Genomic DNA, 144,179 nt, shown 5'->3' with positions numbered 1-144,179 from the left:
GATCATATCACAATTCTATGTGAAGTTTTTTGAGGAACCACCATACTGTTTTCCACAGAGGCTGTGCCATTTTACATTCCCATCAGCCGTGCACAAGGGTTCCTCATTTCTGCACAATCTCACCAACAACTATATTTTTCTCTTTTGTTTTATTTTGCTTTTCCTTTGGTTTCCCTTCCAAATGGGCAACTTATCTTTTCCAGTGTAAAGAGATTCCAGTTCACCTTCTTTTGTTTGCCACGGAGTCGGTGGGGTGGGGGGCAGTTATGTCACCAATGATACTCGTCTACATGGCGCAGCCACCCCATTCATGAATGCAACAGTCCCTGCAGGTCTGATTTTGGGACTGAAGTGTTTTTCCAAAGTTTAAAAGTTTCAGGAAATCTGTTTTCTCTTCATGGAAAATGCTGTGGATGATTTCTCTTTCCATTTTTGCTAAGGAAAGTTACTCCCCTTTAGGAGGAGGAAATAAGGCATAGGAATGAATAATGTGGGAAAGAAGAAGAAATGTAGGCTGTAGAGTTAGGATTCTAGGAACATAAACCCTCCTATACAGTTGCTGCATGACTGTGTGGCCCTGGGCAGCCATAGAACTCACCGAGTCTCTGTTTCCCTGTGTGAAAGTGAGTAGTCATGCTTGGTCATAGGATTGATACCATATTTATATTAAAATTGCTTCATATATATAACATATACATATACACACTGTATATCCACAAATGTATCTGTACACACACACACACACACATACACACATACAGTTTTTTTTCCATAAATGCTTGAATGTGATCAATTCAGACACACTGTTTGTTTGTTTTTTTAACTTAGCATCTCCCTTCTTCTTCTCTCCCCAACCCTTGCAAACTTACCCTCTCATAATTATGTAGCCCCTGTGCACTATCTGGTGTGTCTTTCCATGATTTTCTCCATGCCTATGTAATCATGACAATTAAATTCATGTTCATATTGCATATGGAAACTCGTGAAAGCCCTTATAAACATGGGGTGTCATACATGCTTTTCTGCATTTTGGCTTTCTCGCTCAATTTCCTCATGGGATTCCCTCCAAATCAAGAGGCAAGCTCTAAGTCAATCTTCATCATGGCTTAATCCGTGGTTTGACTGTGCTATAATTTATTTAACCACCACCTCTTGGTGAGCGTTTGGTTTTCCTGTGCTCTGTGGCCTAAATGCCACTCATAGATTGTGACTTGGCTGATCAATGCCCCCCAGAGGCGCCCTTTCTCACTCAAAATGAGATCCAGAGGCCTCATAACGGCCTGTGAGGTCATGAATGATTCTTCTACCCTCACTTCCCTTCTATCCTCCCTGGGCATTCTTTGCCTCCCCCACTGCTCCAGCCGCACTGACCTCCTTGTGGCTCTTCAAACCTATCACACACGCTCCTGCTTCTAGGTTTTTGTACTTACTGTTATCCTGATCTACATTTTCCACCTATATCTACACAGCTCACTTCCTCATCTTCTCCAGGAATCTCTATTAAGACTGTCTCAGGGCACCTGAGTGACTCAGGCCATTAAGCATCCGACTCTTGATTTCAGCTCAGGTCATGATCTCACAGTTCATGGGATCGAGCGCTGCATCAGGCTCTGTGCTGACAGTGTGGAACCTGCTTGGGATTCTCTTTCTCCCTCTCTCCCTCTCTGCCCTCCCTTGCTCATGCTGTCTCCCCCACCTCAAAAATAAATAAATAAACAAATAAAAGACTGTCTATAGCTTCCCAGCCTAAATAAGCAACTCCCCTTCCCCTTAGAATTCCATCTCTCCCTTCCCTGCTTTATTTTTCCTCCCTAGGACTTATCACTTATTTATTTGTTTATTATCTGACTCTTTCCATTAAAGTGTAGACAAGGCAGGCATCTAACTGCTTTACTCAATTCTATAGACTGAGTACCTACAAGGATGCCTGGCCCTTAGTAGGGTTCAATAGATATTTATTGAAGGGACCAATGAATGCATGAATAAAAGAACAAACAAAACTACATAGATAAGTGTGGGATATGGGTCATCATGGGACACAGAATAGCATCTAATCAGAACCAGAACAGAGGCGATTTTCATAGCCCTATCAAATTAAAGTTTCACCAAATTCTTAGCAAAGAGGAACTGACATAACACTGGAATTTGAGTCTTATGTATTAATTATGGATACACACATGCTTAACTACTCACCGAACTGTAGAGAGCTTATTCCACAGGATAGATCTGTCAGTGCTGTCTTTGTTAAATCTATACTCAAACCCATCTGGTCTCAATATAGAGAACTCTGTATCCAGTAGGTTGTAGCTAAACAAACATTGGGATAGTGTGGCACAGTAGCTGACAACGCTAGGTCTGGGGTCTGATTCCCTGGGTTTAAACCTCAGCTCTGCTAAGTACCTCTGTGCGAGCTTGGACGAATTACCTAACCTGTCTGCGCTTCAACTTTCTATGTGCCAACTGAGAATAAAAAGGGTGCACACATCAAAAATTTCTTGTTGCATAGGGCAAATGAGTTAATACATGTAAGACACTTGGAACTTAGCCCATGGAAAGCACTCGCGTGAAAATTACAGAGGAAAGAACACAAACCCTCAAGACAGACTGCCTGGGATTAAACCCAGTCTCTGCTACTCAGTAGCTATGTGACCTTGGGCAGATCACTTAACTTCCCTGATTCATCTTCATCATCTGCAAATTGAGGATAATCATCGTCTCCCCTCCCAAGAGTATTGTGACACTTAAATATGTTTAGAGAGAGAGAACCTAAAATAACGCTGAGCAGTATCATTACATGCCATCTAGCATCTGAGCATACAATATAATGTTTGCTGTCATCATCATCATCACTACATGTGGAGCCCAGATTCTGAACTACAGAGAGAGCAGATAAAAAGTGTCTCTCTAAAAAGAGCGCATAAGCAACACCTGTCCCTTCCTAGGCCTGCCACACGTCACACAGGCCATTCTACCAGCAAACTGGACCTGACATGTTTGCCAGGCCACTGCCTTCCTGTTCCTCTTCATCAACAGAGTTAGCCAATTCTGTGTTCCCAGAGCACCTTGTCTTTGTTCCCAGTTTCCTATCCCTGGCCGGAGGTATTGCAGGTGGTCCCACCTCTGGGATTTCCAAAGCCGCTGCCATCTCTGGAAGCTGTGGAGGAGACAAACAAGGAAGGCTGGTAGAGGCAGAAATCAGAATGGGCCACCACAGGGTTAGAGAAACACAGACAGAAGCAGGAAATAAACAGCTAGCTGTCCACATCTCCACCTCAACGTCTTCCTCTGTAAAGTGAGGTTCATAATAGCACTGACTCGGCACAGTCATTTCTGAGGATTGAATAAGAGAAAGGGCGTGAAAAGCTTAGCCTGGTGTCCGGCATAGTGAGGACACAGGTGTGCTTGGGGTAGTACGGGAGCACAGGACACCAGCTTGGCAGGGGCAGAGATAGCAAGGTGAGGCGTGCGGGCTACAGTAAACTGTTTCTCCTCCCTAGGGAGGATGTACTTGGCACTCCACGGAGGCAGTCTTGGCTATGTGAATTTTTGGCCAATGAAAGGTGAATGAAGGGTGTGTTACCTCTGGGCAGCAGCTTTAGGACTCAGTGCCTGGTTCACTGTACTGTCTTCCCTGCCTCTGCCAACCTGGAGCTTGTTTTGGGATCGAGCCTCCATCAGTCTGGAGGGCTGAACCATGGTGATGATCAGAATCGTTTTGCTCACTTGCAACTGGCATGCAGCATGCTGGAGAAATAAGTTTTGCTTTAATCCACTAAAATATGGAATTGTCAGATGCTGCATCCTGAAAACACCTTAGTATTTTTGGAGCCTGAAATCATGGAGGAGAATGTTAGGAGATGTGTCTGGCGGGCATGCTAAGGTACTTGAGCTTTGTCTTGCAAATCACTGGGGAGATGCTTTAGCTAAGCCCTCCTGCCTTTGAGGAGCTCACAGTCTCATGACACATAATTTGCGTGGTGCCTGGTCTAGGGTCACATAACAATAAACCAGCTTCAAAATCCTCATGGCTCATTCTTTGAAAAAAGATGAATTCACAACACTTACCTGGCATTTAAAAATGCATATAAATGGCCCTGCTCATCCTACTTCTTAACACCATAACTCACCCACTGTAGTAACCACAATGGTCTACTTACTGTCTGCAGAACATGTTGGCAATTCTATTTTTTAGCCTTTGTTCATGTCTTTCTCTTCCATCTGTATTGCTCCTCTTTTCCTCCCAATTTATCAAAGTCCCAGGAGAAAGGCACAGACCTTTGAGGGATTGAAGTTCTGGTCCTGGTTAGTTTAATGGACCCATAGGAACCCTGTTACCAACTTTTGAAAAATCTCTTAACCACTCTGGTTCACATCAATAAAATGAAGATTATTGGGCTGGTGATCTTAAAGGTGTTTTTTAGCTTCTTAAATAACTATTATTTAATATTACATTTGACTGCAAATGAAAGAAAACCCAAAATGACTAGAGTTTAAGTCACACAGAAGTTTATCTTTTACCTTGTGTAAATGAAATCCAGAGGTAGGTGGTTCAGGACCACAGTGGCACGTTATTACTATCTTAGCTCGAACTGCTATTACAAAATACCACAGGCTAGGGGCACCTGGGTGGCTCAGTCGGTTAAGCGTCCAACTTCAGCTCAGGTCACGATCTCGCGGTCCGTGAGTTCGAGCCCCACGTCGGGCTCTGGGCTGATGGCTCAGAGCCTGGAGCGTGCTTCTGATTCTATGTCTCCCTCTCTCTCTTCCCCTCCCCCATTCATGCTCTGTCTCTCTCTGTCTCAAAAATAAATAAACGTTAAAAAAAAAATTAAAACAAACAAACAAACAAAAAATACCACAGGCTAGTGGCTTAAACAACAGAAATTTCTTTCTCACTGTCTAGAGGATAGGAGTCAAAGACCAAGATGCCAGCCAATTGAATTTCAAGTGAAGGCCCTCTTCCTGGTTTTCAGACTGCTGTCTTTTCATTGTGGTCTCACATGACCGACAAAAGATCATCTCTCTCTTGTCTTTTTTTTTTTTTTTTTTTTAATAAGGGCACTAATCCCATTCATGATGGCTCCACCATCATGATCTGATTACCATCTCCAATACCATCTCTTTGGAGACTAGGGCCTCAACATGTAAATTTTGGGAGGACATATTTGGTCCATAGCATTCTGCCCCTGGCCCTCCAAAATCCATGTACTTCTCACATGCAAATACATTAATTCCACCCTCGAAGCTCCAAGGTCTTAACTCATTTTAGCATCAGCTCTAAAGTCTGAAGTCCAAAGTCTTATCTAAATATCATCTAAATCAGAAATCAGTAAGACTTAAGATATGATTCTTCTTGAGGCAAAATGCCTCACCAGCTGTGAACATGTGAAGCCAAACAAGTTATGTGCTTCAAATACATGAATACCTAGAGGCATAGGATAGACATTCCCATTTCGAAAGTGAGAAATGGAAAATAAAGAAGGGATGACAGGTCCCAGGGTAATCTAAAATTTAGCAAGGCAAACTCCATGAGATGTTAACACTCAAGAACAAAACTCTTTAGCTGAATGTTCTGCCTTTCAGATCCACTTTTAGCTATCTTATGTCATCAAAGAGAACTGGCGTCAGCCAATTAGCATCTTGAATGATGACTCATTTGAATTCAAAAGCTTAAAAATATTAGATCTTTATCAATAGGCCCACCTTCTGGACAATTCTCAGAACTAAAATCTGTTGTAGTCAGGGCTCTCCAAAGAAACAGAAAGACAGAGATAGTGACAGAGACAGACACAGAGAGAACTGGCTTAGAAATCTCATGGTCTGTCACTTGCAGGCTGGAGACATAGGGAAGCCAGTGGGATAGTCTGAGAACTAAAGAAACCAATGATACAGTCCTGGTTGGAGTTTGAGTACAGGAGAAGACTGATGTTCCAGGTGTGCAGTCAGGCTGAGAGATCAGATTCTCCCTTCCTCTGCCTTTTTATTCTCTTCAGGCCCTCAACAGATTGGAAGATGTCCACCTATATTTGGGAGGGCAAGATGCTTTATTGAGTCCACCAATTCAAATGCTAATCTCTTCCAGAAACATCCTCACAGACACCCCCAGAAATAATGTTTAGCCAAGTGTTTGGGTACTCTGTGGTCTAGTCAAATTGAAATATAAAATTAATAATCGCAATGGCCATCAGAAGACCAGCTTTTTTTGTCCTATTGTTCCATCATTGTCAACATGTAGTTAGAACTCAGTGGGGCAAGATGGCTTATTGAGTTCCAGTCATCACACCACATTCCACTCAGCAGAAAGAAGGAAAGGGATAAGGAAAAATTTCCCTTTAAGGGCTATCTGGCAGTTACACACACCATCAAATTGCATTGGACAGGACCTAATCATATGGGCATATTTAGCTGCGAAGGAAGCTAGGAAATATGGTCTTTATTATGGATGACTATGTGTCTCACTAACACCTGGGAATTTTATTACTAAGGAAAAAGAGGGATTGGATATTAGGGCTAGAAGTCTTGGCTACTTAATTCATAAGAGAGATCTTAGCAAACCCATCTAGCTGTGTTTTAGGACTACCCTTTCACTTATTAGTCATGAAGGAAAAATGTGGATCTCCATTGGTCTGCCTCTTATGTGATTCTCTCAATTGTTTCAAACTCAGAAGTGGAAGAAGGGATTTATTTACTAAAACCCAATACCTTCAATGTATCATAGCAAATCAGTATAGATGGTAAACTGTGTCAATTTTGTTCTGGAAACAAGGTACCAATATACCAAAGAAATACCTTCCATCCCCACTCTCAATAAAAACACTAGAAATAATTACAGATAATGTAAGTATGAATATATGTACATTTTGATATATAAGACAAGCAGCTTATGAGAATAGCATATAGCAACACTAAGAGATTGTTCTGGAGGAAGATAAATGGGAAAATATTATCTTCTTATTTCTATACAGTGTCCAATTCCAAAGTCAAAGAAAGATGCTAGCCATACATTCTCAAAGAGCAAGGAGTTGATACATGAAAACTTACTTAAGTGTCTTGTTCCTCTTTTCGCTAAGGTGAATCCAGAGCCAACATAATACTGAACAACCGTGATGTTTTTACAAGAAGAATTTTACCCATTTTATGTTAGACACATATGTTACTTTACACATTAGTACATATTAGGGACATAAGTGTTCAACACATATTTTGTTAGATACTAACAATGCTACCCATCACCTTTGTTTAAGGGCACCCATCATTTAGGAAAGAGCATTACTGCTGACAAAACACATTTAGATAAATAAGATTCCTTCTCTTATTCACATAATGATTCATTTCATGTCACACACACTTCATTTTTGACTCATAAAGTGTGTCGCAACAGGCTTTGTAAGACTTATAATTATTGAGGCTATTTTTGTGCCGCTATTCACTGCCTCTTCTTAGCCTCTTTGCATTAATAACCAGTTTCTTCATCCTCATTATTTTGTATCCGACCAAAGGGAACTGTTGTCAGCCAATCAGCATCTTGAATGATGACTCATTTGCATTCAAAAGCTTAAAAATATTAGGTCCTTATCAACAAAAATTAAGCCTTCTGCTATACACTAGGCACTGAGGTAGGACAGGGGATACAGTAGAAAATAAGATGTGGTTCCTGCTCTAGTCCTCTCCTGCTGAAAACTTAAACATTAGATTATATATCACTGAGACCTTTCCAGAAGAGATTCACATTTTAATACAAAACAATTAGTGCCATTGACCTCACAGCTAACAAACTGCCTTCATTTGCACTGAGCTCATATGAGCTGTGCAGCAACCTCTAGAGAGAGGTGTCTCCACTAACAACCCTATTTAACAGACCAGAAAACTAAGGCTCGAGATAAAAAAAACTAGCCCCCACATAACCTTGACTTCAACATCAAAATTGTCTTTAAAAATCTCACCCATATGTTCCTTAATTCTGGAATTCTTTTCAGAATGTCTGGATAAAAGAATATGGAGTTTTTTCAAAGAGTGGCCCTTGAATCTCCAACATCGGAATCATCTGAGATGCCTGTCTAACAAGCAGACGCCTGGGTTCCATCCCAGACTGCCTGAGTCAGAATTTCATGAGAGGTCCAAAAAAGTGGACAAGTTTTCCCAGGTGATTCTCCAGCCTGCTACAGTTGGAGATCCACCAAAGGAGGCCCTCTTCAGGCAGAAAAGAAAGGGAAGAACATTCCAGGCAGGGAGAAGTGTGCAAACTGATGTCTGGAGTTATGGACGTTCATGGAAAACTCAGAATCCACAAGGATTATCCATTGCATCCATTTCTAGGTGATGTCACAGACTAACCACTGAGTTGAAAATCTTAAAAGGAGGAGCTAAAATGCTTTTGGAGCCCTAGTCCCTGAGTCTCTAACACCTTCAGCTTTTTCAATCAGATCTGGGCTACCACAGCTGGAAGGTCAAAAGTCTGCCTCTCTTGAAACCAGGGACACTTAATATAATCCCTGACATAGTCTGTCCCTGGCTGAAAAAGTCTGCTTTGTTCCTCTGGGAGAAGAGTTTTCTCACTAAGTCACATCCAGGTTCTAAACAAACTTCATGCCATAATCACCAAAGTACTGGGTTGGAAGCCAGGGGACTTGGGTTCAGATCCTGTCTCAGCCACTGTGCTCATTATATGTCTTTGTTTGCAAGTCACCAGGATAGCTTAAACTAACAGATTTATCATAGAGACATGGGGTGTTTCATTGGTCCAAAAGACAGATCCAAGCCTCTGGAAAGAATATGCCTTCTCTATTATTCTTTTCTACTTTGCTCAACACATCTGTTTATTTTTCTTTTCTCTGCCAGAGTAGATTTTCCTGCTGCCCTGTTTATGGGATGGAACACAGCTGCCCCTCTGCTCCCCATAATAGCTAATAGTTACTATTAATGTGGGTCAGACACTATTCTAAGCTGTTTATACGTATTATCATGTTTAAGCATCACAACGATTCTTTGTGGTAAGGATGCCATGAATACCACTTTTGTACAGATGAAGAAACAGAGACACAGAGAAGAAATTAAGTAATTTGCTCAAGGGCACACAGCTGGTTCTATTATGGACTCCAGGTAGGCTGAACTCAGAGGCAATAGATTTGTATCCTGCCTCATACTCTTTCATGTCACGTAGAAAGATGTAATGGCTACCTCTGTCTCATTTTATATTTCCAAGTAAAACCAGATTGTCCCAATATGGCTGGAGTCTAGGGTCACACAGAACAATCAAGAATGAGAGGGCAATGCTAGCAGAAAGTAAGGGTTGGGGAAGTCCCTGTTCTCTCTACAGAAGGGCCCTCCACACCTGCTAATCTAACCAAGTGATTTTCTCCAAGTCCCTTTCCATCTTTGGATTGCAGTTTCCTCCACCATAAAGTGAAGTTGTTGATCCTGTTCAGCCTTTTCCAGAAAGTCTGCTGTGAAACACTGGTTCCATGAGGTGCTATGCACCTAAAGAGCTCTGTGGTGCAATAAGGAATGATATGTGCTCTATCCCTCCTTGGACACCCACAAGGAATTCTTGTGTACTAAAGACTCTGAAAAGTCCATTGGTGAAGATAATTGCTTGACCTTAACACAGTGTTTCCTAAATGTATCTGAGCACAGAAACTTCCCGTCCATTCTCCATACAGACACAGAGCCTCCTGCTTTACAGAAACCGTAGAAGAGTTCAAATAGGAATGCTATCAACTTCCTGCCACAAACACTTCAAGCCCACCTACAGTTTTGTCCTTCCTCTCTAGTTATAATTCTAAGGCTCATAGGTCTGGATTCTATCCCCTCCTGTATTTTCAGGAAACTTACAGTATCCATTTCCAATCTCTCTCTCTCTCTCTCTCTCTCTCTCTCTCTCTCTCTCTCTCTCCCTCCCTCCCTCCCTCCCCCTACCTCTACCTCTGTCTCTCCTATATTTTCCAACCTCTGTTTCTTGGAACCAATAAACCAGTTGAACATGGTAAAGTTCATCCTACAGATGAACATTCATCTCTCATCCTACAGAAAAGCTCTCCCCTTTTCTGGGAGAAAGTCATCCTCACTTTCCCCTTTACTAGCCTATCCTCCATTCTTCCATAGCCAAACTTCTCTATGAGGAATCTACTCCATATCTTCTCCTAGGCATTGCTTGGGCCTCTCCAGCCTGTCTTCTGACCCCAACACCCACCATTCCCAAAATGGCTCTTGCGGGGTTCACCAATGGCCTGCATGTCACTAAATCCAAAGGACAATATTTTGGTCCTTATCTCCCATCTCCCCCCAATAGCATATACCACTGCTGATCCAGCCCTCCCTCTCAAAGTGCTCTCCTCCTATGGGTTAAGGAATAAAACCCTCTCCTGGAATCCCTTCTATTCTTCTAGATGTTTCTCCCAGGACTCATAGATCTCTATCCTACAAGTCCCTAAGTTGAGTTCTTATCACACACATGGCTCCAGTTATTATCTCCAGTTGTGTATCCTCCCCTGAGCACCATGCTTGTATCTCTTTCTGCCCACTTGACATTTCTACTTGAGTAACTCACACAGGCCTGAAACTCAGCACAACCAGAACACAATCTTCTCTCCACAGTCTGCTCCTACCCAAGTGCTCCCCATCTCATGAGAAATCATATGTCCACTGGAGTGAGAAAACAAGAAACCTATGAGACATCCTTACTACTTTCCTTTCCTCACCCCTCTTGTCTATTCAGCACGAGGTCCTCCCTAGTTTAACTCATGAATACACTGAAATTATGTCCATCTATCTCTGTTTCTATATCCACCACCCTAACTAAAATTGCCATCATTCATTACCTGCTCTCCAGCAATAACTGGTCCCACTGTCTTCCCTCCAAATCTTCTCCTATTCTTTCTACAGATCCCAACTAAAACCATTTGGTAGCTTACTGGTGCTTTCCAGATAAAAACTGAAATCCTTAATATGCCTCATCTTGCCCTTGTCGTCTTCCCAGCCTCACCTGAAGCCACATTGTCCCTTGCTTTTGGGACCATGTGGGTAGACATGAGGAATGCTGGTAAATAGTCAACGATGAACAGGACAGCCCCCCAAATAAAGACTTACCCCTAAATGTCAATAGACCCAAGGTTGAAAATCTTGGTCTAAGCTAATCATTTTATACTCCTTGCTAATGATTGGTTTAAAATTCCTGTACCACACAGCATCCACCAGGCCACTAGCACAGGTCCAGGAGTGAGTACTATCCTAAATTAACTCAATATGACCGCAGAAAAGGACTTGTTTTTCCATGGTTAAGGAGAAGCTCTCTCTCTCCCTCTATCTCATTCTCTTTCCTTCACCTCTCCTTCTCCATTGGTTAGAAACAAGAAAGCATGTTGTCCCACCTGCCACTGACAAACACCTTATGACCATAGGAAGTAGCCCAAGAACACAACTTGTACACCAGGGATGGCACAGCAGAGAGAGAAATAGAACCCAGACTTTATGGCATCGTTGAGTTCCTGGATCAACCAAACCTGAAGTCCACCTTACTGCTAAACTTATTACATGTGATAAGTAAATATCCTAGTTGTATAAATTAGTTTGTTTTCTGTTACTTGAGATACTCTCCAATTGATTTGTTTGGTTCCTTTCAGTCTTTTATGATCCTAGATGTGGCTAAGATCTACATGTAGCTTCTAGCCCTGTATGTATTCAATAGAAAGGTAAATAATTCAAAGGGGTACAGGTAGAAGACGGCGGGGACGACTACATTTTCACCAAATGAAAGAATACTTGTTTACCACTAGGGCCATTTCACATTATCTATTCCTCTCAGATCTATCTCAGACATATTCAGGACATGTTGAAAGGCAGATAATTTATTCTACTAAGATGATGACAGGTGTGTTTGTGACCCCATCAACCTTGCCTTCTGCCCGTTCCTATGGCTTCAGTCTCAAACATCTGCTCCTTTCCCCGCTTCTGATGGGCTGGATGTTCAGGAACTATCTATCCACCACCACCGCCGCCACCGCCATCATCATCCATCACAGCTCCAGATGCTGTGGTCACTTGCCATGACCATGAGGCACTGATTTTAGGACAAACAAGCCCAAATTGCTGAGTTCTGTGTTAGAACGGAATTTGGACAATACCAGTTATAGCCAGCATGACGGAGCGCTTGTGATGACCGCTGTTAGCACTTTACATACCTTTTGTCATCGAATCCCCACACTCGCTCCACGATGCCATTCACTGATGCCATTAATCCTATTTTCCAGATGAGGTAATGGGCCACAGAAAACTTAAACAATTTGCCAAAGTCCACACAGCTAGAAAATGAAGCCCTTTTTCTTGCATCCTAGAAAATAGAGTAGGTAAACTCCGTATGATTTAGTTTGTTCTCATTAAATTTGTCTTTTCTTAAAATTTCCATTAAAAAGCAACACCTACATGAGGTAACCTATCTGAACAGTGTGGAGAGTGATCAAATGAAAAGCAGAAATCGCCCTCACCTGGCTGTCCCTTTCCACCTTTCCTGTTCACCTCTGTGAGGGAAACAAATGCAGCTTCTGGAAGATGTTTTGCTGAAATCCCCTTTGAGTAAAGAAGCAGTTCTTCCTTTTCAGTCACCTTTTCCTACCTCCCCCAACCGTTCAGGGCAGCACTCTCTTGACACAAGCCATCCTTTGCTTCTTTCCAGTGTCTTTCCCACCTCCCCGCCTTACCTCCACCCCAAGGCCTCTTGGCCCTTCCCTGGAGGGCAGCAACTGCCTGTTGCCAACTTTTGCACAGTTGCAAGTCTTTTGAGCACAATCACGGAATACAAGGATGAGAGCTCAATCACCAGCAGCTTGCGATGAGAGAAAGAAGAAAAGGATAAAAAAAGAAAAATCCTGAAAAGCAGAAGGTCCCTGAATAGTCTTCCTGCAGCCCTGTGGGACAGCTCTCCCTTTCTTAGGTCTGAATTGTCACCCTAAATGGGCAGACTCTGCTTAGTTGCTGAACTGTCAGGGTGAGCCCTCAGCTGGACAGTTAAATAAACACATGAGGTCACTGGCAAAGAAAGACATTCCTAAGGATCTGTGCTGTCCTTGAGATCCCCAAGTTAAGACAGCCCCAAGTGTTAATTTGGGGTTCCACCCACTGTTCTGCTTTCACCACAAACTGCCTATATTTTTTTTATTGTTTTCTAAGTTAAAAAGTGCAGCTCTCTCAGAAAAGCCCCAAGAAATAACCTTTCAAATAGGGCCTTCGGAATGTGTTCTATTCCAAATGCTTGCTCTGTCCAGAAGAGGCACACATTCCCACTCACTATGAATCCCAGTTCACTCTCCATCTCTCTATTATATTCCTCAATAGCATCGACCTAAGTATTAGCGAGTAACAAACATTTCCTCCTTAGAAAATCAAATGGAGGGGCACTGGGTAGCTCAGTCAGTTAAGCATCTGACTCTTGATTTTGGCTCAGGTCATTATCTCACAGTCATGAGAGAGTCTCTCTCTCTCTCTCAAGAAATAAAGAAAGAGATAGAGATAGAGAGAGGGAGGGAGAGAGGGAGGAAAAAAGGAAGAAAACCAAATGGAAATTGGGCAGCAGGCACTGGATCTCTCTAGAGCCCAGTCAATGCTGCTCCTGTCTGAGAAAGATAATTTCCTGAGCAGGTAATGGCTCAAGAAAATGGGGTGAAAGCTCCAAGCCCACACCTGGAGGATTTCATGATATTGGCAACAGGGCAGGGACTTTGAGAGATGCCCTAGTCAATAGGGAAGAGAATTGACCAGCTGGTAAAAACAAAAATATATTTAGATGCCTCATGAGTATATACATGCCATGAGCACATAATCCACCCTTTGATTTTGAGCTAGGTAACTCAGATTGTTCCCTCCAAGATGAGGTATGATATATAAAGATCTAGTCTTGCTTTAGACATAGCTCTATCTCCCTTTCAATGCCCATCACCTCCACCTTGATGGCATCTAGCACTTTCATCAAACTCCACCCCCCAAGCCACCACCACCACCAGACAAGCATCTGGCACTCTCAGTTTGTATCACCCCTGCGCTGATACCCCAAGTTCCAACTTGTGTGAAAGACTAAAATATTAATATCTGGACACCCTCCACTGATTGATAGAGCCTGCCTGGTGGGCCTTGTCCAGATTCAAGAGGAAGACCTTATGAAAAAACCATGTTTCTGTCATGGGTACATAACTGGGGAGTTATACAGTTGGATTGCCACAGATTTGCAACCCTGACAAATTCCTCCTCTCCTATCAAATTAACCTGATACTTAGCATCTCTTGGAAACTATATCAGGTCCATTCATTCATTCCACACATATTTATTGAGCATCAATTATTACCGTTGGTACTTGCGATATTTTAGTCTATGATACAAAGAACTTTTGTCCTCATGCAGCTGATACTCTATGGAGGTATGAAGAGAGGCAGGAGTGAAAGTGGAGATAGTGAGTAAACGATAAACATGATAAAAAACTTAAGTTATATAGTGTCAGAAGTGCTATGAAAAAGGGAAAAAAGAGTAAGGGTAAGAGAGATTGGAAGTGATAGAAGGTCAGACTGCTATTAACATTAAGGGTTTAGCATAGGTCTCAGTAAGAAAGTGACCAAACAGGTGGCGTAGAGTCCTTAAGACCACGTGCTCCTTGAATGCTTATGTGTGAGCAGGATACCCAGTAGAGCTAAAGTAGAATGGAATGGAGAGAGTGGTAGGAGATGAGGGAATGAGTTAGGAAAAGCAGATGCTGTACGATCTTTTACTCTAAGGGAAACAGGGAGCCATTGGATGGAGACATCTGTAGCTTTGTTGCCTACCCAGCACCCATTTCTCACCTTTTATCATACTTCCATTTTCCCTCTCCCATTCAGTCCATGTGGTTTAGGTGGGGCTGACCAAACCTCATGATCCGGGTTTGGACACCCAGGTCTAGCAAATCAGAATCCTGGTCATTGGGATTGGTTCAGAGGCGGACATTTGACCCACATTAAGCCTAAAATTCAATTCCAGGATTTTCACTGAAATAAATGAAAAGAGGAATGCTCTTTCTGCCTGGATTGCCAAGTTGATAAAGTAAATCTGGAGTTTTCAGCAACCATTGTGGCATCATGAAGCAACAGCTTGCCTCAGCATGATGCCAACACAGAACCTAGGGATGGAAAGACACAGAATCCTATTCACATCATCTGAGCACCTGGATCCAGCCCTGCCTGAAGCTAGTGTCCCATCTTTTTAGTTATGTTAATAATTTCCCTTTATAGCTTCAGCTAGTTTAAGTTGGATTTCTCTTACTGGAATGGGAAAAGTAATGATTACAACACTGATTGATGCAAATTAGCTGTTGTTTTTCTAATGGTCTTAATGTGTTGTCCCTTCAGCCAAAGGAGTAATTAATGCAAGACAGCAAGGAGTACATGTGAGTTGTGGATAACATTTAAGAGAACATCAAACCTTATGCTCAGCCTCAAACTTCCACAACTGAGACCATTAAAGCCCCACCTTCACACTCAACCTCACCTCAGTTCATGAGGACTTTTCTAGGCAAACATGGATATATTGGAATAAATAGGCCTTATATCTGGGTCCCTCTGACCCTTGAAGCCCCGTTTCACAGTAACTGACCTCCTGCTTCCGCCTCCCCCTGTGTCTGAGTCCTCTTTAGCTCCGAAGCTACCAGGGACTTCACTTCCTTCTCCTGAGTCTCACTTTCCCCGCGCCCGCCTGTAGTCGATTGAATCACCAGTCCCAGGTCTTCACTCCTACATTCACAGCCTTTCATGGCCTCTTCATGGGGGCAGTGGGCTTCCCTACCTTTTGATTTTTGAGTCTGGCCACATGATTTGCTTTGGCCCGTGGCATGTGGGCAGAAATAAAAACGAGCTAGTTCGAAGCTTAGGCCTTAAAAGGGCTCACATATTTCTCGCCAAGGTGACTCAGTCAGTTAAGTGTCTGACTTCAGCTAAGGTCATGATCTCTTGATTCATGAGTTCAAGCCCTGCATGGGGCTCTGTGCTGACAGCTCAGAGCCTGGAACCTGCTTCAGATTCTGTGTCTTCCTCTCTCTCTGCCCCTCCCCTGCTCACACTCTGTCTCTCTCTCAAAAAGATAAACATTTTAAGAAAAAATTTTTAAAAAGGGCTCACATATTTCTGTTTACACTTTGTTATCACTGGTTCCTAGAAGAGGATAAGAGATATGTGAGAGCCTTCCAATCTGCAATAGCCTGAATGGAGTTATCCCTATCTAACCAAAGATAACATTTACAGGCAGATTTGCTCACCCAAGTCCATTCCAGATGAAAAAACCACAGCCAACTTGCAAAAGCACTAACAATGTATGATTATTATTTTGAACCACATGATTTTGGAGTGATAGGTTATGTAGCATTTGATAACTGATACACTGACTTCCTTATACTGGCTGTCAATATCACCTTCCTGGCCCATATTCTTGGACATTTACTGACTAGATATCCTGGGCATCTTGGAGCAAGATGTTTAGACTTCACATCTGAAAAGACTTCTCTTTTCTTCCCTGTAGGGTTGCCGGATAAAATATAGGATGCCCAGTTTAAGTTGCATTTCAAATAAAACCTGAATGTTGTTTAGTGTTAGTATGTTCTGAGCAATATTTGCAAATATTTATCTGAAATTCAAATTTGGGGCACCTGGGTTGCTCACTTGGTTAAGCGTCCAACTCTTGGTCTCAGCTCAGGTCATGGGTTCAGCTCACAGTTTGTGGGTTCGAGCCCTGTGTCTGGCTCCATGCTGACAGTGCGGGACCTGCTTGGGAATCTCTCTCTCCCTCTCTCTCTGCCCCTCCCCACTCACGCCCCCCTGCTTCAAAATAAATAAATAAACTTACAAAGTTTCAAATTCAAATTTAACCGGGCATTCTGCACTTTATATATATTAAATCTGACAACACTGCTCCTCTACTGCTTAACTCTGGTTGGCTATGAAAAAAGAAAAAGATGCCCCTCCCCCACAGCACACACACAATTCAGGTTTAGGATCACTTACTCTGTCACTTCATGGAAGAGTTATTTGCAGTGAAAGTTTAGAGCATTTTTTGGGTCAGTTTGTTTGAAGTGACTGCCCTGTGAATATTCTCTCCAAATTCCAAGGTGCAGAGGTGAGGGAGGGAAGATATGTGGAGTTGTTTACACTCTGTGCTCGTGCAGTTAACTGAGTAAGGACTCCATTTCTCTCTCCGTTGGGAAAATCTGTCCATTCTCAACACATTAGAGGTGAAACATAGAGTTAAATTCCAGCAGCCACATATTGAGATTGCAAATGGCTGCTTATCATTCCTCAGTTCATAGAAGGACCATATCTTTTATTGTCAATTTGATTAAAGGCTTCAGCTTCAAAATAAAATTCGTGTCCAAGGGGCTTTCATTTTCCCTTTGATAAACGGGCATAATTCACTTTTCTTTAATGTTATTCCAAAGAGTGTTGTGTTACAATGGGGTTTTTGTGATGCCCCAAAAACATTTTTTGAAACTGTTCTTATCTTTCCAGGCTCTTGCTAACAGCCACCATGATACTCTCTTGGGCATAAGTGTGCCTGCTCTAGTAAAGGCTCAAGAAATAAGTTCATAGCCTCTGGAAGTTGGATCTCCTGGGTGGGAGGGAAAAAAAGGTTGCACATAAATTCTTTTCCATAAAAGGCTTTATCAAATGACTGAAACAGAGCATACTAGGTAACTAGTTCCAGATTCATTTTCAATCAGCATTTTGTGAGCACCAGCTAGGTACAGGGTGGTTCATGGTGGCTCCTAACCTTGAATGCACATGAGAATCACAGAGGGAGCTTTTTAAAACTACTGCTCCCTGGCGCCCACCCTCAGAGACTCTAGCTCAATTGGTTTGGGGTGGGGGCTGAGCATTAGTATTTTAAAAAGCTCCCTAATGATTCTAAGTTGGAGGCAGCAATAAGCCACGCTGATATATACAATTTCGTTTATTCTCCCCTACAATCTGACAAGGTCGGCAGGGGTATCAAGTATAACACAGGAGGGGATTTCTCATTATAAAGCAGCCTCAGTGACCTCCTCAAGCTTGGGCTTATTTCATGCTCAATTTCATACTATGACAGCTCCGGGCACCAAGAGACTGAAGGGAATTTTTTTTTGAGGCCTTTAAAAAGAGTTTAAATGCTCAGAGCATCTCAGAAAATTAAACTCAACATACCAAAACATGATAGATGCACCTTAAACTTTATATTATCAAGTGATTAACACACATAAAAGCAAAGGAGCAGTGTGACTGACCCCCCATTACCCATCTCTCAACTTCAGCAATTACATACAGTTTCCTAGTTCTGCTTCCTCTCTGTCCTCCAGGGTTTCGTTTGTTTTGTTTTCTGAGATTATTTATTTATTTTTAATGTTTCACTTATTTTTGAAAGAGAGAGAGAGAGGCAGAGAAAGAGGGGGACAGAGACTCCCAGGCAGGCTCCACACTGACAGCAGAGAGCTCGATGTGGGGCTTGTACTCAGGAATGGTGAGACCATGACCTGAGCTGAAGTCAGACTCTTAACCAACTGAGCCACCCAGGCATCCCGCTCTATCAGGTTATTTTAAAGCAAATCCCATCCTCTGGCGGTTTTCTGGGTTCAATGTCGCTCCTTATCAGGGAAATACAAATCAAAACCACACTCAGACATCACCTCACGCCAGTCAGAGTGGCCAAAATGAACAGATCAGGAGACTATAGATGCTGGAGAGGATGTGAAGAAACGGGAACCCTCTTGCACTGTTGGTGGGAATGCAAATTGGTGCAGTTGCTCTGGAAAACAGTGTGGAGGTTCCTCAGAAAATTAAAAATAGACCTACCCTATGACCCAGCAATAGCACTTCTAGGAATTTACCCAAGGGATACAGGAGTACTGATGCATAGGGGCACTTGTACCCCAATGTTTATAGCAGCACTCTCAACAATAGCCAAATTATGGAAAGAGCCCAAATGTCCATCAACTGATGAATGGATAAAGAAATTGTGGTTTATATACACAATGGAATACTACGTGGCAATGAGAAAGAATGAAATATGGCCTTTTGTAGCAACGTGGATGGAACTGGAGAGTGTGATGCTAAGTGAAATAAGCCATACAGAGAAAGACAGATACCATATGGTTTCACTCTTATGTGGATCCTGAGAAACGTAACAGAAACCCATGGGGGAGGGGAAGGAAAAAAAAAAAAAAAGAGGTTAGAGTGGGAGAGAGCCAAAGCATAAGAGACTGTTAAAAACTGAGAACAAACTGAGGGTTGATGGGGGGTGGGAGGGAGGGGAGTGTGGGGGATGGGTATTGAGGAGGGCACCTTTTGGGATGAACACTGGGTGTTGTATGGAAACCAATTTGACAATAAATTTCATATATTGGAAAAAAAAAAATAAAGCAAATCCCAGCTGTCGTATTATTCACCTGTGACTAATCCAGAATTTATCTCTAACACCTGAGGACTTTTTTTGTTGCGATGGTAAAATAAACACAACACAAGATTTACTATTTTAACCATCTTTAAGCGTACAGTTCAGTGGTATTAGGAACATTCACATTCTTTTTTAAATTTTTTTTTTAAATTTTTTTTAACATTTTTTTATTTATTTTGGAGACAGAGAGAGACAGAGCATGAACGGGGGAGGGGCAGAGAGAGAGAGGAAGACACAGAATCGGAAGCAGGCTCCAGGCTCTGAGCCATCAGCCCAGAGCCCGACGCGGGGCTCGAACTCGCGGACCGCGAGATCATGACCTGAGACGAAGTCGGACACTCAACCGACTGAGCCACCCAGGCGCCCCAGGAACATTCACATTCTTGTGCAGCCATCACCACCACCCATTCCTAGAACTTTTCTCATATTCCCAAACTGAAACTCTGTTCCCATTAAACAGTAACTCCCCGTTCTCCCTTCACTCAACCTGTGACAACCACCACTCTACTTTCTGTCCTTATGAGTTTGACTCCTCTAGATCCTAGTTTCAGTGGAATCATATGATATTTGTCCTTTTGTATCTGGCTTATTTTACTTAACATAATTTCTTCAAAGTTCATTCATGTTGCAGTGTGAAAAACACTAAGGACTTTTTTTTCTGTAGCAAAATCCAGTATCATTTTCATCCTTAATGAAATTAATATGATATTATTAAGATAAATTTCCTTTAATCTAATAGTGCCCTCTTACCCCAAACCCGGCGCCATTTTGTGCCATTTATTTGTTAAAGAAACCAGGTCATTTGTCCATAGAATTGTCCACGTTAAATTTGGCTGGTTAGATTCTCACTCCCTGGGAAGGATTTGGTATGCCCCTCAATCCCATTATTTCCTGAAAGCTGGTGGGTAGAATCAGAAGCTTGACCAGACTTGGACTATTGTCCAATTTTTTGGCAAGAAGAATTCACGGAGGGTGTGACATATGTTGTATGGTGCCTTTCAGGAGGCTAGTAATGTCTGATTGTCCTTTTAGTGATGTTAAGTTTACTCAGGTGATGCCACCCTGATCTTCTATCCAACTTCTCCATGATAGAATTTCAGTACTTAAAGAAGCCACTTTGAATTTATGACCCCCCTACCCAGCTTTTCTCCTCTGTTTGAAGGAAGAAATAGTACCAAAGAAGCTTAAGGATTTGTTCAACATCATTGGTTTGTCAACCAATATATATTAAGTTCCCACTCCTGAGAGAACTCTTTCTTCTCCATCCTTCCATGTGGCTCAGTTCGTAAAGAACTTAGTAGGCCATGAAAACTTCCTAGAGTAGACCACAAGCCACAGGAGGGAAGAGAGCTTATCTATTTATTCTCCTTTGAACTCCTTGGGCAGATGGCACAGAGCCAAGACTACTAAATATTTGTTATATCAAAGAAAGACAAAAATGAATGAATGAATAATTACTTAATTTAATTAAAAGATGCATGAAATTTTGGGCACTTTTCTAAACATTAGTTTCTACATACATCTTCATAAAAGAAAGCCAAGTAGCTTTTAATAGATTCTGTCCATGATTCCATCTCAATATAAATTTTAGATACTTGTAGAAAAGCAGTGTAATCCTTTGCAAAATGCCTTTTCTGGGAGCTCTCACAAGGGGTCAAGGACTGGCTTTGATTCCCCCACAGGGCTCTGAAGTCTCTTACCTGGATACTCTGATGCCCCTCTACAATTTGCAGAGAGCAGCCAGGGTGAAATTTTTCAAATGCAATTCTGATCATGTCATTCCACCACTGAAAACCCTCCAATGTCCTTCCATTGTGCTTTAGAATAAAGCCCAAACTCCTAGCTGGGAACCCCAAGTTCCTATCTAGCCTACCTCATATCCATCTCTCTAGCCTCTTCTCTTAGCTTCTCTTCTCCTTCACTGGCCTCTTCATTTCCCTGACCCTAGAACCTGAAGCCTGTTCCCACCCAAGGACTTTTGTACCTGCTTTCCCCTCTGCCTGGCCTGTTCCCCCACAGATCTTCCTAAGGGTGGCCTCTAATCAATCGCCCTGGGAAAACCCTACTTAAAATAGGCCTCCCTCCTCCTGGTGTTCCATCACTGGGGGTATTTACTTCTGTTCCATCACTGTGGGTATTTACTTCATAACACCATCATCATTTTATTTTATTTATATTTTCCCTTGTTGACTATCCCTCTTCTCCATTAAAACAGAAGCTCCATGAAGACAGAGAGTTTGTATTTTTACCATTCTATTCTCAACAACTAGCACAGTGCTGAAAACAGAAAATAAATTGAATAACTGTTTACTAGGTGAATGAATTAAGGCAAACCTTTATAACTTGTGAATGCAGAATGCCTAAATCCTTACATCAACCTTGCTGCTCCCCTATCCTGGGCCTCAACGCAGTATACAGCTAAACCTTTTGATGCACTATGGCTCCCCTCAGACCCAGACTGTAGGAAATGCTGAAAGAGCCCTGATTTGCTTGGATCTCACATCTAATTTCCCTCATGTGAAGCCTGCTCCCACTTTGGGCCTGAGGTCTAACTCCTAAGGTTGTGGCTTATTCCTTCACCTAAATATCCACATTATTCCTCAGGTCATACATAGACTCTGCCTTTTTCTCCCTGCTTCTCCCTCTGCCTTATTCTTATCCACTCTCCCCCGATCACAGGAGTTAGAGCCTGGTCCTTATCCTATCCCTGTGCTTGGGCCATGCTGCTGCTGACCTGGTGGGTCTCAACTGGATCTATCTCCACTCCCCCATTGAAGCCTCTCACCAACTCTTGACCAAAGCAGCCAACACCAGAATGGTGGGCCGTCTTAAGTACTATTACACCAAGAGCAAGCAAACTGGTCTTGCTTCTCCTCTGTGGAAGATGGAAAGGGTGTCCCCAAGGTCTTGAAAAGGAAGATGAAGTGGGCCTGTTTCTCTCATAAACACTTAGCATAAAAAGAAACATCAACATTGCAGATTTGAACTATTAAGTTGAACTACATGAAATTGCCAGTATGCTACCTACCAAAAAACAAAAAAGAAGGTTCTTATCAGTCAGCCTAGAACATTTCCCACATGCCTCTTCCACCCAGTCATGGCACACAAAACTATTGTCAGCTGTTTTAGACTAACTTGGAGTGAAGAAAATATGGACCATAATTAAAGGGTGAAGTCTGAGACCAAAAAATTCTGTGGAAGAGAAAGCCTCCCAACCCCTTTGTCATTGCTTAGGAACACTTGAAGCCAAGGATAAGAAGGAAATATTGGTCATTCATTCGATTCCTCAGCACAAATGCATTCAAGTCCTATGTGCACTAGTCACTATGCCTTTAACCTAACATTATCTTCATACTTCATGTTTAATCCTAGCCTTATTCTTCCTTTCTAGAAAGATCTTTGTGTTACAACAGAAACAGCACTGCTTTAGGGTCCCATATCTGTTCTCAATTAGCTGCATGACCATGGGAGAAGTTTCAGACTCTGAGTTCTATTTTTCTCATTGATAAAATGGGTATAAGAAATACCCACACTATACTTTGAAAATGAAATCAGTTGATCCATACAACAAGTGTACTCACTACAGGAAAATTCCCTTCATTTCTCCTTTTTTTCATAAACACTTTATATATTCTCAGATTTCCTCGTAGCAGCCACAGCCTCTATTTTTGATAGGTTTGTACAGTTGGAGCAAACACTTAAAAAAGTCTGGGGTAAGGTTCATAGACACCAGGTGAAGAGTCCCTGATGTATGTTTACATGCTCCAATACTCAGTGGATGACTCTGACCCCAAATGATCAATGTTGCTGTTTGCTTTCCTGTTCTATTTTTGGATGTTTTATAAACACACTAATATCAAAGAGCAATATCAGAGTTTGGCTGTCACACTGGACTTTGCCCAAAGTCCTTGGCCAACGTGATCATTAGTCACGACTAATTGTTAACAAAGCTGCAAAGAAGAGCCACCACTCTTATGTCCTGCTAGGGAAAGTATAAATTCAGAATACTTTTTGGAAGACAATTTGACAGTCCATATTAAAACCCCAGAAATGTGTATAACTTGTGATCTAGAAATTCACCATTAAGAATACCTGGTGGGAAAATAATACATTAGATGTTTGTTTATAACACTTTGGAGGGGAACCCCTCAATATCCACCCAGAAACTTAATTAAATCAAGTATAGCTTCCCATAAAATGGAATACAATGAGCCACCAGACATTTCACGATGAAATGAGAAAGTGTCATCTGTTGCTAAGTGAGTAAAGCTGACTATAAAACAACATAGAACAATTATTTCATTTACTTATTTTTAATAAATACACCAAAGGCTTAACAGCGGTTACATCTACATGAAGGGATTATTGGTGGTTTTGTCACCCTCTGTTATTTTGTATATTTTCTAAATTTTCTGCAACCCACATAAAGTACTTACAATGCTTTCAAAATTAGGAGGTGGGTGAAAGGATGCATCTTTTTGTTTCTAAGTAGTTGATTTAAAAACAACTCTTCAAATAGCATTGCCCCATAGGGTTGTAGAGCAGAGAGCACGGACTTCTGAGAATGATGGGGATATAAATAGCCATTTATGTCTATGAAAGATTTGAGGATCAACCCTGTTGACATTTCCCTGTTCTATATCGTTACATGTTTAGAGGATGTTGTAAGTTTTCCAGGCGACATATAAAAGATTGCCTTGACCAGTTGCATTAGACTCAGTGAATAATAATACAATGGAATTTCAGGGCATAAAGGAATCTTCAAAATCAATTTGTTTTGTTCCCTTTCTTAGATGAGGCATCTACTCAGAGGAGTCAAGTGACTTGTCTTAGGCTACAGAGCTAGTCATGTCCTTACAGATGACACTATGTAGAAAGTATATTGGGGTTCATATGATGAATGGGGAAAGATTACCACATATTGGAAAGACCCATCACAAAACTATCCACCTGGAACAAGGTGGAGTATAAAAATCAGTAATGAAACAAGATGAAAACTGTGTCCGCCAGCATTCCACTGAAGGAGAGAGCACAGTGTTTGCTTCAAGGAATGTTATGATAAGCTTACTTGGACTGGAAGTTGAGGCCATGGGGTCATGAAATGGTTGGTGCCAAGGCTTTAGGAAGAGGGCAGAACCTCTCTCCACAAGAGGAGAGAAATGTATCTTTTCCTTAAAAAGGTAAGGATGAGGAAAGAGGAAAGAGATGAGAAATGTTAGTCATGAAACATTGGTGAATAGATGGTTTTTTTGGGGAGGTCCACGAAATAGCTATGTTCTGTACCCAAGTTGAGGCAGTCAGTAGGCTGACTTGTCCCAACTCATCCAAGTTTGCCTAGGACTTTCCTAGTTTAGGAGTCATAGTCCCATGCCCCAGGAGACCCTCAGTCCTGGACAAACCAGGATAGTTTATCACTCCATGGCAACATGCATAGTTATGGCAGTTGGAGGCCTCATTTAACATTTAGTTTACAAAATAACTTTTTTAAAAATCCAAAGGACTGTCAAATTTTGCAAAACACTATGAAGTTTTGTAACAGGTTAAGTGAGCAAAAAGGGAAAGAAAACATCTCTTCCCACATCAAAAGAATGTATAATTTTTCAGAAGCCACTTCCTAGGATAATAGTAATGCTTTAAATTATTTATGAATGTGAGAATCTTAATTAGAAAGCTTCTCTCTTGCCAGTCTTGTGCCTGATGAGCAGGGATTAAATTCCTACCCTCCCAATGGTGAAGTTTACCAAACTTCTGTGATACATGTAGAAATAACATCTCCTATAAATAAAATCAAACTTCTATATGTAAAATGGAAATATAATTGTTGTACTATTTCAAAGTTCCAAGGTTTAAATGAGCTCATGAGTGTCATAGTGACTTAAAAAGTTGCTAGTTTCTTTGACTTTTACTGGTTAGAGGTGCCGTTTGCATTTCTATTTCATTTTTAGATCCTCTGAAAATATGCTTAAGATTGAAGGCAGAAGAAAATTGAATGCAAAAATCCCCACATCATAGTGCTGGGCCAGAAGCTGCTCCCCAGCTCATAGAAACTGCCACTTTTTCCTCTTCTAAGTTTTCTCACTTTTCCTTTCTTAGTCTAATTCTCTGCAGCTCCAGAGTGAGGATTTGGATGGCCATCATCCATGCCTCAGGGGAGAACTTGCCTTGGGAGGAAGAGTCAGGTCAGTTGGAAAAAGATGTGCCTTCCTTCTTGTCATTGCATTAAAGCCCTCCAGAGTTTGGTACAGCTCTCATAAACTGCCTTTCTTGTGGTCTCTTTGTGGCCACAATGGTAAGGATAGCATAAGGGGGAGGTGATGATGGAAAGATGTGAATTGAACAACAACAACAACAACAATGAAAACATCTGTCCATTTAACTCCTAAATAAGAGTTAGGAGTATCTTGTTCTAGTGGGTATAGAATAATGGTTCTCAACCCTAACTGAGCATTAGAATCACCAAAGAAATTTGTTAAAAATAGAAATGCTACTATAGATTTACTCAATCTGTAGGTCAGCTATGACCTGAATGTTTGTTTCCCCTCAGAATTTATACATTGAGATCCTAACACCTCAGGTGATAGTATTAGGAAGAGAGGCCTTTAGGAAGTAATTAGGTCATGAGGGTGGCACCCTTGTAAATGGGATTAGTGCCCTTATGAAAGACATCTGAGAGAGATCTCTTGCCTCTTCCACCATGTGAGGACACAATGAAAAGTCTGCAGCCTGGTAAGAGGTCCCTCATCCAACTATGCCAGGACCTTGTGGTTGGACTTCCAGCCTCCAGGACTGTGAAGAATAAATTCCTGTTGTTTTTAGGCCACCTAGTCTATGGTATTTCGTTATGCCAACCCAAATGGAGTAAGATCAGGTTTATATTTTTAGCAGGCATATGTATATTTAACTACTTCCTCAGATAATTCCAAAGTAAAGTCAGGATTGAGAATCTTGAGTATAGCATATGTGTGCTATACTGGGTGCAATGGGTCTCAGACTGGGGGTTCTGAGGCAAGTAGAATGCAAGCTGCACTCTCAGAAAGGGTGCTCCAGTAGTTAAGAGCACAGGTTCTGAAGTCAGGAGGACCTGGGTTGGAATTCCAGCTCTGCTCATGTATAATCAGACAAATTACTTAACCTGAGTCTCACTTTCCTTAGGTATAAATTGAGAATGAAAATAAGACCTTCCTGTTAGATGAGAGAATGTTTGCAAAATATTTATAAGCACATTAACAAGGTATACAGTAAATAGCAAAATATAGGCGTTCCTCTACTTCTAACTAGTCACTTAATCCTCTGTTAGTCTCAACAACCTCATCCACAGAACAGAGTGTGCTCAAGATTCTCTCTCTGGTGACTCTCAGTTCCCATTTTCTATGACTGAGTAGGATGTAAAGGAGGCATTGGAAAACTTTTTCTCTAAAATGGTAAATATTTTAGTCTTTGCAGACCATACAGTGTCTGTTGCAACTGCTAGATTCTGCCATTATAATGTGAAAGAAGCCATAGTTAATACATAAATGAGTGACTGTGGCTGTGTTCCAATAAAAGTTTATCAACAAAAACAGGCAGTGGTCCAGATTTGACCCTGGGCTATAGTTTGTAGAACCCTGATATGAAGGATAAAAGGAGAAGGCAAGTTCTCTCCACTCTGTGCTAGTCAGAACAACTGCAGGTACTACAATTTTAGAATATACTAAGGCACAGAGAGGTTACATAATATGCCTATGGTATGCATATTTTTCAAATATGGTCATAACAACGTCTCCCACTGCACATGCTGTTCACACAATGAGACTTTGACATCCTTTCATCAGAGGTGGGGTCCATATTTCTTACCTTTAACTCGGGGCAAAATTATGACTACGGAATGATGGCACAATGTGTCTTTTGAGACAAGTTCATAAACAGTGATACAGCTTCCATCTGGTTCTCTTGGGACACTTCCCTTTGTAACCTAGACACTATGCTGTGAGAAGCCCAAGGTCTCCTTGTGATAAAACCCACATGGAGAGAAATTGGCAGTTAGCACCAAATTATCAGTCACGGGAATAAGCCATCTTGGAAGTGCATCATCCAACAATAGACGGACCACCCCAGCTGCGAGGATCAGAGATGAAATGTTCCTGCTGAGTGCTGTGCAGGTTGAAGATTCATGAACTAAATAAATTATTGCTTTTACTCTAATCTGTAAGTTTGGAATGGTATATCATGGAGCAATTGATAACATTTGGTACTGGGAACGGGAGGAAAAAGTAAAATACACCATACCAGCTTTGGGATTGAACAGTGGGCAGAAATCTAAAGGGTCTTGAAGAGAGTGAAAGCCAAAAGGCCTTAAGAAGGTATAAAAAAAAAAAAAGTGAATTCAATGTTATTTTGAAGCTAGAGGAAAGGGTATCCATATTGTGTAGTGGCAGAAAATTTGACAAGTCAGTCACCTAGGGTAACATGGCCAATAGGAAATGTACCCAGTGAATTTGATGACTTAGCTAAAGCGATTTCCAAAAATATTGGAAAAAGCCACCTTGCTTCTTCTCACTATCTATGATAAAATGTGAGAGGAGACAAATTAGCTAAAGAACAAACTATTGTGTACAAATAAGCCAGGATTTGCAGGGTTTGAAAATAAAACTGTCTCATTCCTAGCCTTTCCAAGATTTTCAAATCTATAAATGGCTTCAAGGAAAAGATGATTAAATACAGGGTGTGACTATAAATCCTTTTGTTAGGGCTTCAGAAAAATTTAACCTGGTGCCTCAGAGACCTTGATAAAAGGACTTCTAAGAATATGAGGGGCATAGATCACCAATGATCTCCATTAAATAATAAGGTTTCCAAGAATCTTAAAGGCAATGTCATCCAGTCGACTCACAGGGGGCCAAATATTTAAAGGTCTGAAATAGGTTTGTGGGTATAACTTTTGTCTAATGGGTAAAGATCAATATGATGCATAGAAAACCCACAGTGTTTTTAAAATAATTTTTCTGGTGGAAGCACTGCCAATTTAGGTTGAAAGGACAAAGACTATATAAAATTAAAAGACTTTTGGACTGGGATATGGACTAAGAAAATTACTCAGCTGCAAACACAGTCTACTGTTTATGCATAATAAAGGGTAATTCAGAAGATGGAACCAAGAGTTAGAAGGTAGAGAACCAAGAGCTGTGGAGAACCATTCTAGAGAGTAGGATAAGCCCTAATCAAGGACTAACATATGTGTCTGGCTGGATTCCAAAATTATTATAGCCCCAAACAGTTGTGTGTTTCTTATTTTCCCTCTCTCTGAAAGACAACGTCTGTCAGGTTATTTAATGCCTATCCCAAATTATATGTTGGCTATGAGAAGAGCAGATAATTTGCCTCTCTAGTCACAAGCCATCAGAATAAATACTCAAATGACTGTACTTGATGCCATAACGAGATGAGATTTGGGGTTCTGGGAGAAGGGGATGGCACTCCTCTATCAAAATGTGATACTCTGTGCCTTCTGAGGCTAGGTCATAAAAGATAATACAGCTTTTGCCCAGTTATCTTGAACTACTCATCCTTGGAATTCAACCACCAAGCTACAAGACAGCCCAAGCTCTCATATGGAGAGGTCTCTGTTGAAATTGTCAGCCATGTAAGTGAACCATCTTGGAAGTAGATCTTCCAACCTTAAATGTGCCACCCCCAGCTGATACTGTGCAAAAGAGAGATGAGCCACTGAACCTTACCCAAATCGCAGATTTATGCCGTAAATAAATGATGATTGTTTTTAAGCCATTATGTTTTAAGCCAAAACATTATTATGTTTTAAGTCTGTCACATAGCGACAGATAACTGGAACACTTAACAAATGGTGGAGCTCACACCTGAACACGGGTATTCTAACTCCAGAGTCCACATTTGCAGTTGATACAGAGTTGATGCAGGATCTGCACTGCCCAGATTTCCCTGCAGGAAAGAAAGGTGTATTCACTCAAGTGCTGCATATGTTGCTCACCAATGGCTCTCAATTCTCAGGCCTCTACTGTAATTGCCCTTGGCTGAAAAGAGACACCTTGCCTAAGGTCATGGCTCTCTCCAGGAGCAGCCTGCATCCAACATCTGGTTGATGTAGAGACATGAAAGCTCAGCCTCCTTCCCCTGACCTGGGCCAACTCTGAAGGGCTGCCCCAGCTTCAGAACTCTCTGAGGTCAACTAAGGCCTTCCTGCTGCTGTGCCACAGCACAGCTTCTCTCTCTTCCCAATCTGCTTCTTTCACTTCCTCCACAGGTGCAGATCCTGAGAAACCTCCACCAAAACTTCCTGCATGCAAATCTCCATTTCAGAATATTTTTCTCGAGGAACCCAACCTGTAACACTATTCTTATCCATCATGAAAATAGAATGAGATGTCTACAAAGGACACAAGCTGAAGGCATTCAAGCACAGGCACTTGATGGAAATAGGGTAGAGGGAAGTTAGTCTATGTAAGTAACTTTTAGTGATTACCTACTACATGGGAATATAAAAATAAGAGACTGCCTTTATCTAGAAAAGCTTGCCATCTAATAAAGGATATAGACAAACATGGAATTACAATACAGTGTTATAAGTACTATGAGACAGAAGGATTTTAATGAGTCCATGAGAACCTAAAGGACAGGGACAGTGTCTCTGTGTTTTGAAATATGGCAGAACACGAGCAGCATACAGGGATCCATTGGCACTGCTGAAAATACAAAAGGATGGGAACTGGTAAGTGATATAGCTATAGAAGTTGGCATGGGCTGGACCATGAGAGACTGTGAGTACCCTGCTTAGTGGAATGTATTTTACTTTAGAGGAAAATAGGCTTCCACTGAAGGGTTTCAAGAAATGGATCATCAGAGTTACAGCCACATTCTAGAAAGATTACAATGGTCACATCTTGTAAGAAAATTTTTAAAATGGCAACACTGGAGACAGAAAGAGCATTTAAGGTTTGCTGTAGCAATGATCCAGATGTGAAATTAAGATCTTTATTATTCTTCAGTGGTGCCGACTAAGAAAAATGGGAATTCTGTACCTCTTCCCCAACTCCCTGCCAAAGATTAAACCATCTAATCTGGGCAGTCAATGTTAAATGTGACCGTCTGGACTGATTAAACTGAGCAATTAGCTGATTAATCCTCTCTTCCATGGAGAGTCTGAGAAGGCAGAAGAAACAGCAATAGGTCACCAGTTTTGTTAGGGAAAATTAGTTCCTCCAGCGCCAGCACTTCAGAGAAAGCACCAGTTCCTCAAAATGAAGATCTGTATTAGCCACTTCTGTGACATGCCACTGCCCAGCCAAGTGTTGAGACATTCTGGGCACCCTTAAGGAGTGATTTCCCTGCCCCAGAGTGTCAGGACCACTCGAGGGACTTTCCTCAAGGATGAGAACATTTCTGCTGGCAATGTCTTATCAAGAATATCTAGTCCAGCTTGTGCCAGAACTTATTTGTTGTTTGTGTTTACCTTAAAACGTTATCAGCCGTCATTTCTTTGGTTCACAGGAAAGCAGAGACCTGAGAACAGTGCAACAGCAGAAGAAGTATAGAGGAGGTCATTCTCATGATTGGCTGGGAGCAGAATAATCTCAGCATTAGGACATCTAAGAGTTCAAGAAAATTGCTGGAATCCTTTCATATTCAATTCCCTTAAGATTAGAAGGTGGGAATGGAAATAGGAAAAAAAGTTTCTATTTTGTTTCATTAACTACAATCTACACATACACACATACATACACAACTACCCCAATTCACTTAACATTTTAATTTCTTAAAATAGGTCCTACTTGAGCATATTAAAAAAATTACACAATACAACATACTATAGTAAAAATAATGTTTTTCTCTTTCACCCTGTCTATCTTGTCTCTCATTCTTCCAATTTCCATGTTAGGGCAATTACTGTGTGCAGTTTCTTCTACATCCTTCCAGTGATATTTTATATATATATATATATATATATATATATATATATATATATATACACACACACACACACACACACACACATATATATATATACACACACACACATATACACACATATATACACACATTTTTACACATATGGTAGCATATTACTCAGGCCATTATTAATCTTGCTTTTCTATACTAATAATACACATTGATGATCTTTCTGTATCCGCACAGATAGAACCTTCTTATTTATTTAGCAGCCACATAGGATTCCAATATATGGTTGGCAATAATTTGTTTAATCAGTCTCTTACATTGATAGACATTGAAACTGTGTCCAAAATTTTGCTACTACAAATAATTAGGCAGTGAATATTGTGTGTATATGTGTATGTATTTGTGCAGTTGTATGCATTTATCAAGTGCACAAATTTATAGAATTGGAATTATTGCATGGAAGGGTATGAGCATTTAAATTTTTGAAATATAGTGCCATACAGGCCCTTTGCTTCCTATGCCCCCACCATACCCTTTCCTTAGTCACTAATGGCTTCCTACTACAAGCACCTGCACGGCTTTGTCTGAGGGATTTCCCTGGCTGTCAAAGTGTGTTTTGAGTGCTCTCGGGTAGGCCAGAAAAGCTGGGAACTGAACATACCAAAGAGAAGTCCTCAGTCAATGACAAATAAATGCCCCCACTTTCTTCACCCATTGGCAGGGAACATCTCTATACTGAGGTCTGTAGTGGAACTGAGCCTCAGCTATCCACAATGATAGCCCTCTCATTAACGTACCCTTTTATTGGCTTCCTTCCCTTCCCTCGCCTTTACCCGTGCTACATGGGATCGCCTACTAAGTAAACTACTTGCTCTCAAATCTTTGTCTCAGAGCTTACTTCTGAGGAAACACAATTTAAAAGTACCCTCCACAAAATTTGTGATAATTTGCACCTCCACAAACAATGTCTGATCCCATCCCCATTTCAATTCCATCCCCACTCCAACTCACTATCTGTTTTATTGTTTTTTTATTCATTTGTTCATTTGTTCAATAGATACTTCTTGAGTATTCTCTATGTTTCAGGCACTTAGCTGGCCCCTGGATACAATATGAAGCACTACAGATCAGACGTGCCTCCATTGCCTGTATTCCTCCTCCTTTAGGTTGACACTTAAATTGCTTCTAAGAAAAGGAAGTCCAATATTATTCCACAGTCAGAGGAAAAGCATTGAAAATGCATAATCTTGACTAAAGAAACACACGAGTGAGGGATTCCAAAAATCTGTTATCAGCAGCAACAAGACTGATTATCAAATCCTCCCCAGGTTTGTAGATGGATGGGATTGAAGAGAACAGGAGATGTCAGACCTTTGAAGTAGGGCAAAGGGACCTAGGACAGAAGATATTCTTCAGAGATTTCACATGGTGATCGAGACTAGGGTCTGGTCCAGTACAAAAAGAAACTGTGTAGTAAGCAAGCAATTCTGTCATACAGCTACAAGTGTTCTGCTTTCGTGATTTATGGACATGTTTTTGTTTTTCAGACTGCCTGTTTTAATAGTAAAGAACTTTATTCCCAGAGCACTAATTAATGGAGGTATTATTGTTCTTAAAAGAACAAGAAGGAAAGTCACCCCTATTCTGGACAAATGCCACAGTCTGCCTTCTCTGCTCCTAAACCAGGCTGCCAAGCTTTGCTGGGAAGAAGTAGCTCCATTCTAAAATCATGGACTCCAACCACAGCTGAGCCCTGGTTGCTCTGAATATGACCTGATGCTTGCCCACAGTCAACTTTCCCCCATTTTTCTCAGCAGCTATTTTAAACTTTCTCCTTTCTCTTTAACCCCCCTGAGCTTCTACCTTTTGCCTTAATCTAAGCACATGAAACTTTTTCCTATTTTAAGGGGAAAAACTGGGCAATCCAAACATGGGCTCCTCCATCCACAAATCTCTCCATATCTGCTCCATCTTCTGCTCTCAATTACTGAGAGGACTCAAGGACCTCACCTATTTCTCTGGTCTCCTCCAACTCATTATTCTAGGGCTCACCTCCTATACCTCTTGTATCTTCATTTTCCCAAGGCTTCACTACAGACCTTTGTTTTTAGCAAATAAACATGCCCAATCTTTCCCAACTTTAATTAAGAGGTGCTTTTTGGGTCATTCCCTCAAACTCGCTCCCTCTCTAATTTCTTTGATAATTTTATGCCTTGAAATAATTGCCTATCCTCACTGCCTTTACTCCACCTCCCCATCACTCCAAACTCCCTGCATCTTCATCCACCCACCACAAACACATGTACTGTTCTCCTTTTCCATATTTTCAAGTCGAATAAACTCTTTTCACATTTCAACCTTCTTCAAAATCTCCATAGCAGTGGTTCTCAAAGGTGGTCCCCAGACCAGCAAGCAATAACTCAATCAATCAATACATACATACATACATACATACATCACCTGGGAACTCTTGAGAGATTTAAACTCTTGGGCCCCACTCAAGACTTACTGAATTAGAAATGCTGGGGTGGGGCCCAGCAATCTGTGTTTCAGCAAGCCTTCTAGGTGACTCTGAGTTTAATACTTCTAACCTTTCCTCTTCCTTTCCAAGATTCCTTCTTCACTTAATTTCTGTGAGCTAGATAGTACTGATTCTTCTTTTATATTTTAAGCTATTCTTTTTAGTCTCCTTCTTCCATTCATCCATAAATACGGTTTTTCCTGGTGCTCTATTATCTCACTATCTGTCCTGCCCATGTGGTGTAATCTATTTACAATACTTCAATTACAACCAGCATTAGTCAGGAGTCTAGGTTATAAATGGCAGAAAATGCAATTCAACTTAAGTGATGTTGAACAATGTTAAACAAAAGATAGAATTTATTGGTTCATGTAACAAGTTTGTCTTGCCCCAGGATCTTAAATAATGTTATGAGGATTTGGCCTCATTCTCTTTCTCTCTTAACTCTGCTTCCATCCAACTTGGTTTTGCTTCTAGTCCACGTCCCTCTATGTGGTCCCTTAAAGCTCCAAAAATACATGCTTTCAGTTCCAGGGCCATATTGGTTTATGTGCCCATCTTAAACCAATCATTGTCTCCAACAAAGTAATATGATTACTTGTTAATCCTGAGTCATATCACCATTTCTGGAGGCAGGAGTGAGGTCAACCTCAAAAAAACTGGTGTTTATTTAGCATACATTGAGCACTTACTATGTGCCCAGTTCTTTGTTCTAGGAATGCAACAGTGACCAACAGAGTCAAAGCCCCTAGGCTCATGGAGCTTATATTACAGAGGGAGATATAGTCAATAAACAAATAAAAGAAACAAACAAAGGAAGATAAGCATAGGAAGATAAGGGAGTGGAGAGTGGTAAGCTGCTGAGAGGGACAGGGGTAACTTCCCAGAAAATATCAGGATGTTGTTAACAGAAGGAATAATGAATTCTAAGTGGGTAAAAACAATAGATACAATTCCCAGGTCTACATCTTTAACAATTATAATCAATTGCCTATTGACCCTATCACTTAATAGGAAAATTAAAATTCCCAAACTGAAATTAGCATATGCCCTACTTTGAAGTTCTTACTCAGTTTTCTTTGAATTGGTTTTCCTTTTTAAATGCATAATTTTTTTTTAACTATTAGGGATCAATATCTTGTCTTCATCCCTTCAAACAGGAAGTTATAAATAACAAAGGATAGTAGAATGGAAGCCTCACAAACAGGAATGGAGAGAAACTACAAAGACTATTTTTGAGAAGTCTTAGGTAGGAAGTTTGTTGAAAGGTGAAGTGTAAAGAAATGAACAACAACCTATGAACAACAGAAATGAACAACTTCCTATGAACAATAACCTTCCTATGAAGGCCCCTCCAATCATCCAATGAAATATTCTGGGTAAAATCTTAAATCTAGAATGACTTCATTTGTCCATTATCTCTAGCTTCTACCTGATGGTTCATGATATGAGCCAAACTGATTATCTAATTTCCCAAGTCAAGTTTCACTCACCAAATCTTGCAAATTCTGCTTCCTAAATGTTTTTGGAAAATATTCTCCAACCAACATTCCTGTGACTATTTCTCTAGTTCATGGCCCACCATCTCTTTTCGGATTCTTTCATCTGAATCCTACTCAGTGTTCTTGTTTGTAGTATTGTCCCCTTCATCAATATTCTTCACATTACTTCTGGAAAGGTCTTAGATTTTCAAGCAGTACAACCTACTGTACTGTAGGTTGATTTGATGTTTGAGGGGAAAAAAATCTAATGTGAGGCTGCTCAGCCTGATTATGTGTTTTCGTTAGCCACATTCAACTGATAAGGTGCAGCTAGGGAATCAACAGAGATTTAGAGTTGGGGTTTTTGCCTGACAAATGTGGTGGGAGGAGGGATGGACAAGGTATATATATACATAGGGATGGATTAAAGTGCCAGGTCATAGAACCTAAATTGGTAGAGAAGGAAGCAAGGGCATGAGGGAATAAGACAGGGAAATATGGTAGAATCAAAGGATTGGATATCCCAGTGGGGTTAAGAATGGTTAGAGGAAGAGCACTGAAAGAAGTAAACTGGAAAGATAGAAGATGGTATGCAGGCAGTGGTAGGTATACTTGGAATAGGGATTTTGGAGATGATTCTTTTTTTTCTTCCCTGAGAACATGTTTATCTAACATATTCTGAAAACAATGGAAAATGGATTGAATTCAATTTAAAGTGAAAGCATGCTTTTGCATTGGAATTTTGAGGAATAATACTTGGTCACCTAAGTAAGTGGCAAAAGCCACAAACCCCCAAACATAAACTTGAACCCTGAACCCTCGGATTAAACATCTGATGCTCTACCAATTGATATACCCAAGAGAGTAGTAATTGAAATAGAAATCTCTAGGGTATAGTGTGTGCATGTGGAAGGTGGGTGATAGCTGAGACAGAGTGGAGGAACAGATGATTGGATGCAAGGAAGCCAAGGAGTTCAAAGACCACATTATCAGATGGATTGTTCATATGGATGCTATAGTCCTCAAGAATGGTTACAAGAACAATGATGGAAGGAAAGACAATGATCCAGACAACAAATCTTCAATGAATGAAAGGGAATGACTAGGAAGACAATGGGTAATAGCAATAAGGTGGGATAGAAGGTGGCATATTCTGATAGCTTGTGCTCCCCAGGAGCTGGAAGTAGAGTAACTTGAGAAAGAAAGAGCAAAATCAGAAAATTGTCATGGGGAATAAAAAGGATATCTATCCATCATTTCCAGACCTTGCTGTTTATGAAATATAACATGAAAAAATAAAAGTTTCAAGAGAAGACTAGAAAAAATTGCTGTCCTCAAGAAACAGATGGGTTTCAGTTAGAGTAAAAAGGGGAAGCAAAAGATGAAGAAATGGGGGATTTTGCTGCTGACATGTCATGAGTTCCAAAGAGCATAGTTGAAGAGTTTGGGGAAGGAATACAGAAGACTAAGTCAGATTAAGGAACGTGTAGAGCAGGATAAAGAATATTCATTATGAGATGTGACCTGAAATGTAAACAAGGATCAAAAACATGATGGGATTAGTCTACGTAGTCTTTTAGAGGGAAGTTAGTAACCAGCTCTGGTTGTAGTCTCCTTTCTGTGACTGGTCTCTGAAGCAGTTTTCAGTAATGAGGTGGGAAGTGTTGGAAAGCAACATGGTCTTGCTAAAAAGCACGAGAAGCTCTGTTAGCCTTTTAAGGAACCCCAAAGCAATTCCTAGTAACCTCTGCATAAACTGGAACCTTTCCAGGGACTGTTTGTACTTCTAAGTGAGGCTGTTTTCCTTAAGTATATGGAGGGAAGGGATTTGGGCCTTTACATCTTGCCTCCTCTGATCCATTTTTATGTACGTTCCTCCACTTCACCTCAGCTAATTGTCTAGAGAGTTAACATGGCAGAACAAAAATTACAGTTGCTACTCAAATCATCAAAATAAGATAAATACTAATCATCAAATCATCAAAAATAAACAAATCATCAAAATAAGATAAACACTAATATTTAATGTAATGTCTTTCTAAATTAAAGCTAACAAATATGACAGAGAGATCAATGTGGCTATTTTCAGTTTGAATGAAATTTCAGAATCTGAAATTCTTTTGGATAGCTATTAGGTGTCCACTGTGGATTAATGACAGGGATAGTAAATTTTATAGTAGGTGATATTTCCTATGGACATTGCAATCATTCATATTAGCTAGCTTATCTATCAAGGCTTAAATAAATTTGAGAACATCCAAATTGGTTTGAAACAGGTCACCTTGACCTTGACCCAATTTTTCTACTAAAGAGAGGCCATCAGGAAACTCTGTATACAGATAGCACAAAATAGGTTCCAAATTGGAAAACTTTATGTTAGTGGTTTATACTCAATGTATATAAACATTCTCACACTAACATCTACTTTACTAGCACTTTTTGTGTGCTCAATCCGTGAAGTATGTATCCATATCCTAATTTTATAGGTAAGTAGTTTTCCAGAGAATAAATAACTAGCCCAAAATCATAGCAGCAATTAATGATGCTGCTGGGATTTAAGTCCCAGTCTGCTTCAACCTGGGATTATAGATAGAAAAGCTCAGAGAGAATGAGTAAATATCCAAGGTCATAGAACTATTTGGCAATACTTCTGGGATTTAAATCCGGGTCTTGTCTCAAGTTCTGTGACACTTAATTTGGGGTTATTTACTCTTTCCAACACAATGCTTCTATGTCCCAACCTAGACCATCTTGAAGCTTGGCCTATCCACCCAAAAATCTATGTCTAAACTTCCTTTCTTTTAGTGTTGCTTCTCTTTTCTGAGGCACATAAATCTAGAAGAAATCTTTTTCCCAGGCAAGTGCCCATCAATGTGTCGAAGAGGCCATTCTATTTATTCACCTACCTCTTCCACAAAGTGCCATATTAGTGAACATATATAGCAAAGATACATTTCTTCTTTCTTGTTCTGTTGCCTAGTTGAGATCACTGTACCTCATAATTCTGTACATTATCCCTCATCAGATCTCCCATTCTCCATTTCAGTAAGATATCAAATGAATAGTCAGGTGGACTTGTGGTTTCTAAGGTCCCTTCCAATACTAAAATACCATGAGTCTCTCAATACTGTACTTCTGATTCTTGTCTTGAAACATGGTACATTAAGCACTGATAGCAAATATGTGCTTTTCCTTGCTATCACTCCTCCTCCACCCCTCCACAAGGATATGCATAGTATTTATTTTAAGTGTTGGCTTTGCATTTCTATAGTTTCTTCTATGATGTCAAGTAATAAGGTTTAGTCATGAAGAGGGAAGGTTGTTATGGTTTTCTGTATTTGCCATCTAAGTTTTCACATACTCAGTAGTAAGATGAAAAGATGATGTTGGCTTTCCTGTCTTTGAGGCTGAGAGTCCATATGTACTAATGAGTGGTTCATGTGCTTCTTCTAGATGTCTACAGATTGTCTGTTTTAGAAACTTTCTTGGCAATTTACCAATTAAGCTTTGTCTATTGCAGCTTCTGATTTTCTATGAGTTTTCTCAAATAGCTTTCCACCTACATCTAACACAATTTTGGTTCAGTTCTGTGAACTAGATAAAATTATTTTCTTTTTTTTTTTAATGTTTATTTATTTTTCACAGAGAGAGAGAGAGACAGAGCTTGAGCAGGGAAGGGGCAGAGAGAGAGGGAGACACAGAATCGGAAGCAGGCTCCAGGCTCTGAGCTGTCAGCACAGAGCCTGATGCAGGGCTCGAACTCACAGACCGCGAGATCATGACCTGAGCCGAAGTTGGACACTCCACCAACTGAGCCACCCAGGTGCCCGAGATTAAATTATTTTCTGCCAATAAACTAAAATTATCATAATTATAATTCAGTAACATAAGAAGCAGTATCTAATACACCAATGATTTGTGTTCTAAATGTTTATGTATTCCAAGAAATCGTAGCTGCATGAAGGAACTGACCCACTTGCTAGGATATTGGCTATGAAGTCACACTGAAATACAAAGCCCTTCCTTTTATTCCAATTTTCTTTTTACTCTACCTACTTTTAAGAAGTGTTTTTTTTTTTCCTAAAGAAAAGATTATTTCTATTCAGTTGGAATCAGATCTTTAGGAATTCTTACCACTGATAACACTGTGATTTCCCCTACTCCCTATAACAATATACACATTTTTAATTCAGTAGGGAAAAGTCCAACAACAGAAAGGTAAAATGAGAGAGAGAGATGAGCTGGCAGCTGGATGGGAAGGTAGAATCAAGATGCGAGAAGGGCAAGCATATTTATGTGCTAGTGAGAATGATGCAGGAGGGAGGACTAATTGAGAATACAGGAGAGAAGGGAAGAATTTCTAGAGTGAGGTCCTTGAACAGGCAAGAGGGAAGGCAAAGGTGATTAGTCTCAACTAGGAGCATGGGCATGTACATCTGCTAGTGGGAAAGCCACAGTATGTGGCTACAAAAAAATGGGTGGACAAAAGAATACTATAGGAGGAGGTTGTAGGAAGTCTCTTTTGATGCTTCTATCTTTTTGATGAAACAGGAAGTAAGGTCTTCAACTAAGAGTGAGGATGGTGGTAGAGGTGGTAGAGAATTTGAGAAATGAGAGAAAATGAAAACCACCATCTATAAGAGGAGGTGAGTGAACAGATAAAGGAAATGAAGTATGATTGCTAGCCAAGGTCAAGGGCCCATTCTCCCCTCTCTGTTGACCATAGCAATAAATACATACCAATAATCACATAATCTAGGAATTCATCATCACATGTTCAATTTAATACTTCATGGTTATATCCTCTCTAATTTTTTTGTGTGTTTAGTGTCTCTTAAATCAAAAGAGCTAGCTCCTCCAAGTCATAGATCATGTCATGTATTTCTCTGTGTCCTTCTGGTGCCAACTAATGGAGTGGGACACGTAGTAGAAGTTCCATGAATGCTCACTGCATTCAATTAGAACCATAACTGCTCCCTCTCTAGAATCAGAAACTGACCTCATGTGGCAGCACTCACAAGCATGATGCCAACACAAAAAGAGAATGTGGTTCAGAATGGTTGATTTTGAGCTCCCTGGTCTTAGAGCTTGGGGATTTGGACTGGGGGTAATGGTTAGGAAGGTACCAACTGGGATGCAAATATCTACACTGGAGAGTTGTATGCTCTGTGGAGACTTCAGACTACAGAGGTGTCTTTGGAAGACTTACTGTGTCCAAGTAACATCACCAGGAATGCATGACAAAACTTTATCCAGCCCATGGCAGATACAGTAAAACACAGTCAAATCTTTATCTGTGCCATTTGGATAAGTTAACTGTTAATCCATTTGCTTGCTCATTTTTCAAGAACATTTGAATATTTGTTTCAATTTATTCAAACTACAACTTTAAATGAGGAAACTTTGATTCAACTCTTAGTACTAAGCTTATTCTGCCAGCTAAAAAGTTTAAGCAACTTGAGATTTTAGTTTTTATTATTGGTCCTTTAACCATGATTATCATAACAGGTAATTTCTTTCAAAGAACTACTTCTAGATTCTTACATTTTTAATCTTATTTCAAATTTAAATTATTCACCATCTCTTGAGTCTAACCTATTTTCTACCTGCATTTAAAAAAAAAAGTTACTTTGGGTTCATGTTGTTTAGTTAAAGCCCACAGTTAGTGCCCACAGCACACTTTCCCTTTGTGTTTCTAGGAGGCCTTTTTTCAAAGTGGGTCAGTGACACAATCAATTAACCCAGGTACTGGATAGAGGAATGCAGCTAGAAGAATATAGATTGTATTTCTACTTCTTACCATGTTGCCTATTATGCTCACTGACGATCTTATGAATGAAGGAATATATATGCAAATATATATGCAAATATATATGCAAATAGTAGAGACAGTAGAAGGAATATATATGCAAATAAGTGTCTGTATGCCTATACAAATGCATACAAGAGGAGAAGGACATGAACAAGTGATATGGGAGTTTACAGGGATGAATCATCACTTCTAGCCAGTGCAGGGGTGAGGAGGGTGTGGAAGAAATGGCAGGAGGATTAAGGAAGGATGGGTGGAAAACATGCCAGAATTTTCAAGCCAAATGTGCTGAGGTTGAGGTAACGATGAAAATGACTTTAGTAGGAGCCGAAGGTACAAATGGGACAACACATGTCTAGAGTATAGTAAGCAGTCTAATTTGGTCCGATGGACAGATGAGTTATGGAACAAGAGGTACTTTTGTTTGCAAAGGTACGTTTAAGCTTATTTGTATAGGGCTTGGAAGTTGTACTGATTTATATAACTTCAAAATAAAAAGCTGGTGTGATTCAATACATTACCCTCCAGGACAGAGAACATTGTGAAGCAGATATCTACAAAGAATCTAAATACTTCTTTTATTTTTTAATGTTTATTTATTAATTTTAAGAGAAAATGCAGAAGCTGAGGAGGGGCAGAGAGAGAGGGAGAAAGAGAATCCCATGCTGGTTCCTTGCTGTCAGCACAAAGCCCAACGCGGGGCTTGAACTCACAAACCACGAGATCATGACCTGAGCCAAAATCAAGAGCTGGATGCTTAACAGACTGAGCCGCCCATGTGTCCCAAGTCTAAATTCTTCTTAAGATGACTCTTTAGAGGTTGCTTAGAATGTCTCCTTTTGGAGGACATTCTGAAATGTAAGCAACACAACAAATAGAAGCCTCTTGTTCTGACAGTGCAGGACACTGAAAGGTCTGATTTTACAAAGTTTGGATACTCAGTGATACAGTCAAGGTGATCTCTATCTGCATTTGCATTTCTTGTCCCTAGAAATTTCCGGCAAAAGTCCGTTTGACAGTAGAAATGAGCATGGGACCATGAGACTAAAGTGAAAAAGAAAGATCTCAGATGGAAAGGTCCTTCAGTATTGCCTTTGCTTGCTCTTTCTTTTCTTTTTCTCTTTCTTCCCACTGCTTTTTACGTGTTTGTTTTGTTTTGCACACGTACACTTACTTAACTGGAACTATGGGATTTAGCATTATAATTCCACACGTATCATATTTCAAGTGTTTCTCTGTCTCAGTTACTAAAATCAGACTTCCTGGGCAAGGAGAAAGCCTCCACTCTGCTCCCAGCAGATGATTGGGACATAATGAACATCTGGAATGTATACTCAGCTTCTTTACATGATTACTGATAGACCCAATCCTATTGCGTTCTTCCAGGACTATAAAAACGTGTTAACATGGTTACATCACACACTTCAGCTGGTTTGTATAAGGCTGATTTTGTCACATGATATTTACTTTAAAAAGTAAATAATAGTCTCATTCAAAGTGATGCTGTAATTCAGGGCACCCATGTCAGCCCAGCCCTGGCATTTCCTGCCCATTTTCTGGACTTAACCAAATTACTTAGCACTGAGCTATGTAAATGTATTCTCCAGGCAGCATAATTTAGTAGTTTCAGGAGAATGAAGTTTTCTCCAGTTTGGGATGACCCCAGCTTCAGTGTGAATAGCTGGTATGCCCTAAATGATGAATTGGATCTTCTAGTCATATGTTTCAGAAATGTCTTACCTTTCACAAAGAAAATCCCTCTTGTGTAGGATAACACAGCCCTGGGTTTGGCATGTTCAGGACATGATTGCCGGTAAAATTTTTCAAAAGAGCTCAATGAAGATCCTGTGGAATTGTTATTTATAACCTGCAAAAATGCAAATTTATCATCACTGATGCTAAATGCTGACAATTGCTATTGTCTGGTTATTCCTGACTACACTTAGCATTTGTTCTTGGTTCTTCTCTCCCACTGAAAAAAATTCCCTTCATTCCCCAGGAACTTTGGGTTTTATGCCTTGTCTATTTTGTGTTTGGGTCTTAAGAGTTGGTTAGGTTTGGATCACAAGAGTCCCTTGCCCCACTGAGGCTATCCATGGATGCAACACTGGCATATTGTCTGTTGTTTCACAACACATGCTTTATCTGAAAAATCCACAAATGAGTGGGTAGAAAAAGTTCAGATGTTGGAAAACTTGACCTAGATAGCCGCTTGGGAAAAACAGATGCCCTCACTTAGCAGCCCCAGCCTCTCTTCAAACACTGCAAATGCTACAAATGCCTCTGGATGTCTCTTGCTTTCCAAAGTAGTGGAGTGAGTTTAACAACCTTGGCACCTTGCAGAGAAGCTAGCTACTCCAGGATATGGGATTGCTACCTTGATGGGAACCCAAGCAGGGAAGGAGCCTGCCAGTTGGATTGGCAGTGATCTAACCCCAGCAAGATCCAAATCTGAAGTCACCATCTTCTTTGTGAAGAATCAGAAAAGGAAAGCCAGAGAGCAGTTGATTAAAGGGAACTAGTTCAGCTAGTATTCATTAGCCAGTAAAAGAATGGAAAGAAAGGGGTATGGAAACGAACACAAAGAGTAACTGGGAATCAAAGGCCAAAATACTAGTTAGTGAACATACAGTCTGGTCAAAGCAACCTACCTTGAATCGCAGAAAAGTCAGCAAAAAATTAGGAACTGTTCCTAATCTATCCTGAGGTCCATTTGGGAATTGCCAGACAGGAAAAGTAATAGCTTTCTGAGAACCCTCAACCTGTACTGGTTCTAAGGCAGGTTGAGAGGGATTTGCTATGTTATCCATCCCAGGACAACCTGTAGCTGTTTCCCAACCTTAAGAAGTACAGACACCAAAAATTGAGTTTGCCCTAATGTCTAAGAGTCTAAGAAGTTGAGCATAAATTACCATCAAATAGGAAATGTTAAGATCTTAATGTCTCATTGGAACAAGTTCATATAAAGCAGAGTAGAATTCAGTAGATAGATGTTTGGCGGTGTGAGTTGCTTTACTGCAGCTGCCCACATGTACATCCCAGAAAATCTACACTCTGTTCTTACTGTAATCAGGAGAGTATAAGCCTCCTGTCTGAGGCAAGCTCTGCCTGAGCTTTTGGCTTGGGCTCTTGTCCCTTTTGCTTCTTGAGAGTAATTGTCTATTTATTTGGTTACTTGTTTTGTTTTATTAGACACAACATAGTGTAGTGAAAATTCTGTGGGGACTTGTTTTCTTCTCTATGCTTCTGAGGCAGCAGCTCAGGCTGGAAGTAAGCATAATCTTTCTTTGTTAGTTTCTCTTAATATGCTCCAAACCTGGCTGTAACCAGACTCCACCCTAAGAGCTCATCTCTGAGGTCTTCAGGCTGGCTATTTTAGAAATTACTATTACAATTATTCTAAATTCATGTTTAGAATTAATTATCCCTTTACTGAGCAGCAAGGAAAGTAGAATATTGTACAATGGGGGATGGAGGGATTATACAACAAAATACTGAAAGGATCATCCATCTACTAAAGATGTATAAATCATGTCATGTTATATAGTAGACTAGCCTGAATTTGATCCTGGCTCTGTAATTTACCAACCATGGGACATTAGGCAAATCATTATGTTCTCCTAGCTCAATTTTCTCTTCATTCATCCAACAAATACTTTTGAGAATCTGATTATGTTCTAAGAAGTGTGCCAGGCACTTTGACATGAAAATGGTAATGGAGTATTTCATTGGGATATGTGAGAATTAAGTGATACAATTAAAGTAATATGAAATAAAGAACTGAATATAATATATACTTAATAATACCAGTAGTTATTGTCATTGTTAATTAACAAATATATACTGAGAGCCTATTAAAAAGCAAGCACTATGCTGGGACTAGGGATATGCTAGTGGACAACAACAGGTTATGAAGAAGCCATGATGAGCATTATCAAGAGAGGAGGCTACTGGGAAAGGGGGTGTTTTGAATGGGAGGAGAAAGACTTAGATGTGGCCAAGGGACTCTGAGGCAATGTGAAACACATGAACATGGCATTTGAGGAGGATGATTCTAGAAACCAGAATTGGCTAGAATGACATGAGGGAAGACTTGTTAGGAGCCCATGCAATAATCCAGGAATTCATTAATCCAATCTAAAACAATGCTGGGCAAATTGAGAGGAAGGGGCTGAGCTTTTCAGACATCATAAAGGAAGGTGGAAGAATGAGGGTGAGGTTTGATGAGTGAGTGTGTATCCACATCACATAAGTAAGCCAAGACCAAGATAGTAATCACAGAAGTCCAAAATATTTGCAGAGGTAAACCGAGTTACTAGATACACATCTTCTCAAACACAAATGCATATATGCTCCTATTCAGTCAATACTAAGGAGGGATGACATTTTCAATAAAATTTTTGAGACTTTTATTGACTATAAAAGTAATACCTGCTGAATATAAAATAACAATAATAATAATAATTGGAAAATGCAGGAAAGTATTAAGAAGAAAGTTAAAATACCACTTGTCTTCCTGAATCTGAAAAGAGCATCAGCCCCAAAAAGCCAGGCATGGAGTCAGTCTCTGGAGGCAGAAGCATGTGGGAAATTTCTCTCCCGTTTTGCAAAAAGGCAAGACATCATCCTACCCAAACACCACCATAGGCCTGAAACTTCTCTCCAGTGATCGAAACAGCTATTTTTAAAATAAGAGAATGAATACACTTATTATCTAGAGAAACTAAGCACTGATGTTTGAGTGTTATTGTGTGCATACGTTAGAGTTGTGTGAGTGTGTGTGTATGTGTGTTATGTATATTTGTTCCCATTAGTGGTAGGGAAAAAAAACTGTTATTGTTTTTTGTCACCAGTGAGAAGTATCTTCATAAAATATAATGACATGGACAAGGCAAGTGCCCTGTGACTTCCTTTTACCAATAATCAGGGAACAGTGAGTGCAGGAGCCAAAGGTTTAAGAAAAATGTATAGGAAGAAAACTTAGAATTGGGAAATATAATCCATTAACTTGAGTTTTCTTTTCTGCCAGGAAAAGACAATTATTATTGTTCAATTTTAGTGAGGGAGGACTAGTGAATGTACCTTTGGAGAACCAGTGGTGTGATATTAATATATATGTCAGCTTGGCTAAGCCACAGTAGCCATATATTTGGTCACATTCTAGATGTTTTGTGAAGTTAATTTTTTATTTTTGAACTTTTATTATTTTTAAGTTTATTTATGTATTTTGAGAGAGACAGAGAATGTGAAGGAAGGGCAGAGAGAGAAGAAGAGAGAATCCCAAGCAGGCTCCACACTGTCAGTGCAGAGCCAAATGCAGGGCTCGAACCCACCAGCTGTGAGATCATGACCTGAGCCGAAACTGAGAGTTGGACACTCAACTGACTGAGTCACCCAGGCGCCCCTGTGAAGGTAATTTTTAGATGATATTAATATTTAAATCAGTATACTTTGAGTAAAAGCAGATTACCCTCCATAAAGTGGGTAGGCCTCATCCAATTAGGTGAAGGCCTCCACGGAAGAAGAGGGAATTCTACCAGCAGACCACCTTTGGATTCAAACTGCAACTCTTCCCTGAGTCTCCAACCTGCTGGCCTATCCTGCAGATTTTAGACTTGCTAAGCCTTCACGTTCATATGTACCAATTCCTTAAAATACATTGAGAGAGAGAGAGAGAGATCCTATTGGTTCTGTTTCTCTGGAGAACTCTGATCAATACAACTGGGTTTAAATATTTATGTTGAGTTCTGGAAGAAGCTGAGGCCTATAGCAGGTGTTGTGAAAAATAGCAAAGTGTGTTATAGGCATATCTGAATCCCTGCCTGTAAGGTGTCTATAGCCTCCTTTCACCCCATGCTCTCAAAGAGAACAACAAAACTTCCCTGATTGACCCACATAAAGAGTGGGATGCTCTCATGAACCGGTTTTTATAGCAAATTCAGGTCTCACCAGAAATAAGACCTTTCTGACTTATTGTGCAAAATCTTTATCAAGTATAATTATTTCATTTTTCCATTAAAACCTACTTACCAAAGTATACACACAATTTAATCTTTCAAAATGGAAGCTCTGGCAAGACCATTGGGTGACCAATAGATACCTCAGTCTTTCTCACCTAGCACTGCTCAAATTGACCTATGTTATAATGTAACCCAGGTTTGTTCTTGCATATTTACCTTGAGGCACAATGCTATTCCCAGAGGTAATCACAGATTCAGCTACGTACAAATCTTTGTATCATGAGAGAATTAAGACTATTTTCCAGTCTTGTAGCCAAGCAAGGACTACTGATGGTGAAAGAAGACAAAAGGGTTTCCACAGTGCAGAAGTCTGAGAGCATAGCTACAGCCTCATCCCCCCACATCCCCCCAACAATGGGAACCTCTTCATTCCTATATAACTTTGTCCAAGCTGTTCCTTCTGCCCAGAATAGCCTTTACTGATTTTTTTTTTTTTTTTTCATCTTGGACGTGAACTCATGCCTCAAGACCTAACTCAAATGCTATTCACTCCTTTTTCAACATCTCTAAGCTCTATGAAAGACTGGAATAAAAATGAGTGTGAGTTTAAAGGGTATTTAAATTATTAAGAAACGTAATCAATACATTTATATGGTAGCATTTTTTACATGCAGGGTCTTTGTTCCATACCTTTTCATTGTGGCTATGAACTTTTTTTCCCCAACACATGGCAGAGTCTACCGCAGTGATTTTCAAACATCAGATATTCAAATATCAATTACATATTTGTTTTTTGGTCATAACTGTTGGCCACCTATATTATCTACTTACTTAATTTTTTTTCTTAAATTGATTTTTTAAAAGTTAGATGCTAAGTTAGATTCTGAAAGAATCTGAGATTTAAAATATCTATTTCAAAAACAGCATCAATTGCCTTAAAAAGAAGTTATCCTTAAAAATAAACTCCATGAAAACAAAATAGTACTTTTAAATTCTGGATAAAACCGCTGCACGCAAAGCCTTTGGGCTTAAGGTCCATGTTTGTTTGTTTGTTTGTTTGTTTGTTGTAATCAGACAGGAAGATTAGGAAATGTTAGAGAGGCAGTGAAGGCAGGCTGGTACCAAACTGAGATTTTCTCCCTGGTAAACTTAGGGTAGAAAGAATTGACAATAAAACTACACCCACACTTGCGTGACTCTTTAATGCCCTGTCTTTGACCATCAGTGTAAAAGCCCTTATTTTGAACGGTGATGAGCATAGAGCAGACAGGAAGAGTGGATTTGAGATCCACTTACAAGCACCTAAATTTGTTTCATTAAACAAGTAAGTCACTTTTCTATCCATCGATGCCCCCCCCTTCATTTTTCTTATTCACCTGCAAGAGAATTTATTAAAGTTTTCACGTGAAATAGTTTACCTTTATCATCACTTATTTTCCGGACTTTCATTAAATCAACAAAATGTTTTGAACCCATACCAGGAGCTCAGCATTGGGACTGCAGTCACGGGAAAGACATGTGTGCCCTCGCTAAGTTTACCATCTTTCTCTCCCCTTAGCTCTCTTCCCCTTTTTAAAACTACAGCGAATCAAAGACCCAGCTTATTTATTTCAAAAAGATGAAAAGATTAAAGATTAGTGCAGCTTAAAGTCTATTTGAATCCGGAGCTTTTCAAAACGCCCCACTCCTCCCAAATTCCACACATTAACCACGAAGATTGCCCTGGCACTTTCCCTGCAGGCCACTAGGCGGCGCGCACATTTTTCGATTCCAAAAGAAAGTGCGTATGTGGGTACTTCCGCTGAAGTTTGGAATTGGTATCTCCTTTCCCCACTTTCTATTTAACTTGGGGCAATTGTGGCGCCCTCGGGTTCTCTCACTGCACCAAGACATCCCCGCCCCATGCAGTGACTCCTTGTCTGCCATTACGAAGAATTCTTTTGCTCCCCAAACCACAACAGTTTTGCTTCTGACTGTTTTCAGCATTTGCCCTTTTGACATTTTAGAAGAAATGGGATCCAAGTTTGATGTTGAAAAGAAAGCACTGATTTATTTAGTGAGAAGATCTCTTCTCGCTATTACTGTTTTCTCTAGCTGTGGGGAAAATGCTCCTCTAAGGATTTAAAGCAGTTCATTTGAGCTAAAGATCGTCCTAAAGAATAACAGAGCTCCTTCTGAGCAGATCTTTCGGAGCTGACATTGGTGCCCTCGTTCAGCAGCATGTTGTATTTTTGAGGTCCAGCCTTCTTCTCTGAGTTTTACATTCTGAACTGACAAACGTTTGATTTCAAACATTGCAGAATAGGCTTCCAGACTAACCGTCCCAATAAATCATGGTCTAAGACATACATCCAAGAGTTCCCTATGTTCTTTGCCTGGTAGGTGGCCCTAGAACCTTACACCTCACTGTTTCTCTGATCCCAAAGTCCCCTTCCCTCTAAATATCCATCCTGAGCATTTCTTGGGAGCCAGCAAAGCCATTAATGAAATAAATTGTAAATATGCCCTATTGTACATGGATACGAAATTGCCTTTTGGGTGAGTTCCTCTGCAGTTGACCCGGGGAACGCTGGGAACATGTTTTGAGAAAAAAGAGTGAAGACTGGGCCTTGCCCACTGCGTTGTGTGAATTTCCATCAGCCTGCTCTTTAAGGAGATGAACAACTTTTTTGTTTGTTTGTTTAAAGAGAGGTGTCAGAAGTCTTCTGAGGCTGCAGCTTTATGCAAATACGCTACTCAAGAAGCCGGCTCTAGGGGAGAGTTATTTATATCCCATAGGCATTACACATGCAAAAGGTGAAACTGTGAATCTCTGAATTTCCAGGAGTGGATGTTCTCATGATGAGCACATCCTTGCAGTTAGCTATTTTGGTGGCACACGGTTCCCATACCTAACTGTCAGATTGTTCCAGACAGGAGACTACATAATCATTCAGTAATTTTAGAATGACCCCGTATGTTTCTCTCCCCATGGGACTTCATGATCTGAACTTTTCCTAGGATCAGATTTACTACCACCTTGGACTGTCTGGTAATAGATACATTTCATTTCTTTTTTTCCTAAACAGGTACAGCCCTCAGTTATTAAAAGGTAATCATGTGGCACATTTATTGCCCTTTCGCTTTCATATTGACTCGTGGAATTAGCAAAGAAATTCCATTTCTCTAGGAATTATTGCCCCGCTCCATTGCTGGCTCACCCTACCCAGAAATACAGACCATTCTCCACATCGAAGTATACAATAATCACTTCAGGAAATTGCTTTCCCTATTGGAAACTGAGAGCTCACATCGGAATGTTTCCACAGCACAGCTGATGATAATTACGACTCACTGAAATTTCAGTTTTCTTTGATTGTGACATAAAAACTGGGACATAAATTAAAACCCAATTATCCTTTAAGGGTAATTGGGGTTATAAAACCAAGAGACTGTGAGTCAGTGTGTCGATATCGCAGGAGCACAGCGTCTGACGGAACAATATGTGTCCTGTGTCCCAAACAGCCTTTCACACGAAATGGTTGGGGATAAGGTGATCTGTGCACAATGCATATGCCGAGAGAGTACATCAGACTGGGTTACGGCCTTGGAGAAATGCAGTGAGCCTCTAGGACATCTTGGAAAGATTAAAATGTGCTAACACTGCAGTTGGAACGTCCTGGCCTTCACCTGTGAAGGTGTCCAGTGGTGGAGCAAGGCACTCAGCACCGAGACTCCAGCCAAGACCTGACTGCACGCTTGGAAAATGCAGTTCTTTCTACCTGGGAAATAGGTACAGCTGTTTGGCTCAATACAATCTATATCATCAATGTCCACGAAAGGGTGGGCTTTGTTTTTCACAAAGGGCATGATCCACAAAGGCTGCAGAAAGGATTTTTGGTAAATCATGTCATAAATTAAGTGCACAGAGAGGAGCTCATTAAAGGAAGATCTGAGTTATTCTTTAGGACAGGAATTGCCCACACACCTGCAGTTGCCTACCAGGCCACCTCCCGCTGATGTGTATTTGTATACACTCTTCAGGTCACATCAAATCCACTGAAACTTCCCAACGTTGTACCCCAAACCCTCTCGTGACACATCCCTCATTCTGGATTTCCAAAGAGTTTCACTTCCCCATCTTTCTAGAGAATTTTTTACTCCCTTTCGGTGTGTACTGTTTGTATTTTTACAAGAGCACATACCCGCCACATGACAGTGACATTTTCCTCTCTGGCTCTGCCACTCAGCTGAAAGCCCCGTGGGGGCCTTGACTGCAATGCATGCAGCTGGGCACATAGTAGACACTCACTAAATGATGCTGAATATAATGCACCATCCAAACAGCATGACTCCAGATTTCCAGTTTTTCTTTCTGGAAGGTAAACATTGCCACGAGTTATTAACTACACAGAAGACTTGACCAAACCCAACCCCCTTGCAAAACCAACCAGGTTTTCCTTTGAGGACACTCACCTCTGCAAACAAATTTCTGGCCACAGGACACCATAAAGGTCCAGACTAGGGTTTGGAGCAGACCTCTGTTTTAGTTGTTGCGTCAGAGCCATCGAGGCCCCTGAGAATCACGAGAGAGAAACACAAGGTCCAGGTTATTTCCACCAACCCGGGAAACCATCCCTGGATAGACATCTAGGGAAAGTGTTATGTCTGATCTGGGCTTTTGCAACCTTATTTCATAATCTACTTTCTTATCTACTATCTCACAAAACCAAAGAGCAATTGGTACAAACTGTATTGACAAAAGATCAGAACTTGATTCTCAATGGCAAAGGCAAGTATACATTATAAATAGCAAAACAGCTGGCTTGGACCATGTTGCCGGCCACTCATCCAGTTGAGGGATTTAAATGACATCATAACCCTTGAGAGGGTATTGCTAGCCAGCTGGTGTTATTTAGAATACACAAACATTGGAGAAAGAAAACACACACACACACACACTCACACACACACACACACACACACACACATACACACACACACACACATACACACACAGGTTCAAGTTATGCAGAAAAACACGAACAATGGAAAAATAGTTTGCCCCTCAGGTGCCTTTCCCCTGGGGGGTTGATAGGAAGCCTAGCGGAGAAAGGAAGAAAAAAATTTTATTTTTTCAATTGGCTTTACAGCTCAGCAAAGTCTTTGCCCTGTTGTGGGCAAAAAGCATGAGACAGTGTCCTAAAGGGAGCCAATTGCAATGCTGCCTGCCCCTTTTCTAGGTTCTAGGAAATGAGATCATTCCCCTTGCTTGGCAACTAGGACAAGGGGTCACCCCAGTGCTATCTTCCAACCTAGTTTACCCTGGTCATTTCAGGGTTAAAATTATAGGGTTTGCTCGAGCTGGTTTTTTTCTTCATTTCTGTCTTTTAATTTTGCATTTGCTCTAGAATATAAAAACGTTTGCCCATCCTCCATCGTATGTTCCTTTAATACTGGTAAGGTGTATTAGCAGATGTGTCTCCCTGCCCAGCAGAAAGTTAATCAGAGAACAGATCCTTATTTTCTATGGCAGCATCAGTATTTTAATGTCTGCTAACCCTGTCACTAACACACATTCTTTTAAGGGAAAAAAATGCTTCTGTGCTCTAGTTTTAAAATGCAAAGGTATGATGTTATTTGTCACCATGCCCAAAAAAGTCCTTACTCGATAACTTTGCCAGAAGAGGGAGAGAGAGAGAAGGCAAATGTTCCCCCAGCTGTTTCCTGTCTACAGTGTCTGTGTTTTGTAGATAAATGTGAGGATTTTCTCTAAATCCCTCTTCTGTTTGCTAAATCTCACTGTCACTGCTAAATTCAGAGCAGATAGAGCCTGCGCAATGGAATAAAGTCCTCAAAATTGAAATGTGACATTGCTCTCAACATCTCCCATCTCTCTGGATTTCTTTTTGCCTCATTATTCCTGCTAAGCAATTCATTTCCAGACTTTGCACTTCAGAAGCAATGGGAAAAATCAGCAGTCTTCCAACCCAATTATTTAAGTGCTGCTTTTGTGATTTCTTGAAGGTAAATATTTCTTACTCTTTAAAGTCATTGGGGAATTTTCTTTAAATTGTGTACTGTTTGCTTCTGCCTAGAAATGTTATTCACTTTAGAATTTTCATTGTTTCGGAACTGGGAGTTATTTATAAATTGCTGAATATGCATTTCTGTGGGATCTGAAAAAATAGCTCCGGGAGATGGATGCCTTTGCACAGATATCTGTATGAGTAGAAACTATTGCAAGGTACTTGTGCTAAATCCTCCACTTCTGCAGGGCTTCAGTGGTGTCCTTATAGAAGATTCCTTTAAATCCTGTCTATGGTTAAAGACTGTAGAGCATGGATATGAACTTTTGGATTTTTTTTGCAGGTGCAGATGTTTTATTTTTAAGACCATGTTCGTGTGTGTATGTGTGTGTGTGTGTGTGTGTGTGTGTGTGTGTGTGTAACTTGTCAGGACTGGACTTTTTATTACAAGGCACATACGAAGAGTTATCTTTTAGATGATATTAAAGCTTTTAAATATGATCTTTGGAGCTAAGGTCCCAGAACTCTCTGCACTTATGCCCAGAGAGTCAAAGTTAGAGTGAAGTTTAATTTGCTCTTCCGAAAAAGAACTCCTTGACAATTCTTGCTGACCTCGCATATTCGTATAATTTAAACAAATGCATACTGTATATACGGAGAGGGAAAACTTTCTAGCAACTGCATGTCTAAGTTTTCTCTTTTGAAGAGGACTATCATGGGCGAAGTTTGGACTTAGGGTTTCATGTTGTAACACTCTGATTTTATACTCGGTGTTGTAAAGTCTCTTTAGGTAAATTTGGCTGCTGTTGTTAATGCCAACTTCTCGTTTCCAATCACTGGCCCTAGTTCAAGTTTCCATTCTCAGCAAAATTATATCCTTCAAGACTTGTGTTTTTCCAATTTGCAAGCACTTTTAAGCCGCTGTCACTGGCTTCTCGATGCAATTGCCTAAGAGCTCAATTCATAAAACGTCCCTGCACTTAGTACAGCATTCATTCGCTGCTTTCAAATACTCCACCACTAGGACTTTTCTTAGTCAAGTAAGTGGCTTAGGAGTTAGGGATACAGCTTTGTCAGGCACCTGATTCTGCTACCCTCAAGATACAAAGCCACATGATGGGTACTTTGCTTTTAAAAGAAATGAAGTCTCTCTATATGTATATGCATGTATGTGTGTGTGTGCATATATATATATGTATGTGTATATATATCCATATATATGTGTGTGTATATATATCCATATATATGTGTGTGTATATATATGTGTGGATAGATAGATAGATAGATAGATAGATAGATAGATAGATAGATCAGGCGATCTTACAGCTAGGGTTTTTGTCTCCCTACTTAGATATTCATAAAAGAGGTTGTTGAGTGTTATTCTGCATTAATTACAAGTTTAGAAAACTGTCTCCAGATGAACTTTTCAGAAGTAAAGCTAGCAATAAGTTATTGCTTTCCCCCCATTCCTGGAGCAGTAAGTGGTTTGAGGAAGCCGTGTAATCCTTCAAACATAATTCAGTAAGTAAAGGTGTCCTGCCTAGAGGCAGCATTCACAACTTGATTGTACTGAGTCTCAAGATATTTGCAAGTGTTTGAGTCAGAGGGAAGAGGGTAAGGCAGAAGACTGGAGCTTGGGTCACTGTTCAGGGTGGCTACAATAGGCACACAATGGAAATTGGTGCCTTGATTGGGAGGAAAAGATTGACTCAAATCCCAGCTGTGCAATTTGTTCATTGTTTGAATGGACAAAAGGCAGTTTACCCAGGCTAATAGCATACCTGCCTGGGTGTCCAAATGTAACTAGATGCTTTCACAAGCCCCACCCACAAAGCAGCACATGTTTTTAAGTCCTGTTTTCTATTCACATCAGCCTCATAATACCCACCCTGACCTGCTGTAAAAGATCTGGAACAAACAAAAATGGTTACACCTACAGTGAGTATTTTCTTATGACTATTGCCCTGAAATTTTGCTGGGCATTTTCGTTGTAGCCCAGACATCTGGAATCAATTGATATTCCATTTATTTAAGATAAAAAGAAAGGTCTTTTAAATTTTTAAAATGTGAATGATTTTTGAGAAACAATGTTCTGATGTTTTTCCCCTTTTTTTCTCTCCTTCTCTTTCTGGTTCTTCTTTCCTTTCTCTCTGTATCTTTCCTTTCTCTGTTTCTTTTGTGTTTGGCAAAATAAAAGACCAAGAAAAGGATGAACATATGGGGCCACTTGTTTCAAACTTTTAACTCCTAAGCGAGTTTGTTATTGTTTTCTTTTAGGGGAACATGATGTGATAAAATTCTCTGGTTCTCTGTGGGTGTACTGGACTGTTCTCTGAACTAAAGGAAAATGCAGTAGAGGTTCTATCCTGTCCTAGAGATAAAAGTGCTGATATTTATCTAACAATATAACTCAGCAAAAAAGAAAAGGAAAAAGAAAAATCTATATAAAATCAATCTCAAATTCTTAAATGTTAGTGATCTATAGGTATTGTTGGGGTTATATGTGTCATACCAGAAATAACTATGGAAAATACAGTTTTGACATCTCCCGAAGTTCTCAATTCACTAAGGCTACCTCTTTCCCTGGATTTCACGAAAACTAAAGAACTTCAAGGCATCTACAGTTGCAGGTGCTTGGCCCTCGGCATTACTATAAACTCAACAAAGAAGGGAGAGATGGAGAAGTGAGACAGGTAGACTAGCATACATTCTAAAAATGGCCCATTGCCAGAGTGTGGGGTATGTTCTGTAAGATCAGTTTGGAGTTTGCTCTTTTGAAAAACGCAGTGAAGTCCAGTTGGGTTGGAATTGTTGAGATTTCCACTGGAAGTATTGAAGGGGAAAGCCCCCACCAATTATTTTATAACTAAGACCAATGCAGATTGGCTGATGACCTGTGCCCAGCAGTCCTGGTGGCTTTGGCTATGTGGTGGCAGAGGGCTTCCAGGCAGAGATCCTCCTGAGAAAATGGAAGAGATGTTCGGTTGGGTGTTTACCTTCTCTTATATTTTACGGTCATTATTTATGATGATCTGCAAACAGAGGGCACTTTTCATCTTAAACTATTTTACAAGCATTAACTAAATATTTATGTTGTGTTAACAAGAGTCAGGGGTTTAAGGTTTTTTCCCAATTTCTGAGCTGAAGGTCTGGCCACAAAAATGGAAATCTTAATTAGAATGATGGAGTAAAGTCTGCCACTGATGTAGAGAGCCATTAAGTTGAGAGTTAGGAGGGCAAGGAGGACAAATGATGGAGTCTGTTTCTCCAAAAGGGATGGGGTTGAATGGACCGGCCTCTACTGTGAGGTTCAGAAAAGCCTCTTTTTATAATGATCACTTCCAGCGTAACTCCATGACCCTTTTGACAGGGTCCCTCGCTTACATCCTGTCAGTGACTCATCCAAGGCCACTGAAAGTAAATGCATCTGAAAGAGATGAAGCTACTTGCCTTGGGAGTCTTCCTGGAAGAAACCACATCTTTGTGCCACAAGTAGCAATGTGGGAAAGTTAGTGATCACTACTACTCTGAGAGTGGATGGAGCCTTGAGCCACAGAAATCTTGCTTTAGGCAAGGCTGCCATTTGGCTTCTATTATTGGCTAAATAAGTCAACCAGGGGTCCCTTGGTATATTTTGCTGTAAAATGGATACAGTGACACATAAGTCCCTCCGAGACATGAAGTCACAATTCCTGTGACAAAAAAAAAAAAAAAAAGGAAGTCTTTTGCAGGTTTTGAGCTTAATGCCCTGTTCTTGAAAGGCAATATCTACACATACGTTGATTTGATAGTGCACTTGACACAGAAGGCATTAGAATACAGAAGGTGAAGGGTCTACTTAGCATGAGCCAATTTCATTCCTAAATCCTCGTATTTCTCCAGTTTCTGTTCATATTTTCACTTCCACTTGTGGTTGTGTTAACTACTGATATTCCCTAGGTAAAAAGTTTCTCTCTTTGTGCTTCTCTCTGTCTCTGTTTCTCTCTTTCTCTCTCTCATTAAGTGAAAAATTAAAAAAAAAAAAAAAAAAACCACCCTATAACGACATACAGTATTTTCACAACTCCTCTTTTATCCACAGTAAATTCTTTTTAATAAGTAGCTGGGGAATGATGTTCTAGTTAACTTCATATTCTGGTCCATAACGACTGCATATGTCATCTTTGAATGGCCAATCTTTAGAGAATTTAAATTAATAAAACGTATTTGGCCCCAAATCTGGACTGAGCATAGTTTAACCTTTGAAAATTCAGAAGGTTTACCAGGATCTCTGAGTGGTGTGGGATTCTACTGCAATAATAGCATTTTTCATTTACATAGTAAATGTTTCTAGATGTTTTATCTCATTGAATTGTAATAGGAATCTGTAAAGAAGGGGTTCGAAAAAAGTCCACAGTGGCAAGGGGATTAAACACAGGTTGTTTGATGCCAAGACATGATCCGTCCACACCACCCTATGGTCTGCCATGCACTCTGATGCACTTTTGTGCAGGGTAGTTCTGACTAATGGCAGTAACAGAATGTGTGTGTGAGGGGAGGGGCAGGGGGGCAATGTACCTTTGCCTCACCCACACTGCCCTTGCAAGGACCAGGGAGGAAACATGACCATTCTTCTGTGTTTTTGGCAGGTAAAGATGCACATCATGTCCCCCTCTCATCTCTTCTATCTGGGCCTGTGCTTGCTCACCTTCACCAGCTCTGCCACAGCTGGACCAGAGACGCTCTGTGGGGCTGAGTTGGTGGACGCTCTTCAGTTCGTGTGTGGAGACAGGGGTTTTTATTTCAGTAAGTAGCCCTCCCTCTCACTGCTCTGTGGATTTACAACCGCAGGGAGTGTGTGAATAACTGAATGACTGCCCGTGGCTGGCAGCCGTCCTCAGCCTCTGAGATTCTTCACCTTAAAGTAAGCCTAGTGTTTCAACGGGGCTGTGGCAGGTTTTGCAGATTTAGGATGGAATTTTCCTCCTTAGCAGTTTGTCTTTTAACTACTTCCTGCTGAGAGCTTTCCCAAATCTATTGTGCTCTACCCTCACTATTCCTTTCCTTTCAGTGAAAGGATGGGACAAGATGGAGCCTAGAGGATTGCGGGTTTTTTTTGTCTCAAGATCTGTGGGTGCACATATAAACATATGGAAACAAGTGCTAGGTAATTTGGAGTAAAATAGTAAGGGGAACTTGGAGAAAGAATTAAGGGGGCACATCCCAGATGTCTCCACGCAATATGAAATCACCAGGAACAGAAGGTGAACTTCACTCAAAGGCACATTTGCAAATACACAGACATTCTCTAAATGCAAACTCAAATGCCATATTAATTTGTCCTCTATGCAAATTGACCTTGATTTTTTTGGTTATTGCCTTCCTTTGACTTAGCTTTTCTCTGGGACTCTCCATCTGGAAAAGGGTTTCTGACAAGTGTGGGGTTACTTATCCCATAAGTAGATCTCAGGTGATTAAAATGTTGACAGTCAATAAAAAATAGACAGCCAACTCAATGTTTCCAAATAATAAACACAAATATAACTCAATGTTGCCTGGGGGAACTGACCACTTAAAGAATCTACCTCAGAGGTACCTATCAAATTGTACATTATAGGACAGTGAAAGATTTAAAGCCAATTGCTCATTCTATATAATTGTTTGGAATTTTAGATAGTTCCAGGAAACTGTTGTTCAGGTCCTCAGTGAGCATGAATCATTCTTAGAGGTTCATTATCACTCGAGTGTAGACAGCTTACCTCAGTTGCCCACTAAGCTTTGAATAGCTCGTCTGATGACTCACAGACTGCAAGTCTCTCTCATCTTCTTCCTGGGGAAGGTGGCGTGTGCTTGTGTGTGTGTGTGTGTGTGTGTGTGTGTGTGTGTGTGTGTGTGACAGAGAGAGAGAGAGAGAGAGAGAGAGAGAGAGACTTGGGGAAGGGTCCTGAATATAGCAGTCTGTGATGAGTCGGGGAGATGGGAAAGGAGAGGCTGGTGGAGGACTGATGGGTACTCATCACAGATTTGGCAACAAACAGTCTTTAAACAACTACTAACAGAGAATGAGAAGTGCTTTCTATACTTGAATGAGTAAATTCCCCCTCTCTGTTTCCAGCTAATGCTTCAATAGAGTGAATTCAGGTATTTTTCTCCCAACAAAGCAATTCTATCTGGTTCTCTGTTGTAGTGCAGATGAATGAGTTCATTGGGTGGGTAATTTTAAAATAGCAGACCTGTTTTACCTTTGAAATATCCAGTGAAAGGCAAATGTGTTACATCAACATCACCCAATGGTGGGTTGTCATTACTCTTTATTTTGCTGCTACTGATCCACATATAAAAAATGAATAAGTAATTCCACTTATTATGCTCAAGAGATTTTCCCCCTTGATAATCCATTTGCAAAATTTCCTTTGATCCAAGGATCCAGGTGATTGCCAAGCCCACAATTGTCTTCTGTTATGTGCCAAGCTGAATTGTCTTGTTTGACATGATGTGCTGCAGGATTTCCATGCACAGTGCATGGAAACTGGATCATTCTGTGCCTATGATGTTTGAATTAGATGATGAAAAATGGGAACAGAAATAGTGATTTGGTCCCACATAATCATATAATACTGATACATGTGCACACAGACAGTTAAGAGTATGGGACAACTAAGATGGAAACCAATTTCAAGCCACTGAAAAGGTTCTTTTATTGTTACTACAATGATCAAATTTTAGCAGATGTTTTTAAACTCCATTTTAATAACTTGAAAGGGAAAGTTTATATATAGGCACTCTATATGTTTGAAGTATAACTTTGGATAGAAAGTGGTTTCATAAATTGTGATTATTGTCAGCATTGCCATTGAGACTCTATGTTTCATAAATTCTGCCTAATAGAATTCTATGACTTACATAAATTTTTTGTCTGACACAGAACCTCATGAACAAAAGTATTCTTGTTAACTTTCTAGTCAACTGAACAATCTCTTTTGCCAAAGAGAAGTTAGCTTTAATTCAAAACATTGATGGAGCATGTGCTATATGTGAGATACTGTACTAGGCATGAATAAGATGCCTAGAAATGAATGAGAGATTGACTTGGCTTTCAAGAAACTCATAGTCTGATCAGGATGTTTCAAAACTGCATGTAACTATTATCAAATGTCATATGAGAAACACAATTATAGAAGGATAGATTATAGTCCTTTATGCTTTTCCTGAAGATTTTGTCCCATTTGAAATCACCTAGCCATGATCTACCCTCTCAATGGGCTTCTTGATGCCAAAGACTATATTTATTTACCATTGAATCCTAGTATCTAGCCCTATGCCTGGCTGATATAGTAAAGGCTCGTATTTGATTATTGAACTGACAAGCTTGAATTGAATTTAATTGAATCCAATTGAATGGAATGGAATTACTTATTTGGGATCTCAGTCTTCAGAACCTTAAAGAATTAGGTTTGTAAAGTACTTTGGACAATTTATACCTCCTATATATCTAGCTGTTGGATAAAACTATTTTTCTTTTATTCAACTGAATACAGTGTATACTAACAATGTCTTAGAGACTGCATTTTGGTCATCCCCAAGCTACACTGATGGTCTGGTTTGTGTCTAAGCCAATTATTCTAACAGGCATTAACTGTTGTCAACAAATTTTATTGAGTTTCCTTTTTGTCCGCTGAGATTTAGTGTGTGTAGAAGTCAGCTTTAAGCATTTACAGTCTTTGAGATACTTTTTAGAGGAAATCAGTCTTCCCCACCTCTATCCCCTGTCAATTGACTCTTATCATTGTTTTTATCCTTATTTTCAAAGTTTTACTGTGGCTGTGCTTTTTATTTTAAGCTGTGTCAAATCCATTTTGAAAGTATAGTTTTGTTGTTCTTGTTATTTTTTAATAGTGGAAGGCAGTTTCTGATCTTAGTTTGAAATTCAAACATCTAAAAGAAAATTGCCTCCATATTTATCTTTTTGCTTGGCCCGAATGTTTAACAAGGGGAATTTTCTCAACCTATTAGAAAAGAACAGTTCTGAATATAAAAAAAGTTTTTAATGTTGACTTTGTATTGACTGACCCAGTGTGTGAATGAGCTCATCTTTGTCTACAAGCACAAGTTCCACTACAGCACAGTGGAAGCATCCTTCTAGATTATCTGTTTTGTGAATATTTTCCCAGCATAAGTGGAACAGTTCCTCTATAATTAATGCAGCTTCCCCAGACATTTTATGAAATGAAAGTTCCAATGAACAGCTAATTACTAATTCTTCCCTATGTATCATAGTAAGAGAAGGTATCAGCCAGTCTTGTGCTCTCACCGTCCTATGAGGAAAATGGTAGCATAATGAAGTGGCACGTTGGGAAAGAGCTAGCTATTATCTTGCCAGATTGATGGAGCCCTCATAGAGGAGGGCTTGTTATAACCTCATTTTGCATGAAACATAGCAAGAGGAAAAGAGCTTCAACTGAAATAGAAGTTAAGCTTGCCATAGATATAATTTTTTGACAGTCATGGTGATTAACCATTTTAACATGTACTTTAGGGGCTCGTGGAATTTCTCTCTTTGGAGATACTTAAAAAATTGACAGACAACCAACTATCTTGGATGGTTTCAATTAAGAGCAACCAAAAGAAAGCAAGTTTTGGGGGTCCTTTTTAGTTTTAAGAGTCTATAAACAGTCCCTTAAATAAACTGTATATGCTTTACCTCGGCGGTCTGGGAAAAAGGAGAAGTAAATCAATTAGAAAAAAAAGTTGGATACCCTTTCAGCTATTCCAGATTTATGGCTTTTGTAAAACATACTTCCAATGCATAGTTATTAAGAACGGGTCTGAATAAACTAAAGGCATTCTTCATGTATTAAAACATACTGCTTTAAGTGAAACTTTGCAATGAATTTCATTGTTATTGATTGCAACAACCTTCCTAGATCTAGGTATTATTATTAACTCAGGCTTCTTTCATTTGAAATATAGTGCTCAGAAAACTGCTCCCAGACCTGTCATTCATTAGCTGTATGACTTTGGCAGGCATTTAAACTTCCTGGGTCAAAATGTCCTTGTCTATAAAACAAGGGGATTTTGTTAAAGCAAATGACTTCTTCTAACTTTAATGGACTCATAGTCCAGATTGTAATTATCAAGGATTGGGTGCTATTCAAGAAAGGAGAACCTTGGATTTAAGTAGTGGCCAAAGAACATTTAGTGTCCTTTATCTTCTCTACAGAGTTTCTGTTTGCTCCTAAAGATAGGCGATTCCACCTACTTAATGAAAGAGTAGCCAGCTTCTTTGTTTTGTTTTGTTTTGTTTTGTTTTGTTTTGTTTTGTTTTGTTTTGTTTTAAGGTGAGCTTCAACCCCTCAGGGATGGAATAAAAGCTCAGACATGACCAAATACATGAGGGTCATCTGGCCAAAGGAGCACACACCTCATGAAAGCAGATAGCCATCTTCCTTTGCAAGGAAGGACTAGCTCACAGGTCTCATCTTCACATATTCTTACTCTCTTGAATGTGAGAACAAGTGAGTAGGTCAGTTTTAAGTTGCACTTGATTACATTTGAGGGGACAATAAGAATCTATAGGCTTCTAAACCTTGACCAGCCACCTTTTGCCAGCCTATTGATACTGTCTTTCCAACTAAAGAAGGAAGTGTATAGTTTGGGGCATTCAAAGATACATACTATTAGCATTGCTTTGAGTGGGGCTGGGTTTGGGCTACACCATTTGTATTCCTTGTTTTGGTACCCCTTGGACTGCCAGTCATGCATTTGTGTGACAGCTGGTCAAAGTTAAGGGTACAGTCACTGGCTGTGGAAAAGCTTTTCAAAGAGAAAAGCTTTGAAATTAATTGGCACATGTGGGGTTTGACCTATGGCCCTGGCCTCATTAGCACCACTAAACTAATAAGTCACAGGTATTCTTAAAGAAAAGCAAAGAGTTTTTACATTGACCTGAAGTGCTTGCTACTACTCTAAATATGCCCAAGAGGACCAGTCTATGCAACCAAAGGACCACTTAAAAAGTGATAGTATCTATGCAAAATAAGAAACTAATTTGCATTTTTCTGACATTTTTAATGTTCTTTGGGTTTATCTTCCTGATGGAGAATTATGGGAAGCAAAAAAGTGAAGGGTTCGAGACTAAGATCCTGGTCTCTATTGACAAAAATTTAGAGTTTGAATTCTAATTTACTTGGTGTGTGGCCCTGATCAAGCTACTTAACATCTGTTCCTCAATTTCCTCATCTGTAAAATGGGGGCCTACCTCATAGAAGTAGTGTTAGGATTAAATGAGTTAATGTATTAGAACATATTGACTTAGAATACTGCCTGGCACATAGTAAGCACATCCATATGTTAGCAATTATATTTATTTATTCTTTTCTGGGATCTGTTGCAGAGTCTATTGCAAAGGTTGAGGAATCTGCACAGCCCAATAAGTTATACACTCATTTTCTCTCCTTAGGGACAACTGATAACACCTGTTATTAGTAATAATTGGTATATAGCAGTATCAGTAACAAGAAGAATGTCTTGTGTTTGAATAGTACATTTACTTTTTCAAAATTCAGTTGCATGAGTTTTCTCACTTTGTTTGGTTTTACCCCTGGAATGCAAGAATTATGGCTTCACTGAATAAATGAGAAACATAAGACACTGAGACTTTGTGACTTACCTCACTGGCTGGATCCAGAACCAAAGCTAAGGTCTCTTGTCTCCAAGAAGCATATTCATTTGGCCATTTACATTGTTTAGAGGCCCAACGTGTGATAGCATAGGGAGATGCTTCCAAAAATCCCAGTCCTCTTCCGAGAGATAAGGAGCAGAAACCCCTGGGTAACCGAATTGATTCTGAAAACTTCTTTGGAAGGAGGCATGAGGGAGATATTCATGTGATAATCCTACAGTTTCTCTTGTAGGAAAAATTAGGAAATACTAGTAGAATTTCCTCAGGGTGCACAACAAAATCTTTGATTGGAGGCTACTGCTGTTCAAGAGCCTTCAGAGACTGGACCCCATTCAGACAGAACACTGCAGCTCACCTGTGAGCACCAGGATATGTAGTATGATCTGCGTGGCGGGGGGGGGGGACATCTCCTCTGGCCAACTTCAAGTTCTCTTCATTCTCTTCCAGCAAACTTCAGGTGCCTCATTTCTTGCAGCTGTTAGTTCTGTTGCTTTTTCTCAAAGACTGGTTGAAGAAGGGCTGTTTATTTGGACAAGAAATCTTTCTCTGGGGATTATGAGAGAGATGTGGTAAAGGAGAGGTGGTCACAAGGTTCCATAATCCAGATAGTGTGCCAGGCAGGAAGAGGCTTCTCCAATTTGGCCATGGAAGGAGTTATGAGAGCAGGTTTGGGTTTGGATGAAAGGCTTCCACCTGTGCAGGTATCACTCAACCAGCTTTTTGAAGACCATTGGTTTTGGATGTCTCGTATCTTAAATGGCTGGTAGGTTAGGCATTTTAGATCCAGAAGAGAGTTTTGGCATTCTTCAAATTCCTTGGGCCTCCATATACCTTGTCCAGACATCATGTTCCATGCCAGCATTCCTCAGGGCCTCTGTTAAGAGATGACTATCCCTCTAGCTACCTTCCTTCCCATTTCACAGCCTGTAACAAAGAATCCGACACACTGAAAACAGGCACAAGATCTCTCTCAAGTACATTTTTCATTGTTCTCAATAATGGACTACAAAGCCTTTGCTCTTTTATGCAGCCAGACGTCTTTGACAACCATGGTGGCAAAAAATCGTTTTTGCACTGAGCTGCTGCTCTGGCAAAGTTCCATCCTACACCTCTCTGTGAAACATCAGCAAGCTCTTACATCACAAAGAATTGCTTTTGGTTGCCTGGAAAGTTCAAATCCTCAGGCCTTATTAGCTGTTAGACTAAGAAGATGACAACACAGCATTTTGTTTGTCTTTATCTACATGTGAGATCATGTTTAAAACAGCAAAGAGCTGTTATTTGACGTGCAATTCCTGAACCGTAGTAAGTTGTATGCCTATTTAATGCATTGTTTAGTCTCACATTGGCTAAAGCCACTTAAAGAAGCACTTGGCAAGCTCTGGCTTTTCATTCTTGGCATAGCTGCCCCTCTTACTTTTTCACTGAACCTTAAATACCAAGAAAAACCCTTCACTTACTTTATATCTGGCATATTGCTTTATGCAGTTGGCCAGAACTTTTGCATGTGGCCCTCTGCATTTGTCCTAAGGTAATTAATGGCTTTGCAATATTTGATCAGCAGAGGTACGGATACAAAGAGAAATTGCGCAACCAGTAGAGACCACACAGTCTTTTAAATTAAAACCTTTTGCATTTAATGCTCAGGCATACTACAGGATAATGGTTTCCATGCCAAAAAAAAGGGGGGGCATGGGGACACCCCTGGGAAGACATGCAAAAAACTGATTATTGATTAAGCATACATCTCTCTAATATCTCCCTCTTAAAACTACCTGATTGTTCAAAGGAAGTAAAATTAAAGACTGCTACAAGCTTGGAAAGCCTTGAAAAATAGTCAAACATCAAGAATGAAATTCAGAGAGGGGTGCCTGGGTGGCTTAATCAGTTGAGTGTCTGACTTTGGCTCAGGTCATGATCTTGTAGTTCATGAGTTCCAGCCCCACATCAGTCTCTGTGCTGACAGCTCAGAGCCTGGAGCCTGCCTTGGATTTTCTCTCTCTCTCTCTCTCTCTCCTCTCTCTCAAGAATGAATAAATATTTAAAAAAGAGATTTAAACTCAGAGAGAAGTGATGTGTCCAAGGTCACACTGTTAATTAGTGACAGAAATAGAAAAAGATACTGTTGATTCTGTTTTCTGATTCTAATGCAGTGTTTGGCCTTTAGAAACAATGAACCATGCCTATATCAAAATTACCTGGTAAATTAAAATGGCCAGGAGGGGCCTCCAATCAAGCTCACCCAAATGAACGTAGATCTTTGTGGCTCTCATTCCAACAAACTCACCTGAAAGTTAACACTTTTGTTCCCTTGCTGTAGAAATTTTCACAAACTAAAATAATTCCCTGCCTGTTTCTTATACATTACACAAAACCTGCAGATGCTTTGGGCATTCCACTCCACTTAAGGTCATAATTTAGACTATTATTGTATATTATATTATTCTGACTCTTTGGTCACTCTCTCCAATGTCAACTTGGGTAGAACTGCCTTGGAATGACTTAGCAAAGCTGTGCTCCTGGAAAATCTGAAACAGTCTGACGAGTTGTTGGATCAGCTTTTTTTTCTGGAGATTTCTCTGACGGCCCTAGGCCAAAAGAAATTTACACCTGATTTTTTTGCAGACTTCCAAGCAAATACTCTATGAATCTCTTCAGACTTTCTTCTTTCATCTGTGGTCTTTATGAGGTACTAAAAAGGCTGTTGAAGGGGTCTTTTTAAACTTTGAAATTTTGTTAGTCATAGACTCAATTCTGTGAATATTGCTGGGAAGATGGTACTACCTCTGTGCCATTTACCCTGGTGAAATGGTCTTTCATCAGAAGCAAGTGATTAAGAAAGTCCACACTGAGCCAACCCACAAGCAGCCAACTCCTGATAATCTATGAAACTGGGGAAAGGAGCACCAAGAGTTAGAATTCTGGATTAAACTGATTTGAGGACACTGTAGATTTTGGCCTCCTTTCTCGCTGCCCCCTGCCCCAGCTCCTTTGTGAGACCAAGTGGACTGTTTTTAAATCCTACTTCATTCTCATACTCCCCACTTGCCTCCATGAGCAGTGCCATTGGCAAGAGAATTTCTCAACCTAAGCACTATTGACATTTTGAGCCAGATATTTTTTTTTTTGTTGGAGGAGGAGGGCTGTTCTGTGCATTGTGAATGTTTAGCACCACACATGGCTCCTACCTTCTGGATGCCAGTGTCCTTCCTCCCAGTCGTGACAATCAAAATATCTCCAGACATTGCCAGATGTCTCCGGCGGCGGGCCGGGGGTGAGGGGTAGTGTGGAATCACCCCTAGTTGAGCACTACTGGACTAGAGGTTTCCAGAAGAGAAGCAGTTCGAGAGATGAGAAAGCCATTAGTGAAACTAACATAGAAAGTAATCGTCAGTCACTGGTTAATCAGAAGTCTATGTTCCATTACCCAGAGTAACAATGAGAAGACTCATTGTGGTTTCAAAAGTCTTTCCCTGAAAATAAAAAGCTCTTCCTATAGACTATCTAGAAGGTATTTGTAGGTGCTCCTTCTTGTCTTATAGCTGTGGAATTCATTTATTTTAGTAACGCAGCAAAGGAAGGCAGAAATGGTGTAAAGCAAAACTTTGTGCTTCGAAGTATGATTATGACCACCTGGAGCAAAAGATAACTAGATAAGCTAGTTATCTTTGACCTCAATATTTATGGCCATTCCCTTCTTAGTCATATAACAAATAAGCTGTCAATGTCCCACAGTTGAACAGGCCTGGTTCAGATATGGTGGCCATGATTTTTCTCTTCCCTTCTTGTGTCTTTCCTATCTGAATATCATCAGAGGCATTTTATTGCCAAGAAACAGCCCCAGCAGAAAACAGAAAGAGAAAACACTGGAAATCAGAAGTTCCACATTTGGGCCTCACCCAGCTCCCCTACTTAACAGCATTTCTCCCCTTTGGAGCAGTTAGTTAATATCCTTGCGTCTTACATTCCTCATTAGTAAAGTGGGAATTAAAATATTATACCTCAGAGTTCTTTTGAGGCTCAACTATAGAAGGGTTTGGAAAACCTAAGGGGTCATCCAAACATGTTGCTATAATTGATTGAATTAAATGCTTTGCCTTGTCCCTCTAATCACCACCACAAATTAGTTTAGTGGTTCAACTTCAATTATTAATGACATTGACCCATTAGTTCAATTGTTCTGCAATAATTATAATCTAGACAAGTTAATTTGGCAGTGTATCACCTCAACCTTATTAATTAGAAAGAAAAGTATGTTGGTATCTTCTGTTCACTTCTATATCACTTTACATTTAGACCACCCAAGAGTTAATTAATGTATTTTCAGAATGCTCACCCAGTATTACTGTTATGTCCTCATTGCAGGGAACAGGAAAGAGACAGAGCCTATCACTTTACCACACTAAGCTTGCTTAAAAAGTCTGTCTCCACAAGGTGGTTTTGTAGGCACTGAGGTATCACATGTAGGCAAGAGATTTCCATTCTCCCAAGTCAGCTATTGGTTAATTCTGCTTAGCCTCAAAATGCGGTGTTCAGCAGAGGGAATGTACTTGCTAATCAGAAAAGTATCTTTGCACTCTCAGGTTGCCCATTGTAACAGCTTCCTTATCATAGCCTGACTTAGGGGAATTGAATTTTTTTGTTCGAGCATGGCTTTGATGAAATCAGAATTGTGAGTTTTATCACCATGCAGTCCAGTGACCAACTGGCACGTGTTTCTTCTATCCCAGAGGCTTCAAATCCAACAGCTCTCAGATACATAATATTTGACTTAGCAAAGACACTTTTGAACCTCACAATCAAGTACTGGTTACCACTGCTGTGAATTTTCGTTCTATTTTGAGCTCTTTTAGAAAAACAAAGTTTTACTTTTTTTCCTGTCCTCCACACCATCCAATATTGGGCACTTAAAACTCCTTGCTTGACTTGATGTTAACAAAGTCATTCCAACAACTATTTCCCTCTACCAGTCCCCAGAATATACCCCCATCTGCTGCTGCCACCATTAAGGATCTGAGATTTAAGATATAGAATTAAAACTCTATTTGAGGTATCATCTCTTAGGACCCATTCACTATTGCCCCAGTAAAAATTTCTCCTTGCTCAACAGTAGGCTAATTCTAGTCAACAGAGTTTTCGAGGTCTACAATAGGAGCCTTCACAAAAAGATTCTACCTGTGGAAATGGCTTTGAAAACAGACCTCTATTTAGTTCCTCTCTATTTCATCTGAGGTATCCATACTAAAAGGAGCGATGGTAGCCACGGGCAGGCAGGTAACAAAAGGTAAATCCCTGGCAAATAAGCCCCCAAGGTGGGTAAAACAGCTGGAGTACCAGCCCTCAGAGAACTCTACAAGCAGTTTTTATTTGCCAAAGTATAATTGAAGAATCAGAGAGCTAGAAAGAACTGTAGAGAGCAATCTGGTCCAGTGCACTCACTTCCCAGATGAAATGAGGTCCAGAAGAAAACAATGTGCATCAGGTCACAAAGTACACTGGTGGGAAGGCTGGGACTGCAATTCAGTCACCTTGCTCAGTCTAGGGGTTTTTTTACACAGGAAGATGCTTTGAACTTAACCTTGAGAAACCCACATGAAGGTAGCATTAACAACTCAGAACTGCTATGTCATTCTTCTGTTGTAATGCATTAGAATAGTATTTGAAAATCTGAGCCCTTAACCAACAAGAAAACATTTTTTCCAACTATTACCACCCTTTGGATAACATCATCAAGTCTCTTTATCTCAAATCTGATCAACCTGACTACAGGACTATGGATCTTCATAGACCCTAGTAGTTTGATGAATTGGAGGCCTAAAAGAAAAAAAGTGACGAGCTCATTTCTTTTTAGAGATACTTTTAATTTAAAGTCATGTCAGTTGGTTGCCTAGTTTATGCATTTGTATTGCATGTTAACTCAGAAGCTACCCAAAACAAAAGGCACTGTCAATACATTATTTCTGTCTCCACATTCCTGACTTGCTAGTCTTCCATGAAGGTCTTCCATGAAGAAGCTTAAATTTTCCTACGTATTTTGAGTTTTATGTTTCTTTCCATTAAAGTTTCCAGCCGTTCATAGACATATTTAGTTTGGCAGAAGGTCGTGGTGACTCATGGAATGAAGAAATTTGAAAGCAAAGCTACTGAAAATGGATCTAATTTCTTTTTGGGGTAATTTGGGAGCGAGCGATTGATAATTTGTCTAATTTTTCCTGGTTTCATCAGCTGCCATACTGCCAAATATTTGTTCCATATGGATGCTTTGTTATTACTGAAACATATAACAAATTTCAGCTGCAACTATATCTAATATGGTCAAAGGGCAAGACTATTGTTGGCTCATTTTCTCATTGTTTTTGGCTGGACACCCTCAATCAATGGTTATTGAGTGAAAAAACAGGATCATATTGAAACCATTTTCAGCATGTTCCTTCCTATGTATCTAACCGTTTCACTGTGAGTTTGTCAAGCACGGCAAATGTTCCTTATTAAAGGGATGATTATGTTTTCGGCATAGACGTGACTGCCAGTTAATTGCATTCACCTTATAATTCCACTCTCTCAATTTGGTATAGAGATAGTTTTTGGCTTTCCAAAGATTCCTTCTTTTCTGCTGATTCTTGCCTCCCACTATGGAATAGATATTTGGGGACAGATTCTGAGGAGATCAATGACATACTCACACAATAAGCATCACTTCAGACTTACCTTAAGATAGTCTGTGAGCCCTGAGTCATTTGAATCTTAAGACTTATAAAAGGTATTAGTGCCACAAATCCGGCTGGCATTCTGTAGATTACTAGTGCTTTGCATGCAATTGTGGAAATCTCCCTTACCAGAGAAGCCAGACAAGGGTTCAGTAACAATGCACGGAAACACTGGCCTGCATAAGCTAAAGACATGGAAGGACTTCTGGCTGATTCTGAAGTAGGCATTGATCACTTACTGTCTTAAAGTCATTCAGCAGGTAACTGATTTCTTTCAATATATATGATTTCAAATCCCACCCCACAAAAAAACACAAAAGCAATAATAAAAAACAGAGAAGTCTATCTCTTAGAAGAAACCAGATGTTATTGAAGACCATGGAAAGTGATTTGTGGCAAGTAGTCTCTTGTTTACGATAGGAAAATTTGGTTTGACTAACAAATGTTCTAAGGGGCACACATGTCACATAGTAAAAATATAGCTTAGCGTATGAAGACAGATACAGAACCTTGCTACTTACTCAACGCAACCTGATAGCTTGTTTGAAGTGCAGAATCAGGGGCCCTACTCCAGACTAATTAAAACAAAATCTGCACTTGTAACCAGATACCCAGGAGATTTGCATGCACGTTAGGATTCAAAGGGCCCTGGTCTAGGGAATCACAGGAAATAACAGGTACATGTTGATTAGTGACTCATCTCTGAAGAAAGAGAACACCAACTAGTCAGGGCTGAACTTCCACTGAAGTTTTGAAAAATGTTGTTGGGGCCAAACATGCTTGTGATCATTAACAATGTATATACTGATTGAACAGTATTAAGTCCCTGATTCCTTAGGTCAATGGAGCCTTTCCTCAGGGGAAGTATAGAACTGCTCCAAGGATAACCCCAAGGCCTGACCTTCTGTGAACTGGAAATTGGAACTCCTAATTGCTGTGGCTGCAATTTCCAAACCCATCACTGGGGCCAGGAACTGAGATCCAGTCCTTAAGATCTTGCCAGCTTCTTTTTCAATAGTTACATTTTATAAGAACAGCCAAGCAAGAGTCCTTAAAAAAAATATTTCTAATTGCATTGAGTGGACAAATGTGTGTTTTACTCATATCAAATTGCTTCCTTTGTCATGCTCAGCCAGGTTCTAATATTATTTCTTATGACTCTGGGTTGATCAGATCCATTAGATTTGCTATCAAGATTTAAAAGAAATGGTTTTGAGCTAAGAAAAGTGGCTTTCTATCTCCTATTGGAAGATGAAGGGTAAACTTTAAAACTGCTTTTCAAAGAGGCAGTTGGCTCCCCAGTTGAAAGCCTTCACTAGATCCATTCTGGAACTCGGCAAGCTCCCCAGCCTGAACTTTAATGAAGGTCTAGATATCTAAAGGACATGTTTCTTCAGAAAGATCTTATCCCACAGCAGGGCAGGTAAAAGTGATAGAAGACCAGTTTATAACTTATTTTCCTTGAATGACACTAGAAAAATGGGGGAGAGCTTTGAATTAGGGAGTTAGGGAATCTTGGATTTACTCATAGGTTTATCACTAAATAACTTGGTAAATTTGGTGAATAGTCCCATGAGTCTCAAAACCTGTTTCTATTGGAACAATACTATTAAGATGAACCATGACATTCCACTACTGAAATGGGATCACTGTGATCTCTTTTCACAGTTTTCTGGGGGGGAGCCGGCGGGGGGGGGGGGGGGAGGAGGGAATAAGTCATAGACATAGTTTTCACATTTTTTTTTCATATTCGTTTTCCTTAAACTTTAAATAACTGTCACCTCTTGATTGCGTTCAATTCTAGGATTGGTTGTATTGGACTTAGCTAACAATTATATATTTTATTTGTTCAGACTTAATCCACAGCATTTTAATGCAATAACCCTTACTCCTTAGCACTATACCCATTGAAAGAATGTTGATAAGATACTAAGACCTTTTCCAAAACTAATATTTACTATTGTTTCATGGAAATCTCTAAAATCCTTTAAGAAATCCAACTGGATATAAAGCTATTATTGTTTCTTTATTAGCATTCTTCTTTCATTACTTTTATTCAGAGCTTCAGTAAAATGTATAGAAGTAAAATTATGTACTAACCAATTTAATTATAGCATTGACTAAGTATCTGCTCTGTGTTAAGCAATACCCAAGGGAGGATGAAACTATGCCTTGAAAGAGGTTTCACACTGGTGCATGAGGACCCATTAAATATCAATCTTAAACCCCAAGCTTGGGTCAGATAGAAATATCTCTCCCCTGTCTTATTCCAGTCTACACCATCCATTGAGTGCCTTCTGGTTAGCAAAACACTAATGATTGAAAGGAATGTAAAGCATACCTACTACCCTCATGGAGTTACTTTAGAGCAGATGTCACAAATGGTGCCCTATTCCAATCCCACCTGAATCTAGCTCAAAACTGTTTTGTTTTCTCCAGCCAATATACTTTCTAAGTTTTGGAATTATAAACACCAAGAGATTTAAAATAAAAACAAAGATTAAAAGCTCCTCTTGAAAAGTTAGGTGATCTAGCATTGCTGGCCAGCATTCCTGAGTAGCAGCTATTGGCTAGAGCTTTTTAGGTGGGATATGTATCCCTCCAGCTCACCACAGGGCCTTACAAGCTTGCTTTATTCATCTATATACCAACCTGGCCTTAGCATACATGGACAAATGCCTTTCCTACCCCAGATATGCAAGATTTCTTAACACAACTTTCTTTTTTATTCAACACAACATTCACTTATTGCCTTTGTACCATCACCCATGCATTAGGCCAGCCACTGCTGATTCATATGAATAAGGCACAAAATTTTTATTTAAGGCACTTCATAGTTCTTCTCAAACATAGAAAAGGTATAGTTCAGGTAAAATTTAAAAGACAATCAAGTCCTCCTGGTGAAGGGAGAACCCAAATATGAAAAATTCAACATTCAATAATTTAGAGATCATCAAAGGGATATTTCTTCAAGAGTAAGTGGAGTTTTTGGCCAGTGACCTTGTAAAGCAGGAAAGACCAGGTTCCCAGCCAATGCAATGGATGAGTTACGCAATCACTCAGTGTTTAGGACAATGGAGACCATCAGACCCAACTCTTCAGACAAAGTGAGTTGTAGCATTGTAGTTTGTTTTGCACCAAGATCCAGAACAGCTGTTACCAATTCACTGGAAGATTACACATGTGTCCTTCCTTCCATTCCCATCACTATTTAGGTCCTCCTCGTCACTCACCAAAACTATTGCAACAGCCTCCTCAATGATCATTCTGTGTCCAATATTGCTTGACACCAGCCATCCCACCCATGAAATTAATCTTTCTAAAGCACAGTTCTAATCACTTTATCCCTTTTCTAAACAACTTCAGTGACCATCCATGGCTAAGTAAATTGAATCCAAACTCCCCAACTTGACAGTAAGGCATTTTATATAACACCTCTACCTAACTTTTCAACTGTATTTCCTAACATTTCCCTACAGCATAGCTCACAAACTGGCAGTCTGTAAATTGTATCCAACCTTCAGGAGTATTTTGTTTGGCAAATGCAGTGTTTTTACAAAACTTTGAATTATCTGTCAATATAAATAACTCTGACTTCTACATTGGCACCAAAGTCTTCACCATTCTCTATTGCATTACTGTGGCCCACTCACTCCTTTACATGATTTTCTTGGCTTTTGTAGGCATTTGAGCTTACAAATGCTCCCTACATATTCCAACATCTAACCTAGATGATTTCCTACTACATATATTATTTTCCTCCGTTTTTTCACATGTCACCTCCTCTGAAAAATCTTCTACTAGATGTCAACTCTCTTCCCTTTGAATAGCAATAATATTACTCTTACAACTCTTATCATCTATTCTATATTGTGTTTTTTGGTGAGTGTTTGTGCTTTATACCATCTGGTTGGCTGTAAGTTCCTTGAAGGTGAGAGCTGTTTTATTAATCTGCTGTAAAATCCCACATACTCCCTTGTATACAACATAGTCAATGTCTGCATGGAATTAATTAAGCTATCCATTTTTCTTTGGCCTTCCAGGCCTATATTAGTTGTGTGTGCCCATAAGAAGGTAGTAATTCATTTGAAATGCAGACATGGCTGAGTCGGAAGGCCTCCATGGACTTTTAAGCATTTTCAAGTAGGGAGTGAGAAATGCTGTATCTAAAGGAAACTACTGAGGGAATTTAGGTAAACAGAACATGATCCTTTTTGTTGGAAGCTGGCTGTGATCTTCAGATTAAATCCTTATTGCATGTCTCACAAGGAGTGTCAGCAAACCCTTTAGTAAGCTCAACTTTGTCAGAATTACAGGAGTCAGTCTATTCCTGGGGGCCAAGCTGAAACAGTGAGCTGAGCCAGTGCCAGGTAGAGCACAAATACCCCAGAAAAAAATGAAACAGAAAGAACTCTGCACACTGCATTCAAAAGTGTCCATTTCCAGAGTTACTGAGTGCCCAGAAATGCACTCTCATTCCTGTTTGCCCTGGGAGAAGGGCCATCAATAAGTTGCAAGCTTATGGAGTCAGAATTCAGTGGTTCCAGAAATGGATCCAACTTCATGGATTTTGAATCAGAATGATCAGTTGTAAAATATGAACTAAAAAGAAGAAAGTCACTCTTCTAAAGTGTAATTCAATTCAGCAATGTTTTATGGACAAATATGCACCCAGGATAGTGCTAGAAATCAAGAGAAAGCTAAAACAAGAAAGCAAGTAGGGACAACTAACCATATTCTCAAGGTATGACATAAAAGCCTGCCTCAAGTTACCTTCAATCTGGTTGAGAATGTAACCCTTACCCATGTGTAGGAATTATCATCAAAGTAAACTGACAGCATTAAAATAAATAATAAAATATAAAAATGGCATTCTTTTTTTTATTCCTGCTAGACATGGCAGATGTCAAACATGTTTACTAAATTTCCAAATGAACACTGAGAATTTTCATTCTCCTCTCTCTACATTCAGTTTTGTAAAGTTTTCCATGGTTGTTTAAAAGGAAGGTGGACTTTGTCACTTTCATGTACCTTCTGTCTGCCTGGATCCTTAACTAGGTAGAGGTATGGATGTGCTCTGTTGCTTGAAAGAGGCAAGAAATACTGGGTGAACAAGCTGCTTTGACTTTGAGCTGATGGAAAGTTCATGAAAAACTCCCTCCCTTTGTGAAGTTGCCAGACCAATCTTTCCAACTCAAGTTCAGTGATGTATCCAAATCTTACCTGGAGTCAGAGGCTCTCCTCCCATCTGATTTTCTGTATCTCCCAGTCCAAACAGGATCTGACACAGAGAACATGGGCATCATTGGCTCCTTCTCTTTCACCACAAGTATTCCTCAAAACAGATATTTTCCCAAATTAAACAGAAATTCAACTGTGAGTGTCCAGGTATATTTGAATAATATGTATGTATGTATGTATGTATGTATGTATACCAAAGGGTCAACGTTAGGTGTCAAAAGAGGCTCTGATTATAAAATAAGGAGACTTGAACACCTGAGGAGACTTGGCTTTGCTAGTTATAAGTTGGGTGCCTTTAGGTAATTATCTTGTTTCTAAAAGGGGTACAGTCAGCCCTGTTCTGACTCCAGAAAGGGGTTTTTGTGAGTTTTAGGTGAGATAATACCCATGGAGGCATCACAAAGTTTTCAGGGAATCAAGGCCAGCTACAGGTTTCTAGAGATAAACTGAATGAGGTGTTGTTTGAATTGATGGACTGCTAGGTCAGAGTACATTCTAAGTTACAATTGGGTTAGCCAAGATGACATTCAGTCATCTTCCTCCAGAGGTTGAGGACAGCCATCTCTTTTTGGGTCGCGTGCGTTTTTTTGTTGGCATTACAAGGGCAAAGTAGGAGTAGCTATATTATTGGTCAGTGCTTCCCATATTCCACTATCCCATGAGTAGGGATAAGAGGTTAATTAAATATATCTCTCGGGCAACAGAAATGATCAAGGCTGTCCCTGGAACACAGTTGTTTGAAAAAGTAGGCTTTTGTTTCAGGGAAAATCTCCCACAGAGAAACATGGAACACCAAAGAGAACTATAAATAGGACTATCATTTATGTCAATTATAAATAGATTTGTTCCCTTTTGATTAGAAGATTAGTTCTAGCTGAAAGTCTGTAGTTGAACAGAAATGAGGGAAAAACTGACAAAATATTATTACATGCTAACAATTAGATTTGATACCTTTTCCTCCCTGAGGTATTTTCTCTGATTTTCCCTAAATGAAGACACTTGTGTTTAGAATCCAGATTTTAGTCTTTGAAGTACATTTATTCATATTTCATCACCTCCTCAGTATCTCTCCTTACCTTCTAGATTAGAATACACACACATACACACACACACACATGCACACTGCTTTTTAAATTGAAAAAAAAAATGGAATAAATTGAATATCTGTGTTAGAAATTCAAAAGAGGTAAAACTCTCCTCAGAGGCTCCTAAGATGGTCTTCATGCCCTATTACAAATGTTTGCCTTTTCATGAAGCAAATTCTGTACCAAATTGTGGATCCTTAGCAAACAAATATTAGCACAATGACCTAAGGGACCAGAGTAAAAGAGCTATAGAGGAAGGGCCATATCCCATAGGCTCTTGCTACTAAGCACTTGTCAGACATGCAGCCATTTTTCTTTCATTCTAGAGGGAGCAATATCCAGAGGGATCCCAACTCTTTAGATCTGGTTAGCCAACTCCTTCTCCTTTGCTCATGTTCATGACTCATCTCTTCCCAGGGCCAGGGAGAAAAGTGGCAGCTTCCCATCCAAGCCGTCTGCTAGGTTCATCCTGGGACGAGGATTTGCGGAGGGAGCAGTAGGGTGCTGCCGTACCAGGCATGATGGAATACAATGGAATGTATGTCTCCTGCCCACTGGGATGAGGGAATGAAAAATCTTACCTGAGTCTAACCTACCTTGCTTCATGGAGACTCTTGATCTCAGCTGCCCCAGACTCAGCATTAAGAAAGAGGCTATAGGTGGGGTAATTGGGAGGAGAGGGCAGATGCAGTGAGCAGGGGCCTTTCTGGGAAATTTGTCCCCACTTTAAATGCCCTATTCTGGTTTCACTGTAGGATATTTTAAAATGAACTTAGCTTGTCAACTGGAAATTCACTGCCTGACCCAAGATTCAAGGGAGATTTCTGGAAAAACACTAATCAGGGATTTGGAAGGGCTGGGCCCCAACACATAAAGAAATATATTGAATATTTTTAAAGATATAAAATTCTTAGAACTGTTGGACAGGTTTCTGCGTGTGACCTCTCTCTTCCAAGTGGCATTGCTCAACAGCCCAGCTCTCATCAGAAGGCTGACATCATGCTGTTGTGCAACTCACAGCCATTGCAATGTCACTTTACTAACTGCATTTGCTGTGCATTCAACTACTGAGAAGTCGAGCTGCTTTAGGTTTTGAGTCAGAAGTTCTGAGCAGGATCATTGCCGTGAAACCTGAGCCCGTGGTTCTTTTAAAAAGTCAAAATACATTTGGATCTTGCAAATGGAGAATGTCAGAGCCAATATTTTCTTCTTTAATCAAAACTCGGGAATGGCACAGTGGGTGGCTCAGGCCATGTCCTCCCTTTTTTTCATTCCCTTCCCCCACACTCTCAGCCAAGAATCTTCAGGCATGGGAGAGATGAATGGAAAGAAGCTGTAGGTCTTGCATGTTCAGTCCTGAACTTCTCTGCTGAGCACTGTATTATGGAGGGCTCTGACACAGTAGGATGTGGAAACATGAAACTGGGTTTATCCATTTGTTCCCAGACTGATAGGTCAACAGAAAATAGGAAAGGCTTCTTTCCACTTGGCCTTGCATTACCAATCAAGTATTTGGGATTCCACCTCCCAAATTTTTGGAAGCTCCCTTTCTGAAAGGGACCTCTCAGTCCAACAGCCTGACTCTACCTCCAGTGCTGGCCACTGACTCTGTTGACTCTTTGATGGGGAAATCTTCTATCCTCATCCCCTTGGATCATTCCTATAGCTCAATCTATGAAATAGTTTTCAAAAATGAGGAGATGAGACCCTTCTCCATTCTTAAATACGCTGGTTGGTCCAGAATATTCTTGGGAGCTTCATGAAGAGTTCTGAGTCTTGTCTTATTCACAAAAGTAGCAATGGCCTTCAGACTGAGTTAAGTGAAACATTACTATGTTCAAGTGACTAGCTTTATCTTGTTCCCTCCGTGTTGCTGTCTTCTTTCAGGGAAATCTAGGAACAACAGAGTTGAATCTGTTCTTCCCCCTGGTACATGCACTCCCCTCTAGGGAAAACCCTGACATTCCGAAGACCTCATGAATCACTCCAGAATGTCAGTAGTAGCCTTGGTTAATGGGAAGTTTCAGAAAGGGAGCTTCCAAAAATTTTCCACAATGCCTGTGAAGTGAAATAAGTATATTCACGTTTGTTTAGAAGTCACGTCTGGTGTTTAAGATAGGCTTTGAATAGATAGGATTTTGAAAGATGGAGAAATTCTGAGCAGAGAAAACAACTTAATGGAAAAGCATATAAATGCCAAAATATAGGGCATCTTTGCTGGTGCATAAGCTATCCAGCCAGTTGTTGGGGTAGTATGCTCATGGAGAGTAGTGCAAAATAAGCCCAAAAGAGATAGGCTGGAGAAACATTTGTATTGAAGAATAATAATAACTAGCACTTTCCCAGCACTTATTATATGCATGGTACTGTTTAAAGCACTGATACAAAAAGCTATAAAGTATGTACTATCAGTATCCTCACTTTAACGTGAGGCACAGAGAAAGATATAATGTGTATAAAGGCACATAGCTTCTAAGTGAGACAAAACCATGGTTTTAATTCAGGCAGCTGACCGCAGCACCCATTGTACCTGGTAGACTTTCAGCATACTGCTCATAGCATGACTTTATTCTTTGCTTTTTCTTCCATCCCCTCTTCCGTAGCTATGAAAATACTGGCTAGCCTCTAAGGGCAAGTTCATATATTCCTTCTTTAATGAGACCTCTTCCACTCTATCAGTAAGAATCTGTCTTTCCCTACTTGAGGTTCCCCTTTATTTGTATCTACAGTAATTTTTATCATCTTACTTATATTACAGTGAAGTATGTGCTCATTTACAAACTCCTTCAGGCCAGAATTGTCATCATATTCCCCTTTATATCCTTAGACCCTGAGATAGTACTTTACATGTGGAAAGTGCTCAATTAACATAGCCTGAAATGAATATCACAGTCCACTGGATGAAGCGTGGAGATATGTCCCCTAATCCCACATACCTCGTTAAGATCATCTTTCCAAATTCAAAACAACAACAACAACAACAACAACAACAACAACAACAACAGCAAAACTAAGAAATCATGAGCCCTACAGAGAACTCTTCCACTCCTGAAATCCTACAGCCCATCAAAAACCATTTGGAAAAGCACAATGTGGACAATCCCAGGCCACAAACCAAAAATACCATTCCAGGGTTGGCCCTGCTTGGCTGCAAAAGAATGCTAATTCCAACAGTGCTTTTAAAGGCTAAAGCATGGCCACACGTGGATGAAGTATCTCACAAAAGGCTGTGGGGTTCCAGAATTTCTGAGAAGGTTCCCTTTATCCTAATAAAGTTCTCAGCTTCTCAACCCCCAAATCCCAACTCCCTGCGGGAGACTCAAAACACCCAATTTAATTAAAACCTCTCTTTTTCACATTGAAGTCACAAGTTTTCACACGGTGCGACGTGTTGCTAACCCAGCAATTTCCAGACTAGACTGCTCAGCAAGGCAGGTGCTGTTTTCCTTTTACGGCCCATATCCTCAAATTGCTTTGCTGCTTAGATATCACTGAGGGCCAGGTTCCTCGGGCAGATTCCAGTCCAAGCTCTCCCTCTTTCACCCAATTTTTTAACGGCATGGAAGATTTCTTTCTCCCATAGGTGAGGCTATCCGATAGGAAGAGAATGTCTTATCTTTTTTAAAAAGTATCCTTTTAATGTTTGTCATTCATTACCTCCAAGCTCAGGGAGTCAATAACAACAAGTAAGCACAGTGTGATGCCTTTGAAAGGATGTCAGACGAGCATGTGGAATTGCCTACAATTATCTAATTGTCAAGACCAACGCTACACAGATTGAGCGTTATAGATCGGCAAAGTTGAGTGCTGAAAGGTGATGGATAAGTGCACAGTTATTTGCTGAGCATCTATTATATGCCAGGCTCTGTGGCAGGTGTTGGGGATTTAGTGCTGAACCAAACTGACAGGGTTCTTGCCTTAAGCACTTAGAATTTAGCTAGAAAAGTATGGATGGCCAGTGCTAAAGGTAAACAAGGAGTGGTGAGGCCGTTATGACCTGCAGTTGTCTAGGAGGAGAACTATACGGTACATTCCCCAACCCTTCTTTTCTTCCCAACTGTTGGACTATGTTTAAATCTCCTATTTTCTTCTTAGCTTTTCTTCTTATTGTTGCTTTCTATAGCAGGCATTGTTGCACACCCACTGTTACAGGCACTGGTTTAGATTCCTTGTGTCAAGGAAGCCTCACTGTTAGCTTCAGTTTGGGCTCTGGATCTTTCATCTTCTTATCCCAGACAATCAAAGGAGCCAGCTTAAATTGTGTGACTAGTTTGCTTCCATCAGGAGTCAGACTCATTGTTCCCCCTCTGTTTTCCTGCAAATATTGGGATATTCCAGGTACACTGGAGTCTGAAGTCTCTTGTCCTGGGAAGGCCCACAGTTCCTGAGGCGTTAAGAAAAGGAAACCATAAAATGTCCATGGGCCTACGTATTGGTACCTTGGTCTCAAGCTTCTAGAAGTGCCAGCTTCCTGGAAATTTTTTACCCACTCTGTGTAAGCAAACAAAGTAGAAAATGATAAGAAACACTGGATATGTCTCAAATTATTTGTTCAGGAAATATTCAAGTGCTCTGTGCAAGGGAGAGCAATGGTCTCTGGTCCTTGATAAAATCTATGGAAGTCACAGGTTTTGATACAACTTCATTGATGAGTTTAATGCCAATCAAGGAGCCAAATTGTTTACCTAGAAGAATTCTGGGAATATACAAGACAGACCTAATGTGGAGAATCATTAATAAAATCATATCAAATTAGATATGAAACTGACTCACTTGATATGACATTAGAATGCATATTTTGACATTGCTATTTTTCTCACCAGTAGCCTTTCTGGTTTTCCAAAATCCTCTTCCTTGTTCTCCTCTGACACTATCACAGACTAACCTGCAATAACAAGATCATCTGAAACTTCATTCAAGGTTGAACCTCTGAGATTCTGTATCCCTATATCCCAAATCCCATAATTAATAGAAGTTTAGGAGAAATGATCCAAAACTCTTCTGAAAACCTACCCAAGGTGTTACTGGAGTCTTATTAGAATGACAGGAATGAATCAAAATTAGATGCCTAGATATAAGGATAAAATACTGATAAACAGCATGTAGATCTTGAGAAAATAAAATCAAAAATAGCAGAGAACTTGTTTAAGCGCACCAAAAGAATTCGAAAGAAGAGCCAGTGTGTCCTTTATCTGTATTTGCCAACACAAAGGAAAAATCATAATCTCTAAATGAGATGGTTGAAAACTCTGGCTTTTAAATGGGGGGGGGGGCAGTGAAAAGAGATTGAGAATTCCAGAAAAGCAGTGTTTTATCAGGTCTAATTTAGTCCCAGAGCTATTGGGAGTCCATTTGTCTCCAAGTGAAGCATTGCCTGGTGTCTGTGTTTCTGTTCATGCAGAAAGCTGCTGGGGCCATCAGAGCAAGAGAGACTTCACAAAGAAAGTCAGAAAGCAGTGCCAAAAGGCAAACACGGTTCCTGTCACAGCCAAAATAGTTCACTTAGCTCTTTGTGTTGCTCTCTTACTCTGTAATGGAGCAATTTCTATGAGAGTTGTATAAAAATAAGGAGATTTTTAGCTTTAAGCAGCAAATGAGTGAACTGGGCAAGAAAAGCATGAAATTTAGTGAGGGAAAGAGTGATAGGGAAATAATATAAGAGCCCTGGAAAAGAGTGCTTCCTCTTTAGAGAAAATACTATGTGAAAATCCACACTTGTAAAACAGATACACTCTGGATGGATTTTCTCAGTTCAGAACAACTTATCACTTTACTGAATGCTTTTTTAAGACTTCGTCTTGTGACTTCACATTTAATGTGGTTGAGCACTTCCTTTTGCTCTCTCTCTCCCTTACCCCTCTCTCTACCCTACATCTACTGGAGAGGTAAAGGAGAACCCATGAGGTGTAATCCCTCGTAGGTCTCCGTGCTTATCCATGTTTGTAATTCACTTCTACCATAGTGACAAGACTCAGAAATATGTCAAGACTTAGAAACCCTTGGTAGCCCAGAGGGTAAGAGTTTCTGTCAAGAATGGAGACAGAGGGACTGTAGAATTATAGGGCTGCAAAAAACCTTCAAACTCAAAATCCCTCTGCTCAGAAAGCAATCTCTTCTTCAACATCCTGACAAAAGGACTCTGCTGAAATCCTCCTCAACCTTATTGTGCCCCTCTTCTGCAAAAAGAAAATCTTAGCAATGGGGTGTTATACCAATCCACGAGATGGTCATCTCTCATGGATGGAAGTCACCCCTCAGTGACTCAGCAGGGCTTTCTCTGAACCTTCCTTGTACCTTGTACCTGCTAAGGCACTTAGCCAATTCTGCTTTGTATTATGGTTATTTATGGGTTATCTCATCCCCTGCTGGGTCATAAACTCCTTGAAAGCTAGGGCTTTGCCTTGCCCAACTATCTGTCATACTCTATAACACTTAAGATAGTGCATCTTAAAAATGGCAGGTAACAAAAAGTTTTGTTTGCTTTTTAAAGTGACTTGTTTTTAAATGGAATTCTATCTTAGTTCTACAGGAAGAGTATCTACATTAGAAATTATTTTGTCACCATAGGTTTAAATTTCCTTAATGTTCTCTTAATATTTAATCCATAGAAAGTATGCTTAACACATAGTAGACAGTGTATAAGTTTGTTGAATGAATTTATGAATGAATAAATCAATGTACAACTGCTCATAGAGGGTGTTCCCCACTTCCCCTGTGAAGTTAAGGCAGTATTAGGAGAATGCTTTACTTATCTGAGCCTCACTCTCCTGTTTCAGTCTAGTATTGCTGATACAAAGGTGTCATCATCACCGTTAACCCAATGCTGATGTAACCTGAACTTTTGCTCTGTGTAATCACAGATTTGGGTGAATTTCCTAGAAAAGAACAGTCCTGAGCTAAACTGTTAAGTACATAAAATATAAATTGGGCCTCTTCCATATAGTCAAGAGCAAGGGAGGCCCTAACTCTGCTCTGCCCCTTTCATTCCGACCCCCCCCCCGCCCCCACCTAGCAAGGCCTGCAACAGAATTATAAGAATCTCAAGCTTGCCTATTTTATGCCTCCTCCTACTCCATTCATAAACCCTGAGTGATCTGTTACCTTCCTTCCCATAAGCTCTGTATAAATATCTCCTAATCCAATGAGACAAAGCCATAATAGGGTCATTAGAGGCACCAATAACAAGCCAGTGTGACCTTCAGCAAACTTTGCTCTTTCAAGAAGTGGTTATCATTAAGATTCTGCGCAAATAACAGAGTTCCAGGGCTACACTGGCTTAACCAACATGGAAGTTTGTTTCTCTCCCACATAGAAGTCCCAAGATACATAGTTCAGGGCTGCTGAACTATCAGCTGAACAGAGTAGCTCAGGTATCCAGGCTACTTCTAATTTTCTGTGTCACTATGTTTACACTGTGGCCCTCCTCTACATGGCCCAAGATAGCTGATGGAGCATCTTAGAACAACATTCTTGCCAGCAGGAATATTTTTAAAAGCAAAGGATACATACTGGTTGTCTTTTTAGGAAGTATCCAGAAGCTGTCTTGTGACACTGTAACTTATATCCCATTGTCTAGAATTTAAGTAAATGGTCACACTTAGTTTCAAGGGAGGCTGGGGAATATACTCAGCTGAAAATGAATGTTTCCAGTACCATGGAAAGAGGGAGAGTGGGTATTGGGCAATGAGAAGGAATTCATGCCAAAAGGACCACCCACAGAGCTCCTTAAGTCATATCACTTAGGTGTTCACCTATGCACTACAAAATCAAAGTTTGATCTTGTGTCGGCCAGATCCAGATGCCAATTCTGGCAGCATCACTTAATCAGCTGTGTGACCTCTGAACCTTTTCCCATGCTATTAAACATGGGAATAATACCTCCCACTTAGGTTCCTATAGGATGATGTGAGATGACTGGTGTGCATAGCACAGTGCCTGGTACACAGTAGACATTTATTATTGCTCACATTTATTATTATCATCATTCTCTCCACATATAAGACTCTGCATTCTCTGTTCCAGGCTTTAGACCAAGTTGGGTGTGAAAACATTAACAAAGCTCCCAGTGGTGGTATTTCTTAAACAATTTCACACCCTATCCATTAGCCAGATGTGTTAGAGCAATGAATGGCTGCTCAAGAGAATGCCTTTATCCTTAGTTGTCCTTTCCTTTCTGTCTTTGTTGCATGGTGTCAAACAAGACAAAAGCAATTAATAAAGTTCTCAGCACTGGAAGAGATGACAATTAGAATTAGCAGAGATCAGAAAGGAGCTTAAAATGATGAAGGGAGTAGTGGGATTTTTAGAATACAAAGAGTATTCATTTTGACTTCACTGTTTATCAGGTCAAGCAAACTATTGTGGAAAGTCACCCTGGAAAAGGGTAAGGAATACATACCTCTTTGGCACTGTCCACTCTGCTATATCAAGTAAATGGGTTAAGAGGTATACGGAGATTTATTTTCCTCTTAGAAGATGCTCCAAGATGCACTAAGCTCCTCCTATTGTTTTCTATCAAGGCAGGAACTTGCCATTCAAATTGAAAAGTATTGTAATAGAACTATTTGGTGCTTGGGTAGACAGGAATTTAAATCATGGCTTGGCCACTTAATAGGTGGGTGATCTTGAGATATTAATAGACTTTTCTAAGGATTAGTATTTTCAACTGTAAGATAAGGATAATAATGGTGTCCATCTCATAGGATTGTTGTAAGAATTAAATGAGATAGTGTATGTATAAATCAGATGCCCCCAGGTTTTCTGGTATGCTAGGGTCACACTTTTATCCACTATCTACATAAAATGGCTTAGAACCCCTTTCCACATTTCATGGGAAGTCCATGCACTTCTCCAAAGCTCTGAATATTTGGGGCACCATGCTTCTCTTTAGTTCATTCCAAAGTTTTCTTCTCCACTATTTTCTACTCCTATTGTCACTCTTGAAACTGTCATACTCTGTCACCTGCTGCTTCTTCCATAGTTCATCTAAAAGATGAATCAAGGATAGGAAAACATGGAGACAGGAAAGTCGTGAGTGCCTGAAATTTTGTGGGAGCCCTGAGAGCTATGATAAAAAAGACTTGAGGGGTACCTGGGTGGCTCAGTTAGTTAAGCATCCAACTCTTGGTTTCAGCTCAGGTTATGATCCCACTGTTTGAGTTTGAGCCCTTCATCAGGCTCCATGCTGCGGGTGTGGAGCCTGCTTGGCATTCTCTCTCTCCCTCTCTCCCTGCCCTTCCACAGCCCCCCTCTCTCTCAACAAATAAATAAACTTGAAGAAGAAGAAGAAGAAGAAGAAGAAGAAGAAGAAGAAGAAGAAGAAGAAAGAATGAAGGAGGAAGAAGAGAAGGATGAGGAGGTGGAGGGGGAAGAAGAAGAAGAAAGAAACTTGATGCAATACATTGCTTGCCTGGATAAAGGGGGAAAGGAATAACAAGTAAACAAAGGTGACTCTAAAACTTTGAGTCTAGATAAGCAAGAGGATGATGGTGCAGACCTGGACAAGTCCAGAGGAACATTTGAACTTGGTCAATGACATAGATGTTGACTTTGGTTTTAGAGATACTGATTCATAGCCATAGTCAAGACAATTCCCACGGCTCATTATTGGTGCTGGTTCAAAGCTCAGAGAGATGGCAGCCCAAAGAAACAGGTTTGGAAGTTTCCTTGTAAACATGGTAGCCAAAGTGTGATCACTGTCACTCCAATATTTAAATATTAAGTTATTTTCTTAAATAAAAAGGAAGAGGGGCACCTGGGTGGCTCAGTCGGTTGGGCGTCCGACTTTGGCTCTGGTCATTATGTCACAGTTCATGGGTTTGAGCCCTGCGTTGGGCTCTGTGCTGACAGCTCAGAGCCTGGAGCCTGTTTCAGATTCTGTGTCTCCCTCTCTCTCTGCCCCTCCCCTGTTCATGCTCTGTCTCTGTCTCAAGAATAAATAAACATTAAAAAAATTAAAATAAAAAGGAAGAAATAGAATTACCATTTTGGAGTCTCACAAGAGCTGAGCATCATCCAATTACATCACATATGATCTCCCCAAAAAACCATTTCTTCAGACCAGAAACTGAGTTTTTATTCATTGTTATTTTTTAAGTAAAATTTAAAATTACAGCATCATAACATTGCAGTTGGAATAGGCCTTAAAATGTTCCTGGTCCAAATTCCTCACTTATATATGGGGAAATTGACCTTCTAGAGAGTCCAGGAGAGTTATCCTTGTCCACTCATGCTGAATAGTGATGCCAGGTATCCATAACCCACTAGTAGAATTTCTGTTCTTCTTTGCTCATTTTTTCAGCTACAGTTCAGCTACCAAAGCTTTGCTTTTAAAAATTTTACCTGATTAAAAATGTTCTTTCCAATTAAAGTACATACACAGGCAGTGAGGAGACAGGGTAAAATAAGGAGCCAGAGGGTGTGGATGTTAGTCCCATGCAGAAAGAATTGGCTACGTGACCTGAAGGGAGTCATTTAATCTTTCAAGATCTCAGTGTTCTGGGGCACCTGGGTGGTTCAGTCAGTTGGTTGAGTGTCCTACTTTGGCTCAGGTCATGATCTCACAGCTCGTGAGTTCGAGCCCCGTGTCAGGCTCTGTGCTGACAGCTCGGAGCCTGAAGCCTGCTTCAGATTCTTTGCCTCCCTCTCTCTCTGCCCCAACCCACTCGCATTCTGTCTCTGTCTCTCTCAAAAATAAATAAACATTTTTAAAAAATTAAAAAAAGAAAAGATCTCAGTGTCCTCACTTGAGCAGCAAAGAGATTGGTCTGAATTAGCTCTGAAATGCCTTGCAGCTCTGATGTTCCTGGGTTCTTGGAGGTATCAGCTGTCTCCAACTGGATCCACATTTTCTAATCCCACACAAGATGGAGAGCAGGCCCATTCCAGTATTTGGGGAGGCCCATCAGGACAAGAACTGGCCTTTCTCTGTGGGGGCTGGAGAGGGGAAGCAGCTGAAGCAACACTATCAGTTTCCTTCCCATTCAGAAGAGAACAGTCGAGCTCCTCCCAGGGGAAGCCATTTGGATTTTGACAGTGCAGGGTCTGTCTTATGACGGGAATGGAGGACTACTGTCAAATGAGGGTGCTTAGCGGCTGTGATTCTGAACACAAAATCAAAGATGGAAGGAAATCCAAGAGGTCCTTGGGTCCAGTCCCCTGTCTCTATCTAAGCCTTCCAAGGCAGATGGTTGTCATCCTACATTTAAAGATCTCGAGGGCAGCTTCCCACAGCGCCCCAGATCAGCATGTTTCCCCCTCACAATCAAGAAATTCTTCCTGGTATTTAAGTGGAAACACTTTCAGTATAGCACTAGTTTGTTTACCCTTGTCTAGTCCTCAGTGGAGATGAGGAAGAATATTGTGTGTAATAATAACCCTTCTTACACCTGGGAGTGGTAATTAAGTCATCTATTAGCCCTTTTGGGGGGGGGGGTAAATATTAACTCCATTTTCCACCCAGTTAATCTTTTTTTGTTTTTACTCCTAGCTGGATTCTTTCCAGCTTCTCCAAATGAGTCTTAAAATAGGAGGATGAAATCTGAGTTCCCACTCTAATTAAAACCTCAGCAATGCCAAGTTTTGTAGAAGGATTACTCTCTAGGCTTTCATTTCATAATTCTCAACATACGCCTGCCTCATATTACAATTTTGTTGTAGTACTCTCCTGCTGACTTGGGGCCCACAGCTATTTTGCTATAGTACTTGTCTCTGCCAGTTGGAGCCCATTTTTGTCCATTTAAACATCTTCCTGCTTTTAATGACCTCCCCCATTCTACATTGTTAAAGGTCACTTTAAATTATTTTTTTCTAGTTTATTTTATTTATTTTGAGAGAGAGAGGGAGCAAGGGAGGGACAGAAAGAGGGGGAAAAGAGAATGTCAACCAAGCTGCATGCTGTCAGCACAGAGCCCAATGTGGGGCTAGGTCTCATGAACCGTGAGATCATGACCTGAGCCGAAATGAAGAGTCAGACACTTATCCAACTGAGCCACCCAGGTGCCCCAGGTCACTTTAAATTCTAACCTTACCTTCTAATATTTGAAGACCTTTTCCTGATTTAGTGCAATCTGAGAAAACATTCTAGTCTATTATTTCATTGAGGAAGGAGTCTCAATTTTCTTCCAATACCCATAAGCATGGTTTGAGCATGAAAAACAATGTAGTAACCCCTTTCCAGTCATCTATTCAACAAACATCTTTTCAAGCACTCATGGTAAGCACTATGCATACATTGATGGCTAAATCATAATTTCTTCATCCATTCAGCAACATGTACATACAATGCACACAAAATGGATTTATAAAGTACCTACTCTTTGCAGGCCTGTGGTGGGTATAGGGCATATAGAAGTGAACAGGACATAAAAGGCTCTTCCCTTTATGGATCTCACATTCTAAGAAAAATGGAGGAGGGAGACAAAACATTCGTCAACCAATAAATAAACACTACTTTGTCAAATCTCGATAAATGTTCTGAAAGAAAACAATGGGACAATAGACATCAGAGTGGTGGCTATCTTAGGAGAGACCTCCCCAGGCAGGGAGGGGGACTCTGAAGACCTTACAGTCTCACAGGGTTTTGCTCTTCTGAACCCATTCCCTCTAGCAATCCAACCTTGTTCATGGTCTCTTCTCCCAGACCCAGAACTAACTTTTGCTGGGATGTTAATGGCTGATAATGTACTTTCCCTAGTTAATTATTTATAGTTCCAAAGGACTCTTTCATGTTCTTTAATCAAAAGAATAGATAAAAGAAAGGAATTTCAGGATATAGGTGTCTTAGTTCCACAAGAAGTTAATAGACATACCTGGAAAACAAGGGTCCAGTGGTCCCTTAAGTGTGGAGAGAATGGACTTCAATAGCATCACATAGATTTCTTCACTGTAGAGTTTCTCACAATCTTGAATAGGTTGATGAACGTTAGGACTCTCCCAAATGGATGTTTACAGCTGTTCCCTAAGCTCTTTGCATGGACTCTGTGAAAGAATATTCTTTGATGAATGCCAGGCTGAGGAGATGTCCTGGATCCTTCGCTGTCTTTTGATGTAGGGTTTGGCATTTGGGATATGATTCCAAATCATAATCACCCAGTGTGCAGGTCAACCTTGGATGTTTCTGAAAGATTTGGTAACAAGATGAGCTTCTCCATGAGCCTGGGACTGTGCTTCTCTTGTTTCCTTAGATCATGAAGCCTTTTGAGAGTCTTTTGAGTGTCTTGAATAGCCTCTTTCCAGGAAAATCCACAAATATACATTATTACACATGATGCCGAGGGGTCACAGGCCTCCTACAAAAATGTGTGCATGGACTAGATTTCTAAGGACGTGTTCAGTGTTAAAAGTCTAAGTTTCCGCTCTCAAATCACACTGACCTCTTGGTTCATATTTTTGGTTAGCCTGTGAGTTTTTTGAGACTGGGTGTTCCACCACCTCCCAAACTCCTTCAGCTTTGGCGGAGTGCTCAGTACACAAGGATGCTAATAAGTTTCCCTATGCCTTTAGTCACCTCTTCAGAGGGTCCTGTGGTGGCTGCTGCCTGAGAAACATCCAGGGAGGGTGAGGAGACCCCCCAACAAAGAAGTACCAGCCAACCCTGGGGATACCTGGTTGGCTTCCCAATTAGTGAATGAGATCATTTTCCCTCTGATCTTTTCCAGAAATAGATCTGTGAAGAAAGCGTGCACTGAAATGACCTAGCGAGGCAATGAGAAGGAAGTGACTAGAAAGGGAATTATTAAAAACCCAACTTCTTCTTTAAAAGGGAAATGGAAACAGGGACCTGGAGGAGGGTTATAACTGCCAAGCCAGCAGTGGCTCCTGCTTTCCTCTCCATGCTCCCAATATGGATTTCCTGCCTGCAGGGTACCGTTTGATTTAGAGCTATGAGAGCCTCACACACACTCTCATGAGAAGGGCTTGGAAAAGAAATAGAGCAGCATTTGCCCTCTTCCTGCCACTTCTGTATGAAGGTAGTTAGATTAATTAACCCTGTTTCCTCAGCAGGATTGATCCTGACACTTGCTTGAGAAATTTGATGATTATGTGTAGCCTGACTGACAAATAACAAATTAAGATTTTTCTTTTTTTGCAAAACTGAATGTCCTCTGGTTTATATAACCACCTTGGTTCTATAGGCAATCATCAGTGGCGTATTTCCCTTTCACTCTCCTTTGCCATGAGTTTTGAATGAACCATGAAAGGATGTTTTGATGATGTGGTCCTGAAGGTGTGCCAAAAACCCACCCCATCTTTTTGGCTTCGCTGCATTACCCTGGGAGGTTATAAAGGGTGAAGGCATAGAAAAAAGTAGATTTGGGTCCTTGGGAAGTCTGTCTTCTGAAGTAAGTTTTACAATTGAGCAGATTGGCTTGAATACCCACCTGACAATTTTGAAAGCCTAAAAATAAATTGAACCTGGTACTTAGAAAAGGTGGCTTTCAATATCAGAGGACGTCCCTGTGTTTCTAGCTTTCCATGTGGTCGGGGAATTTGTTAAGGCTCTAATTTCCTTCCCTGCGACCTGGCTTGTCTTCAGGTGCTAGCTGGAAGTCAGAATGACACAGACTGTGCAAATAAAAATTGCAGGGAAGGGGAAAAGGTCAACATGTGTTTTTTGTTTCAGTTTAGTTTCTTACTTTTGAGGGTTATGATTTTTTTTCCTTTTTGCAATAAAACTGGTCCTGCTACCAGACTAACATATGGATACCTTTATTAGGCAATTATCAAAAGAGATATCAAGCATTTCAGGAGTTTTTAAAGCGTAAGAGGTCTTTCTCAGAACTCCTGTCCTCATTGGCCCTTTCCTGCTTGCTAGTGTTCTACTAAGTCATATATTATATATACCCATTGGAAGTCTGCATCATATATAGGCATTGGCATGGGCATCACCTGAGAACTTATTGGAAATACACATTCTCAGGCACTGCCTCAGACCTACTGAAACAGAAACTCTGAGGATGGGGCCTAGTGATGTTGTTTTAACCAACCCTCTAGGAGATACTGTTATGTTGGTCATGTTGTGCACACTGACTGCTTCAGGAACCCCCACAGATTTATAAATCTGAAATTCATCCTTGCATGGAGGTTAGTGGAGACAAATTGTTGCTGGAGAAGACCTACCATTGGAAATCAAAGGAAATTTCAGATTCATAAATCACTTAAACTTTCAGTTTTCTCATCCAGAAAATGGGGACAATTCCATCTGCCTCATAGGGTTGTTGAAGTGGCTGAAGGACAGAATGTGTGTGAATGTGATTTGTGAACTGCCAAGCACTCTATGCAGTTACCCCTCGAGTTAGCTATACAAATCAATAATGCTGAACCAATATTATGAACTGCAGGCTCATGGGAAGCAGGGGTGGGGAGAATGGCACAGGCATGGACTGTGTCTCTTCTGTCCTTATCAGTACTCTAAACCCTGAGCTCAAGCACATAATGGCCATTAATTGACTTTTTGCTGAATAATTATAACTAACATTTGGTAAATGTTTACTCACGCACTCATCAAATACCCTTTGAGGTGGGTACATTCTGCATCCCCCTTTTTGGATGAGAACTGGGATGTTCAGTAACTTACCCATGCCCACAGTTAGAAATGGTGGAGTCAGCATCTGAATTTAGGCAAACTGGCTCTGGTGCTCTGACTTCACTGCATAGCCTCACAATTAATCCATGAGTAGTAATGCTAAGGGTTACTCTGTGCCACTCACTGTTCCAAGCTTTCCTGGTGCCTTCAGTCATCACAATCTGATAGAGGTACATACCATTATCATCCCCCTTATTAATATAACTTATTCTTATACATGATTTCAAGGAGTAGAAAGTTACGTGAATAAAGACACTTACTGCTATATTTGTTAAAATAAACAGAGACACAGAGACTAGCCCTGATGTTGGATTTCTTCTTACCAATGTAAAAATATCTTCATATTGCATCTCTGCGTGTACTGTTTGTCCATCTGACTTGCCAGTTCACTAATGAATAAACATTTATGAAGTCCCTGATTAGTGCCCAGTGCTGTGCTTCTAGACACAGAAATATGAAACACAGTTTCTGCTCTTAAGATGCTTCAAATCAAGTTTCAAAAATGGGCCAGTCCTCATAAAACAGAAAATAAAGGCCAATAGATAGTTAAGTGCCAGTTATGATGCATAAATAATCATTTTATACCTTCAGAGAGGTTAGAGGGAATGAAGTCTTCAGACAAGAAATTTCACAAGGGCCTGAAAGAAACTCCTCTTTTGGGTTGGATGGGGAGGCCAACGGTCAGGGATATTACTCCCTAAAAGTAGATTGGGCAAGAGTCTGGTATTCCACAGAGACCTTGCACTCAGAAGGAGAACAGGAGGAGAGACTTTTGTCTTTACAATACAAATCCCTCCACTCCATACAGTGGGGTGTGGTGCTGTCTCCCCACCCGAGAGAAGAAACCTCATAGATACTTGGTGGTTTTGAAGATTGAGAACCAGTGTGTCTTGTCATCAATTTCATTTTCCCTGGTTTTACTTCTACTTAACAAACCTTTGGATGCCAAGCCCAAGTCTTGGTTACACCCCATGTTTCCTTCAGAGGAAACTGTACTAGTAACTGAAAACAGAAATGGTTCTTCTATTCTAATTCATGGGATGCAGGTAAGATTCCTGTTTGTGCTCCACCTTGGCTGGTGTCTTTACTAATCCTGAGACAATAGCTGGATATAATTCTCTGCTTTGATCCTTTGGTCTTCCCTTCTGGTCTTTATGCAAAGTTGTGGGCTTTCATGAAAATTGGATTGTCTGACAATATCTTCTGACTCAATAATTCCATTCCTGAGGATTTATTCTTATAAATTATCTCAAGGAGTAGGAAGTTATGTGCATGAAAACACTGCTACATTAGTTAAAATAATGATAAAACTGGATATAGCCTAAATGTCTAGTAACAGGAAAATGGTTAAAGAAATAAATGATGAAAAATCTACTCAATAAAACATTCTTCTGCTTTAACATTATAATTCTGAAGATCATGTAACAATATGGAAAATGCTTGCAATATAATGTTAAGTGAAGAAAACACGATACTGCATTAAATTTAGGCTGTGACTGTAGCTATGTCAAAATGATGTGTGCATCTGGGTGAGACCTAGAAAAAAATTTTTTTGAAAGCTAGAAAAAAAATTTTAAATGAAGATAATGTTATTTGTTGAGATACCAAGATTATGGGTAAAATTTCTTTATTTCAATTTCTGCTAAAGTTGTTATAACTTTGGCAATTCAAGAGAATTGGAAACAGGATAGTCTGGCTGCTGCCCCTTCCTCAACTGGAAAGAATCACAGTGTACTGGGTGAGATGTGAGTATCCCATACCCAGCTGTGCCCCAAACTGCAGGATTACACAGACTTCTCTCTCAAGGGCAAAAGCCATGGATGGCATTCCTTCTGATACTCCTGGAATACCAAGTATAAAACTGTCTACTGCATGTGCTCAAGCCTTGGGGTTGGCTGACATAGACAGCCTCACCCATATCCTTCATGAATGTTAGCATTACATGCCTTTAAGAATCTAGCCATATGATTTGGGTCAAGTTACTTAACCTTGTTAAACCTCCATTTCCTCAGATGTAAAGTGGGTATAGTAATAATGTCTATTCCATGTAGTAGTTGCTCTAGGACATAAATGGGAAAAAGACATAAAAAGTAATATTTACTATAGTAGTTTAATAGAAAGTACTCAACAAAGGGAAGCTATGGGTAATGTTTTATTGCAAAAGTCCCCATTGTTCTAAATGTCAAAGAAATAAGTTTAAATATAAAATGAACAAAAGAATTAAATGCTGCCTTTCAATCTCAAGAGAAACTTGGGTTTAATGGAAAAGTTTCCAACCTCATTTGGTTATATCTTTGGGTCTTATTATAGCTCCTTCTCTCTTACTAGCTCATGATTATTTCTAGGTTTGAGTCTTGTCAAGTGTTCTTGCTGTGTGAGGAGGTTGTCTGCACTACAGTGTTTAAATCATGGCAGGGAGTTTACCCAAGCATCAAACAAAGTAGCATGGTCTGCATAGTAACTCTGACATTTGAAGAAATGCATAATTTTAGGCCAGATAGAAGGCTAGAAGAAAGAGACACTGCTGGTGATACCACAGATGACTAACCCAGATGAAGGAGGTGAGAAGTCTGGGAAGCCAAGAGCCACAGCCAAGGACAAGAGAGGAATTTGGTTTGAAAGGAGAGTGTTAAGACATCAACAGCCTGGAAAGAGAAGTCCAGGGTAATTTGTGGCTTGTTGAGTACCAGGAAAAAAGATGTGGCAAAAGAAGGCACAGATGTTGTGAAGAATGCAAGGAATTTATGACGATTCATGGTCTGACTGCAAGAAATGCCTGCCAAGGGCAGGTCTCAGTGGACCGTGGGAGCACTGGTTCAGGGAGAAGATATGTGAAGATCAGGACTTCACAAGTGACCTTTACCAGAGTATCATCTTGAACCAAAAGCAAAGGAGGAGAAGAGGTAGAAGACAAGAAGTTGTTTGAGAATAAAAATAAATGTTAGCAAGGCTTTAGAAGTAATTAAAATATTTCTAAACCAACACCCCACCTTTACCTATCACTCTTTTCTTTAAAAGTCATCAACAGTGACTTGCACTCACGGTTCTCTTATCACAACCCCTACTACTCAGTCAAAAAGCTTTGCTTCTCTCCTCTCATCCCAAGTATACAAAAGTTGCTATAAAACCTTGAGGATCATTTCTTCTCATCATCCTAAAGGTTTATACATGCAGTTTTTATACAAATATGCATCTAATCGACATGGTGGGGATTATAGAGACCACACTTATCAAGTGGTCAAAGGATTTGATATTCTCCTTTCCCACAGATGTGAGGGGCTTGGTGTAGTGCTGCAAGGAAAAAGGTACTTGCTGGAATGCTGGGAAGGGAGAATGGAGGCTACCCTGCTAAAAGACTATGCATCAGAAGAGATCTTTTAGCCTCTGAACTTGGGCCCTCACTTCCTGCTTGAGTTAGGACAGAGCTAATTATGCCAAATTATTGACATAAGCAATGCCTCCATGCAACCTTCCCAGACCCAGATCTGAGCCAAAGAGAGCAGACAGAAAGCAAGTGTTGTGGGAAATAAAATGTCCCACAAGCAGTTATCCTGGCCCAGAGTTCCTGCACAAAGGAGCCTCCCCAGCTATATTAGCCCTCATGTCCCTTGTTCCTAATGAGGCTAACTAATTCCCCAACCATGGACAAAGGTTTTGTGATAAACTGAAAAATGACTTCCGGGGCAACTGTCTTTAGTTCTCAGAAAGTAAATTCATGGAAGTGAGTGACTGGCCAGAAGGCCAAGAGGCCATTGCTTCAGAGTGGGGTCCCAGAGCAGAGCGATGTAGTTATTCACAGCATGTTTAACTATGTGAGAAAAAAGTAAAAATAAAAGAGTTTGGTTTCTCTTTGGTGATTTCTCAATATCACAAGATGAGAGTACTTTTCTTTGCTGAATTTAGTAAAATAAATAGGAGAATCAGAGAATTTTCTTCATTGATAATATTTGTTAAATAGCATTAATAAGTTTTGAAGAGGTAGGCATGGTAACAGTCTTAGATGAAATACAATTAAGAAAAGTTTTTATCTTGGAGATAAGCTACAACTTAACCACACCTCTCTCTCTCTTCTTATTCATAATTTACTTCTTCAACTCAGAAAAAAAAAATACTTGGGGGAAGGAGGTTGGGATGAGTGGGTGGCTAAAAGCTAACAGTTTAGTGATTGCCAGATTACTAAGAAACCTCTTTAGTTGACCTCAAGTTTGCTATCATGTCCAAAGATATATGAAATTATAAAATACAATAATTTGAAGAAAGCACTTAAAGTCTCTTGGTCATGTTCAAGCAATCAATTAAGAGAAAAGAGAGAGAAAATATAGCAGTTTAATAGAAATTTAATAGAAAAAAAAAAAGAAACAAAGGATGGTCTCATGAGTCCAGATTTTAGCTGAAAGTTCCTGAAATAATATAATCACTCTAAATAAATTATTCAGCCTCAGTCTGCATACCTGCTTGGTATTTTGATAAATACTATGACTTTCTTGAGAACTCCTTGTACAGATTTTTAAACTTTAATAACCTTAACATTAGTTTATTTTACTACAAAAGGGAGTGATATTTGAAAAGACATGTTACAATGGTCATCTTGTAATTTTGCTCTGGGCAGATCTTGGGTACCAAAAGTAGAGATGATGACCTGTCTGGAAGTCCGTTCACTTTACCAGAGATGAGACAACATGTAGTTGTAGCTAGGATTTTCCAGGGAAACCATGTATCTGTCCCCCTGGAAGGAACTGAATATCATATAGGATTCATATACTATTCATAGACACCAAGGAAACCAGTGAAATAAAAGTCAGCCACAGCAAGGGTTACAATGTTTAGCACTTTAGTCCACAACATTAGCAACCTTCCTAGGGCTTGTCACTTACTCATCTTTTGAAGATGCAGCTTCGTGAGGGGAAATGATCAAAGGTGGTGCCCAGGATTTCACGCTAATCCTCATTTCCAAGTGCCCACATAAGTGAAGGCCATGGCTCACTTATTCCTCAAAGCCTTCAGGACCTTGATTTTCAGAATATAGTTTGGTTCTTTCTACTGTTTCAATAGCTCCAATAAATGACTCTCTTTCTTATCCTGTTTCTAATTCACACCTGTATCTTCCTTGAACCGGCTTCTGCAATCCCCATAGATGGTCTTGTCCCCTCTTCTTACTCAAACCCACCTCCACGTTGGACATTCCCTATTTGCCTCCATCAAATTCAACACTGATCCCTGCTTTCCTTAAATTCGGCCTATAAATCTTATTTTCATCTAAAATTAAACCTGACAAAGAGGAAACTCCTTGTTCTCTCATCAAACTTCTCTTCACTATATATTTTCCTATTATTAGGGAGAAGCACTGATATGCCATATACACATTATTGATTAAAAAGTGGATAGCATAACCATCCAGATAATCCTGAGTCATACTGTTAGAAGGAGCGCTTGATACTATCAGTACTTTGTTTTGTCGATGTGAGAAAACTAAATCTCAGAGAGTTCAGGTGACTTGTGAGTTTGCACAAAGGATCTGAGGCAAAAATCCAATGTTGTTTTCAATATACCACATTGCCTTCTTTTTATTCCCTCTCTGCATATGGCATGGTTCTAGGTGCTACAGAAACACTTCCCAGGACCTTTCAGTTCAGGAACAACACTGTTCACAACACCGGCATGAAAGGGACATCACACACAACCCAACTGGCACTGAAGTGAGCTCCGTGTAGTTATTTATATCATGTAACGCCCTAACCACCTTTTCTCTCCCTCCTCTTCTCTGTGTTCAGTCTGTCGCTGACTCTGGCTGTTTCTTCTCTGCAGTGATGCCAAGGGCTGTCTCTGCTGCTGTGGAGGCTGCCTTCCAACAGCTCACTCCCTGATGCAGGCCCAGTGCCTCTCCTTACGGGGCCTCCACCTCCCAACACTCTCCTTCAGACACGCCAGACTGCCCTGGCAGCTGTCACCCCCTTCACCTGCCATCCTGACCGTGTCACACCCACCCCTGGGAAAATCTCCAGATGCACCCTGAGCAAAACACAGAGGCCTGAGTGAGGAGACTGACAGGGAACAGGGCCCCTGAGAACGCAAGGCAGGTGCCAAGTTGCAAAGAAAAGAGAAATGATAGACTTTAGAGTGAAACTAAAAATAAAGAGAATGTGTTTTAATACCCTTTTGGCTGATTCATCTTTCTGTGGCACCCGAGAGAGAGGCGTTACCCTCTATTCACCAGTGCCTTATGTTTTGCCTACAAGGCCTCTCTTCTCACATCTGAAAGAGTAAATGAACAATAACAATGCAAGTGTAGGAGATAATGTTGGTAGCATGGCTGTAATCTCCAGGTTGGAGCCAGACTCATCTTACAATTTCCGTCATGCCTTTCTCAAAAAAAAAATGAGATAACTGAAGTCCATATATGCAATTCTTCAATGTCCCTCCGTATTCTTTCTCTTGTCTGTTTTCATCTCATTCAGGCATGGGTCCAAGATGGAGTAGTGATTAAGTGGGCCTGGTGACACTGTATACTTGCTGACTGCTTATTCCCAAAGTGTGGTTGGCAGGACAGGGAGCCCCACTTTCAGTCATTCCAGGGAGAGAACTAAACACTAATTCCCGTGAAGTCTGCATAGCATCAACTTTTGTGCTAAAATTCATCAGTGGTAAAAACGTCAGTGGCTGTCAATAGCAGGGGAGAAGAAATAGAGGAAGAAGAGAAAAGAAAGAGATGAGGCATGAAGCAAAGTAAAGAGAGAAAGATACATAGGCTGGTTGAAAGTGATTGGGAAACCACTTCTGATCATCTATTTTGCCCATACCCATCTCATGCCTTGCAACACTGTTTTTGAAATAAGCAGATGGACGTGGATGCTAACAGTGAAAAACTGTTGGGGAGAAATACAAGGTAACAAAAGGTCAAGATAAAGCCCATATGACTTTGCTTTGTTTGACTTGATATGAGGATCCATTCTGAGGGTGTCTATTCCAGATTAAAATTATTTAGAACAGGCTATACAGCATGTAGTTTGAATATCCTTTAAAAAGAACAGTGATTCATTTATTTTAATGGAGAACAGTCCTCCTTTATCTAGAAAGGATCTTTTTCAACCAAACTTTGGAAAAGATGCATTTTTAAGAGGAAGAGAGGAAGAGGATACCTGCCCAGCTAGCTATGTTATCCAACTCAACTCCACTCCATAATAATAATTACTATTATAGCTAACATTTATTTAGGCTTTACTGTGTACCAGACATTGTGTAAAATACTTTACGTACATTATTGCTTGATCTTCCCATCAGTCCTGGGACTGACGTGTTCTCTTTTACATATGTCCATTTCATACAACCTTTGAGTCTTGGAAGATTTTGGTGCCTTGCCCAAGGTAAACAGTAGAATAAGTGGCAGAATCCAGGTCTGTCTGACTCCAAAACCTGTGCTTTTAGCCAGTGCACATATTATCTCCTTCATTGGTATGACTGATGTCACTGGCAGATAATACTCTAATCCCATAATATGTTCTAAATAATTGAAACTACATAACTAGAAAATGGTAGCTAACGTATATAGCAGGCCCAACTGAAGTAATTCAAACATAAAAATGACCTCTTGGCATTTGATTATCTTTTACCTTAGACGTTGATAAACCAAACCATTCCCTTAGGACAACATTTCTGTCCAGCAAAGCATTTCTCTTGCCAAAGTATAATTTTGTTGGCTACATCTATCTCCTCCAAGCCCTGGAATCAGACCTAAGCTAGTAAATTGTGCTGTCCTGGCAAGACGCTCATCCTCCAGGGCATTGTATCAGACTAAAGCAATACATCATGTTGCTTCCCACTCTGTTGGACCATTTATCCAGAGTCCTAAAACGGTAATGTTTCTTCTCTGAGTCTCTAGTTTTCTTGTCACTGGGCCTTGTGCTTTAGCATCCTGATCTTAGAGATGGAGGCGAATTAAATCGCATTATTTTTACACCTGTCCTTGAGTTGAGGCTTCCAAAAGAAAGGAGGGTTTAAAGAAAGGGGAAGCCCCATAGATCTCTGTTTCATTCCTTTCAGACCCACAGACACACATTCACTTGATTGGGTAATGAGAATACTTTGATCTTTTGGGGTTGTGGGGATTTAGTACCTGAGAAAGAGGTGCTGAGTGGTGGGGGTAGAGGTGGGTCAAATAGAGCCAAGATTCCTAGAAAAGATGACCTCGTCCAACTGAGAAGTATTGGGACCAGCAAACACCAGCAATTAAAAATTAACATAAGCCAGAGTGAAATCAATACCAAAATGTGATAGGTTTTCCAGAAAAGTTCATGACATGTAGTTCATAGACAAGAGGACATTTTCTCAGCATTCACTTTTACAGATGCCAAAGGTCAATCCTACTTGGAAAGATCCTTCTACAGGGAAGCAGAAATGTATAGAGTCCACTAGCAACATATAAGGCAAGCAATAGGTATATATTTTAGAAAAAATTATTCAAAAACTATCTTAATTTCAAAGTGTTTTATAGTAGCTTTGATATGATGGTAAGTCACTTGACTCCCTGATACATGTGTATGTATATACCATGTTATTCTAAGTGCATAATGATGTGCCTGGCCTACAGTCATGAAAGCTTCTTTCCATATCTTTACTAAGCACAATGGGACATATATCTCAATAACTGTTTTCATTCAAGTGTGATTTCTACATAATTTGTTTAAAAGGTAAAATAATGACTCATCAAAAGGCCTTGAGTTAAATGCAAATCCTATGAATTCACCCATCAGTGTATTACATGTTGGGTTTGAATAAACAGTCTTATTACAATTTTCCTTACATTAGGAATTCACAAAAGGAGTCCAGTTTTTCATATAAACCCATAAAATGTGTAGGAAGGATTGAGAAGTGATTCTCACTTTTCCACAAATGAAAATAGCAATTAAAATGCTAAAATAGAGACAACTTTAAGATTACTTATATTTTACTCAACTTTCCTACAGTATACCATGCAAAATTATGTCAACTGAATGATTTTTTTTTTTATGAGACAAGATGACCCACGGGGAAATGTTGCCTTAAGAAACTAACCATTCTGAGTTACTCTAAATTGTCAACATGCCTGGAGGTTTTGGATAAATAGCTGGTGTAAGAAACCTAATTTTTTGGCTTCTGTAGATTCTCAGTATAGTATTTAATTTTGTGATCAATCTTCAGTTAATCAAAGTTAAATGGAAAGTAGTTTATTATTACTTAATAACCCCATCTGTGTTTTCTATCAAACACATAATCATGAATTTTTTAGGAATAGCCAGCTTGAATTGTCTTACTTATTTTTTTCTGCTTTCAAAATATGATTGACTTTAGAACCTACTCCTATTAGCAATTTCTAAAGAATAGTTTTATTCCTCAGAACCCAAAAGATAGCAAGGTGTTTTTTCAGAACTGGATATTTCTTTATTTGCAAAATGTTTGCATTTTTCATTATTTAAATACTGATTCTTGGGGCTCTTGGGTGGCTCAGTCCGTTAAGTGTCTGACTCTTGATTTCAGCTCAGGTCATAATCTCATGGTTTGTGGGGTTGAGCCCTGTGTTAGGCTCTGCACTGAGTATGGAACCTGCTTGGGATTCTCTCTCTCTCTCTTTCACTCTCTCTCTGTCTCTTTCAAAATAAGTAAATAAACATTTAAAAATAATTAAGGAAAAATAAATACATATTCTTCAAATTAGTGTCTCCTCTTGCCACTGATAGGGTTGAAATAATTAAAGTAAAGCTTTCTCAAGAAGAGGGGATGTTTCAAAGGAAATTAAAATTGGGTACAGCATCCCAACTGTATTCTGAGAAACCTATAAGAAACACAAGCATATATAGTAACAGTAAAGGTAGTACCATTTTTACTAGTAATGAACAATTAGAGCTCTTTGTTCTAGAAGTGATGACCCCAGTTAAATCTCAGAATTATACCTTCTTCAGAGATGGAGGGAAGCAAGTTGCTTGCATCCATGACAAAATGTGAGACTCAGCTAATTGGTGTGGTTTTGATGATGCCACAATTCTGCCCAAAACCCTTGTAACTAGCAAGTTTGCCCTGAAGATTATTGAATTACTCCACTGACCATGCATTATTTAAAGGGAAGTGCTATTATTATAGAAGCCAGCTGCTTAACCATTGGAATTCTGTCTGTTGGCCAACTTTCAAGATACAGCAGTGCACTGTGACTATGCATTTTGTCTACACATAGAGCAGTCAAAGCCTAGGTTAGGTGGTGGCCAGCTTGTCTGCTAAGCAATATTTGATGTGCATGCTTTGGAGAAAAACTACTGATAAAATAAATATATAAAATTTCAATGTCAAGATTCTGTCAGCAAGAAAACTTCTGTGAAATTTTATACATGCGTTGTTTCTTCATGCTAATGGTTGAGTGAGTAGATGGTCATTTCTTAATGAAGTGACCAGTACCACAGAACTCTGGGACTATACTAGTTGTAGAAATGTCTATCCTTTTTCTATTCTATTTGTTTTGTGGCAGTTTCAAGGGAGAAAAATATTTTAAGACTCTTGGGGAACTTAAGTGATAAATAGAAAAAATATTTTTGCTTTCTAAGTTAAAAAATATTTGAACCTCTTTTTTGAAGATAATGTAAGTAGCTTCCAACCATATTGAATATTTTGCCTAGAAGGGTTTTCTCCTACATTTCTTTACTTGTTAGAGAATCTTTGAAATAGGACCATGGCAGTCATATGTTGTATACAATACAGGAGTATGCTCCTAGGATCTCTGGTAGGTGTTCAGACAGCCTTTACTTAACTGTTTCTAGAAATGGGAAGGTCATTACCTTTAAAAGAAGTTTGTCCCATTTTTAATACTTTTGAACACAAATTGTTAGTTTTTTTTCTTATACTAAGGCAATATTGTTTCCTATTCACCTACCAATTTTGACTCTGCCCACTGGAGTAGAATTACATAGTTACTAACGAGGAGCTTTTATTTTTTTAAAGTTTATTTATTTTGAGAGAGACAGAGCATGAGCTTGAAGGGGCAGAGAGAAAGAGAGAGAATCCCAAACAGGCTCTGCAGGGTCAGCACAGAGCCTGAGCTAGAGCACAAACTCATGAAACCATGAGATCATGGCCTCAGCCAAAATCAAGAGTAGGATGCTTAACCAACTGAGCCACCCAAGCACCCTACTAATGAGTTTTTAAAGGTAAGGATAGAACAATTCATTCCATCTCATTTAAAAATTAATCATAACGACAATAGCTGTAATTTAGATGTCATTTAAAAATCCCTATTTTTCTCAAAATTTATACTGGAGCAAATTATTTTACTGCCTTTCTAGTAAACCACATAGTTTCAGATTTCTAGTTTTAACCATACCAACAAATATCATTATTTTTTGTTTTGTTTGTTTTTTAGAAAAAGAGCACAAATGGGGGCAAGGGGCAGAGGGGGAGAGAGAGAGAGAATCTTAACCAGGCTGCATGCTCAGCGTGGAACCCAACACGGGGCTTGGGATCCAAGCCCAAGACCCTGGGATCATGACATGAGCCAAAGTCAAGAGTTGGACACTCAACCGACTGAGCCACCCAGGCACCCTTTTACTTTGGTGTTAGAAAAAAAGCAATATGAGTATACTTGTAGTGGGAATGCAAAATGGTACAGCCACTATGGAAAACTGTATGGAGGTTTCTTAAAAAATTAAAAATTTAATTTTCATATAATCCAGCAATTCCACTTCTGGGTATTTATCTTAAAAGAATGAAATGCTAATTTGAAAAGATTTATGCCCTTCTATGTTCACTGCAACATTATTTACAATGGGCAAGATATGGAAGCAACCTAAGTGTCCATCAATAGAGGAATGAATACACAAGATGTAGTATATAGTATATACAATGGAATATGACTCAACCATAAAAAAACTGGAATTTTGCCCTTTGTAACAACACGAATGGACCTAGAAGTATCACACTAAGTGAAACAAGTTAGATTGAGAAAGACAGATAACATACGATTTCACTTATATGTGGAATCTAAAAAAACAAATGAACAAACAAATCAAAATAGAAACTGACTCACAGATACAGAAAACAATCTGGTAGTTGCCAGAGGGGAGAGGGTGAGGGATGGGCAACATAAGGGAAGGGGATTAAAAGGTACAAACTTCCAGTTATAAAACAAATGAGAAACGGGGATGCAATGTGCAACAGAGGTAATAGTTAATAATATTGTAAAACTTTGTATGGTGACAGATGATAGCTAGATTTATCATGATGATCATTTCATAATGTATAATGTTGAATCACTATGTTGTATACCTGGAACTAATATAATAGTGTATGTCAATGATACTTCAATTAAAAAAGAAAAAGAAGTAATATGAGGTATTTGAAAGATAAAGGACAAAACTTTGACCCTCAACTATGGCCTCTCAATTAGTGAGAAATGATTTTTTTTGTTACACATCTTGATATAGAACCAGAAATCAAGCCTATAGCATACTTCAAGGGATGAATTAAACTTCAAAAGGTCATAACTAAACACTTATTATATTCATATATTCCAAATGAAGTATAGTTAGTCCATTGTAATATTATGAATAGTCAAAGAAAATCATCTCTCTAGAATTATGGTAGCTAAAGACAACCAGTAGTTACATTTATGGTAAAAATCCAAGTTTTTATACCACCATTTCAACAACATTTAAAAAAAAAAAGCCAAACAAATATGGACATAAGGTCAATTTTCTTTATGGAGCATTACAGAAAAGTCCTAAATTTCTGTTCCTAAATTCATTGACCTAGAAGCACAGCTATTTTATAGAACTGAGCCATGTCAAACTCTGAGATCAGCTAAGAGAGGTGACAAAGCACATGCCCAGTATGTGTTATTATTTTTGCTATGTTGATGATTACTTTCTATTTCATAAGAGGAAATAGACCTGTGGTGAGTTTCATGGCTATTGGAATCTCCAAGAAGGGAGTATGCAATACATACAGTGTTTTCTGCCTTCCCAAGATTAAGGTTGGTGTCTTCCTCTAGATGGAACATTATATTAGAGATGCATGAAATGGAAATGCTAAAGAGGTCCAGGCATTGCAAAGCCTATCCCTCTCCATATTCAACCCACAAGGATGAATTTTGAAATCAGTTGTTTCTGAATTAGCCAAGTTTGAAGGTTTTTGGAATCACCCTTACCACCCTACCTCCAAGCATCAGATTACTATACTATACGACACAACAAACGAATCCCAATTATGTCTCATTAAGAAATGTATACTTTTGACAAAGAGCAATCATTACCCGTGATGGACAACAGGGATACCTCAAGGTAGGCTGAGTCACTTTCTCCTTCACCCTAAGAGAAAAACCAAAGTGTATCAGCTACTCTCAACTGGCTGACCCCTTCAATCTCTTGAAATAACCACTTAGCAAGAAGTATGTAGAAGTCCTTTGTGGATTACAAAGAACCATGTAAGCTCATTTGTGTCTTTCCTCTAATTTATAGTCCCAGGAAAATATTATAAAAACAAAACAAAAAAAAAAAACAAAAAATATTGTCTACATTGCCCAAGGGACTGGTCGAGTCTCAGCTTGCCAGGGCCCGGCTGGCGAGAAGAACAAGTCTTCTGCACTGGTAGATCCTCCAATGGCAAGTGAAAGCACTGCTGAGGCCTCATGTGGGGCCAGCTGACTGGTCCCTCCCAAACCTCTCAACCATGAGGCGCCCACAGGGTTTGCCCCTAAGCAAGAAAGCAGACCCCACCCAAAGAGACCACAAATGAACCCTCACTGAGTTACTACCCCCCAGCTGCCCTAAGTATGACAATAAACCTGCCTTACAGGGAGGAAGCATCCCCAGGCTCCTGTGCCAAACATCAGGAAAACATTTGGGTTTGTAGAGGATGCCATGAATGGTTGGCCCTTCAAGCAGCAAGGCAGCCAGACTAGTTTGGTAGCAGGCCATTACCATGGGTCTGATCTTCCCTAACGAGGGAGTTCAAAATATACATGAGGATTTTGACTTTCAAAACTCCATTCTGAAGAATGGTGTCATTATGATACAAACCTAAGACTTTTTATTTAAAATATAACATTATCTTCTCTGTCAGGAATAAAGATCAAATAAATGCCAGATTGATGAGTTGGATTCTTCTGGATCAGTGGTTCACAAATTTTCTTCCATGAAGCCTGGATATCAGTGCAGAAGACCCAGGCCCCCTACCTCCCTTGGGAGGAGAGAAAGCCAAGATCCTGTCCCCCTGCCTTTGCCCAAGCCAGAGCAGTTTCACTTTTGTCTGTTTTATCTATTGGTATATAAGCAATATTTGATTTAACAGAAGTTCTACTGTGACAAACAGTTTACAAAGAATTCAGGTACATTTTAAGTTCCTGTAAGCTTGTTTTGCCCTCTCTTTTAGTTGTAGAGCCAGGAAAAGTGTGTCCAAATCAAAACAAAACAAAATAAACTAAACCAAAACCTACTTGCCAAGTAAAGAGGTCTAATTGATTTGTAAATATCAAAAGAAATTTGATTCATCATATGCCCTCTGGGCAATTAGAATCACATGAAAGATGGACACTTAGTTCATTCTGTCTCAGTGTAGTAGTTATTCTATAAGAAAACAGAATTGATTGCTCTGGTCTCTCTAGGGTGAAAGGAGAGGAAGCCCTATAACATTAATATTGCTACCAATTCCAAGTTCCAAGGCTTCTGGATGCAGTTAATACAAAAGCTGTTTCTTCAGAGACCATATAAGATCCTGGAAAAGGATACTCAGAGAAGGTGAACCAATATTTATTTAAGACCTGCTATATGTCAGGGGGTGTTCTGAGCACCTTTAGTGCATTTTTTCATGTAATCCTTATAGAACCTTATAAGGAATGTATAAACCTACTTTACAAGTGGGTAAACTGGGCCCCAGGAGGCTTAAGTGTCTTGTCCATAGCTACTCAACAGATCTCCTGGGCTGTCTGAGGAACTTGAACTTTGCAGGGAATAGATCTGAGTTTGAGCCCTGGCTCCATCCCTTACTCCATGAATGACCTTAAGCAACCTCAGTAAAATGAGGAGCCCTTTGAAACTCAATTTGATGTTACAATGGAAGCAGTTAAGCAAAAGAGTAAACACTTGAGCCATCCTGTGCATAAAAACTATGCAAATTTGCTAAAAAGATGAAGAAAACTTGAAACATGATCTTCCTTTAATTAATATTCCTAGCAGCCTCCAAACTAAGGGAATATATAAGGAAAGACTGGGTTTGGGCATAAATAAGATCCTTGACTACAGGCTTCTGAGAACTTGAGAATTAACAAAAATAAACTGCATGGTGCATGAGTTAGTGCTAAGGAGTGTAATGCAGAGTCTAGAGACACACTGTGATCCAGAAGAATCTGTGGGATCAGGAATTGTTGAGGAAGCTTCAGGAAGAGGTTGAGGTGTGTAGGTTGACCAGGTGTGGGGAGAGGAGAGGCTCTAGGGGCTGCGTGGAACTGTGAAGATAGCTGATTCCCCTCTAAAGCCAGGCCCCTCTGTTTGATTTGTACAGACAAGCCCACGGGGTATGGCTCCAGCAGTCGGAGGGCACCTCAGACAGGCATCGTGGATGAGTGCTGCTTCCGGAGCTGTGATCTGAGGCGGCTAGAGATGTACTGTGCACCCCTCAAGCCTGCCAAGTCTGCCCGCTCAGTCCGTGCTCAGCGCCACACTGACATGCCCAAGGCTCAGAAGGTAAGCCAGCTGGTGGGGAGGGATCCAACATCCTCAAGAGACTGAGGTATCTTATGCCTGTGGGTAGACCAAACAGAAACTATGTCCCATAGTCTCCTGGCTTCCATGTCCAAAAACCACCATTCTCACCTCAGATGTCCATCCCTTTGGTCACTCCATATTGCAAAGTCTCCTTTTCACCACTCTGGACAGTCTGATACTGGAAGACAATGGAGAACAGTCACTGAATGTGAGCTTTGGTATCAGATAAAACTGAAGTCCTAGCTTCACCAGTCACCAGCTGAGAGCCCGTGGCCAAGTAACATAACCTATCCAAGCATTAGTTTCATCGGTAAAACTGATACAATACCTACTGCACCAGGTCGTTTTAAGAATTAATAAATACACATGCAATTCTTTTCACGTTCTGCACAAAGTAACTGTTGGACAAGTGTTAGCGTCTGTCATAATTAAAATTAATACCAAAGCACATAACTTTTCAAGTCCTGGTATTCTGCAAAGGTGCAAAGAAAAAAAATGTGCTAAAATGGGAAGTATTTGAAACTCACATTCAATGGCAAACCTGATTAAAGAAAAATATATTAAAAACAGAAATTTCTGTTTGGTTCTCAGAACACCTAGAAATTTCTAATGATCAAAATCTGTAGATGTCTTTTTCTATGAACTAGACTTCAAACAAACCTCAGAGGTACTATTTATGCCATCCAAAGCAACATAAATCATCTAATACACATTAGCCACTTGATAAATTTTGTTGAATGGGTGAAGAAATGAGTCGAAGTGATTAAATTCTAGTAACTAAGTAGAAAGAATGAGAACTAAAGAGCAGGTGGTAGGTGAAGGAGAAAAAAATAAGGTGAGGATGGGTGAGTAAGGAAAGAAAAGCTCTCATTAGGGTCTCCTTGGGGGCACTATTTAAAAAACCAAAAACCGAAAACCCAAACAAAAAAAACTGTGGTTTTACTCTTTGGAGGCCAAACTAGCATTGTGCAGAAAGCATAAGAAGAGAAACCAAGAAGTTCACAATGACACATTTACTGCTTCCTGGTCCTAAACTGCAGCTGAGCCTGGAGGAGGACCAGGGAGCTTAGCAGAGATGTGACCCCAGGGAGCCAGCTTGAATGATGGAAAGGGACTGGGCACAGTCTGGTGCAGAGAGAACACAGTAGCCAATGGGTGAGTCAGGGAGGAAGCACCACAGAAGTAACTCAGGAGAATGTGGCTGAGAAGTGTGCTTGCGGGGACAAAGACAGGTTAAATCTTTCTCTTCCTAGGTGGCTCAGTTCCTCTCAATTTCTAGTTGGGGAGGGGGTGGGGATTAGAGATCAGTCCCAAAGTTCTAGAAGCTTGGTTCTTGTGACTGAGGCCTAGACATCCCTCCAGCACCAATGCTGTCTCCTGTACCACATGGATCCCGGGCATTCTGGGCTGACTCAAAGGCTCTGTCTTCTGGGACACCAAGGGAACCACCTGTTCTCAATGCAATTATTTTTGTGATGTTTACAGTATCATCCCCCATCTACCACCAAGAAAACGAAGTCTCAGAGGAGAAGGAAAGGTGGGCCAAAGAAACACCCAGGAGGGGAGCAGAAGGTGGGGACGGAAGCAAGTCAGCAGATGAAAGGAAAGAAGAAAGAGCAGAGAAGGGAGACTGGAGCTAGAAACTGAACACAGAGGCAAAAAAGGAAAATGGAGGAGAGAAGGACTAAGCAGACAGAGGCAAGGACGATGAGAGAGAAGCAGACAGCGATAAAGAAAAGTGGGAAGTGCTATAGAGGAATGAAGAACAGTAGGCCTGGTGGAGCTAGATAATGAATGTGATGGAAGGAAGAGAAGTAACCTGTTGTAGAATGTGGATAACAAACATGGAGACAATGGAAAAGAAAAACGTAATGCTCAAGGAAGTCCAAAGAAAGACAGTGGCAAGAATGAAAAAAGAACAAAAATTATAAAAAAGGCAAATAAGACACTACATTCCCCTCCCCCCAAAAACAAATGAGAGTTAAAGAATTAAGACAAAATTCGAGGCTTTTACATGTATTTTAAAATCTTGTGTGAAGCTATTATAGAAGAATTGCCCATGTCAATATATGTCCAGAGTTAAATATTAGCCCAAAATTCTCAGCAAGACTGAATTGTGTCATAGAAGTTCCCAGATTTTCTTTCCTGCAGTGTCATTGGAGGCTGCATTTCTTAGTCAAGTCCAGGTTGAGGCCAAAGGGCATCCAGTATTTGCTTAAAGGCCTATGAGGCCTGTGGGGTAACCTGCAAGAGGAGTCATTGAACCTTTTCTTTTTTTGCACTTTGGAATCAGATACAAAAGATGTATTGGTCTGCTTGGGCTGCCATAACAATCGCCACAGACTGGGTGGCTTAAGCAACAGATATTTTCACACATTTCTGGAAGCTGAAAGTCCAGGTGAAGGTGTTGACCTCATTTTAACTAAATTACCTCTGTAAATACCGTATCTCCAAATAGGAAACAGTTTTGGTATTGGGAGTCAGGACTCTAGGTACTGGGAGTCAGGACTTTAACATATGAATGGCTGAGGAGAGACACAATTCAGCCCAGAACAGATTCCTAATGTCTGATCACTGCCTTCTGATTCTATCTCCTATAAACCTGTGTGTATGTCTATCTGTCTCTGTCACACACACGCACATACACACACAAACACACGCACAAATCTAGGTTTTCATATATGAAATCCTATGAGTTTCTGTTCCATGGAAACCCTAGGACCGTGTTACTTTAGAGCTGAAGTTCGTTGGTTCAATCCTTTCATTTTATTTTATTTTTTTTTTAATTTTTTTTTTTAATGTTTATTTATTTTTGAGACAGAGAGAGACAGAGCATGAATGGGGAGGGTCAGAGAGAGGGAGACACAGAATCTGAAGCAGGCTCCAGGCTCTGAGGTGTCAGCACAGAGCCTGACGTGGGGCTTGAACTCACAGACCGTGAGATCATGACCTGAGCCGAAGTCGGACGCTTAACCGACTGAGCCACCCAGGCGCCCCAATCCTTTCATTTTAAAGACAAGGATACAGAGATCCACAAAAGGGTAAAGACGTACTTGAGTTCTAAGCTGCCCTCCTTCTGGCCAGCAGAGAAGAGCACATAATCAACATGGACTAAGAAAGAATTCCAAAAGGAAAATATGGGGCATAAATAGGCAGATGAAATCTTCCATTAATTCAATATTTTTCCACCAGAAGGAAGAACATGAATGAGAGCAAGGGGTTGGATTTCCCTGAGGGTAAAAAGAGCTAAGTAGAATCACAGAATTTAGGTCTTGTAAATCTTCTCCTTCAGCGTCTCTGATTTAATTAGTAGGGTTAGAGTCTTAATAGATATAAAGCAAAAAGTCTCCAGATCATCCAAATTGTGAATTATAAATGCTGAGAGAGGGTATAAGAGAAAAGTGGTCAGTCAAGCAAATAATGAGACTTTGGGTAAAAAGATGACTAAACCAAGAAGTGAAGCATTTCATCCAAGTAACCTACTTTGAAGATGTCATGGTATAAAGGAAACTTTCTGCCTGGTCCTTCATGTCCCTGCTGTATTTCTACTTCAGGATCATTCTTCCTCTATGGTCCAGTGAAAACCCAGGATTATATAATAAATATAACATAACATAACATAACATAACATAACATAACATAACATAACAAAACATATAAGGCCATGCCCAAGACTTAGCCCAGGAGGAAAATGTCCAGTCAGAAGCATGTCAAAGCCCCAAATGGGAGCCAAGCCACTTCTGCTGTGGTTACAAAAGGCTGGCTGATCTGAAATGACAAAAGCTAGCCTGGTGCCTAAGCCCATCTAGCCAGCCACCTTATTCAGGAGATGCTGAGTTCTTCTGCTAAGACATCCATGCTTTGGAACCAGTCTCAGGCATAAGCCAATATTTACTGTGACTACCACCTGAGAGTAGCCTGCAAACACAGATGGCTCTTCAAGTTCCTCAGAAGAATTAATGATTTGTGTCCTATGGAAATGTTCCTTAGAGATTTTCTCTTCCCTATTTCACTGTTGACTGAGTAAATGTCAATTATGACTCAAGGCTTTGGATAAGCTATTAATTATCCTCTATGATAAACTTCATTCAAAAGAAGTAAGGCAAAGACTTTAAAAGAAAAAAAAGGAATAGAACTTTCTAGTTAAAGAATGCTTAACTCTCACACTATGGCTTATAATACACTTCTTCTTAGAATGGGTTTTATCAACTCTAAAGCAGTCATCTTGAATTCCTAACATATGATTTCTGAATAATATGAACGAGGTAAACAGGAAGCATCTATTATAGTCTTTCCATCTCCTCCTTTCTAGTATCAATACTAAGCACCTAGTGATACATGGCATATAATGCTAGATGGATGGATGGATGAAATAGACAGACAAATAATTGTTATATGCAGCTTAATACTGGAAGAGAAAGACCATAAAAATGAGTAGCATTGCTGAGATGAAATGACTCCTCTTGTCCTGGCATAGGATAGCAGGGCAAGGACACAGTAAAAAAAAGGAGAGCAAAGGAGTTGCACTGACCCAAGTGTTGCCTGTTTAGAACTTCCCTCTATAGCTTAAATTGAAATCATTCATGGACCTACTGCTAAAGGTGGCAACTGTCTGAGTAGTACTTTATAGTGAATGTTATGTACCTATCTCTCTCCTTGCTGCTTTCTTGAAGTAGGCAGAGTATTGATCATCATTTAAAATTCTACTGTTTCTCTTAGGGCAAATTGACTGTGTGTAAAACAAATGGGAAGATATAAGGAATCAAGATCCTGAAATAAATTTGTTGAAAAATATTTTTATTGAGCACCTACAATGTGCCATCCTCTGTACTAGGCATGAAGGAGAGTTATAAGGACTGAAGAGGCAATAAAACATAGTAGTTAAGAATACCTGGCTAAGAACACTGCCTGGGTTCAAATCCTGATTCTCACTTACTGGTGGTGTGGCTTTGGGCAAATCATGTCATTTACCTGTGCCTTATTTTACTCATCTGTCAAATGATGGTGCTGATTGAATCTGTCTCCTACAGTTGTGAGAATTTATCGAGATTATGTATGTGAATGTGTGTGCACAAACTTTTATATTGCTTAAAATGGTACCTGGCACATAGTAATCACTATTAGAGTTTTAGTTAATATTATTTTACCTAGTTCTGAAAATTCGAGCCATCTGAAAAAGAAACAGATCTCTTCATGTGGAAGTGAGTCTTGTATCACCAAAACCTTCGAGGCCAACTTTGCCAGCACTTTCTGGTGAATTTTCAGCACTTCTGAATTGTAGGGTTTCAAGCAGATGATAGAAGGGAACTCAGTGATCTAAGAGCCCTTCCAACCCAGAGAACACCAGTGCTATGAATAATTCCAACTTAAATGGAAGCTCAGCTCTCCCATGTGAGGAACTGCTAACTTTTACTTCAAGGTCACAGAATGAACTTTCAAAAAACCACCATTTTTCTCAACCAGTTAAAATCAAATGTAATATGTGTTTTCATTTCATGGTGCCTGAGGAAAATTTAATTGTAGCATGAACTCCAGCTCTTACTAGTTTTAAGTAAAATTGCCAAAGTAAATAGAAACGTGGGATATTTCCGGGCTCACACAGCTTCCGGGACATTTCAGTTTCTAGGGCTGCCGATCCAGTGCCTTTCACAGGCATTTGATCTTCTTTCAAACATCTCTTGAAAACAAACAAAAGCTCATACAGCTTCGAATGTGCGTGCTGTTAGGATGTAAGGGTGGAAAAAGAAGCAAAAAAAAAAAAAGAGTCCTCAAAGAGACCCTTCTCCCTCCCGTCACCCCTTGACCACCTCCCTCCCACCAACCACCACCAAGAAATAATGTTTTCTTAAGTAATACATTTTGCAGTTTCTTAAGTATATTAACATCCATGGGGAAAGATGAAGTCTATTCTTTTTACTTGTCTATGTGAAAGGAATAGGGCTTTTGCACTATTTACTAGGTAACATGGAGTTGACTTTTAATCCAAGGTCAAAGTTGATAGTTTGAAGTTAAAGTGGAAGCCTTTGGTAGCAATAAGAAGATAAACTGTTTTAGGTGAAGCAGCAGCAGAATGCCCTTTTATGAGGTTAGGAATTTGGGGTAAATCATTTTCCAAAATTATAGGTAAACAGAGTTTCTTGGCTTTTCTTTCAGTGAAGAATTCCTCAGGTTGTATGCTCATCAAAATGAATGAAGGCCCAGCTACCAGATTTCTTTGAAAATCAGTGACAGTATTTACTGACCTAATAAGCAAGACAAATCCATTTTTAAAGGAGCGGGTGAGGTTAGCAAATGTTCCTCAATGGCTACCAAACTTCCAGGTCAAAATCAGCTTCTCCGTCCTCAGGGTATTAACTGAAATTTGAGCACCTTTCCCTGACATTGGGGTTCATCTTTAATGGGGCTCTGTTATGCCTTTAGTGCTACCTCACTTGTATCCACCAACCAAAAGAGATTGCTTAGAAAGACAGACTTATATTTAAACTCAAAAAGAGAGAAATAGAAATTGAGAACAGCAGGGAAATTATGTGTGATGTGGGACAATGGGCCTGTGAGTCCATATCTGATCCTTCTTGAGAGCAGCCAGGAAAGTTCTCACCATATACTAGAAGCTCAATTACAGATCTGATGGGCTACTGCTAGATAAGTAACAAAAGCTAGAAAACATTTTGGAAAATTCCTAGCTTTATTTTATTAACTAATGTGGTTACAGTTTTAAGACCTTTGGTCAGGAAACTAACTCTTTTGAAAAAGTGGAAGTTTGATAGAAGTTTGATAGAAATAAGAATGCTTATTGGTACAACCAACTAATTTTAATTTTAAATGCCCTTGCTGGTAATTTACAATCTGTAATTAACTACAGAAAATAGCTTTGAGAAGAAAGGGATTCTTTTCTCTACCTTCTCCATGTGCGTGCGTGCGTGCGTGCGTGCGTGTGTGTGTGTTTGTATAGTTTTGTGTTCTAGTATTGTTTCAATCACTAGGAATTTAGGGTGAATCACTTTCCAAAAGTATAGATAAATGCAGTTTCCTTGCTTTTCTTTCACTGAAGGCACATTCTTATGGAAAACTAATCATCGTTCAGGAGAAATCACATTATCCCTTTGTCTTCTCAAAGGCCCAGGTTTAGTACTAAGTTAAATATTATTCAGGAAATAAAGGAAACATTACTGAGGGGGCAGAAAGAAGTTGGTTTTCTTTCTGTTGTACCTAAGGGTCGAAGGATTTCAACTACTTCCAATCTGATCTATAGAGAAAGAGAGTGACTCTATAAATCAGAAAACAGAAACTTTCATACAGAACCAATTTGCAACTATAGAAATTTTCAGGCCTAATTCTTGACTTAGCACAAAAGTCATTGCATCCAGCCTGTCTTCGTTCCAGCATTCTCTTCCCCTATTTCTATTAGAGATTGGGGGTATTGGCAAAAACTATTAACTGCCTTTTTCTACCATGTTCCCCTTCTGTAACCATAAAAGTCTAACCTCCTCAATTCACTTGGGCATACACATTTGTTCCCATTGGATCAAATAAAGGAACATACATTTATTTGAGTAGGCATGTGTCACTGTCAGTCTGGAAAGAAGGTAGCAATCGTTTCTACCATCCTCCTTGGCTCCTCTAACTGGTAGGATCAGAATTTCTGTAAGAAGGTAGGATGTTAAGAGTAAGACCTATGAAAGGCTGCACATGATGGCAACTCCTCTGTCTGGTAAAATAATACCTAAGTTCCCAATGAGGGACCAAGAGATTTTCCATCAAACCCAAACTGACCAAGAGGCCCAGGCTTCCAAGATGGGATTCATATGTCAAAAGTTTTAATATAATTCTGTGTAAAATATATAAATGCTTGCATGGGGCTCTCTGTCTGGCCAGCTCCAGGAGGTCAAGCAATCAAAGACCAGCCATCTCTGCCATCTGTGAAAATATGATGTGCTCTTTTCTTAGCCATAGATCACAGTTATGGCAAAACAAAAATTTCAAATGATTAGGTTCAAGACCATGGCAGGTTGAGGGTTGGACAAGAATTTCTAATCAGTTGGACTGTTGTAGACTTGGAGGGTATGCAATATTCATGTCATGGTGTGAGTGTGGCATGCTCGAGTAGTTTCATGAGGCATTGCAGGACTAGAAAATAAGAAAAGTATAAATGAATCAGTAAATATATAGCATCATACTGTTACTTTGTCAGTATTGGTTGACTTAGGCCACTAGTGGATGCTCTGGCTTGTCCTTGTGTAAATAATGACATGCTTCCTTCTTCAAACGAATATTAGGATGGAGGTAAAAGTGATGATGGCACAATGAAGCAATTCTGATTTCTAAAAACTATACACTCATGAATTGTTCTTGTGCCATGTTTTTGTCCTGGAAAAGCTCCGTCTGGCACCATGTGTGTTTACTTTTATATGCTGAAAGGCTCCCATCAACCTCAAACAGATGCAAATCACTTTAACTTGTCATAGTGTTATTTTGTTCATCCTAAAAGTTCAGACAAGCCTTCCAAACTTCCAAAATTTCTCTCAACTCAGTGAGGAGGAAAATTTAGAACACAACATTTGAGTGTTCTGCCCAGATGTGTCACACACACAAAGAATGAGTAGAGGAGGACAACACCCTTTCCTACCGATTCTGTGAACTCTTCACTATGGTGTTGAAATGACACTGAAAGGTACAACCCTGGGCCTTAGAACATTGTAAGATAAATCACTGCATACACCACTGTAAGTACCCCTGCATAAGTTGTATGTCAGATGAAACAATGGCATTTTGGAGGCTTGAGAGAAAAAAATAATCAAATCCAGTTTTTAGGTAAAAATGTGCTGAATCTTTAGCACATATCAGTGAAATTGCTAGAATCTGGTGTTTCACTTTTTAAAATACCACAACATTTGAACCTTTCAGCAATTCCAAAATCAACTCCTTCTGGGAAAGATAGTGTGCTTAATCTTTTTTTTTTTTTAATTTAAAAATGTAACACAAACACAAACAGCTAACTAAACAAGCTGCCCATAAAATCAACAGTCTAAGCAGACTGAACCCTGAAGTGTTTTACAACATCCTTCAAGACTATTAAAGGCAACGTAAATACCTCTTGCCAATGAGGGAAAATACCCTTCGGTGCCTTTTTTTGCCTTTTCTTTCTTTCCCAGGCTTTTAAACAATTTTGGTAGTGATTTCTTACATCACAGACAGAAATATTTAAATGGAGTCAGGTGGTATCTTTTGAAGAGTAAGAAAGTTGCTAAATCAGGATAATCTGTGAATAATTATGGGACAAATATAAATTCCCTAAATCCCGGGGATTCCTAGGGATGCACCAGTCACTAAAAAAAAAGAGGTATACATCTGCTATCCCAGCACTCAAGGGAGCTCTGAGCACCCAATAAGTAGATTCCCTTTCTCCAGCCAGGGAAAGGACAGCACCCTGCCATGGGATGCTTTTTGACAACAATAACTATAAAAATGGGGGGTGGGCAGTGAGAACACCTGGTATTTATTAAGCACAAGCCCTGTGGTAAGGTTTATAGTGAATTATTTCAGTTAATCTTCACCATTAGCCTGTAGGGTAAATACTAAAATTATCCCCCATTGTATAGATGTAAAAACCTGGGCTGAGTAAGGCTAAAAGTCTCGCCAAAGTCTTGCTCTAACAAGTGGCCAGACCAGAATCTATACTCAAAATGGACTCCATTGTGTTAACCATGTACCACCCTCTCTTTTCTGCATTTTTCCATTGATATTTCTTGTGCCACAACCTACTAATTGTGAGTTGCAAGACAGGAGGGGCTCTGTGCTGTTTGTCCCTGTGAAGAGGACAGTAAAAGTAGGACGCCATGCAAGGGTTGCTATTGGCCTGAACTCCATTGCACTACTTCTTCAGAAAAATTTAAACAATTTAGCAAGAATTTCCTGGTTTGCTATGTTTGCTCAAAGCACCATGTCTATGGGGAGGGTAGGGAGATGAAGGAGACACGCTACTTGTGCTCAAGGAGCTTACTTTTCAGTGGGGAAACAAACACATACATTACGCTGTAGCACATCAATACTCCAACAAAGATAGAGGCAGAGTAAACCCTGATAGCAAAGAAGCCTGAGCAGACTGATGTTGCTAATAAATGAGTTCACAGAATAGATCAAAATCAAGGGCCCTTGAAATAGTAGGCTTTCTCGCACACAACTATGCCAGGTAAATGTGTAAGGGTAAACACATGCACTCATAACAACATTATGAGGTGGGTGCCCTTACCCCACTCTTTCGTTTTACAGAAGAGGAAACTGAGAAGGAGAGAGCAATATAGTGATTGTCAAAGGTCCCTTAATTCCTACGTGGGGAGATGGGATCTATACCAGGTATGTGAGCCTAGGTCTTTGGGGAAACCAAGATGAGACTAGGCTAAAAGAGTAGGATTTCATTAGGAAAAATACCAGTGTGAAAGGAAATAGGGGAGGAACGAGGAAGCCTGGGCAAGCCCTCAGAACACAATGCAAGTCTGACCCCAAGTGAAGGAGAAGGGGAGGGAGAGAGAACATTGGGTGAAAGTGTCCTATACTGCCATACAGGCTAAGGAAAAGTTCAGAAAAGTCACTAGGGAGTCCTTGAACCGAAAGTTTGCCAACAAAGGAATCTCGTGTTTCTCAGGAATGGGTAACCTTCTATCCCCACCAAACTCAGTCTTGGCATTGGGTGAGGTGCCAGCTCTGGGCCATTCCCCATGGCTAGAGGAAAGGGTAATATTGGAAAAATGGCCATTACCATCATAACCACAGAAAAAGTAGGGTGAGGTAACTTCCAAAAAAAATAAGAGTCTGAACAGACTGACATTGTGTCCAGTCTATATACCTTTCACTTTGCTAAAGAGGCAACCATCCTACCAGCCTCTCAGAATGTGCACCTTTGTCCTTTGGTTTTAAAAGTCACACCCCAAAGCGCTGAGTAGATTGCATGACACTTACTCTCTTGGCTCCCAGAGATGAAAGGCTGACCCAACTCTCATGGAATTTGAACTTGTGATTCCCTGAAGTAAAGAGATATCAAAGTTGATACTGAAATATTTAAACCACTCTCCACAATTTCATGTGTCTCCAGGCCAAACCAGCAAAATAGCTATAACATGTTTTTTTCAACAGGTAAAGAGCTGATATGTGGGTGATCTTTCCAATTATATGATCTTTTTTCCTCATTTTGCCCTTTTTAACAGAAGGTCAATGCTGAATTATGACTTTATGCTATACAATAGCTGCTGATATTCCATGCTGGACAATAACTTCCCAGCATTTTTTTATAGGGCGCCAGGCTTTTCTTAGACTTTATGTCATACAATACTTACTTGTTTGGAGTAGTTGAGATGGAAACAGTCTATTGAAAACATCACTACTTCCTTTCTGAAATTTAAAGAGACTATTATCATCCTTCTTTTAGATACTGTTTCTCAGGCAAAATCTCATAAAGATAGGCAGCAAAAAAAGGGCTTATAATATCCACAGGGTTCACTCTTACTAATTGAATATTGTGCTACTAGATTTCTATCAATAATAATAGACATGGGGCCCAACTCACACTTGTGGTCAGGGAGGGCACCCTACTCCTGAGTTTAGAGTCTTGCCTTACCCTTTAAACAAGAATCTACCACCATCTGGGATCATGGGCAGCTCATAACATTGTCAGTTATTGTCATTGGAAAGAGATTTGGATTTTGAAACACCCAATATTGTTTTATCTTCTGGGGAAGCAATATGGTAGAGTGGCTAACTGATGAGCTCCAGAATCAGAGGGAACTGGTACAAATCCCAACCATGGTCACATCTTCCTTATAAAAAATTAGGCAAGTTTTCTAAGATTCAGATTCCTTCAAGGTAAAATGGGCAAGACATAGTGTCCATCCCCAAGAGAACTAGAAGAATTAAGAAAAATATATGCAATTAACATACATAATATAGTGCCCAGCCCCTAAGTGATAAAATTATCTTATTTAAATAATAAATTGTTTTATTATTAGTCCTAGGTCTATCAATTTGTTCTTATGTGACCTCAAGCAAGTCACCAAATGTTAGCAAGCCTCAGATTATAAATGGACTGAAGCAAATAATATCACCTTACTAGAGATCACTGTGTAAAGTATAATGTGTCTGCAAATATTAATCAAGGTTACTGTTACTGCCATTGCTATTAGCTCTCAGTGATCTTTTTCATCAAAAAGTTTGTGGATTGTTTTCCTTTATAAAGTTAGGAGCTAGGATAAGAGCCAAAAGACAATGGGAGAATGTGAATGTCATGCAACATTTCAGGGCATTTTTCTGCTTCCTAAATATCTGTGCGTGGTACATAATGTGTTATAATGTATATTGCATATTAGGACCTTGAAACATATTCCCTGATGAGTTGGTTTCCTTCAGAGTGATAAATTTCCTCAACCAACCTGAGTGAGCTAGAGGACCAACTTTTTTTTTTTTTTTTTTTTTAAATAATCTTACCTTCCCTGGTGTCAATAGGAAACAGTATTTACTCACTACTGTTTTCCTTTCAAAAATCTGTCTAGTTGCATACTAGAAACAGTTTCAGCTGGTTTGTTTGTCTTGGACAAGCTGTTGAAGTGAAAAGTTTTTGCTTGGCTGAATGTGGGACAGTTTCATAACCCTCAAGAAGTGCATTGAAAGTGGGTGCCAGCTCCGGCTGCTTCTAACATGCCTCCACTTGCTGCCCATTGTCAAGGGTGGCCGGCATAATTACATTAAGACAATGAGCAAAGCAACAGATGCGACTGAGACCAAATCCCTGAGTGCTTTTGTTTTGTCACCATCATTGTCTGCAACAAAGAAGTCACATGTGAGAACCTGGGAAGAGAGCCAAATGCAAACCAGACAACATCCCAGCTGGTTTTGAATGGCCTCCACCTTACGCGTTTGTGCATGGGAACCATGCTACTTGGAGCAATGTCTGCTCTACTCAAGTGAGTTTCTGCTCATGGTTTTGCTGCAATGCCGAAACAGACCCAGAAGAAATAGGCCAGAGTATCTCTGTGCTCAGACTGACACTTTACACCTCCACTTTGAGAGAAAAGAAAAAGAATCTCTCTGTTGGGGAAAAGGATAAGATCTATATGATTGACCAATCTAAACTCAATCCTTTTGCTGTGGCCTTCATGAATCTGAAGAGGGAAATATAGAAGATACCTGAATTTTTTTATTCTGTAAATCTGGGATTAATTTGGTTTGAGAGAAAGATTGGAGATTAAGCACCTCCTTTAGCTTTCTTTTAATTTGTTACTATTTCATTCTTGAGCATTTTCCTATGTGGGCATTATCCAGATTCTTAAAAACCTTCTTTTCCAAGCTGGTATGCCTGTTAAACAGAAAAAAGGCAAACTCAAATTAGTATATTTCTAGACCTGTTACTTGGCTAGCAGTTTGGTAGAGAAGTGGTATCCTTAATAGTCGCCATTTTGGGAGCCACCTACCATCAGCAGGGTCCACTGAGTATTGAACGGAAATGTTTCAAGGAGTTTGGGACAGTAGTGATCCTCCTCTGTAGCCCCATTTGTCTTTCTTCCATTTGTCGGGAGAATTCCTAAGCAAGCAGAATAACATGTAAGATTAGAAATACAAACTTACTGGTAGCTTAACAGTAGATGTTTTGTACAGCAACATATGAACATTAAATGGACTTGGTAAAGTTGTATGATATTTGGGGGAAAGTGCCAGGATTTTAAACAGATGGCATTTCAAGCTATCCTGTACAAATGCCAAACTTCCTCCCACAAGCTTTTTTCGATGGCCACTGAGCTAGTTATTTTAATAAACATATTTATACAATGACGCTATCTTCCTTCTATTCAGTCAGTACAGGATACTGACCACCAATTTACAAAGTGCTAACTAGTTTTTTTGAAGGACTTGGTGATAACTCTAATGTTCCAGGTAGAGCTGGAAAATATGTTTAAAAAAAATTACCAATCTCTATGGGCCTTAGCCAATAGATATTATTTCCAGAGACTGTAGTTAATTTTGTTCCAGCTTCTCACACTCTGCAGGTCTCAGGTCTGAGCAATCTCCAAGGTCCCTACAATGACCTCTAAGTTCCTAAGAATGATTGGATTGAGTGGTTGTTACCTTAGCCAGGAGGAAGAATTTGGAGATTCCAGACATCATAATAAGCACTCTTGTTTTGGGTCATGATGAAAGCATGTTCTGGGGAAAAGGGATACTGCGGATTCTTGACCTCACTTTGTACCAATAACTATTCATTATGTTCTCCTCTAAGGTCCTCCTGGCTAGAGGTGAAACCAAGAGGAGAAGCACCTTATGTTTATGCATGCAAATGCCATTTCTTCCTGGATTTAATTCACATCTTATTTGTCTAAATAAACTTCCCTATTTAAATATATTCATGGATAAAATAATAACCATAGGAAAAGCATAATGACTTCGTTCTTCACATTATTACAGGGTCCATTATGGTCATCCATTTAATTAATTCTCTAGCTATTTATTGAGCAACTGCAATATTCCAAGCATGTTTTGGACATACGGATATAACAGTGAACAGACAAACATGTCTCTCTAGGGCATCTATTTTAAGCAAAACTCAATATTCCTTGGATAACAGCATTGTTTGCTAATAAGTGAATGGTAGCACCAAAGCAAGGAACCAGGGTTTTTAGTCCAGGAAGGTGACTTTCCAATGAAGATGAAAAAATAGTAATAATGAGTAAATAATAATAATAATAATAATAATAATAATAATAATGATAGCTAATACTTACATGGTGCTTACCATGTGCCAGAACTATTATAAGTCTACTTATATACTAATACTAATTCTTTAATTCTTTTTTTAATATGAAATTTATTGTCAAATTGGTTTCCATACAATACCCAGTGCTCATCCCAACAGGTGCCCTCCTCAATGCCCATCACCCACCCTCCCCTCCCTCCCACCCCCCTAATTCTTTAATTCTTAATCCTACAGGTAGGAACTATTATTATGCCAGTTTATAGATGAAATTGAGACACAAAAGACTGCCATTTGCACAAGTTCACACATAACTAAACATGGAAGAGCCAAGATTTGAACCCAGCTCAGTATGTCTGTGATTTGATAGATTCTAAATCAATTATAAAACCTCCCAATCTTCTACTTCTAAAACTTTCCCTCTGTCCAAAGAAGAAAAAAATAAAAATGAAAAAGAAATGTCTCCTTTTTACAATAATTAAAATAGAACAAAATGCAATAAAACAATAGAGGATGACCCCAGAATGTGTTCCTTTTTAAATTTTTATTTTTTTTATTTTTCTTTCACCGGGGAAAGATGCCACAGGCCAGAATTCTCAATTTTTCAGAATCTCCTACCTGTCAACGAATCTGTGATGGCGGCAGTTGAATAGAAACATATTTCTGTGTGTTTATAAAGCAATTTGTGGTCCTCATGACACCAAGGGCACATAAAAGTAGCCTGAGTGAGGTTCGACTAAAGTAAAAACTAAAGGCCTATCCACTTCTTTCTTAGGACAAAAAAACAGACCCAAGCTCTCTATGAGATTGACTGATGAGGCATAAAATAGGAAAGGTTGAAACCCCATGTTACAAATAGATGGGTAGGGTACATAAAACTTCAAGTTAATGTCACTTTTTCTCCTTTATTTTTAGGAAGTACATTTGAAGAACGCAAGTAGAGGGAGTGCAGGAAACAAGAACTACAGAATGTAGGAAGACCGTCCTGAATTGTGAAGAATGACATGCCACCGGCAGGATCCTTTGCTCTGTATGAGTTACCTGATAAACACCAGAAGACCTACCAAAAAATAAGTTTGATGACATTTCAAAAGATGGGCATTTCCCCCCAATGAAATACGCAAGTAAACATTCCAACATTGTCTTTAAGAGTGATTGTTAAAAGCTTTGCACCTTGCAAAAATGGTCCTGGAGTTGGTAGATTGCTGTTGATCCTTTAACAATAATGTTCTATAGAGAAAAAAAGAAATATATATATATATTTCTTAGTCCCTGCCTCTCAAGAGCCACAAATGCATGGGCGTCGTATAGATCCAGTCGCACTAAATTTGTCTCTGAGTCTTGGCTGCTGGAGCCATTCATTCAGCAGCCTTGTCTAAGTGGTTTATTAATTTTTTTTTTATTTGCACTTCTTTCTACGCAACACAGGCCGTTTGTTTTACAGTGTCTGATAATCTTGTTTGTCTATCTTCACCCCCTCTCCCACCTCATCATCTTTATATTTGCCAAATTTGGCCTCCTCAAGAGCAGTAACAAGCAGTCCAGTAGCACACCCAAAAGATTTTAACCCAAAAGATTCCATCTGTGGCATTTGTACCAAATATAAGTTGGATGCATTTATTTTAGACACAAAGCTTTATTTTTCCACATCCTGCTAAAAAAATGCAAGTAGTTGCAGTTTTGAGGCCAATCATTTTTAGGCATATGTTTTAAGCATAGAAAGTCTCAAACTCTCAACACTTCTTTCAAATGATGAGTTAGTGTGCAACCTGATTAGTAATTTCTCTCTTTTTATTTTTTCCATATAGAGCACTATGTAAATTTAGCATATCAAGAATACAAGATATATCACAAACAGTATGTAAAACTCTGTTTTTTAGTACAATGGTGCTATTTTGTAGTTTGTTATATGAAAGAGTCTGGCCAAAACGGTAAAAGGTGAAAGCAAAACAAAAGAAGCCTGGAGCCAAAAATGACACAAAGGGGAAGGGTACTAAAAATCCATCCATTTGGGAAAGAAGGCAAAATTCCTGCAATTATGCCTTCCAAGAGAAACTTAAGACACAAAGTCCGCTGATGCAAATTTGATTGGTGAGTCTAGAGAGGAGTGGAAAAAGCAGAAGGCTAGGAATTTAACGTCCTGGTTTCTATTTCTCATAGAAGAAACAAACATCTGCCCACTCTGTCTTGGACTCACCGCTGTGTGACTTTGGGCAAGTCACTTCACCTCTCTGTGCCTCAGTTTCCTCATCTACAAAATGGGGGCAATATGCCATCTACCTACCTCACAGGGGTGGTATGAGGATTAAAAAGATAACGCTCCAGATTTTCTCCTGGGTTGCTATGAGGGCACACGGTCAGAGCCCTTGAGTTGCTGGGATGCCAGGAATTCTATAAACAGCCCATCTGCAATATAGCTAGAAAATTGATTAGCCAAATGCTCCTGACATGCTAATTCTTGTCAGTGAAGCTATCCAATGAACTATCCAACTATCTAGTTGTTAAAAGCTAACAGCTCCATCTCCTTTAAAACACTTTTCAAAATAACTTAGAAATGTCTGACTTACATTTGATCTGAATTCTGCGTTTGGATTTATGAATACAAAATGAAAAGAGAGAAAGGAAAAGAAAAAAAAAAAAGATTTCCACCAGTGAAACAGCAACTACTCCATCTGACTCTTCCGGGCAGTTACTAGTAATGTGGTAATACTTTTTGCGATATTATAAATGATAACTTTATTCATTTTGAACAATATAGTTATTCTTTCTCTTTGGGCAATCTAAAAAAATGGTTTCAAATATTTAAGATTTCAAATATTTAAATAATATCTAATTTTTAAAAATCACAAAATTACTTTAATAAATTTGTGCTTCTCCTTAGCTGTATTTACTTATATATATATATTTTTTTAATTTATGTTAAAATATACTTGACTAGAGTTGCTAGTTGAGAGGCAAAATTTTCCTTCAAAACTAGAAATTTTCCTTCATGTCTGCTTACAGAAGTGACCCCTGACGCGCTGTGGGTGCATCTTATCCATTCAACTGAAAATTGATATCAAGAAAATCCAACAGAGAGGACAGGCCCATGGTGGCCTAGAAAATGTTTCCCATCTACTTATCAAGATTTTCTTATTAGAACAATGAATCATCCATCATTTAGATCTTTTTATCTGCCTTCAAACTTTTTGGTGAAAAGCAACCAGGCTTGATTACTTCATGCAAATTGTATCCTTTTTATTCTTAGAAAGTGTACATAGAAAACAAAAATAACAGCTTTAGTTTTCATCCCACTGGTTCACCTCAGGGTTGAGAGACCAGAAAAAGTCTGACTTCCTGGATCTTCAGACATACCCAAAAGAAGGCCTATAGAGCAGGTACCTCTGCTCAGCCAAAAAGTGTTTAAACCCTCAGACCCTCAGCATTATTTGAATTGAGCACCTCTGTCATGCTGAGCAATGTTCTGATCACTACAGACAAATGTAAAAGAAACTGTAACTCATTTTTGCCCTTCATCTATTTTCCAGACAGATGTGTTCGATGGAATTAGGTGCTTGACCCCTCTTCCCAAAATGGCACTTCTGGTTTTTATTTCGTGTTCTTTATGTATACCTTCTAAAATTACTGTTTCCCAGCAAAACTTTACCTGTAATCCTCTGCAGACCTATGAGTTTCCAGACACAGTTGAATATGGTAATTCTAAGAGTGTCTATGACTTATTTGATTCACTTAATAATTCTATTCACAGCCAAAAATACCCCAGTGAGGAAAGCTTAAATGTGCAAAGTCATATTATCTTTCTTAATTTTTCCAACATATAATCCTCTCCTTTATACCATAAATCAATGAATTAAAAATTAACTAATTATACTAACTCAACTATCTTATTTTAAAATGAAATAAAACTAGAAGACAAATCAATGTAAAACTTCAAAAGTCAGTTGATGCCATACTCTACAGCAGAATGACACAGGATTGATAGAAAGGAGCACCTGAAATTTCACAAGTCAAAACTTTTATAAGCTTTGCTTTTGATTTCTCAAATGAGGCAATTTCAAAATGTTTATGAAAAAGCTGTCAATATTGGTAATAACAGACTTAGTTCTAGTTTAACTGACAATACTGAATTACCTACATCAAATCTCTGTTCCCAATTCCCCAAATAATAGAACAGTATCTTTTGAAGACTTTAAGATGAGGAGGCTCCACTGAAAAAGTTAATGTATCTTTACATGAGAATCTACTCTTCTAGAGATAGAGAAAAATTTGCAATACCCACTCCTCCATACACACATGCATGTGCATGTATGTATACACACACACACACACACACACACACGCTCATCCTAAGGGTCCAATGGAATACTCAGAAGAAATCACTTCCTTGGAAAATCTTATTGAAAAAAAAAAAAAAAAAAAAAGCCTGGCCTCCCTTGAGAATCCATCCCCTCCTTGGAATGTCAATGTTTATGTAGATGAAACCATCTCATGCACTGTGGCTCCAGGGTTTCTGTTACTAGTTTATGCACTTGGGAGACTGCTTGAATGGAAGATGTAGCACATTTTGCTTTCCCATTTATTGTTTGGCCAGCTATGCCAATGTGGTGCTATTGTTTCTTTAAGAAAGTACTTGACTAAAAAAAAAAAAAAAAAAAGAGAAAAAAAAGAAAAAAAAGAAAGCATAGACATATTTTTTTAAAGTATGAAAACAACAATTCTATAGATAGATGGCTTAATAAAATAGCATTAGGTCTAGTCACCACCACCTTTCAACTTTTTATCACTCACAAGTAGCGTACTGTTCACCAAATTGTGAGTTTGGGGGTGTGGAGGCAGAAGATGGCATTTTTCTGAAGTTAGAAGCCTCCATTATTCTGCCGGCTCTCAAACTCAGAAAAATTAGCAATATATTATCCAATCTAAATACCTTAATCAAGAGCATAGAGTATAAATGGAGGGCGGGGAGGACCTTACAGGCAACTGGCAGAACAAAAGATGATAAAGTTACTTATTGATTTTTGTGCTCTCTGCTCTAAAAACGGATATTCAGCAAGTGGAGAAAATAAAAACAAAGAGAAAAAAGGCATAGATTAAATCTGCTAAAAATAGCTTCTGCCATATCCCCCTTAAGTCATTCTTTGGCATTTACTGGTTTATAGAAGATATTCTCCCTTCATCTAAACATCTCAAAGAGCAGTAGCTCTCATAAAAAGCAATCACTGATCTCATTGGGAAGTGTTGGAAAGTATTTCCTTATGAGATGGGGGTTATCTACTGATAAGGAAAGAGAAGAATTTATGAGAAATCGTTGAAAGAGATGGCTAACAATCTGTGAAGATTTTTTTGTTTTGGGTTTTTTTGTTTTGTTTTGTTTTTTACTTTATACAGTCTTTATGAATATCTTAATGTTCAAAAATGACTTGGTTCTTCTTTTCTTTTTTTGTATTGGAATGAGGGATGATAAGTTAAACCCACATAGACTCTTTAAAACTATAGGCTAGATAGAAGTGTATGTTTGACTTGTTGAAACTATAATCAGACTATTTAAAATGTTTTTGCTATTTTTAATCTTAAAAGAGTATACTAATTTATTAGAGACAGATCCTGTTTGGCTCTTTTCATAAGAAAGAACATTCCCACTCAAATCACCTGTGCTTTCCCAACAATATTTTCAAAAGATAAATCTGATTTTTTAATACAAGAATTCTTTATGCCCCTTGCCTGCAATGATCATGAAGTTCAGAATATGAGGGGGCAAAAACAAGAAGAAAATTTAGTTGATTCTTTGTTTTTGGTTTGTTTGTTTTCAATGCTAGTGTTTAATCTTATAGTACATATTTGCTTATTGCTATTTTAATATTCTAAAAGACTTTCCTATTAGGTATTAGAAACTGATACATAGGTATTTTTGTGTGTGTGATTTCTATTTAAAAAAAAGGATATGAGAAGACTGTCTGAAGCTTTAAGTGCATATGGTACAGGATAAAGATACCAACTGAAATAACCAAGTCCTATCTGGAACAATACTTTTTTGGGGAAACCTCTCATAGATAAGACAGAGGCCCAGGGAGTTTTTGAAACTGTTTCTATTCCTCCCAGTCATTCATTTAGTATCTGCCTCAAAATTTTATAAAGGGGTGACCAGGCTGAAACCCTGGAATTAAAGGGACCTCTTTAAAAATAAATACTCCTCATGTTCCCTCTTAATTTATGGTTACACATTGATCTTAAACATGGTCCTTCTTTCTCCCCATTCTTCAGCTGTCATTGATAAGGTCTTTGAAGGGAAAAAAATTTTTTTTCATTTGAAAATGGAGAACACAAAGTCCAAATGTTACTGCCCAATTGAAATGTGATTTAAGATGGAGATAGTTTCTCCTACTTAGTCCTTGCTGAATCACCTGTCACCTTCAAAATGACCTTTCATAAGACTTAGAATCTGCCCTTTCTTTTAATTGCCCAGGCCTACTGTAGCCTAAAAGTAAACATTATATTCATTTTCTTTTACCCAAACTACACTGATGTAAAAGTAGGAAAAATAAAAACAAAACTCAAAATCCCTTCCAAGCCACCCACTGGCCCCCTTTACCTACCCAGTGCAAAGTCACTTCTGTGAATCTCTTAATCTGATTTTGTTTGGATATTTATCTTGTACCTGCTGCTAAACACACTGCAGGAGGGAGTCTGCAACCTCAAACTGTCTACTCACATCTCTTATCTGTGTCTGTGTATCATTAAAATGTCTATTCAAATATTAAAAACTTTCAAACACCATGCAGCTTGTATTCAGTTTACATAAAGGCCCCAAGTACCATGTCAGATCTCTTGTTACTAAGAGAGTTAATGAACTATGAGAACTGGGATTATATCATGTGCTTTGATTCATACGTTTGTTTGTTTTTTCACACCTACAAACCAGGTGTGATAAAGACACTTACAGACACTGAATTTTTCCCTGCTACTTTGGAACAAGAAAATAATGATTGGTCATTCATTATATCTGTCTTAGTTCAAAGGCATTTTTTTATTAAATTAATTCTGATTGCATTTGAAATCATTATTCACTTATGGCAGAGGATATCAATCCTAATGACTTCTAAAACTGTAACTAACTGAATCGTTATCTTACATTTACTGTTAAGTAACCATATTTGGAAAAATGTATGGCTAGAGCGTCATAATAAAATGATATATCTTTCTTTAGTAATTACATTAAAATGAATCATGTTTGATTAATTAGTTCTTTTGGACAATGTTGGCGTAATGTGTCATTCCTTAAGAATTCTATTGTTATGTAGCATTTTTATTAATTAAATCACTGCAATAAATAAACAAAAAAATTTACCCAGAAAAATAAAACTAATCATATACCAGGATGGAGATATCTTATAGAATTTACAGATTATATTTAACAATAAATGTTTCAAAGAACTTGTACAAACTATGTAAAAGATGTATGAATTGTACAATATATGCATTAACAATAAAGCAGGTTTAAGTAACTGACCCCACTCACTGTAACCCAACAGTGAGTTATAATCCATGACACAAATGGTCTGGGAAAAGATTTTCTATCATGTAGGACACATCTACAAGTAGCATTCAATACACTCCCAATATTGTGTGGTTCCATCAGAATGTGGTCTCTCAGCATTGGGTTTTTATTTCAATAAATTTTTCTAACTCTTTACTGAATATCAAACTCATAGCAGTATTTGTGGAAGCACAAAGTGGAAAGATCAGTAATTTCCCTCTTGTTATATGAAAGCATTTCATTCTATTTGCCTTTTCTTAAACCTCCCATGAACTATTTGGAAAGTTACCTAAATGTCTAAAAGGCTCAGGAGTCTCGTACTTATTTTAAGAAACTCCTAGCAATACCAGTTTATTATTTTCCCACGTGCAGCTCACCGTTACTCTGTGACTCCCTCAGAGTTTCTGCGGCTCTCCTTTGACACTGACATTTTCCAGGCCTCCTTGTCCTATTTGTGCTCAGCATCTTGCTTCCAGTGGCCATGAGCTTCTAACCGCATTGTTTCTCTCCACCTTCCCCCCTAGACGATACTTTTCTCCCTTCCTTCACACTAGGCTAATGTGGGTACCGCCTTTCACTGAAGGCTCTGGGGATGATGAAGTGGGAGGCAATTAAGCATGGGGCAGAAATCTGCTGCCAATGTCAAACATCACTGTCACTAAAATCCATTAAGGAATCTCTGGCTGCTCAAGTGTCTCTTGTCATTTTAGTAAGACCCCTTCCTCTCCTCAGCAAACTCTCCCTGGAATTACTTCTTATCCAATCCTTCAAACTCTCCCTTAGAAAGAACTTTCAAGGACATTCTATTTCATTCTCATGCAGAGCAATCTTCCCTGTCACAGCTTCACCCTTGGTGGGAGTGGGAGGAGGGCCTGCTCACTTTTTATTACTGAATATGCCCCAAAGGTGATTTTTCCTAAACAAAAGAGCAATTCTGTCCCTAAGAGGAATTTTGTCTTCCTTCAAGGTCGTCTGAGTAAAATTGCAGCTGCTTTTTTAAAATGACATTTTTGCTTTCCTGTAAGATCTGTAAGAGTGGTAATATTGTTGATTAATAATATTAATATTTGCTGAGCACTTACTATGGGTCAGTCACTATGCCAAGTGGTTTACCTCTATTATCTCATTAGTCCTTATAAAAATTCTGAGTCAGGCACTGTTATGAACCCTATTTTACAGATGAAGAAATGGAAACTCAAAGACATTATTTAACTTACTGAAGGTCACAGGCAGGGTGGGCTTGAATCTGGAACTGGGGACATCAAAACCTGCGTTTTTACTATTTTGCCATTCATGCCTCAATCCAGACCCAAGGTCAGTTCCATATACTGACAGATACATTCTTGTTAAAGTTTGGTTTTACATGCTATAGGAAAAAATATAGTTAATTGCACCTTTGAGTGATAATTTATGAATATTATATTCTGAACATAAGTAAGCATTTTTGCTCAATAACCAATGTATCTAACTGGGCCTTCAACCCTACCTGTCGCCATTTCTCTGCTCATTCACACTGCAGTGTCACTTCCTGATAGTCCTTCATATAGTGATTGTAACATCCCATGGTAAGCCAATCTCGGGATTTCTCAATGAGGAGGTATGACTTGGGTCCTTATACAGTCCAGAAATGAACCATTCCCACATAAGTAAAACTAGAAGCTGATGATGAAGAATCTCGCCAAGAACTTTGGCAACAATATGCCTATTGTTCTCTTGACAGCTTATCACAGCCAGTGTGGTCTCCAGGGACATGGTTGAATTGGGGCTTCGTAGACAAATGTGGATTCAAGGGGTGAGTTTCATGAGACACATGTTCTTATATCCCTGCCCTTCAAAAGGGCCTTAATTATACCGCTCTAGGGCTTCCCAGTGGGTATAATGCTAGCCCCAAATGGCATTTTGGAAACATGTAAGGACATTTGGGGTTGTCAGTCATGATGATTGAGGAAGGCATTATTGGCATTTAGCTGGACAGGGGTTAGGACTCCAGACATTTCACATAGATGACAAACCTATTTGTAATCACGTAAGCCTAGACTGTAACTCCAATTTATTCATAAGCTCAAAGTATTCTTCCATAACTTTAATATAAGCTGATTTTTTTCCAGGAATGTAATTACCATGTAAATTAAGAGGAAGGTGGTACTTTATTTCATTTGGAACTTTACCCAGTGTTGCCACTATTTTAGAAAAAAAAAAAAAAAAACATCATTGATGACAATGCTAATTGTGCTATTTGAATCTCTCCATTCTCTGAACGGATCAGTCTGCTTGCAGCTGTCACATTCATGATTCTCCACATAAGTGTAAACATCTGACCACTTCATTATGTGTTCTAATAGAGTTGTGCCTGAGCATTTCTATCTTGTAATGCATGTTATTCTATTATAAACTATTTTCATTTTAGTTCTCCTTTATATTATGGTTCAGGCAACATTTTGTTTTTTGTTGAAGTTGTATATGTCAGCATTATCTATGAATTTCTCTTTGGGGCATTAAAGGGTATATCATAAAATATTTGTTCCATAAAGGGGAGCTTTGGGTTTGACAGAACTGAACCACTGGGCTATACATACCAATTAGGATCCTCCCTGGGTTTGCCCTCTTCTCAGTGAGGCGTCTTTAAAGTATAAATGCTGAGCTGAAAGCTGGTGTCTTCCTCACCTGTTTATGGATAGAGATTAAATCTCTCTGGGATCCAATAAAGGATAATGGTTATGGTTAATATAACATCTGGTTTCTGAATGTTCTTTCCTTCACCCTGTGATGGGATGAGATGATTTTGAAAAGAATAAAGCAATCAGTAAAAACAGAAACAGATGTAAATTGGATTTGAGACAATTGCAGCAGCACATCCGAAGTAAAATTCGACCTTGGATTTCAAGCAAGGTAGGAAATGTGGCCCAGAAAGGAGGTTTCTCTTTTTAATGACTACTACCAGGAAAGTTAAAAATGGAGTAACTGTCCTATAATTTCCTAGCTCTACTTTGTTTATTTAACTCAGTGGCTCCTACTTAGCTCCCAACCTCTTTCTCAGGGAACAGTAGTAACAGTCTCTCTCCAAATGGAAATGGGGAGTGGGGTGTGGGGTGGTCATCATCTCTATTCATGGCAAGTCTCTATATAAGTACTATGGTTGAATCTATCATTCCACCCCACAACTATGGGACTGTCCTTCCCACCTCAAATCTCTGAGAGACAGTGAGGAGAAAGTAATTTTTCCTGTAAAGAAGGAAGGAGACAACAGTATCAGAAGCAGAAACCATACCCAGGGTTGTGCTCTGCCACTTTATTTGGCCCAGAACTTCTACTTCAGCCACCCTCGTAGAACCTAAAATACTCAAAGGCAAGGTTACCCTAAGACCAAAATACTCTTCTTATTTCTTTTGCCTCTCTCTGCTTTAAAGGTCATTTGGAAATGGAAACATTCCCATCCCCTTCCTATACCAAATAAATTCTCTTACACTGTTAATATTGAAAAGTTTCTCCTGGTATCTCTGGACCTCACAGCCACAGTAAAAGGTACATATTTTACACTAGAATGTTTATCTGTTTGTGCTCATACCCATTTCCCAACATTCCCTTCATTCGCTATTTCACAAGGAACATTTCCCAGTCCCTGTGTTCCCTGGTTGCTGACTAGGTTTGCCTAATAAGAGGCACTGTGACAAAAGAAGCAAGGCAGGAGGAAGGAAGAAGCCGGGGTGTTTTCCCCATTTTCTCTCTCTGTTTCAAGTAGCATCTTTGGCACTGATGGCAAGTCCTTCATGGTTCCTGCTCCCACCCTGAGTAGCACCCTGTGCCAGGAGGGGACCTAGACCCACCCAGATGGTTTTTCTCAGATGGGAACACCACCTCCTGTCTGCAACGACGGTAGTGACTTCCTGATGTTGATCTCTGGGTTGACTCCCCTTTCTTATTTGGATACTCATTTCTTCCATCACCTGTATTAAATACCCTCTGTTTACAATACCTAGAATGGTTTCTGCTCCCCTCACTGGACCCTAACTCATACCCACAGGGATAACATGGTGGTAAGAAGCATGAGCACCGAAATCAGGCAGATGTGGGTTTGTGTTGTGGTTCTGACATTTCTAGTTGGCTGCTTTGGACAAATTAAAACAAGTTCTGTGAGTCTCGGTTTCCTCTTTTGTAAAAATTAATAATAATAATAATAATAATAATAGTCTACCTAATATTAGTATTTGAGGATTGAACATTATCATGTAAGTCCCTAAACTTCTAGATTTCTCAAAATAGTGCAATTTCCAAAAATAAACGTGTAAATTGACATAAGGTAGAAAAATATATTTGACTACAGTAAGGACATTTAAAAAGAATCTTTCTGTAATTACAAGGGAATGCATTTAAATATCATGGATATAATCTCAGAATAAATAGAAGTTTCTTAAATTTAATAAATTAACCTTTATGGAAACTCATAACTTTGTATTAATTTTTTCTTTTCATCTTTTCAATTTCTCTATGTCTAGATTAAAACACTGGCACAGTTCTGCATTGGTCTGCTCATCAGCTCTTGTTTAGTGTGATTCCTAACTTTTGTACGATTTCCTTCATTAGTTCTACTTCCATTGTCTTATTAGTCATGAGAGAGGTAATTAAAGACCTAAGATACCCAAGGTAGAACTCCCTCCATTGGCTTGTCACACCCTTTCCTATGTACGCTCTGGTTCAAGGCCTCAACTTTTCTGACACTGACCAAGTGACCACTTTTTTCCTTAATTTGATTCTGACAGCAAAATCAAGTGAAAAGAACTGTTGGAACCTAAAAATCCTTGCATCACAAATGTGAGCCCAGCATTTTCTTGCTGTGTCACTGATCCTTTCTTTTTATTCATCCTGGCCCAGCCCAGCCATCAGAGGTACAAACTTTCCATATAATGATTTTTAAGAGCTTATATGGTATTTTCAGGCTGTCCCTACATAATATCAAAATAACTACTCTTTTACTATAAGTTCAAGAAAACAATGCAAATAAGTCCCTTGTGTTTCATTATGCACAACCTAAATACCAATAACTTTTTAATCAGTTTTCCTGAATTCATCAGCATATAACTTCAGTTATTCTACCTTTTACTTTTAGTCATATTTGTTCCATGCCGTATTCTTCTAAGTCATCACTGTAATTTTCGGCAACCTGTTAAATAATATTTGATGGTCTAGTCTCTTACTACTCAGCCTTTCAAATTTTCCATAATGTCAAATAGAAATATCCCTGATGTGGCAAACACAAGAGTCCCTGAAAGAAAAGTGAACCTATTTTCAAGTGCTTCTTAAACTGAGGATTTAGTTTGAATCTTTCAATATGTGTGTAACATTATTCCAAATCTTCTTTGGGTTGCTCTTGCAGGACCCAGGGGTGTATCAGTCAACTGGAAAAGCAATTTGAGAACCTTTAGGATTGATTTTTGAAAATGCAGTATCCACAAAAACAGACTTCAGATGCTATCCCAGCAAATCTTGGCAACTCTGTACTTATGTAGAAGATGCCTTCTGTGGGTTTGTCCAAAGGTTGTTCTATGAACACCGTCACTCTTTTAAACACAGCACATTCTATGCTGCATCCACGTATGATCATTTCGCAAGAATTCTGAGTGTAGACTTGTATTTCCCAGTAAGGGTATGCAGCAAGCTAGAGCAGCCTGATAAGATAAGGAAAATATGTCAGTAAAAGGTTTGCTTAGAGAGTCTTTTGGGCACATTCATGTTCTCCAGGGTTTATTTGTACAATATTAGTAAGCCAATTCCCAAAGTCAGACTGATAATATTCAAATACTTCCAAGAAGACACTTGCACTGAACAACACATTCTTGGATCATCATACTGCCTTTTACCTGAGAAGTAAATAAATGTGGTAAAACAGATGTGGGTGGCCATAAACAATACTGTTCCATGTGCATTTGGTCATGACGTTGTCTCTGAAAATATGATCTCTGAAGAAAGGCAAACAAAATTTCTTGAAGAAGCAACCCAGATAAACCCACGTGAAGCCACTCTTCCAGTAGTTTTAATGGATTGCACATAATCACTCATACTTTCTCATGTCCCCCGCCTTGGGACCAATGCTACATAGTTTAGAGACAAGTAGACAGGATTAGAGGTGAAGTCTGTGAACCACAGAACACAGTTTTCCTCTCCGTGAAACTAACTGGCCCTTCTGGGGATCAAACCCATGACCTTGGGCTCATTAGCACCCTACTCCAACCATGCCCAAAACAAATACAGGTTTGAAGCAGAGGAGCTTCAAACCACACATAAGAATGTAATCAACAGAGCCACAGGGAAACACATAAAGTAAACACTTTTTATATAGGCAAAAAGAAAAAAAATATTTGGAAAGAGACTACATTCTCTAAATCCCTTAGTCATCTGAAGTCTTACTGGAAATTTCCACTTGGATATCTTCCATCACTTTGACTTCTACTCACTTTCCTCTCTCAGCCCCTACCCCTGAAAGGAATTTACCATTTGGAACTTTTGTCTACGGCACCATCACTCAGTCAATCACGTTAAGAACCTTGGAGTTGTCCTTAGCAACACATTTGACCATCCAATGCATATTTAGGCCAAAACAAAATCCCCCTGAGATCTTTATTCAAACATCTTTCATATCTCTCTTTCTGTCTATCACCAAAGACATCACCATAGTGCAACACCTACTGCCTTCTGAACAGTTGCAATGACTGCCTATAAGCTCTCCCATCTCCAATCTATTTTATATAAAATTCTAAAAATCCTAGTTAGCATATCTTCTCAAAAACCTCAGTGACTACATACTGATGTCTCAAATGTCCAATCTGATATCTTAAATTTTCCCAATATCTACTACAACTAAACTTTTGACATGTATCCCGCCTTTGCATAAACCATTCACCCTACCTGGAAAGTGCCCCCCTTCTTTTCCAAATATCCAAAGGCTAGCCATCATTTAACATGTGGCTCATGTTAAAATTCTGTCTCTCTAGCCTATTTCAAGCCAGGATTTTCCTGGATTTTTCACTCTTTTAAACTCCTGAACCCCTCATTAGCAGTACATTCATTAGGAATCTAATTCTCTACTAATCCATCATTAGTTTATTTTTCCTCTATGTAACACTTGTCCATCAACCATATTGTAGATTCTCTGAAGTCAGGGATTTGGCTTTCATCTCATAGGAATTCATTGAGTTCTAATGTGTGAGAGGTACCATTCTGAGAATATAGTCATGAAAAAAAACATTATATGATAGTAATAGTATAGTATAGTCGTATATCACAGTAAGAGTGAGATGGGAAATAAACAAATACATGAACAAAGTACTTGCTCTTTCTCCCAGGTATTCCCATGGATCTTCCTACTTCACACAGTTTTCACTGAAAAAGAAAAGATGCCATCCCTGGCCTCGATCTAAAATAGCATACCCTGTCTTGGCCTTTTGATCCCCTTACCCTGCCCCATAGCACTTCCCACTGGCTCTATATTATACATATGCTTATGTATTGGCTTGCTTACTGTTGGTTGACCTCAGTGATGTATCTCCAGCACCTACAACAGTTTCTGATACATATAAGGTCCTCAATAAAGATTCATGAGATGTATGAATAAATGAATGAAAACTTGAGTTGGGGCCTGAGGAAAATGTGGTACGATTTTGTGATGAAAAAAATATAATAAACAATAATAAAATATAATAATATGATATATAAACAATAATAATATATTATTTATTATAAACATATAAAATAAAAACAATTAAAATATAAACAATAGCAGCAGCAACCATTTCTTGAGGAATTCTATGTGCCAGGTATTGGATGAAGGGCTTTAAATATCTTATCTCAATTAATCCTCAAAATAACTCTATTAGGTATTCATGATTACCTATTGACTAAAGTGAGCTTAGGAATATTAAGTAGCGTGAACATACGTAACAGAAGAAACTGCCCAGAATCTACACATAATTCCTATAAATCAACATAAAAATAAAAATAACCCAGTATAAAATTGGGCAAAGATATGAACAGAGAACTTGTGGAAGTGAACATACAAATGGCTGATAGTCATATGAAAAAGAGTGCTCACTCCCATTTATTGTGAGAAAAATTAAAATCTAAGCCACAGTGAAATGGAATTTTTTACTCATAATATTGGTAAAAGTTCTAAGGTTTAGTGATATCAAGTATTGACAAGAGTGTGGAAAAACATATTCTCATATTCTACTTGTGGATGTATATTCTAGTTCATTGGAGGGTGAGTGGGCAGTAATTAGTAAAATTTAAAATGCCCATATCCTCCATCAATTCTACTTACTACCCTAGAGAAGTCCTCACGAGTGTATGCATCGGGGAAAGCACAAGGATATCTGATGCACCACTATTTATTAAAGTAAAAACCTGTAAATAATATCAATGTTGACAGAGGTGGGAGGTAATGATTAAATAATTGTGAATGTATTCACAGTAATGAGCACTACCATGTCGTTTTGAAAAATGGGGTATATCTCTATAAACTATATGATTAGGTGTTCAAAGAAAGATTTAGAATGATATCAAGGGGCACCTGGGTGGCTGAGTCAGTTAAGCATCTGACTTCAGCTCAGGTCATGATCTTGTGGTTCATGAGTTCAAGCCTCACTTCGGGCTGTGTGCTGACACCCTGGAGCCTGGAGACTGCTTAGGATTCTGTGTCTCCCTCTCTCTCTGCCCCTCCCCTGCTCTCTCTCTCTCTCCCTCTCTCTCCCAAAAATAAACATTAAAAAAATTTTAAGATTTATAATTATATCTAAAGTAGCCTATAATATATGCAATAGAAAACAAAACAGTGCATTTTCTATGGAGATAGATGTTAGATAGATAGATAGATAGATAGATAGATAGATAGATAGATAGAAAAAAAGGAGATAGGAAGAGAGGTGGGGGAAGGAGGGAGGAAAAAAGGAAGACAATTTAGAAAGAGAAAATGGATAAGAACACCTAAGGAGAGAGTATGGAGAAGAGTGGAGGGCCCAGGACTAAACCCCAAAGAACTACATTACTCAGTTTGGGTAAAGGAAGGGGGTTCTGAGAAGCTTCAGTCACAAATATAGAAAGAGAGCCAGAACACTGAGGTGCACTGAGTGAGGTCAACAAAATGTTACAAGGAGACTATCAGTGTTCCACTACATTGAAAGGTGATAAAATGTTTAGCAGGTTACTTTTGCATCATAGCAGATATTGGTGGCTTTTCTTGACTAATTTTTGGACAAGAGAGAGCAACACATTAAGGCAAAAATAAAGAATTAATGAGAGGTCAGGAAATGAAGAAAAAGATATAGAGAACTTTTGATCAAGAAGGTGTCAGAGACACAATGGGAATGTGGGCCCCAGAGTTATTTTTAATGGAAGATACTAGAGAAGGTATGTTAAGAGAAATGACCCAGTAAAAAAGGTGAAGATCAAAGATTAAAATAGAGAAAAGGAACAACTTGAAGAACAAACTCCTTGAAAAGATTAGAAGGGATAAGATCCAGACCCCTGCAGAAAAAAAAAGTTATTTGATAAGAGAAGGGATACTTCCTGAAGGGTAGCAAAAGGGAAGAAAGCAGTGCGACTGCAGGTAGGTTTATAAATCCGGTAGCAAAAGAAATGGGTTGTGCATGTCTGATGACGTCTACATTCCCTGTGAAGTAGGAGGATTCAAGGTAACCATAAAAAGAATGAAATCTTTCCATTTACCACAACACGGATGGAACTTAAGAGTATTATGCTAAATGAGTTAAGTCAGAAGAAGAAAAATACCATATGACTTCACTCATATGGTATGGAATCTAAAACCAAAACCCAAACCAAACATGTAAGCAAACAAAACTCATACATACACAGAACAGACCAGTGCTTATCAGAGGGAAAGGGGTTGGGGGTGGGCAAAGGGGCAAAGGGGGCCAACTGCAGGGTGATGGGTGATAACTAGACTTGGGGGTTATCACTTTGTAGTGTAAACAGAGGTTGAATTATAATGCTGTACAACTGAAACACATATAATGAAAAAAAAGTGAGGGCAATGTGGGGAGTGGAGGAGGTCAAAGTTTGAGGTGGGAGCAAAAGGTATAAAATACATTTTTTGTGGCAGGTAGGAGGACAACCTTAGTAGAGAAATGTATTAGCCGAGAATGTCTATTTGAAGTTGAGAATATATGCCAATATAATCGTTTGTGACTGTAGGTTAAATATACCAGAGAAAATGTACAGCATTAAGCTTTCCTTTCATTCAACTTTTAGTAAACATACAGTTAATCAAAAAGTGTGCAATCTATCAGGCATTTATTTTCTGAAATCAAAGAATCATTTGAAGAATACTGTTCGGTGCTCCTTCGTTAATGCTGTTCTGAAAGAAAAAAAAAACTGTTCTGAGAGCTTCTCCGTTAATTAAATGAGCAGTATTCTTTTTGTTTTTGTGAATGAACTGAGAAACAATAGGTATAAGTGAGTTATCTTTGATCCTTCTTTCCTTCATTCCTGTAGCCACCTTAGCCATCAAGCCCTCGCATTCTGCCTTCCTGGTGCTTCTCCAGTATGTCCTCCTGTTCCATAACTACTGATATTACTCTAGGCCTGCACATCAGTGGGGCAAAAGCCAGCTGCATATAAGAATCCTCAAGCTCTACCCGAATTGGTTCAGCACTCTCAGACACTGGAACTCTAAAGTGTCCATTTTTAAAATTGAAGTGTAATTGACATATAACATATTAGTTTGAGGTGTGCAACATATTAATTCAATATTTATATACATTGCAAAATCATCACCACAATAAGTCTAGTTACCATCTGTCATTATGTAAAGTTACCAAAAATTTTTTTCTTGTGATGAGGATTTTTAAAATATACACTTTCAGCACCTTTGCAATATATAATACTATTGACTATAGTAACCCTGCTGTACATGAAATCCCCATGACTTATTTATTTTATAACTAGAAGTGTGTACCTTTTATATACTTGGTTATAGATCCCCTTTATCCATTTTGCATACTCCCTAACCCCCTCGTCTCTGGTAATCACCAATGAGTTCACTGTATCTATGAGTTTTGTTTGTTCATGTGTCTTCTTTTTTAGATTCCACATATAAGTGAAATCATACAGTATTTCTCTTCCTCTGTCTTGCATATTTCACTTAACATAATACCCTCAAGGTCCATCCATGCTGTCACAAATGGCAGGATTTCATTCTTTTGTGTGACTGAACAGTATTCCATTATGTATACATTACATCTTCTTTATCCATTCATTCATCCATGGGCACTTAGGTTGCCTCCATATCTTGTCTATTCTAAAGAACGCTGCAATGAATGTAGGAGTGAATATATATTTTCAAATTAGTGTTTTCATTTTTTTAAGATAAATACCCCAGAATGGAATTGCTGAATCATATAATATTTCAATTTTTAATTTTTTTGAGGGAATTTCATACTATTTTCCATAGTGGCTGTACCAATTTACATTGCCACCAACAGTGCACAAGGGTTTCCTTTTCTCCACACCATTGCCAACACTTGTTATTTTTTTCTTTTTGATAATAGAGATCTGAGGTGATATCTCATTGTGGTTTTGATTGGAATTTCTCTGATGATTAGTGATGTTGAGCATCTTTTCATGTGTCTGTCTAATTAATCCTCTGCCTATTTCTTAATCAGATTGTTGGTTTGTTTTGTTATTGAATTGTATAAGCTCTTTATATATTTTGGATATTAGCCCCCTATTGGACATATGATTTGCAAATACCTTCTTCCATTCAGTAGGCTGCCTTTTGATTTTGTTGATGATTTCCTTCACTGTGCAGAAGCTTTATAGTTTGGTGTGCTCCCATTTGTTTATTTTTTGCTTTTGTTGCCCATGCCTTGGGAGTCAAATACAAAAAACTATCTCTAAGACTGATGTCAAGGAATTAATCTCCTATGTTTTCTTGTAGTTTTATGGTTTCATGCCTTACATTGAAATTGTTAATCCATTTTGAGTTAATTTGTATGTGTGATTTAAGATAGTGATATAGTTTCATGCTTTGCATGTGGCTGTTTAGTTTTTCCAACACTGTTCATTGAAGGGATTGCCCTTTCCCCATTGAATATTTTTGCTTCCTTTGTCATAAATTAATTGACCATATATGTATCCATTTATTTCTGGGCTTTCTGTTCTGTTCTATTGATAAATATGTCTGTTTTTATGCCAACACCACACTGTTTTGATTACTATAGTTTTGTAATATAGTCTGAAATTAGAAAGTGTGATGCCTCCAGCTTTGTTGTTTATAAAGATTGCTTTGTCTTTTGGGATCTTTTGTGGTTCCATACAAACTTTATGTTTTTTATATTTCTGTGAAAAAAGTCAATGGAATTTTGATAAGGATCGCATTGAATCTGTAGGTTGCTTTGGATAATATGGACATTTTAACTATTAATTTTTCCAATCCATGAGCATGGAATATCTTTTCATTTATTTGTGTCTTCTTCAATTTCTTTTATCAATGTCAGTTTTCAGTGTATAGGTTTTTCACCTCCTTGGTTAAATTTATTCCTAGGTATTTTATTCTTTGTGTTGCAATTATAAATGGAATTGTTTTAATTTCTCTGATAGTTTGTTATTAGCGTATAAAAACACAACAGATTTTTGTATATTGATTTTGTACCCTGCAACTTTACTGAATTTGTTTATTAGCTCAAAAGTTTTTAGTGGAGCTTTAGGATTTTCTATACAGTTGACCCTTGAGCAAAATGGGTTTGAACTCTGTGCATCCACTTATACATGGATTTTTCTCAATATAGTACAGTACTATAAATATATTTTCTTTTCCTTATGATTTTCTTAATAACGTTCATTTTCTGTAGCTTATTTTATTGTAAGAATACAGTAATAAAATACATACACAAAATATGTGCTAATCAACTATGTTATTGGAAAGGCTTCTGGTCAACATTAGACTATTAGGAATTAAGTCAAATTTGGGGGGAGTCAAAAGTTATACACAGATTTTCAACTGTGCAGAGGGTCAGCATCCTTAGATGCTGCATTGTTGAAGGGTCAACTGTATGTAAAATCATGTCATCTACAAATAGTGACAGTTTTACTTCTTCCTTTTCAATTTAAATACCTTTCATTTTTTCTCCTAAGAGTCTAATTGTTCCAGCTACTACTTGAATAAAAGTGATTGAATAAAACTGGTGAGAGAGGGCATCTTTGTCTTGTTCCTGATCAAATGCTGAATGTTTTTGCACGGTTGAGTTTGATGTTAGCTTTGGGCTTGTCATTTGTGACCTTTACTATGTTTAGTTACATTTCCTCTATATTCATTTCACTGAAAGTTTTTATCATAAATGGATGCTGACTTTCTACATCCATTGAGATGATGATTTGGTTTTTTACCCTTTATTGCATTAATGTGGTATGTCACATTGATTGATTTGTGAATGTTGGACCATCTGACATCTCTGGAATAACTCCCACTTGATCATAATGAATGATCCTCTTAATGCATTGCTGAATTTCGTTTGTAATATTTTGTTGTGTTGAGCGGGGGGAGTGGTGGTGCATCTATATGCATCAGGGATATTGGTCTGTAATTTGTTTTTGTGATATGTTTTATCTGCTTTTGGCATCAGGATAATTCTGGCCATATAAAAGGAGTTTGGAAGACTATACGTTTCTAGGAATTTATCTATCTTATTTTATTTTTTGCTTTTTACTGGATTTTTTTCCCAATATATGAAATTTATTGTCAAATTGGTTTCCATACAACACCCAGTGCTCATCCCAAAAGGTGTCCTCCTCAATACCCATCACCC

General features: G+C 39.4%; 1 protein-coding gene and 1 long non-coding RNA gene across 5 annotated transcripts; one reads left to right on the top strand and one right to left on the bottom strand.

Annotated features, from left to right (window-relative positions):
* Positions 1-42,890: 42,890 nt before the first annotated feature.
* On the bottom strand, positions 42,891-64,801 carry LOC122225003. Its single transcript, XR_006205058.1, has 4 exons — positions 63,760-64,801; positions 51,559-51,658; positions 51,288-51,457; positions 42,891-43,010 (listed from the first exon to the last, which is right to left on the bottom strand). It is a non-coding gene; the product is annotated as an uncharacterized LOC122225003 (long non-coding RNA).
* Positions 52,855-125,604, top strand: IGF1 (insulin like growth factor 1). 4 transcript variants are annotated; one of them, XM_042947550.1, is made up of 4 exons: positions 52,855-53,109; positions 57,740-57,896; positions 107,901-108,082; positions 123,750-125,604. In XM_042947550.1, exons 1-4 carry the CDS (start codon positions 53,047-53,049, stop codon positions 123,807-123,809), a joined length of 462 nt encoding a protein of 153 aa, XP_042803484.1. In that variant the 5' UTR covers positions 52,855-53,046; the 3' UTR covers positions 123,810-125,604. The 4 variants fall into 4 exon arrangements, with proteins under 4 accessions (XP_042803484.1, XP_042803482.1, XP_042803485.1 ...); XM_042947548.1 differs by lacking the exon at positions 123,750-125,604 and adding an exon at positions 109,589-110,055; XM_042947551.1 differs by lacking the exon at positions 52,855-53,109 and adding an exon at positions 55,024-55,049.
* The last annotated feature ends 18,575 nt before the right edge of the window (positions 125,605-144,179 follow it).

This window comes from Panthera leo, chromosome B4, assembly GCF_018350215.1.
Source record: "Panthera leo isolate Ple1 chromosome B4, P.leo_Ple1_pat1.1, whole genome shotgun sequence".
In the NCBI taxonomy this organism is placed as follows: domain Eukaryota; kingdom Metazoa; phylum Chordata; class Mammalia; order Carnivora; family Felidae; genus Panthera; species Panthera leo.
The sequence above is the reverse complement of the archived record's forward strand: the minus strand, read 5'-3'. Positions and strand labels throughout refer to the sequence as shown.

Coding starts and splice junctions, on each gene's coding strand:
- IGF1 (XM_042947548.1), top strand. CDS start 53,047: ATGGGAAAAATCAGCAGTCTTCCAACCCAATTATTTAAGTGCTGCTTT. Junction 57,897..107,900: donor AGACAGGGGTTTTTATTTCA/GTAAGTAGCCCT, acceptor TGATTTGTACAG/ACAAGCCCACGGGGTATGGC. Junction 108,083..109,588: donor ACATGCCCAAGGCTCAGAAG/GTAAGCCAGCTG, acceptor TGATGTTTACAG/TATCATCCCCCATCTACCAC.